Source organism: Tiliqua scincoides, chromosome 3 (assembly GCF_035046505.1).
Source record: "Tiliqua scincoides isolate rTilSci1 chromosome 3, rTilSci1.hap2, whole genome shotgun sequence".
NCBI classification, from domain to species: domain Eukaryota; kingdom Metazoa; phylum Chordata; class Lepidosauria; order Squamata; family Scincidae; genus Tiliqua; species Tiliqua scincoides.
In genome coordinates this window covers 238,736,781-238,846,489 of record NC_089823.1, presented here as the reverse complement: position 1 = coordinate 238,846,489, position 109,709 = coordinate 238,736,781, and the positions used below count along the sequence as shown (strand labels likewise).

The following is a 109,709-nucleotide window of genomic DNA, read 5'->3' as shown; positions in this document are numbered from 1 at the left end:
AAAGGTCAGGGTGTCGAACAGGCATCCCCCAGCACCACCATCTGGGACCAACCCTCCAAGTAGGAGCGGAACCACCGCAAAACAGTGTCTCCAACTCCCAACTCGGCCAGTCGGCCCAGAAGGATACCATGGTCGATGGTATCGAAAGCCACCGAGAGGTCCAGCAGGACCAACAGGGACGCACTCCCCCTGTCCAGACCCCGGCGTAGGTCATCCACCAAGGCGACCAAGGCAGTTTCCGTTCCGAAGCCCGGCCTGAAACCAGATTGAAAAGGATCCAGATAATCCACTTCATCCAAGACCCTCTGGAGTTGGGCTGCCACCACCCACTTGATTACCTTGCCCAGAAACGGGATGTTGGAGACTGGCCAGTAGTTATTCAACACAGTGGAATCCAGGAATTATAAGGAGGAAGTTTCTGATTAAAGGAACAGAAGCCCCCAAAGCCTCAATGGTGCATTTTAAGCTTAAAAAAAAAATAACCAGAAATCAGTTTGGAAAAAAAAGACAGGAGGACAAAACTGAAAATACTAAAATGCAAAGAGCCAGCACGTACATTGTCTGAATTCTCCAAGAAAACTTTCTAGTCGTAATGGAATGGGTGGAAATAACCTAGCATGGGTGATTTTGAAAAGGAGTACAGTAATTTATGCCCTGACACTTATTAACCGTGATAGCTAAGTGAAACCTCCCTGTATCGGAGCAGTGTATCATACTGTGGGCCAGCAAAGGGGGGGGGGGTGCGCCAGCATCTCTCTTTCACTTCTTAAAGTGGAATGGGCTCCTTCTGTAAGAAAAAGCAAATGGTACAATTTGCAGGAAATGACTCATAACCTTCACCCATGTGCTTAATGGTTTCTCAGAAATTAGAAGAATGAATTTACATAACATTCCACAACTAATAGCACCAAGATATTGTGGCACGAGAGCTCTTGAAGTCAACAACCGGAAGACCTTAAAATTAAAATGTTTTCGAATGTAAACTCAGCCTCCCCCCACTCCCCAAAATGTCTTCAGATCCTTTCATACCTGCCAGGCAATTGAGGCTGCAATCCTATCCAATATGGAGGGGTAGTAGCTCTGGTGTAGGGACATGTCCTGTCCTTTTAGGGCAGCTTGTCCACCTTTGGTCCTCACCTGTGGCTCCCAGTAGCTGTAGCATGCGCAGCGGCCACACCCCGGCAACAGCTTTGACAGTCTGGCCAAACCAGGTTGAGGGTAGCTGTCCGGTCATTGACCTTCAACAAGATTGGGACTTGTCTATCCCGAGCATGTGAAGACAGACTCCAGCGGATTGAGCGGAGGAGACCTACTAGAATAGGACCAACGGTCATGAAGGCGGTTTCTGCAAGCGACGTGGTATGCTAAGAGCATGGCAAGACACGAAAGACGCCCTGGTCAACCACTGTGCCCAGCCCATCTCCAACCGTCATGACTTTTGTCCTGCCATTGGAGCAAGAAGGAATCTGGGAAGAGAGAGTGAGGCTGACTATGCGCACCTCTCCCTCACTTTAATCCAATTCACGCGCAAGTCTTGACATCCCAGATGTCACCCTTGGGGGCTGGGGGATAAGAATAGGCTGTACTTGTCGTAAGAGGCGACTAAAAAAATAAATAAAATTTAAAAAAATAAACAACCACCAGGTAGTTGGGACTCAATAGCCTGGGAAGGCAGCTCATCTGAGAGAAGGAAAACTCTGGTCCCAAACCTCCACTGCCTTGTGACTACATCCAGTTATGGAAAAGGCTTCAGGAGCCAACCTCGAGGCAAAATCCGGAGCCGGAGATCCTGAGGCAGTTCATGGCTGAACACAGTCACGCTCTCGCAACTCCTGCGACGTCGCTGGAACCAACCGTATTGGCCTCTGCCTTTCCATTGGACCATTTCAGCGATGTGCAGAGGGGGGATTTGCTGCGTGGGTAACAGCCTATCCTCCATCCCTTCTTTACCCAGGCTTCACGCTCTGGAGAGGACATTCTGTTCCAGAGCAACCATTCAGAGCGCGATACCATAGTCTTCCGAGACTGAAGGACGCCAGTGAATGATGTATATGCTTTTAACCATGATAGTAAATAGGACTTACTCCTGGGTAAGTGTAGGTAGGATTGCAGCCTAGGATTGTTAAAAATTTTCCTGCTTGATGATGTCACTTCCGGTCATGACATCACTTCCGGTGGGTCCTGACAAGACTCTTTTTCTAAAAAGTGGGTCCCGATGCTAAATGTGTGAGAACCACTGAGCTAAACACTCATTTAAAAAAAAATTAAAAACTATGCCTAACCAGCATAGGCTGTATCTCTGCTAGATGGGTGAAATGCATCCCAGATAAATAAACAATGGCCTGAGGGCCACATGGTTTAGGCATGATTTCCAGGAATGCTCCCCAAAGCCCAAGTCTGAGCATCTTCCAGAAGCACTGCAAGATCTTTCACTCCGGATTGGGCATTGGAGGCTCAAACTAAGCCAATACAAGCAATCAAGGTATAATATTGGTTTGGTTTTAGCCACTGCAAATTCTGTACAGCAACAGCTTTCACCAACTGTTATGGGTTATCTTCTAGCGATAAGAATCAGGCAGAACCATACCTGAGAGTGTTCACTCCAATTTAAGGGCTGTGAAGTCATTTTGGCTCTATTATCAACTGAGGCAGTGGTTCTCACACTTTTAGGACTGGGACCCACTTTTTAGAATGAGAACCTGTCAGAACCCACTGGAAGTGATGTCATGACCGGCAGTGACGTCATCAAGCAGGAAAATTTTTAACAATCCTAGGCTGCAATACTACCCACACTTACCCAGGAGTAAGTTCCATTTACTATTATTGTTAAAAGTATATACACAATAGTCTGTTAAAAGTATAGATCTGTAACATTCCCCAAATGCAGTCACATACCATGGCAGCATCAAATCTACTATTTGAAGCCCTGGACACATAATTTGAAAAATCTTTAATTGGTTGCCAAGCCTAATTTTAACTGGTTGCTTTGAACATTGTGTATGCATTATTGTCCATATCAAATTTTAAGTTACAGCACGTTAATAATTACATTTTAAAAGTACTCCTGGATGTTGCTGTTTCACAATAATTCATGCTTATGTTGTTGCTGGGGTTTTATGAAATCATTTATATATATATATATATATAAGAAAAAAGATAAACGGCTCTTCCTCCAGAGTTCGTGCCCAGCAGCTTCCGCCAACAGTCAACAGGTGACACTTTCTTTCCTCTTGTTGAGGAGCAATTTGATGATTCAGTTGTTTGTGTATAAAGAAGCGTGGAAAGGATGTACACAGACAAGCCAAACCGTTCCCACGGCGCTGTTTCCAGATCTGAGTTCTCGTGTGCAGCACTGGAATGGGTGGAAGGAGGGAATAGGAGGCGCTTGAGAAACTCCTATGAAGGTTGCTTTCCTTCTTGACACTCATTGCCTGCTCACCAGCTACCTCCCACTGCTTGGCATTGAATTGCTTAACTGTTAACTCAGAGCTCTTCAGTGGTTCAGCACATGGAACGTACTTATAACAATTTAGAGATGGAAGCAGGGACTGTTTATAATACCCCAAGGGGCAGCAACAGTGATGGAGGAAAGGGTTACACCAGCTTCACCTAAGGATCCAAGGATTGGCAAGGCAAAGGCATGACCTTTAAACCAGTTTGGTGAGACAGCAGCAGTTGGCGCCGGGTGCCCTTGGGACCATCAGATCGCTCAGCCAATTGGCAGGGTGCCTCTGAAGCAGCCATGGACAGAGTCAGACCATGGGAGTCTCTAGGTCACAGCTGCCTGTGCTGGCAGGCAGTAGCTCTCTAGGAGTCCAGGACTGAGCCTGGAACCATCAGCAGGTGAGTCAGGCACTGAGCTACAGCCGCCTGACCTGATGTGTTCCTCCAGCATCACTCTGGAAAGCATCCTCACACTCGAGGCCACAGCACTCCCCAACAGGAGCACAAACTGTCACTTCAGTCCGAGGTTCTGAAAGAAACAAAAAGGGAACAGAAAGAGACGGCTGTGGCTATGGCTGCGGCACTTCCTCCTGCACGCACCTCTGATAGTATCGGACAACTCAGCAGGATTCACATGCCGGTCGATGCTGCTTCCCCACCCAAGTGACATTTGAATGAAACGAAATTGAGATTTGGCTGCACTGCCGAAAGCTTCCACTGAACATTTACACACTGAGTGGAGATCTCCAGCTTGATAACAAGATTCTTTCCACCTGATTCTTTCCATAGACCGATAAGTGGGTGTCAACCCAGGTACAGAAGTTCACTCTTGCCCAAAACAACGGCCCTGTCCAATTACCACTAGGGCAGCACCTCTGGACTCCGCCAAGGCCCCAGAAAACCCAAATCAGGCCAGGGAAAGTCATGGAACTGAACCGCCAAACGCGTTGCCTGCATCTGTACTTGGAATTGCCAATATCCGGGGTTGGCTCGCAGAAGAGGTGACCTACAGCTCTGGGTGACCTATTTAACATGACTGGAAGAGCAGGGCATGCTCTGCTCCTGGGTGAGCAAGGAGGTTGCCTCCAGGGCAGCAAGTAAAGAAAAGAGGGGGAGGCAACTCTGCTCTGTTCACTCCCCACTGCAGCTGGGCAGTTAATACTGGGTTCAGATCCTTTCTGCCACCTGTGGGTGAGCATGTACTGATGCGCACAAAACTTTTTTTTCTGGTTGGGGTGTCACAACCCAGGCCCCAGGAACCCAATTATGGGCAATACTAGATATCATGGTAGCCTGCCACCACTCCTTTTACCACCAGCCCTCCAGTAAGGGGAAACAGGAGACTTACAGGCACTCCTCAAATTCCAAGGCTCTGTCAAAAGCTGCAGTAGTTATTGCACAGCTCAGATGACCAGGACTGGATTCAGATGGACCAGTTGCTGCGAAGTGATACAGGGCCCAATCCTATCCAGCTTTCTGGCACCAATGTAGCCACAATGCAGGCTTGAGATAAGGGAACATTGTTTCCATACCCTGAGAAGCCCTCTGTGACTGCCCCACCACCACAGGATGCAGTGCACGCCCCATCGGCACAACAGCAGCGGCACTGGAAAATTGGATAGGATTAAGCCCACAAGCTGTAGGGTTTTATACATTTAGTAACCCACCGCATGTCCCTGGTTACAGTTAATAAGCATGGGCAGCAACTAAAAGAAATCAACTAAGGGCGCAATCCTAACCCCTTATGTCAGTGCTTTCCAGCACTGGCATAGCAGTGCCAATGGGACATGTGCTGCATCCTGCAGTTGGGTGTCACTCACGGAGGCCTCCTCAAAGCAAGGGAATGTTTGTTCCCTTACCTCAGAGCTGCGTTGCCCTTATGTCAGTGCTGGAAAGCACTGACATAAGGGGTTAGGATTGCTCCCTAAGGTTACAATCCTATCTACACTTTCCTGGGAGTAAACCTTCTTGACTGTAATGGGACTTACTTCTGAGTAGACATGCATAGGATTGGGCTCTAAGCTCCTAAAGTCCAAGGCTCCTAAGGTCCAAAGCTCACCTGTTAGAACTTAGCCTCTGAGCTTAAGTGAAGCGAGTTCCCTCCAGCTGCAGAGCCACTAGCAGGTCATGGGAGGACCCTAAAGGACCCTAGCAAGAGGGTTATGTACCTAAAGGTTACCTTCTGATGCTGTTCTGACCAACACAGACCCTGGGTTACCTGAACTGCCCCAAACAGTGACATTGCCGGCTAATGCAGCCTCGCTCACCCCTCCCTACTAGAGCACCACAGCTGCTAATGAAGCTATTCACGTTCTGAGCCTTGGAGGGAGATCTCAGAAGTTCTTCAGGTGGACAGTCGGAGAGCTTCTCACATCCCCTCCCCAGCACAGCATTTCTCAGCTGCCCAAAATGGTTCCTAGCCTAACAAAATGGAACCCAGGGCAGGCTGCAATTCTTCTTGCCAGCAGTGCAGGTTGTGTTCAGGCTTGGCTCCCTCCCTTCCCACTCCAGTTACCTGTAGGCAGACACACACCCACAGGTAAGTATATATAGAGAACACTTTTCAGGAGAGGTGGTGGCAGCAGGAGCTCAGGCAGGGCTGGTGTGCAGAGCGGCATTACACAGGGCTGCCTCAGGCGGCATTCGCACTCCAGCCAGGCCGGCAAACATTAATTGGAAGCTAATACCAATCATCTCCCTACTGTGAAAAACTTCACTTTGAATCTTAGGTCCAGACCGCCAACAAGCAGAGATCCTTTGGGAACTCAGCACAGCCCGTTCATCACTTGCTCAGGGACACATGATTATTTCTCAGTAATCCCCACAGTTGTGCCCTGGTGGGTTTGGATGCTGGCTAAGCCTGAGGTTTTGCAGTGAACTTAAGAACATAAGAACAGCCCCACCGGATCAGGCCATAGGCCCATCCAGTCCAGCTTCCTGTATCTCACAGCGGCCCACCAAATGCCCCAGGGAGCACACCAGATAACAAGACACCTCATCCTGGTGCCCTCCCCTGCATCTGGCATTCTGACATAACCCATTTCTAAAATCAGGAGGTTGCACACACACAACATGGCTTGTAACCCAAAATGGATTTTTCCTCCAGAAACTTGTCCAATCCCCTTTTAAAGGCATCCAGGCCAGATGCCGTCACCACATCCTGTGGCTAGGGGTTCCACAGACCACAGTGGCCAATAGAAGGTAGGATGGAGGTTGAGATGTGAATGTGCAGGTGTCTGCAGTTCAAGGTGCTGCTGCTGCTGCTTTTTTCCGCTCAGCTGGCAACCTTAGTACTCGGCTGAACAGTTATTTTGCCTACAGACCAGATTTCCTGAATATCTTGGAAGGCTTGGTGATCTCTCACTGAGATTGGCAGCCGCTCATATCACAAGAGGCACCCATGAATTCACCATAACCGTCATTTAGCAGCTTTCTCCCACACACACCTCCACCCCCGCACAAGGAGAAGAAATAACAGTTTGTGCTCTTTTAAATTCAAGCATTCTTGGGTGGAGAGAATATGATTTGTATAGTTTTAACACATCAACTTTCATTGCCCAGTAAACAGTTCTTAGGGAGGAAAACCTAATTTGTTAAGCCTTTTTTAATCGTCGATGCTGAACGGCTTCACTTAAAAAAATTAAAATTATTTTGCTGCTTAATGTGTGTTTTGTTGCCTTTTTTAAAAGTGTGCATTTATACTGTTTTTCAGCCAAAAAGTGGGTCTTACTATTCCTGCATTGCAAGCATGGGGAAGTAGGGAGGAGCTAGTCCATGGGGACCAGAGTGAATGACTGATAGCAGTGTAATCACATCACATTGTCCGCTGCCGATATCCCCGTATTACAGACAGAGCTCACTGCCAAGGACTTAACAGCAGCCCTGCAAGGCAGTCTGCGCTTGTTAGCTCTATACTGTATGACTGCTGACATGCTAGCCGCGCACTGCGCTCCACCAAGGGGTCCCTGCCACAAGCACAGTGATTCACCCATCCCTCCCCACCCAAGAGCAGAGAGTGCCTGCTCCCCCCCCCAGAGAATGCCTGGGACCCCAACCATTGCACATGCTAGCCAAACACTCTTCAGAACTCCACCTGCTTTGCAGGACTGCAGACATGCCGCAGAGGCTGAACAGTGAGGGCCAATCAGCTCCCTCCCCCAGGTAACAAAAGGTAATGTCCCAGTCCCATCCCCCCCCATATGCACTGGTGACATCACTTTTCCTCACAAACAGTAACTATGTCTCTCAAGCCAGGGTACAGGTGTGGCCAATGCCTTGTTGCTCTCTCTGTGTTTCTCCTTCCTCTCCACAGGAAGCTGTCCCACAGGTGAGGACAGTGTGCAGACATCAGGGGATGCTGCCTGCCTGTCTGGAGTTACCGGCGATAGCCCAGACACTGCTCGGTGAGGTTGCTGACCTACCTCTTCTGGTCAGACCCTTGTGGCTATGCAAATTTCATGGCAGACAATGAACCAACAGGGGCAGTCAGACCTCCCTGGCATCTGTTACTCGGCTGACTGTAGGGTCACATGTAGAAATCTGTCCAATCCCCTTTTAAAGGCATCTAGGCCAGACGTGATCACCACATCCTGTGGCAAGGAGTTCCACAGATCAATTACACACTGGGTTAAAAAAATTATTTTGTCTATTCTAACTCTCCAGGCACTCAATTTTAGTGGATGTTCCCTGGTTCTGGTGTTGTGTGAGAAGGAAAAGAGCATCTCTCTATCCACTCCCTGCATCATTTTGTATGTCTCAATCATATCTCCCCTCCCTTTTTTCCAGAATGAAGGGCCCCAAAAAGTTGCAGCTGTGGTCTTTCCTCACAAGGGAGGTACGCTAGCCGGTGCTTTGCCTATGATAGTTGGCAGGGCAGCCATGATTGTGAGACCACCACCACACAGGTAGAGAGTGTAAGGCTGGAATATCACTGGGGTGATCGGCATTGACACAGAGCTGCTCCAGGGTCTCAGGGGCATCTGCTCAGCATCGCTTGGGTGCTGGGGCAACCACTGCACATGTGCTGCTTGACCACAGCCACGTCTGTGCAGCATTTGATGGCGCCTGGCCTGGACGCCTTTAAAAGGGGACTGGACAAGTTTCTGGAGGAAAAATCCATTACGGGTTACAAGCCATGATGTGTATGTGCAACCTGATTTTAGAAGTGGGCTCTGTCAGATGCAAGGGAGGCACCAGGATGCAGGTCTCTTGTTGTCTTGTATGCTCCCTGGGGCAGTTGGTGGGCCGCTGTGAGATAACAGGAAGCTGGACTAGATGAGCCTTTGGCCTGATCCAGCGGCCCGATCCCTATGTTCTTAGCATTGCTCAATTGCCAGGAAAGCTCAGCTCACGCACCACTCAGTTGCAGGGCCACTGTGGCACAAGCGCTGCAGCCAGTGATGGCCTCTGAGCAGCATCGTGGCTATTGGGGATGCCAGTGGTGTCGCTGGGCTGACTGTGCCAGCAGGCAGCGGCTTGGACACCGCTGCCCACGTCCTTCTCCCCTGCCCTTGCTGGACGGGCTTAGGGTAAAATAGACACCATATCAGCATCCATATGGGCTAGGGATTTATGGCTGGGGCAGTCCTGGTCTCATGACTCAACATCTTTCATTTCCTTTTAACTTCATCTTGCTACATGAGCCACAGCTCCCAAAATAATCAGTTATCACCATCTGTGATGAGTGATTGCTAAAAACACACCATCTTAAGAGATGGAAAATAGGTGGCAGATTCACAGCACCCCCAGCGCTTCATATGCAAACCAGTGGAAAATCCCTTCATTTTACCCCGAGTGCTGCAATGGAGACCCATCCTGGCTTCTGGCACCTCTGGCTTCCATGCTTTCCAATCCCGTAGCATGAATATTTCAGGTACTATATCATTCCCAGAAGAACTAATATATGAACAATTTGTTCAAATGGCAAATGGCAAGTTCAATTTGTTCAAATTTGTTCAATTTGTTCACAGACCATTTCACATGGAACACAAAGGTAGAAGGTTTCCATTGATGCCAGTGAGATTCCCAGCAGCTTTTTGGCTGCTTGTAAGCTCTGTGTTTCCCACCCAATGAGCAAGAAATGCTCAGGCATTCCATGAAACACTACCTATTCTCTCTTAGAATAAGGTCAAATTCCACTGCCTACTTGGAATTCTAAGGGTGCAATCCTAACCCCTTATGTCAGTGCTTTCCAGCACTGACATCAGGGCCATGCAGCTCTGAGGTAAGGGAACAAACATTCCCTTACTTGAGGAGGCCTCTGTGAGCAACACTCAACTGTAGGATGCAGCACATGTCCCATTGGTACTGCTATGCCAGTGCTGGAAAGCACTGACATAAGGGGTTAGGTTTGCGCCCTAAGGCAGTATACCTGAACTGTGTCCAACATTGAGGATTTGGTAGGTAAACCATCAAAGTCACACAACTAGGACAAGCTTTCTGCTCTTTTCAGTGGGAAAGACGAGGCAGCAGTTCCAACACCGGCGTTTCCCATGCTCGCAGCTCGACATTTCTAAGCATTCTACAGACTCTCTGAAGGTGAAGACCTTCCAAATTTTAGGAAAGGAAAATATCAGAGAGAAAAAGGGTACTTATTGTAATCACTGGTGAAAAGTCTCATACAGGAGGAGGAGCAACAGCAGGGCCAGGACGTTCTGAAGCTCTGGGTTCCAGAGCTTTCACTCCAATGAAAGGGCCCTGCAACAGAAAGGAAAAGGCAAGAAGCATCATTTTGGGCAAGTGATCACACCAATTTTGTGCATGGCGATGAGGGAAGGAAGCCAAGGTAAAAAGAAGGCTGATGCCTGACATTTACCGGGAGATGCTCATCAAGGCCTGCTAAAGATCAAGATGTTCTTTTCCTGGTAGGTTATACCAAAGAAAGTATTTCTGTTGAGAGCCAACAATTCAACCAGTATCTAAAGGGTGGCAGAAGGCAGAGTAACGGAAAATCTGGGGGGAAAGTTGCTCTTCACCACGGTTCACGAGTGCTATAAAAGCACACCAGGGCAGTGAAGAGGTGCCTTCCCCTCTAGCGTAGGAGGAAGTTGACAATCAGTAGCTGGCAGTGCAAGCTGCTAGAGAGGGCTGGGAAGAAGCTGTCGGCAGCCAGTACTGTAAACACAGACATCTTCGTCACGTGCAGAGGACTCTAAGGCAGCATTGGGGCCTGTTCCAAAACTGAGGTGGTAGATTGCAAGCCACTATCTCACGCTCGGAAAATCAGATCAAGTCTGACAGAGGTGACTGTGCGGTTCTAATGGAAACAAAAAGTTTTCAAGAGCAATTTACAATTTTAAAAAATGAGAAGGTGGTTCCCGGACCTTAACAAGCTCACTATCTACAAAGTGAACATCAACACAATCCTACACACGTTTGTTCAGAAGTAAGGGCCCAGTCCTATCCAATTTTCCAGTGCTGGTGCAGCTGTGCCAATGGGGCATATGCTGCACCCTGTGGTGGGGAGGCAGTCACAGAGGCCTCCTCAAGGTATGGGAACATTTGCTCCCTTGCCTCAGGGCTGCATTGCAGCTGCATCTGTGCTGGAACGTTGGCTAGGGTTGGGCTCAAAGTCTCATGGCATCAATGAGGCTTTCTCCTGGTCAGCAGTGCACTGCAGCCTGCAGTGCAATCCTATGCATGTCTACTCCAGAGTAAGCTGTTTATTTCAACGGGACTTGCCTCTAGACATCTACTCTGGCAGTGGTTCCCAAACTGTGGGTCAAGACCACTGGTGGACAGCAACCTGATTTTCATTGGGTGATGGAAAGATCAGATGTACCGTAGATACTCACCTATAGGGCAATAAGTTTGCCCCAACAGATAGCTCCTGAATCCTCATTGCTGCTCCTAGGCATTGCAGTCCCACCAGCTCAGGCTCCTGGAGCCTGGTCTCCTTGGTTCTGACTTCCTCCTCCTCCTCCTCCACCCCTACTCGTCTTTGCAAGGACAGGAAAGAGCAGCAACAGTCTGGAGCACGTCCCATGCACACCATCAGTGGGGCTTACTCCCAGGAAAGTGCACACAGGATGGCAGCCTTTGAGCCCAAGCCTGTGCATGCCTACTCAGAAGTAAATTCCATTATTGTCAATGGGGCTTACTCCCATGAAAAAATTGTCACTTGAAGATGGAGAGAGAAACAGGAGGTCTGCTTCTTCATGCAGAGTCTACAGCTCTGCATCTGCTTCTTCCTAGCAAGAGGGAGGAGGAGGAGGCCGGCCTCCCTCACTCCTGCACTGCCTGCTTCTCTGCCCTTCAGCCCTTCTCTTCCCTCCACCAGCCTTCATTCTGTTGTACTGTTTTCTCCCCCTTCTCTTCTCCCTTCCCCACTGTCTCTGCCCCCTATTGACAAGCCATGCAATCAGGGAAACTGACCCTGACAGCTTTGATCCTGCTGTAAATCAAGAGGAGGAAACAGCCCTCAGACCAGGTGAGGGTGGGCTTGTTGCAGCTTCAGGATGCACCTTCCCTGAAAGTGGGAACACTCCCATCAGATGTCTCACAAACTACAATTCAGAGCACCATTACTTAGGAATAACACCCAGGGAAAGCAATGGGTCTGCTTCTGAGTAAATAGGGTTTCAGCTATGTGCAGCTGTACTTGGTCACAGCCATTTGCTGTTGCTTGTCTCTGCTGTGAATTGAATTGCACACTCCCAGTTGTGTTCTAAGTTGTATGTTATATGTAGAGCTTCTGGCTTAAGAGCAGAAGACTCTGCCTTTGCATTGTTTTGCATCAGAAGTGTCCTGAGAAATTCGAGTAATAGATCACTTTTTTATGTTTTATGTAGTTTTTTTCCTGTGCTGGTCTTCAATCACTGGTTCAAACATGAATTGATCACCAAAAATTAGCTATTGGTGGGGTTTTCACAGTCAACTAGTTACCTCCCTTCCTGCCTTGCTGGCCCTGCAAGGCATTTTGGAGCACTGCCATTATTCCATTCTCTTTCAAGTACCCCTAAAGGTCCTGTTGAGTGCCCCTGGGGGTACATGAACGCCAGGTTGGGAACCACTGTTCTATTAGTATGTTGTTTACAGTGCAGTTACTCTTTGATAGTGTTTACAAAAAGATGGTGAAGACCAAAATTTAAAAGTTTATGAATAAAAATGAATCTTATGATCTGTTAATATATTTTTAATAAATTAGAGACTGTCAGTTCTTAGGTAACAATTACTGGGAGGTTATTTTTCAGGATATGGCCTAGGGTAAAATCAGACAAAACTATAATCAGACACACACACCCCCAAGTTAATGACCCCGACTTATCTGAGGGTCATAGAAAATTCTATGATTCTTGTCTCAGAACCTGCCCTGGAGTTATCTGTGAGATCGACTTATAGGCAGGTGTCTGCGGTGGATGGGCCTCGGAGAGAGGAAGACCTCTCTTATAAGGGCTTGGGAGATAAGTGCCTATGTTGCAAGGTGCAAAAACTAAGATGTTTCAAGGGATCCTAGATGTTACAAGAGATCTCAGATGTTGCACTGTAATCCCAGGTACCAAAGCAAACTCAGCAGACAACAGTGATCAAATCCAGGCTTTTATTGTAAATCCATCAGCAAAAGATTGTAAATCCATGCACATCTCCAAAGGAGACTGTGTGCATCAGAAATGGGGAGAAGAGAAACCCCAAAGGAGACTGCTTGCACCAGAAGTGGGAAGAAGAGAAGCCCTAAAGGAGACTGTGAGCATAGGAAGTGTGAAGAAGGGAAGCGTGTAACGCCTCCTTTAGCTGACTTTTATTACAATCTGGGGTTCTCTCCTTGAAACACATTTGGAGACAATTCATTGGTGGGTTCAAAACATCTGTTGTTTTATAATAGGCCATCTCATACATCCATCATATACAATATACCCCCAGCAGTTAGCCAATGGCACTGCACACAAACCTGACCTCATCCATAACCATCGTCACGGTGTGTGTGTTCATCTAAAAACTGCTGTGAAATGATTTTCTCTGGGAATCTGACCTTTGCAATGTGTTAATCCGGAAGTGCTTTGATGTCATGTCTCTTTAAACTCTAGAATGCAGTTAGTCCACTAAAACTCAGTTAAAATACTCACTTTTCCTTAGGTAGAAGGTAGCTTCACATGTCTGATCTTGGAAGCTAAGCAGGGTCAGGCCTGGTTAGTATTTGGATGGGAGACCGCCTGAGAATACCAGGTGCTGTAGGCTTATACCATAGTCTTTCGAAACTGAAGGTTGCCAACCATGAAAATATTACTATTTGTTAGTCACACTTATGTGTACTCCAAAACTGATTTCAAAATGAAAAACAAGGAAATATAAGAAAGCTACGCTTACTAGTGTTCTTCTATGAGAGCTGGTGTGAATATTTGCTTTCCAGCATGTGTGTGCACAGCTTAGTGCTCTAAAAGTCTTCAAACTGGACATTAAAGCAATGTTAAAACTTCAAGCTGAATTCAAACTGCTAGATTTTTTTTTTTCTGTGCTCTGAAGACAAAGACTTCATTCAAATGTATCAATACTGTTCTAAGAGAACATCTTGTGGCAGGCTGCCCAATTCCAGCCAAATGCTTGTGAGACTCAAGTTGAACTTGCTTGGACATTCAGAGAGAGAGAGATCAAAAACCATGCTATTTACATTTCAGGTAAGCATTCTATACCATAACTAACAGTCCTTGATACCTTCCAACACCTATGTGCTGAGCTGGAAGGTAGCTTTATTGCTGGTTGCTTAACACAATGCTGGGTGCTTGGAGTACTGCTTTCATATGTACAAGCATCCTGAAGTTTGAATGGGGATCAGGTATCAGTTATCAGCACATCTGCAAGAGGGAACTGAAGGCCTTAGGAGTGGACCTCAACAGGTGGGAAACCCTGGCCTCTGAGCGGCCCGCTTGGAGGCAGGCTGTGCAGCATGGCCTTTCCCAGTTTGAAGAGACACTTGGCCAACAGTCTGAGGCTAAGAGGCAAAGAAGGAAGGCCCATAGCCAGGGAGGCAGACCAGGGACAGACTGCACTTGCTCCCAGTGTGGAAGGGATTGTCACTCCCGAATCGGCCTTTTCAGCCACACTAGACGCTGTTCCAGAACCACCTTTCAGAGCGCGATACCAGAGTCTTTTGAGACTGAAGGTTGCCAACAGATGACGGTGATTGCCCCAAGTCCTGAGGCTGTTCAAGACTCAGATACTGAGGCCTGCTGCTTACTCTGCAAAGAGCTCAGCTCCTGCCATTTGCAAGCTTGTGTAAATATAGTGAGATTAATGTTTGATGGTCCTTTTTTCTGATATTATTACTTATACAGAAATAAGTATAGAAATACTTATAAGTATTTCTTATATAAGAAATAAGCCACCGGGTAGATGGGACTCGTCAGCCTGGGAGGGCAGCTCATCTGAGTGAAGGAAAACTCTTGACCCCAAACCTCCACTGCCTTGTGGCTACATCCAGTTCTGGAAAAGGCTTCAGAGTCAACCTCGAGGCAAGATCCAGAGCCGGAGTCCCTGAAGCAGTTCATGGCTGAACACAGTCACGTTCTGGCAACTCCTGCGACGCCGCTGGAACCAACCGTACTGGCCTCTGCCTTTCCATTGGACCATTTCAGCGACGTGGAGAGGGGGGATTTGCTGCATGGGTAACAGCCTATCCTCCACACCTACTTTACCCAGGCTTCGCGCACTGGAGAGGACACTGTTCCAGAACCACCATTCAGAGCGCGACACCATCGTCTTCCGAGACTGAAGGATGCCAACAACAGAAATAAATATTGTGAGATGCTGTGCAAAACCTAGTGCACGCCGTGGCGAGCCGTCGTGCAAATCTTAGTGCATGCCATGGTGAGGCGCTGTGCAAAACTTAGGGCTCCGCCTCCCTCGAGCTACGCCACTGCCTGAGCCTCCGACTGCTCTGGCTCCCCCGCTCCTTTGAGGCGCTCCCCGACCGCTTCCAAGGGGCCTCGAAGCACCAGCGGACTCCAGCCACCGGGGGTCGCTCGCGCGCCAACCGCCGGCCCGCCACGGTCAGGTCTGGCCGCCGTCTCTATGGTCGCGGCCGCTCCTCTTGTCACGTGCCGAAGGCCGCTTCCGGCCTGGGAGAGCAGCTGCCTCCTCCGTTCTCCGCCTCTTCCTGCCGGAAGCGGCTGCAAGGGCCTGGGCCGTCACTATGGCAACGGCTGCAGGCGTCTCCTCCCGGCGGCTCGGGGGCCATGGCGGAAGCGGCGGCGCCCCCGGCTCCCGCGCTCCCGAGGCCAGCCAGCGCCTCCGCGGGTGGCCGCACGTACAGCCTGAGGCCGGCCTTCCAGCACAAGTCAGTGGGGGCGGGGCCTCCCCAGAGCCTCCCTGCAGGCCTCCCTGCGGGCCCAGAGGAGCCCCTGCCCCTCCCCCTCCCCCTCCCCTTGGATAGGCTCCAGCCAGCCTGTGGAACTCCTCGCCACAAGACGTTCCCTGAGGGACGGGGATGTTCTTGCTCCTCTCACCAGAACCTGCTGGAACACCCACTGAAGCTAAGTGTGGGGGGAGTCAGGACAGCAGCACTTCTCTGCCTGGTGTGTGACTGGCCTGCGGAACTCCTTGCCACAGGGTGTAGTCAAGCCCTAGTGCAACGCACAGCCTTCGTTGCAGGGTGTGAGGGTGAAGAATGGCAGGTGTGGGGGAGTGGCAGTGAGATGTGGGGTTCCTGTGTACCCCCGAGGCTTCTGGTGGGCCACTGATGATGCAGGAGACTGGACTGGCTGGGCCTGTGGCCTGATCCCATGTGGGGCTCTTCTGATGTTCTTATGCAGTGGTGGTGAGGGGGGTGCTCTTTTCCTTCTCACACAGCGCCAGAACCAGGGGACAGCCACTAAAGTTGAGTGCTGGGAGAGTTAGGACAGACAGAAGGAAATATTTATTTGCCCAGCAGGCAATTAGCCTGTGGAACCCCTTGCCACAGGAAGTAGTGATGGCATCTTGCCTGGATGCCTTTAAGAGAGGTTTGGAGAGATTTCTGGAGGAAAACTCCATCACGGGTTACAAGCCATGATGTGTATGTGCCCCCTCCTGGTTTTAGAAGTACCGGTAGGTTGCCTCAGAATACCAGATGCATGGAAGGCACCAGGAGGCAGGTCTCTTGTTGTGTGCTCCCTGAGGCTTCTGGTGGGCCATTGTGAGATACAGGAAGCTGGACTAGATGGGCCCCCTTTGGCTTGAACCAGGCTTATGTTCTAGTTAACACCATTTTTAAAAATATCCATTGACTTGAGTGGGGGGAGGGAGGATACTATCAGGCTACTTTGGTTTCTTCCACTGAAGTGCTTCACTTTGTATGTTTTACCTCAAAGAGGGTTTTGGCCCATGTGAAGCCCTTGAGCCCTTCAGTCAGTCCTGGAGGACCCTGTCACTGCTGGCCAGCACCAGAGTGAGCACCTGTTCAGCGGTGGTCCACCTGTTCCATAGTTGTGGAATTACCCTAGTCTTGCTTGTGATTTCTATCTATCTAACTATCTGTTTGGGGGTTTAATACTGTCAAATCGCATCCACAGAAATTTGGAAGCAAGGAAGCAGCCTTGTTCCCAGTTGGTCCCTTTAGTTAGTTGTCGTCTAAGCTGTCTGGCAATGGATCTTGAGGGTTTCAGTCTCTTTCCCTGACTTACCTGGAAATGCTGCCTAGGATGGTGTTTCTCAACCAATAGTACTCATACCACCAGTGGTGCTTCAGGTGGTTTCTGCTGGTGTCCCAAGACCCCCACTGACTGACAGCAAGACGAGCAATACAATATATCAAGCGGCAATAGGTGGCTCAGATTGGTGGGCAAAGCTCTAGCATGGGCTTTTCACATGCTCAAAAAAAGCTCTCCTGTCCCCCTGAACCTTCTACTAGTGTTTGTTGCATTGTGTCTGGCCTCCCAATCCAGAAGTAGCTGGTGATGACTGGTGGTACTTCTAGAAGGTGGACTGTGCTGAGTGGTACAGTGGGGGGCGTATGTTGAGAAATGCTGACATAGACCCTATTCCCTGTTATCGCTGAGCTAGAGTTCCATAAACTCAAAGTTCCATATAAGGAAGGACTGCAAGTTTTCTGACCTGCTGCTGCATGTCCCTATTCATTGTTTATTTTGTTGACTGTATACTGTGTGTGTGTGTTTAATTAATTTGTTGAGATATTTTTATCGTCGTTTTTCACTTGCCACAATCCTGAATTCACTTTTTGTGCAGAAAGTCTGTTTATAAATACAATCAAATAAGATTCAAATTTGGGGAAGCTAGAAAAGTCCTATAAAGAGAGATGATGGAATTTGTATCTCTAAGAATGCAGATACCTTATCAGTATTTGAGAACTATTATGTAGAGCAGTGATTTTCAGCCACAAGTGGTCCACACGTGTGCTGTGGGAGTTCAGCAAATTCAATCAATCAGTATCATTTATTAATAGGGCCACTGAGGGATGTGAAACCCCCACCACCACCACCAGCATGGTGTGCCTTGTCAATTGCTAAAAGACTGATGGTGTGGCTCGACCATTGTAGTGCCTTGTCAGTGTGCCGTGGGATGATAAAGGTTGAAAATCGCTGATGTAGAGCTTCATAAATCAAAAAGCCCAGGAACCACAGATCAAAAAGTTGGATGTGTTAGACTTCATCAAACACTTCTAAGCTTGGAAAGTTTATCTAGAGAAAGTAAACCAGGAAAATGGTACACTGCATGCTGTAAGAAGTCTTACCTTGGGCTGGATTTACAAAAAGCTTTGGAGTAGGAAAAGAATGCTTACAGCTGGTGAACAGGCCATTTGTTTTCTCTGGGAGGATGGCAAGTGGTTTTTCAAAGGGGGAAGGGGGTGATTACTTTTGACAGATTTGAGTTCAGGAGAAGATTAATCACATAACACACAAGATCATGTTTTTAAAGACTGACTCATGAATTACCCAGAGTTTGTTTCATTTGAAATCCTGCCTTTCTTCCATGGAACTCAAGGTGGCGTCCATCAGGTTGTCCCAGGTAATGAGTGTCTCATCCAGTCCTAGAAAGAAATTGATACTGTAGTATGGTTGCAACTGCATTGCATATGTATAGATAGGGTTTTTGTTTGCTGTGTAGGAAAAACATTCAGTCAAGCCTTTTCTGTGTGTTCTCCAGTGGTACAGTCCTTGAAGGAGTATACTACATAATTCTTCTGCCCATGAAGGTTGGTTGTGGATCACCTAGACAATGGCAAAAATCAAGATTGAAGCAGATTTCATAATTGCCATCCCAACAAACTTTTAGTGGGACTCACAATTCAAATGTTATAAGAACATAACATAAGAACAGCCCAGCTGGATCAGGCCATCTAGTCCAGCTTCCTGTATTTCATAGTGGCCCGCCAAATGCCCCAGGGATCACACAAGAGACCTGCATCCTGATGCCCTCCCCTGCATCTGGCATTCTGACATAGCCCATTTCTAAAATCAGGAGGATGCACATACACATCATGGCTTGTAACCCGTGATGGATTTTTCCTCCAGAAATTTGTCCAATCCCCTTTTAAAGGCATCTGGGCTAGATGCCATCACCACATCCTGTGGCAAGGAGTTCCACAGACCAACTACAGGCTGAGTAATGAAATATTTTCTTTTGTCTGTCCCAACTCTCCCAACACTCAATTTTAGTGGATGTTCACCGGTTTTGGTGTTGTGTGAACCATACTGTGTCCCATATTGTAATTATTTTCTGTGTTAATAAAGGACAGGTATAACCCAAGACCGGTTCCTGTGCCTTCTTTTTCCTACTAGATTCCGCTCTTCTACAGTTAAAGAGTGCATCCATGAAGTGTTAAAGGAGGAGCTGACTGGTATACAGTACTCCCCAGAAGATATCCCACAACTCACCAAATCCCTATCAGAGACAATCCGAGATAAACTGAAAGGTAATGGGGCATGACTGCAAAGGACTCATTTCCTCTCTGCAAGCTCTTTTCTTTTCTCTCTCTCAATACTGATGTTCCTTTTTCAACGGGTACAACACCTGATGTTCTCTATATACAAGTGGGGAAATCCAGTTCTCAATCATTTTTTTCTCTTCCTTTTTAGAGAAAGGATTTCAGCGATATAAAATCATAGTGCAGGTGGTGATCGGAGAGCAGAGAGGTGAAGGAGTGAAGTAAGTTTAGCTTTTCTTCCTGCAGAATCATTAAAGTCCTTTTGCAGCATTGTTTACATTAATCATGAAATTACAAGTCCTAACATTGTTGCTTTTTCCCCCAAGTATTCTACAAATGATGGCTGATTACATCTAGAAACTTAAAACCATTCATTCTCATTTGTGTTACACACCAACAATAATTAAAGCAATGGAACAATTTCAAACGGAACAGAGAGTAATAGCATTTTTTTAGCCATCTAGGGGGGCTCCAAGACAGCTAACAACAGATAATAAAATAATGAAACAATAATTAATACTTCAAATTAAAAGCAAAATCAAAATAACCAAACAGCCAATAAACACAGAGGCACAAGAGAGAAAAAAGCATGGAGGATAAGACTGGCCCAGGTGGTAAACTTCAGTCTAACAGCCAAGGAGTTGGACAGTTGTCCCCCAATATCACCACTGGGATCTATCTCCAGGACAGAGTGTAACCAATGTAACAAGATGCCTCCTGACTTGTGTTTTGCCAAATCCCATTCCACTGGGCCTTGTAAACCAATCCAATTAATCAGAGCTGCCAATAAGCCAAGTTACAGTCCAAAGTCAGGTTCCAGGTAGGTCAGTCCAATCCATCAGGGTATCCAAATCAAAGGCCAAAGTCCAGTCACAATCCACAGTCTGATTCCCAATTCCATAAACCAAGTCAGTCTCCTCTCCAAGCTGCACTCCTTCAAAACCCACCAAAACCTTTCTGCCTCAGGTGCTCCCTATATACCTGAGGGATCTCCTTATGCTCTAGTGGCTGCAGCTGTGCAGCACACCTCCAGCTACCACCTGGGCTTTAATCCTGCATTTACTCAGAGCAAGGGGCACTGTGGACACCACACCCTATCTCCTCGGTAATATGTTCCGCAATTCCAATACAACTTGGTTTCACCCTAGTGGTCCAGAAGAATGCCATGGTTGAAAGCCACTGATGGTTCCAGAAGAACCAACAAGGACACATTCTGTTTTGTAGTTCCCAGCATTATTTGTGCACCAAAGGTGCCCAAAGCACTTTCAATTCCAAATCTGGGCCAGAGTCCAGGTAATTGTTTTGTCTAGAAAGGCTAGAACACATATGGTATAGCAAACCCTTCTTTTCCTGGTTTTGTTTGGAGGATAGCCATTTTCACCTTTTTAAACATCCAATAATTAATATTCTGATTTTCACCAGTAGATGGGATACTTCCCAGTTTGGAGATGAGGAGTTAGCATTTATTATCAGTTGAACAGTCTCTGTTTATAATTACTTTTCTACTGATTCTGACCTCAGTGCGGTTTATGGAGAAGCCCTCCAGCTTTTCAAGTGGAAAGAATAATGTGCGATGCTGCTAATTGGTTCTGACTGCTGCTTTTGCCTTTAATGGATGGGTCCTCCTTTTATTTCTTCAGCATGGCTGCCCGATGTTTCTGGGATGCAGACACAGACAACTATGCTCATGATGTTTTCATGAATGTAAGTGCTTTGTCATTCTTGATGAGTCTCATCCATAAAAGGCTGCTCAAAAAATGTGTGCCCTGAGCTCTCCAGTACATCAAAGACGTACTGAATTTTGCCTGCTTAGAAGATTTTGACTGTATTGCGCCATCAGTGCGCATGACTTGATGCATCATAATGGAACCCAGAAATCAGTTCCTACTCTGTGAAACTCACAATCTAAATGTCGCTAGTGGATGCGGTAACAGTGACAAGGCAGCAAGAGTCTCGAGGGACAAATGTAAGCAAATGCAGTTACACATCCTTGGGTTTTGTTGCAGTTGGGGGTGAGGACTGAGCCAAAGTGTTATCACAGAAGAAATTTATTTAGAGAGCAGTGATGCCACATTGGTGTTTTAGCACAGAGGGCAACTTTCTTTCAAGGAAACCTGCTGGGGAAGAAGCTATAACTTGTCTCCACTTTAGTCTTGCAGTACGGGATGTCCTGTCTTTGTTTGGACTTGCTGTGGTGGAACAGGAGCAGCACCCAATTACAGACTGTAATTGTCTGAGCCTGTGAGTCCCACAGTCCTGGCAGGCAGATGTGGGGATGGAGTGCAGGAGTAGCTGTGGTAGCAAAGTACCACTGTTTCTGCCAGGGTGTCCAACCTTTCAACTTTAGGGCTCCTGGACCTTTAACAGTTGTGTAGAAAAGGGAATTTCAGCAGGTGCAGCTGGTCCTGGCACAGATAACAAGTGACACCTGTTGAAATTCCCTCCTCTACACAATTGTTAAAGGTACAGGAACCCTAAAGTTGAAAGGTTGGCCACCCCTGGTTTATGGCAATTGCATTAGCAGTCTGGAGCCAGACCCAAAATATTGTTAATGTAGCTGAAAAAGCATGCAGCTAACCCTTGCATTGTCTAGTCAGGACAGGTGGAGGATCTTTACCTTGGCTTATTTTGTGTAATTTATTCTGCTGTTCTGCTTTAGCAAGAGATGAGAAGGGACAAGAAGTTGGGGGAAGCAGGGGATCCTCTTCTCCAATCACTGAAATCCTGGGCCATTTATTGGAGGCCACCATGTTTCAACTGGCTCCTGAGATTTGACCAGACAAAGTCCATTTGGTCTCAAGCAGATCCCTTGTGAAAACCAGAAGTGTTAATTGTTTACGTCAAGAAAAGTGACAGCAGCAAACCTTGAATGTTTGTTTCTGTACTAAAATTCTAGGCTTTCATCCCACTCCGGGAGGCATCATTATTCACAGGTCTACCCTCTTGTCACTTTCCCAGGACAGTCTCTTCTGTGTGGTGGTCGCCTTTGGCTGCTTCTTCTACTGATGTCACTGAAGCGTTCAAGCAGGAAAGGCCCCTGTGTCTGAGCCACTTTGGAAGCAAGGCTGCGCTTGTCTGTTCCCAAGTCTGCAGGCACTCCCTTGTACAAAATCCATTTTACATATAATACCTACAGAGATATTGCAGGTTATATCTGCTACAATTTCTATGTATAGCCAGCTTTTTGTATTGCATGACCCAGTTGAGCAGGAAGTTCTCCTGCACAGGCCCCACTGAAATGACTAGGAGCAAAGCACTCCTCATTTCACTGGGATTTTAACAGGAGAATTTCTCATTCAAACACAAAGAGTTCCTCTATTTTCTTGTAATTGTTCTAAAATGGGACCTGTCTGCATACAGTAGCTTAAAATGTATGGTTGTAGATTCATTGTGCTTTGCAAAGACTAATCGAATGTTGACTATCAATCTCTTGGAATGAATATATTGAGAAATGTAATGTAGTACAGAGTATAATTTTTAACAAGCGTGCTTTTCACTCTGAGTCTGTTGTGTTCCTAATCTCTCTCCTGCTCTGCGTATTTCTATTCTCCTTCCATGCTGTACTTGCTATAATGAACAAAATCCAGTGAATTTCTCTGTAGAGGTTAAACTGCCTTCACTCGGACAATGTTTGTCAGATTTTCAAACAGGCTTCCTACTAAAAAAAAATACCACTTAGCTCCTTGTAGTAAGTAAAGGAGAAAGTGGTTTCTTGTGTTGGGCTTTATCCAGTCTCTTTGCCAAGTTAGAATACCAGAGTCCTGGATAAATGGGTTTTCCCAGCTCCACTTGTCACTCTTACCATCATGAGAGTGATGAAAGGAGCCCCAGCCTTTCTCTCCAACTTGGAACTGGGATGGGGAGCAGGGACTGTTCCAGCTGAGCCATGAAGAAAACCCCTGTCCTCCAGCTCCAAGCTGAGAGAGTGAGGCAAGGTCTGACTTTGACAGCAGTAGCATTCCACCTGCTATCCAAACTTGGTCTAGCTAGCCTTTTCTTTCAGCTCCAAGTTTAGGGGATGGGGAGACCATTCTCACTGGATACCATGGCCGAGGACAACTGCTGGGACAGTTGTTGTGTTCTATACCCCTGAGACAAGTTGTGCAGTAATATGAGATCAGGGACTGTGCTGGCACTCATCTGCATGCTTAGGTAGAAGTGATCCACATTGAACGCAATGGAACTTGCTTCTGCCAAAACGTGCATAGGATTGTGCTGGAAGGGAAAGATGGAATTCTGAGGTTGCATCACCTTGGGGTGCAACCTCATTCCAAGGGGCAAGAACTGCATCAAGGGGGTTACCTTGACATTCTAGCTGTTCTCTATGGCTCTTCTGGGGACTTTAAAAATGATGATCCCAGGAAAGGTTCATTTACAAGAAAGGTTTACATGCACCCTCTGCCAGTCCAGTTCCATCTAATTCCAATATGATTCTGTGTCTCTGGACAATCTTGCCCACTCACTTCGCTATAGTTCCTACCTGAGGAGCAAGTCTGCCTCTCCCTATGAGAAACCACCTGGCAACCCCCTTGGGCCAGTGGAGGGCTTGGGGAGGGGGCCTGGCATTGCTCTTTCACCTTGCTCCAGCAGGGAAGCATCTCCCTGGATGCTGGGCTGCCCTCTGGCGCATTTGAGGTCTTTTTCTCCAGTTTCTCCCCTTCTCCTCTTCCTGTCTGCTTTCCTCTTTCTCTCCTTTAGCATCCTCTGCTTCTCTGTCCTTCCTGTAACCATTCCACTCTCTCTCACTCTTCCTTCTACATCCTCCCTGGCCCTTCCTCCTTTCAGGCTCTGAGGCAGTTGCCACTGCTGCCAGCCTGACCTCTTGAGATGTTTCCCTCTGTCTCAGGATCTTTCGTCTTGGGAGATCTCAGAGAGTGCTGTCTCCCTTCAGCTTGCCTTGGCTGTGCTCCAAGATGGGTTACTCCTGGCCACCACAGATCTTGGCATGGCCAAAACTTATGGGATCCTGCATGTAAATTAGAGCTCTTAAATGATGAACTAGGGCTGTCACTCGCTAATGAAGTTTTAACCATGATTTTTGCATGTTTGTTCAGAAATAAGTTTCACTGCGTTCTGTGGGGCTTGCTCTCTAATAGCATGTTAAGGATCACAGCCTTACAGTGCAATCCTGTGCATGTCTATTCAGGACTGAGTTCAGCAGGACTTGCTCCAAGGACTGTGGCATAAGTCAATTAAATTTTCATCTGAATGAAAATAATAGTTCTGAAGCAACATTTCTTTTGTTCTTTTCTATGGGACTAGATCCTGTAATGTGTTCTAATTTGTGGCTTAAAGACTCCAGCAAGATATTAAATTATGCTTTAAACATTACTTTGTTTGTATTTATATTAAAATGTTTATTCAGCGTTTCAGCTCCATAAACAGATGCCCAAGTCAGCTAACAGTCATTAAAAATTAAAAGAAATAACAATCCCAACAATGTTCTGCTATAGGTGGGTTTCAAACATACACTGAAATAAGCAGCAGCACAATAATTAATGCCTAGTCTAGAGGGGAGCAGGGAAACAAGCATTTTTCAGCAGAACACAAAATTCATACAGCCTGTTAAAAGACTTGTTGGAGCAGAAAGACTCTTTTCAACCATGGCCAAGGGAAGCCCGGGAGCACCCTGTGCTAGTGCCACGATGGAGAAGTCTCTTTCCCAAATCACCACAGCCGTATTTCTGAAGGCAACAGAATGCCCAAAAGAGCCTTGCCAGAGAGTCACAGGGTGGGCACGTTCAGGGGGGAGGGGGCCCCATGCAAGCCAGTTCCTATCTGTCTGATGAAAGGTTGACAGTGAGGTTGACATGCAGATCCTTGGGGAGGGCATCCCACAACCTCTGTGTGGCAGGCCCTGTCACATCCCCCTACCGAAATGTGTTTGAAGTGCCGAGGGAACAGCACACAGGGCCTGTCTCTGTTCCAGAATTTTGAATTGGGTTTGGAAGCTAATAGGCAACCAGCACAGCTGGAGTGATGTGTTCCGAACACTCCTTCCCCATGACAGCAGTCTGGCAGCAGCATTCTGAGCCAACCGACGTTTCTGAACGCTTCCAAAGTAGCCCCACTAGGCCATGTTGACTGAGTAGCTTTTAAAGCATAGAAGCAGGCCAGCCCATTCTATTCTGGTCAGTTGGCAACCCTTCTGTTACATGGGCCAGTGTTTTTGTAGTGAGGGGGCTGAAGCTGGCAGGTAATGAAGGTAGCTTAGTGAGTTCATGCACAGGAGGTGGAGACTTTTGAGCAGTGGCCTTGTTTCCTTACTTAAGAGTAGTACTTTTATGGAAAGAAAGTTCCTCTCTTTCTTTCCATAAAAGAAGGATTTTTTATGTGTGGATTGTGTTTGTGTTAGGATTGTGTTTTAAGGATTGTGTTTGTGTTAGGTGTACAGTATTCTTTACAGATGAAACAACTAACTTGCTTACAGCACTCCTACCCATATACCAACGATCACTATCCTAGGGACTCTTCCTCATACTGACAGTTCTGTTCCTGTGGTGTTTTCTATATCCACTTGCTCTGCAACAACCTGTCCTCCACTCATTTAAAAGTTAAGAGGGAGGCTGTTCTTTGGATTAAACTAGGAGAAGGAATATATTCTAGTGTATGTTTGTTAACAGCAGAAAAAGCCTCAGGTGCTGCTGTCTATGAAGCTATGTACTCCATGTTGCCTTGCTCATCTGCATTTATTTACATGCCTGTGCCCTAGAAATGAGATGCCTCTGCATCCAGCCCTGTCAGAGATTTAACTTCTAGAGCCTCTGGGTATCCTGAAGCATAATAACTCTAGCATTTTATGTGAACTAAGCTTTTGAACGAAGCATCCTCACAAGGCAAAAACAAGCCCTGTGATATAGATACCAAGGACTGGCACCAGAAGACAGGAACTGTGGGAGTGTAGGATATGGCCATATTTTGGAGTCGCATGACTGCCTGGCCAATAATTTAATGCCCAGACCCTGTTTAAGGATCTGCCACTATTCAGTGTCAAACTGCTAGTCCAGCTTAACTAGTAGTCTACTCTGAGAAGCAGCTTTTCTCCAAGATCTCAGGCTGTGTTCATTCTGTCTTCCCACGTTTGGCTGTTTTAACCAGAAATGCCAAAGACTGAATCTTGGACATTAGACAGGCAAGACTTGTTCAAACACTAAGCGTTGCCCTTGTTTGTTGTGCTTAGAGAACAAATAGGACCCCTACCTACGAAATGTGCAGTAGGCCTCCTCGTCAATAGGGGTTAGGAATGTAAAGCTCTGAAGTTTCTGCTAAGGCAAATCAGCTGCATGTAATGGTGCCAACTTCTCCAGTTGCTCTTCCCCTGTCACTTGAACCTCCATTGACAGCCATGTCACCCTCTTGTGGGCTTCAAAGGAGGTGCATGAAGTGGGTTGCTACTCAATCAACCAGAAGTTTTTCCCTTAGCGGAAGCAGCTAATGGGTGGCTTTCCAGTCTTTCCCATGAAATAATTATTTTGCAATTGCTTTTGTGCCTCCTTGCCCCACGTTGTCAGTTGTCTTGGTGTGGCCTCTTTGCTCCTGCCTCTGCCCCATGCCCTATCATGGCAGATGCACCACACAAGCACACCAGAAAATCCAAGCGGTGTTTGTCATGCGAGGCTCCTTTTTCCGCAATGGCAGAGGGAGAACTGTGTCCTCAGTGTTCTCTGCCGCCTCTCAGCACACACCACGCTACAATGCAAGGCTTGGAGTCACAATGGCGTGACACCAGGGCCCCCTCTCCTGCTGCCAGCTATGGTTCAGGGGATGACCCACCAGACCAGGAACAAGAGGAAGAGAAGGAGGAGATGGGCCTGCACCTAGCCGATTGGGTAAGTTCAAGTCAAGTCTTCTCTCTTACCTTGAGCCAGGCCCTACAAAGAGCCAAGAACTAACCACAGCTTGGACTCACCGGTGACAATATAGTGAAAATAAGAGTATCGCTGAGCATAGTAACCACTGAGTAACCAAGATTCATCTATTGCAAGCTAGTATCAGGCATTTGGCCCAAACTCTATTCAAAAACTAGGATTAAGCACTGATTAGACTATAATCTCTCCTTTTTGCTATGAAGCCTGTGGGGTGACTTTGAACCAGTCATTTTCCCCCATTTTTTTTCCTCACAAAGATATAATGTGGGGCAGGGAAATCGTGCACATCACCATGGAGGAAGAGCAGGCAAGATTTAAAAATATATAATACATTAACTGGGGCTATTTGGCAGAGCTATTACTGGAACCTATTTTTATAATTTCCTCAATCTTGGTAAAGAGTTGCATTAAGCTCCTGCGGATGCAGATGGGGACCAACTTGCGGGCTAACTCTGCCTTGTGTTCATGAAAGCATAAGAACTACTGCCTCATACGAAAGCTGAGTACTTAGCAAGCTCAGGGCCCAGTCCTATTGAATGTTCCAGTGTGGTGCAGCTGTGCCAATGGGGCATGCACTGCATCTTGTGGTGGGGCAGCAGTCACAGAGGCCTCCTTAAGGCATGGGAACATTTGTTCCCTTACCTTGGGGCTGCATTGCAGCCACACCAGCGCTGGAAAATTGGATAGGATTGGGCCCTCAGCCTCTTAGAAAGCCTACCTTGATTGCCAAGAACCTGTTTTAAAAGCATCAACAAAGATGAAACTGACCAGAGTGAAACCAAAGTTGAGAGACAGGATTTGAGAGTGGAAAGGAGAGCAGTGAGAAGGACTAGCAGGCTTGGGTGGCAGGGTCTCATGTGCTGCTCCTCTGCAACTATTCTGGGATATTTGGCAAAGCTGTTTACCTGGAATCTGTGTCTCACAGTGGCTCACCAGGTCCCCAGGGAGCACCCAAGACAAGACCACATCCTGTGGCAAGGAGTTCCACAGACTCTACATAAGAACATAGGAAGAGCCCCTGGGTCAAGCCAGAGGGGGCCCATCTAGCACAGCCTCCTGTGTCTCACAGCAGCCCACCAGGTGCCCAGAGAGCACCCAAGACAACACACCACATCCTGTGGCATGGAGTTCCACAGGTTCATTAACTAAGAACATAGGAAGAGCCCTACTGGGTCAGGCCAAAGTGGGCCATCTAGCTCTGAGAGTGGCCCACCAGGTGCCCCAGAGAGCACCCAAGACAATACCACGTCCTGTGCCAAGGAGTTCCACGGACTCTGCATAAGAACCTAGGAAGAGCCCCTGGGTCAGGCCAGAGCCCACCTGCATGTACATGTGTGTGTCATGCATGTGCTGAGGGTGAGAGGGGGCCAGTGCTGGCGCGGGGGGGCTGAGGCTTCCCCGCCTGCAGCTCCTCCCCTCCGACCCCGCCCCTCGCACTGGCAGTGGGAGCGCAGCAGTGGTGGGGAGAGGCAGGGCTGTCCTCCTCGGAACCCTCGGCGCGGGCCTCAAGTCCTGGGGACGCCTGTGCTGGACGGACCGCCTGTAGCGTCAGCGCCACAGGGGCCGCCGAGGAGCACGTGACCCGTGAGGCCCCGCCCCCGAGGCCGAGGGGCGGCGGGAGGCGCAGCTCCTCCGTCAGGGGCGCTGCTGAGAGGAGGCGCCGGCGGGCCCAGGCGCGGAGCGGAAGGCCCCCCCCCCGCACGCTCACCCGCGGGCAGGCCCGCTGACTGCACTGGTACTTCCTTCTGAGTAGACCTGCACGGACGCGTTCTGAGGCGCCGCCTCTGCACAACGCCCCTGCGAGGTGGGCCGGGCTGGGGGAGGCTTCCGCTTGCGTGACGGGACTGGGCCGGGTGGAGGCGCTTCCTCTCCAGCCGTCGGCACTGCGCGGGGAGCTGGAGCCGGAGCCGGAGCCGGGTAGGGGGAGCCTGGTCTGGTTTAGGGAACCCCCCGCGGCCCCTGGCTGAGCGGCGGGGCGGGGCGCCTGGAGGTGCGGTGGGGTCAGCGGGGCCTCCTGGGGGTCTGAGGCGGAGGGGCTCTCCCTGGGGAGGGCGTCTGGGGCTGGGGGTGCTTGAATGTGATGGGCCCAGCCCCCTTCTGGGGGCTCTGCAGGAGGGTCTCCCACTGAGGAGAAGGCTCTGGGCGGGGGGGTGGGGGTGACAACTGGGGCTGGGGGTGCTGCGCTCGCTCACCCTCCCGCCTGCATCCTCGCCAGGTCCCCACTGCCCAGTTGCGGGCGTCTGGCCCTTGGAGCTGCAGCTGCTGAAGCCCCCCCTTCCTCCTCCTCCTCCTCCTCAGAGCCACTTTCAGGGAAACCTTCTGCCTGGGGCTGTAGGAAGTTCGCCAAGTGGCCCCCTTGGTTGTTGTGTGGCCCAGGGATGTGCTGTGGGTGGGGAGGCAGAGCTTCCCCACCAGAGCCCTTCAAAAAGTGCTGCTGCCACCATGTGAAGTGCTCAAGCGCACTCAGCCCCTGCACAAAGCACGTGGGTTGAAAGTGTCTGAGTGCCTCACACAGCAGTGGTGGTGCTTTTCGAAGGACTCCAGTGGGGAGGCTCCCTCACTTCACATGACGGGGCACTTTCCAAATGGTTCCAGTGGGGAGGCTCTGCCTCACCTACCTCCCCACCCACTGCAGTCCCTGGTGTGGACACGTGGATAAAGAGGAAAAGAGCACAGCCTGGGTCAGGAGAGGGAAGTAGCTGTGTTGCATTTCTGGGACTAGCATCAGAGACTGTGTGGTGTGAACAAAGATCAACTGCAGCCTTGTGCAGGGCTCCTCTGCCTTCCGAAGAAATGTCCTCTTTCTCTTGACTTGGAGAAGAGCGATTGTTGAATTAATCCTCTTCTCCTGGCTCTCCCCCTGCTTCCTTCTTGTGTTTGTTTTGCGAGTCAGCTGTAGGATCATCTGTCCAGTCTCCACTGCTCATTTGCTTTGGCTTGTTCCTCCTTTGAATATGTTTGTTGCCTTCTGTTGCAAGTGCATGAAGTGGGGAGACCACCTCAGGCTCTCTGTTATAGTGATCCTCACAACTTTTCATGCTGAGTCCAAATTGTAGTCATGATGGAGCATCTTGAAACAAAGTTGATGCATGCATGCCATGTTTATCTCATAAAAACATACAGCCCCACTGGATGAGGCCATAGGCCCATCTAGTCCAGCTTCCTGTATCTCACAGTGGCCCACCAAATGCCCCAGGGAGCACACCAGATAACAAGACACCTGCATCCCTGTGCCCTCTCTTGCATCTGACATAGCCCATTTCTAAAATCAGGAGGTTACACATACACATCACAGCTTGTAATCCGTAATGGATTTTTCCTCCAGAAACTTGTCCATTCCCCTTTTAAACACATCTAGCAAAAATACCGTCACCACATCCTGCTGCAAGGAGTTCCACAGACCAACCACACACTGAGTAAAGAAATATTTTCTTTTGTCTGTCCTAACTCTCCCAACACTCAATTTTAGTGGATGTCCCCTAGTTCTGGAGTTATGTGAGAGTGTAAAGAGCATCTCTCTATCCACTCTGTCCATCCCCTGCATAATTTTGTGTCTCAATCATGCCCCCCCCTCAGGCGCCTCTTTTCTAGGCTGAAGAGGCCCAAACACCATAGCCTTTCCTCATAAGGAAGGTGCCCCAGCCCAGTAATTGTCTTAGTCGCTCTCTTTTGCACCTTTTCCTTTTCCACTATGTCCTTTTTGAGATGTGGTGACCAGAATCTCTATCACAAGACATGAGGAAGAGCAAGAGAGAGCAGGGATACTTGGACCCAAGCCCTTTTCTCTCTGCGTTGCACCCTGTTGGCTTTAAAGCAATTGCTATTTGGAGTGTGAAAACTTTCAAATTATACTAGCCTTATAAAAAACTATTTAGGGGATGGTCACCTGGTCCCTGTTCTTCAATCTTATGCAGGAAGGGAGGAGAGAAAATGTACACGCACTTGCCTTAGTGGTTGCAAATTGGTTCCCTGTTGCAGATACAATTTGCTTCTTGAGCATTCACATGGTGGCAGTTGCGGCCTGTTTCAGGTGAGCAGCAAATTGCATGACTGAGTTACATAGAATTCTTTTCCATTTGGCAAATGTGTGCCAAACCTTTGGGTAGATTGGTTTGACTACAGCAGGACACCAGTAGTTTAAATTTTCACTTGCACAGTCTGTTTTTTGAATTCAGTGGCCAAAATGTGACTTTTCACATCAAAGCCACTCAGCAAATCCCCTTCTTTCTGCAAATTATGTCTACATGCAGCTGGAGAAAACTCAGATCACATACATGGCTTTGATATTGTGCTATGCATTGAATGTACCCAGCCTGGATTAATGCCAGTGAAATGCCAGGTTGCGGACCTTGTCTTGCTCAGATGGGGTGACATTTAACTGACAGCCTGAGCCAATGCCTGTTTACTTAGTCTTAACAGTACCAAATCAGACCCTTTTGACATCCGAAGCGGAGTGAAGCAGGGCTGTGTTCTTGCACCAACCTTGTTTGGGATTTTCTTCGCTGTCCTGCTGAAGCAGGCCTTTGGAACTGCAACAGAAGGCATCTATCTCCGGACCAGATCAGACGGAAAGCTCTTCAACCTCTCCAGACTGAGAGCAAAATCCAAAGTCCAGCTGAAATGTCTGCGTGACTTCCTCTTTGCCGACGATGCAGCTGTCACTACCCACTCTGCCAAAGATCTCCAGCAGCTCATGGATCGTTTTAGCAAGGCCTGCCAAGATTTTGGACTGACGATCAGCCTGAAGAAAACACAGGTCATGGTTCAGGATGTGGACTCACCTCCCTGCATTACAATCTCTGAGCATGAACTGGAGGTTGTCCATGACTTTGTGTACCTTGGCTCAACGATCTCCGACACTCATTCTCTCGATACCGAGCTAAACAAGCGCATCGGTAAAGCAGCTACCACGTTTTCCAGACTCACAAAGAGAGTCTGGTCCAACAAGAAGCTGACGGAACATACCAAGATCCAGGTCTACAGAGCTTGCGTCCTGAGTACACTTCTGTACTGCAGCGAGTCATGGACTCTTCGCTCACAACAGGAGAGGAAACTGAGCGCTTTCCACATGCGCTGCCTCCGACGCATCCTCGGCATCACCTGGCAGGACAAAGTTCCAAACAACACAGTCCTGGAACGTGCTGGAATCCCTAGCATGTATTCACTGCTGAAACAGAGACGCCTGCGTTGGCTTGGTCATGTCGTGAGAATGGATGATGGCCGGATCCCAAAGGATCTCCTCTATGGAGAACTCGTGCAAGGAAAGCGCCCTACAGGTAGACCACAGCTGCGATACAAGGACATCTGCAAGAGGGATCTGAAGGCCTTAGGGATGGACCTCAACAAGTGGGAAACCCTGGCCTCTGAGCGGCCCGCTTGGAGGCAGGCTGTGCAGCATGGCCTTTCCCAGTTTGAAGAGACACTTGGCCAACAGTCTGAGGCTAAGAGGCAAAGAAGGAAGGCCCATAGCCAGGGAGACAGACCAGGGACAGACTGCACTTGCTCCCGGTGTGGAAGGGATTGTCACTCCCGGATTGGCCTTTTCAGCCACACTAGACGCTGTGCCAGAACCACCTTTCAGAGCACGATACCATAGTCTTTCGAGACTGAAGGTTGCCAATACAAGCTATAATTTGTATGCCATTCTGTTAGAATGACAAAGATCCTCATTATTAAGGTTCTTCCCATTAATTTTACCACCAAGTGCACCTTCTCAACATTGCAAGTGGTTGTGGGGCTCTTCCAGGATGACTGTATTCTTGGGCTTCTCTTACTGAGGCTTGTGGAGGAACAAGAGCTAACTCCTCTTTTGCTGGTTTTTTTTTTAAACTGTTTCTGGTTTGCGGTGTGGTGTGGTTACCAAGTCACACTTGGCAAAAAGGATTGTGTTGGGGAAACAGTGATAGAACTTGTTTTGCCTGGAATCTGCCCCATGGGAATTATTAGTGCCCTAGCCTCTCCAGGAGGGTTCCATTGGTGGGAGGTGGAGGGTGGGTGGGCAGGCAAGCAGATTGATAGTTTTCTGCACTACTCTTAAACATCTCCTGATATTCCACTGTATTTCCCTGGTAAAGTAACCAATTCTTTATGTTCTTGGAATATACCAAGCAAACAGCTTGTGGTGTGCAAGGTGAAGTATGGGCTTGCTTCCAAGGGAGGTATGAATTGGTAAAAAGCTGTAGCAAAATTGGCACCATCTTCTAGCACATGATTCTGGCATTCAGCTGAGCTGACAGCTCTGAAACGCAGAGTACCCTTGTCCCAGCAGCAGAATAGGAAGTTCTGGGAAGCTTTCACATTTACAAGGCCTGCACGTTGGTAACTGACTGTCTTGTGTCTGCAACTATTGGCTCTTTAGATAGAGCTTCTGCTCTTGAAAAATTGGCCTTCAAGGCATATGTAAGGGGCTAGTTCCATTTCTGCACCCCAACTTACAGATGAGTGTCAAGATCCTTCCATTATTCACCCTCTCGTTTTCTTATGTAAACCAGGTTCTTCTTAGCCCCTTTTGCACTGAGATCATGTTCTCCTCAATTGGTTAGTTGTTACTTTGACCAGAGGTGAAAGTATGTCTGTGTCTGATTTTCTGGTTTTAAACACCCTCGCTTATAGTGCCTAGCAAAATTTTAACACTCTCATTTCCAAAACACTTCAGTAATATGAGAAAAAGTTGCTTAGGTTAGAGCTGGATTCCTCAAGGTAAGAGACCAGCTTCAGTTCTGAGGGTATTTGAGTCAGAATCCATTTTCTATCCATTTTCAAGGCTGTCATTTCAATTGAATTCAGTAGGTGTGCAGGGTGTTATACCTCTTCAGGTATGCAGGGCTTCACCCCAGAAGCAGCTGCTGTTTTTGCTTAAGGCAACAAAGAACCTGGTAGTGCCATAAAAACAAACATTTTTGTGATATTTGTGGTATTTTGTGATGTTTTGTTTGAATTTGAATCCACCTTGTCAGCTGCATGAAAGTTTCCCTGCAGTTGTTGTTTATCCTCAGCTGGCAAGCTACACCCACAACTCACTTGCACAGAAAGAAGACAACAGGAGGGTGTAGGGTGTTATTACAAAATGAGGTCAGAGGCCCAGAAGTGCAGGAGGTGGGAGTGAGACTCGCTATGTAGAGCATGATGAAAATGAGATCCTAAAGAGTGGGTGTGACCCATTCCGCTTGTGATAAATTGCCAAAGGAATTGCACATAAATGCCTAAAGGGGAAAGACTTGCAGTGGTGACCCCTAGTCCCTCTTGAGACCACAGGATAAGCAGCGAGGTGGCCAAGTTTGCAGATTAAACTTTTCCTGGGGGATGAAGTCAAGAATGGATTTTGAGGAGTTCCATAAGGATCCTTCCAAACTGGGGTGGGGGAGGGGGGAAGGGAGAGAGATCTTCAGTTCAGATCTTGTATTCCTCCACAGCTGCTATGCCATATGCAGTTGGCGGGGGAGTAATCAAGGATCAGTAACAGTGTTGCAATGTTAACTTTCTGATTTTGTGCCTGTTCTTTCTGCTAAATAAAGACTTGACCTGTGTGAGTTTCAGGAAGGCATTGCTGGCCCATGCAGTACAAATCTTGCTGCCCCTGAAGGCTGTTTGAATGGGAGGGGGTGATGGGGATAGGGCCTCGCCACTTTTGGTAGGCATAAGTTCTGCCATACAGCTGTGGAGCCCAATGTGCCCGCCTTCAAGTGGGCAGCTGGCCAATCCTCAAGTTGCTTTCAGAGCATGTCAGACATCACGAATCAGGGCCGTGTCTCCAGCTTGTGTTACCCTCTAACTTTGTTTTGCTTGTAAACCACTTTGTGTATAAAAGTAGTATTATAAATCCTAATAATGGTGTCCTGTCCATTGATGGTGTTATCCTTGTTGACTAGGGGAGACATCTAGCTAACCATCCCCTGTAACTGGGGGGGGGGGGGGTTGGTCAGCAAGTGAAACTGACTAGCAGTAGCTTCAGGGAAGATTAAAGAAATTCATACATCACTAACTTGTGGAATTTCCTGCCACAAGAGGAGGTGACTGCCAATCAGTTGAGATGTCTTGAAAAGGGGACACATTCATGGCGGGAGATCTCTAGCTATGTGGAACCTCCATGCTTAGGAGCACTATATCAGACTATCAAAAGGAGGGAGGCCCATTGTCTTTGTGCCCTTTTGAGGGGCTTCCCAGAGCCACGTAGTTGGTTCTTGTGGGCAACAGGATGCTGCACTAAATGGCCCTTTGCTCTTGTCCAGCGGGGCTCCTCTTGGCTTTATTCTTCTGCTAACACAGGGGAGGAGGGTGGCACTGCAACTGACTTAGAAACCTTTTTTCCCAGCTGCAACTGAGCTGTTCTTCCCAGGATGCCAAAATGCCTTGGCAGATATTTATTTACTACATTTATATCCTGCCTTTCTCTCCAAAAGGGGATGTTGTATGTCACCCATATATAGCAATGCTGGATTTGCCTGTCAGTGTCAAGGGATTGTAAATCCTCCCTGTCTGAAGGAGTGATGTAACCCAAGCAGTTCTATTGCAGTTACTATTTGCCATTCCAGTTCTTCCCAGTAGCTTGTTTAAAAATGTTGCAGAGGTGGAAAGTTTGTGCAGGATGAGATCTTTCATGGTTCACACATAGTTACAAAGGGAAGAGAGCATTCTGAAAACAAAACCTGGGAAGGGGAGAGCCTATCCCCTGAAGGGGTTGGGGGGGGGAGTGGAGAGAGAGGAGATGTTTTCTGGAGTTTCCCACAAGCAGTGATGTTCACTGTCCCTTTGCTCTAGGACAGCGGTGTCCAAAGTTTTTGGCAGGAGGGCCACATCATCTCTCTGACACTGTGTGGGGGGCCGAATTAATTTACATTTCAAATTTGAATAAATTTACATAAATGAATATATTAAAGATGAACTTATATGAATGAATCAAGGTCTTGCAGTAGTTCATGGCCTATAAAAGGCCTTGAACAAAGCAAGGCTGGCCTTTCCTTTGCTGCTGCTACTGCATCACAGACATGAAACAACAAGCAGTGGAGAGAGCCCTCATCCCTCAGCTCACTTGAGAGGTCAAACAGTTGCCCTCACGCTGAGAGCAGTTGCATCGGGCCAGTGTGGGCTCCAACAAATCTCTGGAGGGCCAGAGGATCATTGGAGGCTAGGGGCTCCCTGCGGGCCACATAGAGAGGCCTTGAGGGCTGCATGTGGCCCCCGGGCCGGGGTTTGGGCACCCCTGCTCTAGGAGGTAGAAGAAAACTGACCCCATTGATTTCTTCCTGCCCCAGAGAAAAGGGAGATGCCCTCTGGCCTACAGATTACATCAGTGATGAATCTGAAATGTTCTGAGAGCATTTGAGCTTTTTTTAGTTTAGAAAAAGATTACTAAGGTGGTGATGTGGTAGAACATGCATAAGCTCATGAACAGTATATAGAGGATTTCATGGTAGTGAGGGTTGTGGCATGGCAGATCCTGCAACAGAGGGCATGGTTAAAGTTTCATGTTTTCTTCATTTTGTTGGAAGCCCTTGCTCTGAAGAGGGGAGGCAGTGGTGGCAGGCCAGGTACAGATCTCTTTGCACCCATGGAAAAATATCCTTTCCCTGCTCGGTCTCTGGGTGCACTCATTGATTGCAGGAATGCTGACTTGGAAATCTGAACATCTAATTCAACTTGGGGCATATGTTTATCATATTTGGCCCATTAGCAGAGAGCTAAAATAAGCATGGTAGCGATTCCAGCGTTCCTGCTGGGTCATGGGAAAAAGATCTTCCTGGCAGCCTGCTGGTTTTATTACCCTCTTGTCACTGCTGCTGATAAGAGGGGCTTTGCTACAGAGAGCAGCCCTTGAACATTCTCAGCTTGGCCCCATTCGCTAATAGGACTGGTGGCTGTTGTGAGTCCAAACCAGCCTTTCTTCCTTTCTCCAGGCTGGAGTGCTGTGCAGAGAGCCCGGCTTCTTAACCTTGGGGACCTGAAACGCCTTCTTCGTTCCTGCAGGTCTTTCCAGCTGAGCTGCCGGACGCAATTCGTGGGATGGAGCCTCAAGGCTCAGCCAAACTGAACTCCAGGAAGAGAAGGAAAGAAGGGGCAGGACCCAATGGGGCTGCTGAGACGGATGGCATCCCCCTCAAAATGCCACGGAGCTGTTTAGTAAGTGAAGCCCTGCTTAGAGGAATTAACTTCCCCTGCACTAGTGAGCAAACTCAGGAGGTTGAGCTTCCAGAAAAGCAAAATGATATGGATTGGGTTTCAGCAGAGCCAGGGCTTGTGTCGGACAGAGTAGCTGCAATTCTCTGGGATAGATTTTTTATATTTATTTAAAAAATTTATACACCACCTATATTTAAATGTATTGTATTTATTAAGAATGTTTCTAGTCCAAAGCTCAAAGCAATTAACACATATGCCTGAGTTCCACAAAAATCAATTTGAAGCAAGCAAGGCAGATAACAAATACAGCAAAGAGGGGAAGGGCTTTCTTTTTCTATATTGAGAAAGAAAGTCCCAGCAATGATGAACTAAGTACAGCCAGTTTATGGTCTGTTCAAGCCAAACTATGACTGGCCCTTGGTTGGCCTAGAAGGATTTTGGTTTTTCTTACTGCAGGACAGTTGATGGGCAGAGTGCCATGACACTTGCCACGTCCAAAACATGTTCTGTGGTGCTCTCTGAAATGCTTCTGTATAGAAGCTGCCTTTCTCTGATTCAGATCACTGGCTCTTTTTATTCCTTTATTATGTGAACCACCTTGAGAGCTTGTTTGTTGTTGTTTAAAAGCAGTATGTAACTATTTAAAGTAATTGTTAGAATCTGCCCTGGTACTCTGTACCTTGACTGTAACAGCTTGCCAAGGGCTTGGGCCAGAGATGCTATGGACTGAAGTTTGCATTTCATGCCATACTTCTATGCTGGCTGTTGCAGAGCAGGAGGAACCTTGAACATTTATGGTTCGGTCCTCTCAAAGGGTTGGCTCTTGATTCCTTTCCAGGTCTGATTCTTCACTGAATAGGTATACACTTTTCTTGATTCAGGCAAACCTATATTCTTGATTTCCTTTTGTTTCCCAAACATAGGGGCTCAGGGAGCCAGCTCCATTTTCTGATGAACTTGAAGTGGATTACAGCAAACCATACATTCGAGTAACGTATGAGGAAGCACTGAGAGGGACCCCATGTAAGTAATTCTCTAAGGAGCCCAGTGGAGTAAATGAGGCATTTTACTTTGACAGCATCTCTTATGGTGTGTGAGTTCCATTAATGTTAATGCCAAAATCCAGAGATCACAGCTCCATTGTTACAATTGCCTGATGGGCTTGGTTCAGCTTGTCAAATAAGACCTGGCTGGTTGATTCCCCCACCCCTTCCCTCCATGTGGGACCTGGGCAGAGGGAGCCAACCCAGGGTGAACAACACAGGAGCTACCACCACGTACCACCACTCTGCTTGCCTTAGAGGTGGAGTCACCCCCAGGTTTCTGTATAGTACTCTGTGGGATCTGAATAACATACTAGAAGAATTTTTTAAAATATCCATGTATTTACTACTACCGTCTCTCCAAGAACTGAACAACTCTTTCAGAAGCCTGACTTGTGCCCCAAGCGACAGAGTCCTGTGGCCACTGACAGCTACCCAATTTGTCTCAGGCTCCGTTTTTTGTGGACTTCATAGGATGCATGAAGTATCCTCCTCAGTGGGCAGGCATATAGACCTCTGTGGGGACAGAGGGAAACAGTTGAGGAGAGTGGGGTTGTGGGGCTTTGATGTGTAGCAGTGCAAGAAGTGGCAAGGACTGTGTAAAGTGCCACTATAAGAGCCCCTTGTTTGTGTGGAGTTGATTGACTGAGGCAGGAGCAAGGGCTTGTCTGCTGTGCTCAGAAGGTGTTTTCTTTTCTGTTGTGTGTCAGCTCTAATCTATCCTAATCCCCGCTCAAAGTCAATTTGTGGTAACTGGGTGTAAAGTGCAGGACCTCACCTCAGCATGGCCCAGCCCTAGTTTTACAATGAAAATACTAAATCTCCCTTAATCTCCCATCTGTTAATAGCAGCAAAGTCCTCAGAGGACTTGTGTCAGTGATGGTGGGCGGTGCCCCTCCTAAGACTTACCAGGCTGGCACCTGTGCAGCCAAGGGCAGGGGACAGGTAGAACAGGAGGAAGACTGAGCATTGAGCAAGAACTGGACTCTTAATTGCCAAGGCTAGCCAGCGATCCTGACTTGGAACCTTTTATATGGGTCGGATGCGTCACCTGATCTGCTCTGCCTTTCCGGACTGATTTCCCTGCAGTGAAATGGGTAGTGAAATGGAGAAGTGGCATACAGGCTGAATCCCTGCAAGGCATTCCTTTGATCATCAGTTGAAGATCCACTCTGGGTTCCAGTCCTGACAAAAATCTGTCCTTTGTACCAATTTATTAATTAATTAACAGTATTTATATACCGCTTTTCAACTAAAAGTTCACAATACCCCTGCTGTACCAATACCAATACCCCACAATACCAATACCCCTGCTGTAGCTCCAAATCAGGGTTTTCTTTGGGGGGGGGGGGTGTTGGTCTCAGTTGTAGTTGTTCAGCTTCCCCCCCCCCATGCCTGCAAGTCACATGGCATCTTGGAATGGCCCAGGCAGGTATCCTCCCTGTCCATGTTGTAATCATGTGGAGTCACAGTTTGTTTATGTGGGAATTTGGGGAGGTTCTGTTGATTCACAGAACCTCTGTCTTTGGCTGGGGTCCTGCAGGCTCAAATTAGTTGAGGCAAAATATGTGCTTTTATATTTTCCTCTCTCTAAACCTCTCGCCACATTCCAGAGTGCCAGGAGAAAAAACCCAGCCATGGAGCTGCAGGTGGTGTGGTGCTTTGATTATAGCAATGTGGCCACACAGCTTGCAGTAATGAAATCAGTTTGAGAACTGCACACGTGGAAGACATGGAAATGCAATCCATATAGAAAAATTTGGTGCTCACTGTAGCGCATGAAAGCACAGAAGAGCAAGTGTGAGGCACCTCTGCACCAGTGTGTCCAAAGCTTTGAATGCTGTTGATCACAGCCTTGGTTTGACTTCTCTTGTTTCTCTTCTCAGCAGAGAGACCAGTCAGGGTTTATGCCGATGGGATTTTTGACCTTTTCCACTCTGGACACGCCAGGGCCCTGATGCAGGCGAAAAACCTCTTCCCTAACACATATCTCATCGTAGGAGGTGAGAAGGGGTTTGGCAATTTGGGGACAGGATTTTCTTGGGTGTGGAAACCACACATGGGAGGCAGAGGAGACTTGAGCACCCTATCTCACTGTCTTATCACTCCAAAACATGGTGTTGGCCCATTGAAACTGATGGGAAGTAGATTCTGGATAGACAAAAGAAAGATTGTCTCCACACAGTGCATGATTAGCTGCCACAGAATGTGGTGATGACCACTGGAAAGCACTGACATAAGGGGTTAGGATTGCGCCCTTAGAGGGACTTGAGAGTTGTCTGGGCAGCTTGCATAAGGTTTCCTCCTTTCCATGAAGCATGGGGTCCTGGACATATGATCTAGAGGGGATGCTTCATTTGGATGAACTGCCCTTCAGATCCTTTTTTTAAGAACATAAGAACAGCCCCACTGGATCAGGCCATAGGCCCATCTAGTCCAGCTTCCTGTATCTCACAGCGGCCCACCAAATGCCCCAGGGAGCACACCAGATAGCAAGAGACCTGCATCCTGGTGCCCTCCCTTGTATCTGACATAGCCCATTTCTAAAATCAGGAGGTTGCACTTACACATCACGGCTTGTAACACATAATGGATTTTTCCTCCAGAAACAATCCCCTTTTAAAGGCATCCAGGCCAGATGCCGTCACCACATCCTGTGGCAAGCAGTTCCTCAGACCGACCACACGCTGAGTAAAGAAATATTTTCTTTTGTCTGTCCTGACCCTCCCAACACTCAATTTTAGTGGATTTCCCCTGGTTCTGGTGTTATGTGAGAGTGTAAAGAGCATCTCTCTATCCACTTTATCCTTCCCATGCATAATTTTGTGTCTCAATCATGTCCCCCCTCAGGCGCCTCTTTTCTAGGCTGAAGAGGCCCAAACGCCGTAGCCTTTCCTCATAAGGAAGGTGCCCCAGCCCAGTAATCATCTTAGTCGCTCCCTTTTGCACCTTTTCCATCTCCACTATGTCTTTTTTGAGATGTGGCGACCAGAACTGGACACAATACTCCAGGTGTGGCCTTACCACAGATTTGTACAACGGCATTATAATATTAGCCGTTTTGTTCTCAATACCTTTTCTAATGATCCCAAGCATAGAATTGGCCTTCTTCACTGCTGCCGCACATTGGGTTGACACTTTCATTGACCTGTCCACCACCACCCCAAGATCTCCCAACACCTTCCTTCAGGTAAGGATGCTTACTTGTCTCCCATTTGTGGGAATGCACTGTGCACAGAGACCATGAAGGAGAACAGTTTGTTCACATAGAACTTAAGTTCTTTGATGGGTCATCTGCACATTCACACAACCCACCTTCCTTTGCTTCTGCCAGTATCCTAGCATTTTACTTACTAGGCAATGATTAGCAGGAACCTACTGGCCTTGCCCTAGAACCATACACACTGGACGCCTAATAAGACTTAGGGCGCAATCCTACCCTGCAGTGGAACAGGCGAACCAAGAGGCTTGTGTTGTATCCTGCACAGGATAGGGGTCCAAAGCGGCTCAGCCAGAGGCAAGGGGAAACTTCTCCCCTTATCTCCGGGTAAGGCGCCAATGGGTCTCCTCCTGAGGTGGCGCAAGTCAGAGGAGAGCAGAGCAGCTTCACAGCACTCCAAACTCCCCAGGAACGAGGGTTGGCTCCCCAGCTCCCGCTCCCCCTGCCTGCCCCTGGGGCTGCCCACCACCTGCCCTCCCCCGCCCAGGAACTCCCTCCCACCTGCTCCCCACCTGCCCCAGAGCCTTGCGTCGGCCCACCGAGGAAGCCGGTGCGGAGGCTTGTGTCAGCCTTCGCAGGCCTGCACGCTTCTGAGCACTGACCCAGATACCTCCCAAGGGGGCGTAAACATGCCTTATGGCACGTTTGCAACCCTCCTGGACTTGCGCCAGCCCATGGGCACCTCAGAATTGCGCCCTTAGAGCCCTAGGCCTCTCTGAGAGTTGTTGTGTACAGCCACAGATCCCATGTGTGTGACTGCATAGGTGATCATTCCAAGAGCTTCATTGACAGGTAAATAACCTGTCCTGGTATTGCATAATCAGTGTTTCTCCAGATGTTTTCATTCATGTGAGAATTTCATGTAAATATTATAAATTGTTTTTGTGGTACTATTGGTGTGCAAGGCTCTTTAGAACAGTGGTTCCCAACCTTTAGGAGCCTAGGGACCACTGAAGCAAAAATTGGAATTGTCATGGACCACATGCAACCCTCCACCCCCCCCCCCAAAATACAATTAAGTTTGCAATAAGGTTAATTAATCAATTAAGGGAGGTGCCCCAGCCCAGTAATCATTTTGGTTGCTCTCTTCTGCACCTTTTCCATTTCCATTATGTCCTTTTTGAAATGTGGCAACCAGAACTGAATGCAATACTCGTAAGAATGTAAGAACAGCCCCGCTGGATCAGGCCAAAGGCCCATCTAGTCCAACTTCCTGTATCTCACAGTGGCCCACCAAATGCCCCAGGGAGCACACCAGGGAGCAAACCGGATACTCCAGGTGTGGCCTTAACGTTGATTTGTACATCGGCATTATAATATTAGCCACCTTATTCTCAATACCTTTTCGAATGATCCAGGCATGGAATTAGCCTTCTTCACCACCGCCACACATTGGGTCAACACTCTCATCAAGCTGTCCACCAACACCCCAAGGTCTCTCTCCTGATCTGTCACAGACAGCTCAGAACCCATTAGTCTATTTGTAAAGTTTTGATTCTTTTCCCCAATGTGCATTACTCTACACTTACTTACATTGAAACGCATCTGCCATTTTGCTGCCCAGTTTCCCAGTTTGGAGAGATTCGTGTCATCTGCAAACTTGGCCACCTCGCCACTTAGCACTGCCTCCAGGTTATTTACAAACAGGTTGAAAAGTACCGTCCCAGAATCCATGGGGCACTCAGCTTTTCACCTCTCCATTGTGAAAACTGCCCATTGACACCCACTAGTCCTTCCTAACCTGTCTGTCCTGCCAGGTTCCCCTTGCAGAAGGTCTAAGCCAGGGCACCCTGGTGTGTTAATGGTCCCTGTTCCCAGCTTGAATTCTTGCTTGTTGCACCTGTAGTTTGCAGCGATGAGCTGACGCACAACTTCAAGGGCTTCACAGTGATGAATGAGAACGAGCGCTACGATGCCGTCCAGCACTGCCGCTATGTGGACGAGGTGGTGAGGAACGCCCCGTGGACACTCACTCCTGAGTTCTTGGCCGAGCACAGGGTAAAGATTTACGCACAGCAGGCACTTTAATATGGTGGGAGAGCAGCTGGATCCTTGACTCAGCTTCACATTGACTCAGCTTCCTTGACTCCGCTTCACATTCTTCAAATTCTCTGTGGCAGGAAGGTCTTTGGGATTCTAGACATCACAGTGGGAAGCTAGTCTGTCTCAGCCTGTCCCCCTCATGCATATTTGCCCTGTGCTGATAGCTGGCAAAGACATCCTCTCCAGTGGGACAACCCACAAAGATGGGATAAGAGGCTTTCTGTACCCCATAGCCTGTTGCTGTTGAAATAACCGTTGCCCCTCACTCCTGGGTCATTTTGGCCCCTGTGACTGTTGCTGTTGCAGTCACAGCTGTGCTCCATCGCTGCTGCTTGGTGGTCCCTGTGGCATCTGCCTGCTGTGCTGATGGCTGTTTTTGTTGCCCACCCTGCAGATTGACTTCGTTGCCCATGATGACATCCCGTATTCCTCTGCTGGGAGTGATGATGTCTATAAACACATAAAAGAAGCAGGTGAGCCTGTGGCTGTGGGAGAACAAGTACATTCCATCCCCTCTGGTTCCGTTCAGTAGGCGTTGGGCAGTCTCTGTTTAGCCTGTGCTGGATAGAACTGCTTCGTTTCTCTGTGTGCTCAGACGGGGGGGGGGGGTGTGCACCTTTGGTGGCAGACTGTAGCTCAGTGCTGGAGCACCTCTTTGATGGCTGAGGGTCCCAGATTCTGATTATTCAAGAGGGTCCTCAATTGATCAGAAGTTTCCACCAGGGGCTCCTCAGGTATAACCTGGAGTGTGGTCAGGGCCTCTCATTGCCATTCTAGTAGAAGCAGCTGGTTATGCTGCTGGCAGAGCTTTCTGCAAACACTTCCAGGTGAGGTTAACCAGTAACCAGTTAGGAGCTTAGCTTTGTTGTTTTCTGTTCTGCTTGCGTAAATTCCCATATCAGTATTACAAGCACATTGTCCTTGTCTTCTCTTTCATAAACTCTTAAAGTCTGTTGTTGTTGTTGGAGGAATTTGGTTCAGCTAAATCCAGTATTGACCACAATCTCACTCAACCAGAGTTTCTTCTGCTTTTATAATAGTTATTTGGAACTTGGCAGTGCTCTGCTCTGAAGGGAGGGGGACTTGGGTCCTGTGGCCCTCAGTTCCTCAGAGTGACTGGGACACCTATAGACTTGAACTTCCCTGAGCTCAAGGGTCTGGCAATACTGAGGTGGCAGCGGTTCTGCCTTGGAGGGTAAGTTAGCCAGTTGGTGGTCGTTCTAGTCCAGTCTGGCTGACCCACAGCTTGCCTGGCTGGAGTTGGTCTCCTTGCAAGCAGCTGGGGATGTTAGGCCAGCATGCCATGAGTGTGACCACTGTTCAGTGACCACAGCTGAGCAGGGATTTCCAAGTAGCGTCTTCACAGTTGAAGTTTCTAAGAGCACAAGCTGCTGCAGAGCAGTGGAAGGTGAGAAGGAAACGCAATGGATGGGTTAGGTTCACGTTCTTTTTCCTTTGTCTTCTCCCCTCTTTGCATGAATATTGATTGCGAACCTTCAGGAATTGTGTCTTTATATCTTGCCCAGTGCTGCTGTCCCCTTTGAGCCTCTGTAGACACTATAGACAAGCCTTTGTCCATTTGTCTCTTCTCTGACTGTTGCAGGAATGTTTGCACCCACTCAGAGAACCGAAGGGATCTCCACGTCGGACATCATCACTCGCATCGTCCGGGACTACGATGTCTACGCACGACGGAACTTGCAGAGGGGCTACACGGCCAAAGAGCTCAATGTCAGCTTCATCAATGTGAGTCCTGCAGAGTCTAACAACCCCTTGTCTCTGACTGAATGGGGACTTCTCCAGGGCAAGTGGCAGCAAGAGGAGCTGGATTGTTCAGAGAGGTGCAGGATGTGGCCAAACTGCCTCCCTGTCAGAAGCTGTAATGGTTATTTTACTTCATTATTGAATGTATTTACAGACAGTACTCTGTAATACAGACAGACAGGGATACTCTGCCCTGAAGACATCTGTCTTTGAGTATATCAGACAGGGAGAATTCATTTGAGTGCCTCTGCTACTTGTCCTCAATTTACTTAGCTGCAGGACAAGGTACAGAGCTCTGGAGCACAGTGTCCTGCCCTTGACCCCCTGAACTCTTGCTTCATTTCTCCAGGCCTGGGAGTTTTGCTGGGCACTACTGCACATGTTCAGTTTCATCTTCTCCTCGGCAATTACGTGGGTTTGGAAGGGTCTTCCCACTGCACAGAGGCACAGTGCCAAATGGCATAAGCTTGAAGTAAAGGGCAAAAGAGGTGGGGTGAACCTTCAAGGGAACAGGAGTATGAGCACGGAGGTGGCAGGTGGCTACCTGTTTCCAGCAGCTAACTGGGAAGGGAAGAGTGGGAAGCTCTAGGTACCCAGGTGCAGAGTCACTTCCGCAGCCCAGAATAGGGGCTATGACCTACTCCTGAGTAGGGTGGCAGGGAGTGGTGCAGAATATGGAAGTGGCCTAACTCAGTGCATTTTGAAGGCTGCAATTTGGTTCTCAGGCTTGGCCTAATGAAAAGGGCCAGACAGCAGGTGAAGGGGTCTCGTCCTGAGGCCCAGGAGAGCTGCTGTCATCTAGAGTTGGTAGTTGAAGCGTGCCGGATAGGCCGCTTTCAGACAATACAAGGCAACTCCGTATGTAAGAGGGAAAGCCATGAAGGAAGAGTTTTCAGGTCAAGCTTAGGGATGAGGCAGGCCTGGAATGCTCTTCAGACCCCTTCAGTTCTTCTGACATTGACAGGCTGGGATGGGTTCAGAGAAGGGCAACTAAGATGGTGAGGCGTCTAGGAACCAAACCCTGTGAGGAACAAGAGCTGGGAATGCTTGGCCTGGAGAAGAGAAGGCTTGGGAGAGATAGGAGAGCCGTCTCCACGTATCTGAAGGGCTGTCAGAAGAAGGGGAGGACTTGCTCTTTGTGGCTTCTGAGGGCAGGACTAGAACCAGTTGCTTGAAACTGTTGAGTCATAGATTTAGGCTCGAATTTCCTAAGGGTGGTCTGGCACTGTAACAGTCTGCCTTGTTCAATAGTGGGCTCTTCCTCATTGGAGGTTTTTAAGCAAAATCTGGGTGGGACATTTTTGTCACTGGTGCTGAGCAGGCAGTTGGTTAGAAGGCCTCCAAAATTCCTTCCAACTTGAATTTTCTCTGATTGTTAGGCCTGCTGGGGTAACCAGTTCAAGTAGTTTAGAACAGTGTCTTGCTGGCGGGTGTGAGGCATGTCACTTCACATAGAAGACTAGAGTCTCACTTTTCAAAAGGAAAAAGGAAACACTGCTAGGACCTTGGGACACTGAATTCTGCTCCAGATTTTGAATTTGATACACAGTTTGACATGTGAGCACTGCAAAAACAGTGTTTGCAGTTGGGGAGAAAATCTCTGAAGGGAGGTGCTGCATTTGCTTGAATATCAGAATCTAGAGAAGTCAGCAGCTTAAAATAGTTGGGAACAACATAAGAACATAAGAACATAAGAACAGCCCCACTGGATCAGGCCATAGGCCCATCTAGTCCAGCTTCCTGTATCTCACAGCGGCCCACCAAATGCCCCAGGGAGCACACCAGATAACAAGAGACCTCGTCCTGGTGCTCTCCCCTACATCTGGCATTCTGACTTAACCCATTCCTAAAATCAGGAGGTTGCGCATACACATCATGGCTTGTACCCCATAATGGATTTTTCCTCCAGAAACTCGTCCAATCCCCTTTTAAAGGCGTCTAGGCTAGACGCCAGCACCACATCCTGTGGCAAGGAGTTCCACAGACTGACCACGCGCTGAGTAAAGAAATATTTTCTTTTGTCTGTCCTAACCCGCCCAACACTCAATTTTAGTGGATGTCCCCTGGTTCTGGTATTATGTGAGAGTGTAAAGAGCATCTCCCTATCCACTCTGTCCATCCCCTGCATAATTTTGTATGTCTCAATCATGTCCCCCCCTCAAGCGTCTCTTTTCTAGGCTGAAGAGGCCCAAACGCCGTAGCCTTTCCTCATAAGGAAGGTGCCCCAGCCCCGTAATCAGCTTAGTCGCTCTCTTTTGCACCTTTTCCATTTCCACTATGTCTTTTTTGAGATGCGGCGACCAGAACTGGACACAATACTCCAGGTGTGGCCTTACCATCGATTTGTACAACGGCATTATAATATTAGCCGTTTTGTTCTCAATACCCTTCCTAATGATCCCAAGCATAGAATTGGCCTTCTTCACTGCCGCCGCACATTGGGTCGACACTTTCATCGACCTGTCCACCACCACCCCAAGATCTCTCTCCTGATCTGTCACAGACAGCTCAGAACCCATCAGCCTATATCTAAAGTTTTGATTTTTTGCCCCAATGTGCATGACTTTACACTTACTGACATTGAAGCGCATCTGCCATTTTGCTGCCCATTCTGCCAGTCTGGAGAGATCCTTCTGGAGCTCCTCACAATCACTTCTGGTCTTTACCACTCGGAAAAGTTTGGTGTCATCTGCAAACTTAGCCACTTCACTGCTCAACCCTGTCTCCAGGTCATTTATGAAGAGGTTGAAAAGCACCGGTCCCAGGACAGATCCTTGGGGCACACCGCTTTTCACCTCTCTCCATTGTGAAAATTGCCCATTGACACCCACTCTCTGCTTCCTGGCCTCCAACCAGTTCTCAATCCACGAGAGGACCTGTCCTCTAATTCCCTGACTGTGGAGTTTTTTCAGTAGCCTTTGGTGAGGGACCGTGTCAAATGCCTTCTGAAAGTCCAGATATATAATGTCCACGGGTTCTCCCGCATCCACATGCCTGTTGACCTTTTCAAAGAATTCTATAAGGTTCGTGAGGCAAGACTTACCCTTACAGAAGCCATGCTGACTCTCCCTCAGCAAGGCCTGTTCATCTATGTGTTTTGAGATCCTATCTTTGATGAGGCATTCCACCATCTTACCCGGTATGGATGTTAGGCTGACCGGCCTATAGTTTCCCGGGTCCCCCCTCTTTCCCTTTTTAAAAATAGGCGTGACATTTGCTATCCTCCAATCTTCTGGTACCGTGGCCGTTTTGAGGGACAAGTTGCATACCTTAGTCAAGAGATCTGCAACTTCATTCTTCAATTCCTTAATAACCCTTGGGTGTATGCCATCAGGGCCCGGTGACTTATTGATCTTTAATTTATCAATGAGGTCTGAAACATCTTCTCTTTTAACCTCTATCTGACTTAACTCCTCGGTTAGGAGGGGCCGTTCGGGCAGCGGTATCTGCCCGAGGTCTTCTGCCGTGAAGACAGATGCAAAGAACTCATTTAATTTCTCTGCCATCTCTAAGTCTCCTTTTATCTCCCCTTTCCCTCCCTCACCATCCAGAGGGCCAACCGCTTCTCTGGCGGGTTTCCTGCTTCTAACATATTTGAAGAAGCTTTTATTATTCCCCTTAATGTTGCTGGCCATGCGTTCCTCATAGTCTCGCTTGGCCTCCCCTATCACCTTCTTACATTTCTTTTGCCACAGTTTATGTTCCTTTTTATTCTCTTCATTAGGGCAAGACTTCCATTTACGGAAGGAAGCTTCCTTGCCCTTCACAGCCTCTCTAACTTGGCTGGTTAGCCATGCGGGCACTCTCCTGGATTTAGTGGAACCCTTCTTTCTTTGCGGTATACACCTCTGCTGGGCCTCTATTACTGTTGTTTTAAGCAGCCTCCATGCACTCTGGAGAGACTGGACTCTTTTTACCCTCCCTTTCAACCTCCTTCTAACCAGCCTCCTCATTTGAGGGAAGTCCGCCCGTCGGAAGTCAAGGGTTTTTGTTAGAGATTTGCTTGGTATTCTTCCCCCAACGTGCACATCAAAACGGATCGCAGCATGATCACTGTTCCCCAATGGCTCAGTAACGTTTACATCTCTAACCAGGTCCTGCGTACCGCACAAAATTAAATCCAGAGTCACCTGTCCTCTGGTGGGCTCCTTGACTAGCTGATCTAAGCCACAGTCATTCAGCACGTCAAGAAATCCGGTTTCCTTATCGTGACCAGAACACAAATTGACCCAGTCAATATGAGGATAATTGAAGTCCCCCATGATTACAACCCTGTCCTTCCTTGTCACCTCCCTGATCTGTTTCCTCATTTCAAGGTCCCCATTAGATTTCTGGTCTGGAGGACGATAGCACGCCCCCAGTATTACATCGCTGCTCAAGCCTGGTAATTTAACCCACAGAGATTCTACGGTGGAGTCGGACCCACCTTCAATCTCTACTTTGCTGGATTCTATCCCTTCCTTAACATAAAGGGCCACCCCACCTCCAACACGCCCCTGCCTGTCCCTCCTGTAGAGTTTATAGCCCGGGATTGCGGTATCCCACTGATTCTCCGCATTCCACCAGGTTTCCGTTATGCCCACTATGTCAATATTTTCCCTTGTCACCAGACATTCCAGTTCTCCCACCTTTGCTCGTAGACTTCGGGCATTTGCATAAAAGCATTTATACACGGAATGCCCCAGGATGGGCTGCTTATTCGCTCCTTTGTCCCCGCATCCTCTCATTGTGCCAAACCGTCTATCACATCCCATCACCCTACCTTTCCCAATTTCTTCTCCTACCCTGCCTTTGTCTTGTTGTTCTCTAACCTCCCCATCCTCATCCCATAGGGATGAGGAGTCCCGAACCGGATGCCCCTCGGCTCCTGTCGGCCTTCCCCCAGGGATCAGTTTAAAAGCTGCTCTGCCACCTTTTTAATGTTATGCGCCAGCAGTCTGGTTCCATTCTGGTTCAAATGGAGCCCGTCCCTCTTGTACAGGCCCCGCTTGTCCCAAAACGTTCCCCAGTGCCTAACGAATCTAAACCCCTCCTCCCTACACCACCGTCTCATCCACGCATTGAGACCCCTGATCTCCGCCTGCCTAGCTGGCCCTGCGCGTGGAACAGGTAGCACTTCAGAGAACGCTACCTTTGAGGTCCTGGCTTTCAGCTTCCTGCCTAAAAGCCTAAATTTGGCCTCCAGGACCTCCCAGCTACATTTGCCCACGTCGTTGGTGCCGACATGCACCACAGCCGCTACCTCTCCCCCAGCACTGTCTACTAGCCTGTCTAGACGAGAAGTGATGTCCGCAACCTTCGCACCAGGCAGGCAAGTCACCATGCGATCCTCACATCCGTCGCAAACCCCCCTCTCTATGTTTCTAATAATCGAATCCCCCACTACAAGAAGCCCCCGACCCCCCTCCCGCCGAGGAGTATCCCGAGTGCGCTCGGATACGGGCCCATCCCCTGGAGAAGGGATCCCCCCTAGGGGATTGTTTCCCTCCTCTCCAGGATGACGTCCTCCAGTCCCGAGACTTCCCACCCGGGCAGCCGAGGAGCTGCACGCCTGAGGTTGGGACGAAGCCTGATCGTCCCCGGAAGTCTCCCCACGGTCCTCCTCTGGCTGCCTGCGCTTCTCCAGGTCGGCCACCAAGGCTTCAAGGGAGCGGACGCGTTCCCTGAGAACAACTTTGTACCTTCCAGAATCTGCCATCTTCCCTGGTGCTTCCTTGCTTCCCATAGCCACAAATTTTTCAGAAGAACCTAAATGTGAAATCCCAATGTTGCATTCATTTTGTGGGTGTTTCATTGGTCGCAGTCTGTCCCAATGACAGAACAAAGTGTTTTTGTATACAGAACGTGGGTCTTCCATGTGACAGACTCTGTTCCATCCTGAATATCACGAGGCTGGGGGAGCACTAGCGTTGTAATCTACCTGATGATGATGTAATCTGCCTGAAACTACTTTTTCAGGAGAAAAAATACCACTTGCAAGAGCGTGTGGACAAAGTGAAGAAGAGGGTGAAGGATGTGGAAGAGAAATCCAAGGAGTTTGTCCAGAAAGTGGAGGAGAAAAGCATTGATCTCATTCAGAAATGGGAAGAGAAATCCCGTGAATTCATTGGCAATTTCCTGGAGATGTTTGGTCCCGAAGGAGCTTTGGTAATGAGGCGACTGGTTCCAGACCCCCACCCCCTCCACCCATTTTAAGGCCTTGTATGCACTGATTTTCCCTAGGGTTTCCTCTTATTTCTTACTGAATCTAGCTATGCCCCCTTTCCCTACTCATATTGCACTCTGATAAACTCACTTGTACCCAGGATTGCAGGCCCTGCACATGGGGAGGGTGGTTCGGCTTAATGATCTGACTCCATACAAGGCAGCTCCACATGTTTGCATGTAAAAGGACCCCATTCCTGCTCTGCATGCAGAAGGTTCCGGGTTCTTTCCCTGGCAGCATCTTCAGCAGAAGGGCTGGGAAGGGTCTTTCTGTGCTTGGGATCATGAAGAGCTGCTGCCAGGATAAACAGTGCTGGGCTTAGGTGAGCAGTGACTGGCTGTGCTTGTTTCCTGCCTGCCTATTTTAAGCCCAGCACTCTCGCTACACCAGCTCTTGAGACACCTGGGGCTTGGATATGGTTGTCATGCACTGAAGCACCTTGGAATTAGAATTGTGAAGAAGCCTTTGCTTCTGTGTGTGTTTTTAATGAATAAAATTCAAGGGTGAAGAAATGGCTTTGCAAGAAAACCATCTGACACCATCCTTTTTCCCCCCTTTTCCAGAAGCACATGTTGAAGGAAGGCAAGGGCCGAATGCTGCAGGCCATCAGCCCCAAGCAGAGCCCAAGCAGCAGCCCAACGCATGACCGCTCACCTTCCCCGTCCTTCCGCTGGCCCTTCACTGCCAGGACACCCCCCTCGTCCCCAGCCAACCTCTCCCGGAACAAGTCGACAATCACCTATGACATCAGTGAGGACGAGGAGGACTGAGGACCTGCCCTAGGAAGAGGGGAATCCTGCAAGCACTGAACTGGCGAATCCTGCCTCCAGACAGTGCAGCGAAGCACCCGTGAGCATCAGAGAGCAAGGGCTAAGAGGCTGGATCTGTCACTGCGGCCAGCCAGCAGGCATTTGACTCTCACCACAGGAGCGCTGGCCGGGGAGACAGGGCACATTGCAGGCTTCTCTGGTGGCCTCCACTTCCCCCCTTCCCCTTTTTATCACTTATTTTCTGTTGGTTTCTTGGGGAAAGAAGAGGGTATGGTGGCTCTTTTATTTTAAAGTGAAAGCATTATTTTAAATTTAGCCAATATCACTAAACTGATTTGTCCTGGTTGGTGGTTGGCATGACAGAGATGGACCCCAGCCTGGCCTTTGGAACCCCCACTTCCTGCCAGCTCCTTTATTGCCCCAAGGTGATTTCCAGCAGGCAGTTTCCAGTTCAGGACCTTCCAAGTCTCTGGGGCAACGGAGGATATAATACAGCAGGCAAGCTGTAAAGCCTGAAAAAGACTGATGACTGCAGGCTGGGGAAGCATAAAATACTGCTTTGGTTCTCAGGTTGGCAGAGCAGGTGTGAGTTCCTTGCAGTTCCCATGTTGCTAGTCCACAAGCATAAATTAGGAGGAGCTGTACAAATCAGTAGATTGCCAACAGATTCACACTGACCAGTGTTGCTGTTGGGCTCTATGTCCTCCTGCCTTTCCTGTTATTGGAAAAACAAAATCTAAACTTACTGCAGCCCACAAACTGGTGTCAGTGGGGCGAAGTCTGCTTCAGGCCCCTTGTAGATGCCCAGTAGGATGTAGTGACGGAAGCATCGAAAGCAGCCCCATGACACAAAGGAAGTTGCTTGCTCCTGTATTAGATGAGGATCTCCAACTGGCACTGCCTGTCACTTGGGAAATAGGATTGCATTGCAAGCCAGAGTGAGGCTGAGTTGGCCACACTTGTGGCATTGGGGGACCCAGAGAACAGGGTCAGATCTCTGAAGTCTTGCATCTGTCCGGCATTTCCTGTAGGGTAGCAAAACCAAAGGCGTTTGGGAAGTCATCAGAATAGTCTCTTCACCCTGGTACGTGTTCTTTTTTGCAAGAGCTCATATCTCCTTTTGTGATGCCTGTTGTTGCTATTGAGTCATTGCTGCCTGGAGCCTGCCCAAGATGTAACTCTTCCTTCTCACCGCCACCGTCTCTCACTGTCACTCCTGTTTTCCAGAGTGGTGCATGTATCGTTGTCTGTATGTCTATCCATGTGGGTCTTCTCTCGTCTGTCTATCTGTGTTGGTATGATAAATGCTGGGTGGCCAGGGACCCGTCACCTGAACTTTGTGGCAAAAGGGAAACAGACCCATTGTTTAAAATGTTGCTGTATGTGTTCTGTGTCCCCAAGAAGTCCAACAGGGCAGATCCAAGCTGAGGGTGAAAAACAGGTGTTGTTTACACATCAAATCTTCTGTGCGTTAAATGCAAGTCTGGCCAGCAGTTGGCTCCGACTCACGCAGGGCCTGAATTGGCCTCCCATGAAACGGTTGCTCTTACATCCTCTTCCCTGGGGAGACTGTTCCTGTTGGCTTTTGTTATTAATAGTAATAAATGTTCAGATTTAACTGTCGGCACTGTCGCTTTGTCCGTGAGTGGGTTATCTCTAGGTTTGGGGTGCCCAAGGGGCTACCTCTGATGCTCCCCGTTTTGTCTTTAAATTCCATGTCAGCAGCACTTGAGCATGGTTGGGTGTATATTAAGGCGGTTCATGAGTCATGGTTTTCAGCTAAAAAGATAATCTACATGGTGGAAAACAGGCTTGTCCTGAAAGTCCGAGGGGTGCAGCATGTCTCTCACTTGAAAAATTATTTTTATATGAAGTGCAAAATATATACAAGCAAGATTATAAATACAAATGAAAAGACAAAGATTCAAATTAAACAGGCACACACACCCCAAGGCAAAATTTCTAGACAATTAAGACTAGAACATTTGAAAGCTGCCATCTCCTCAAAATAAACTTTCAAGCCAGAGAAAAGGGCTGCCTTCATTTGCATGCTTCATCATGCTTGTCCCTCTCCAGGGGCCCATAATGCTGGGGTTTTTTTTCCAGTGTTGCACATTAGACCTTTGGGTATGCATGCACTTTCCTGTTTGGAGGTTATTTCTGGATTGGAGCAATATGGTCCCTGAACAGGGAGGGACACACCTACTTCCCATCACAGCGATAAAGCTATCTACCGGGTGTACCACTTCGGGCTGCAGGTGGGGCTTGCAGAAAGTTCATGAGCATGAACTTTCATGCTCGTGAAAAGGTCCCAGAGGAACCCTTCTTGCTGACAGCCTGTTTTCTGTGAGCTGGAATTTTTGCATGTGTGTGGAGTCTTCTTCATGTGAGCCTCCACTTGCTGAGTGGTGCAGTGTGAAGACATGTTGCCCAGACACAGGTTGATCAGTGAGAACCAGGTCTCAGCTTTGCACTCGGTATCGGGTGTCTCAGGCTTGAGACTGTATGACTACCTGCAGTCTGTCCCCCCCGCCCACCCCCATGGAAAGAAATATCCTGGAGATGCATGGCTTTGTCACTTGTGAATGGATGCTTGTTTTTCTCTCCAGACATGTATTGAACTTTTTTTTCTCTCCTTCAAGGAGTTAAGATGTGTGTCCCCCAATATCTGCACATTAGGCAGCTGATTCCTGAGCATTTTGTGGAGGGAGGAAGAGTTGCCACTGAAAGACTTTCTCATCTGTATCCATACTATAAAATTATCTTCTGAAAGAGTCCATGATGTGGGGAAACTTGAGCACACCAAGAAAAAAGACAGAGAATAAATGATTTATCTTCTTTCCTCCCCACTCTCAGAAACTCCTGGTTTTACCCCCGGGGGTCTTTTCTGCAAGATAGTTTTCCACTGGGATACTGAGAAAGAAAGTTACCTCCTGGTGTCTCTTCCACTTCACATGAATTGGTTCGCTTAGTTTTCTGTGGCAGAAAGTCATGTGCAGGCTGTCAGATTGTTGGGTGAATCTAATGGTTCTGAAAGGACACCAGCATGAGTCAGCATTGATGATGAGGGTTTGCCAGTGGAAAACGGTGTTGTGGCATAGCAAGCAGATGGGTGCTGCATTGTGGAGTCCAGTGCTGAGATTGCAAGGCTTCTCTGATTTGAGCAATCTGATTGAGCAGTAATCATGGAGTTAGCTTGGCAGAAAGATTTTGTGGAGGCTGGATTAATCTTGGTCCCGCACTACTGTCAGCAAGCAAGATGCTTTGAAGAGTGTTCATGCTTGAGTGTTGGCATCTGAGTGCTAGACCCTTATAGTGTCTTGTTCCCATTTATTGCACCAAGAGAAGGCTACAAGTTGGGGGGGGAGGCTAGTGGAGTGAAGCAGTTGGCTAAAACCACTCCTTTATTAACTGAATTGTTGAGCACTGTTGGGTGGGTGGGGAAACAGGCAGGCTCATCTGTAGCATAGCAAAGTGTTAGCAGAAGGTGCATGGGAAGGACCATTGCAGCCACCCCCAACCTTTACAAATCTCAATAACATTCTTGTCTGGGCACATTTTGCAACAGTGTGTATACCAGAAAATCCCATGATGTCACTGATAAGGGCCAGGATTCATCTCGCCTGGCCCCTATCAGTGAAATGCAGTTTCCCTATTCTGGTGCAGTCTTAGCACTTATTTCATGTGTGCAGATGTTTCACCTTAATGGCAATTCCTGCAGCTGGCACCATGCCCTCAGCGGAACCTTTTGAAGTCTTTGGCAGATGCGAGTTCAGCTCAGTAATTTCTGTGTTGCGTTCGGAGAATGCGTGGATCTGGTCCCCAAAATGCTCCGCGGTCTGGAGAATGAGTGTGTGCTAGTCATTAGCCTAGCCATTTGAAACTAACCGAATCCTTTTTGAAATCTCCTCAATTGAATGTTAATGGTCCTGGAATTACCCTGTCAGAATAATTCATGTGGTGTTGGAGCCCTGCCCACAGGGACGGTTTCTTCCCTGTGGCTCAGTCCCACACTACAGAAAGCATGTTATTCGTCCAACCGCATGACTCCTCCTTGAACATTAAGAAGCATATGGAAGCAGTCCCCGTGCCACACTAATAACACCTTAATCATCTCTTTGCGACTACAGAAGTGGTGTGGACTTGATGACACCATTTTATGGCAGGATATATTGGTTCTAAGAATCCAATGACTTGAAAACTTCCTCCTTGCTTTGTATTCTGTTCTCACTGACACTTGATTTCGCTTCCCTGTTGCTGCTTTTGATTCATGTTTAACAGCCATGTGTGTATTGAGACTTCTCTAAGGAATAAGTTGGCCCATGAAGCCTGATTTTTTTTTCTTTCTAAATTGACCCAGTTTAAGTCTTGGAATCCATATTAAAAGGCACTATCCAGTATAAATTTCTTTCTTGTCCACTAGGAGTGGATATATCTATACTAATTTCTTTCCAGTTTCTAGTATTAATAAAAAGCAATTAAGGGATTTTAATTTTCCCAGTCTCATTTTTTTTTTTTTACTGTAATGTTTGCTCACTAAATTGTTGCATTTACTCAGGCTTAGAGAAAATCTAGAATAGCTTGAGAACCAGTTCTCTTAAGAGATGGTTTGAGCTACATAATATGGTGGTCAAGATTTTGTAGGCTGCATGGAGGACTGTTAGGATGTACACTGCAGGCATGAAGACATTAAAAGAAAATCCAGGGCTGGTCCGTCTGTGAAGCCTCCTGAGGAGTTTGCCTGGGCAGCAGGTTGGTGGAGGTGCCCACTAGTCTCCACTGCTGCTGTTCTTCCCAACCCTCCCCTCCGTGCTTCTGCTGCAGCCCCATCCTCCTTTTTTCAAGCCACTGAGTGGGAAGAACAGAGGCTGGCACATCACCAGGTAAAGGAGGGGCAGCATTTGACACAGGCACCATGTGCTCTTCGGCCAGCCCTGGACAAAACCTGTGAAAGGTGTGAGTTGCCTCGAAGGAGCTCCTGGCAGCCTGAGGTGATAGTGTGCTCCTGTTTCGACTGTGCCTCTTTCTCTATATGTTTATATCCGTTTCCTCTGTCTAAGTTCCAGATTTGTTGCAAGATGTGGGAGGTGTTGGCTTCTTTGTTTAGCCAAATAAATGTCATTCTATGTGAAACCCTTCAGGTTGCTTTTGATTTGAAATGGGGCTTAATTTGTCCTTCCTGGTTGCCCAAGCAGTCGTTACAAACATGAGCTGTGTTGCAGTCCCCTTGTGTGGTGGGTGACAGAGCTGGAAGAACCAGCGTCCTCAAGCTCAAACTTTTGTCCCCCCAGCGGAGTTCATCTGCAGAGCAGCAGGCCTATAAAACATCCTACCATTGCACCTGAGTGGGAGTCTTAGACTGGAAAAAGAAACGGGGGAAGTCTGAAGTTCAGGTATCAATTATCTGCACTTGATGGGCTAGAGAAGGGGTTGAAAGAAAAGCAAATTTGGTCATGTCTTATTTGAAGTGTGTTGCTAAAGACTTTTCTGCTTGAACTAGATCCATCTGGTACAAACTGCAAGAGAAGACATTCTTGATTGGACATCAGGAAAAAATTCCTGATGGTTAAGGGTGGTTCTGCAGTGGAACAGATTGCCAAGGGAGATAGTGGATTCTCCCGCACTGGAAATCTTGAAGCAGAGGCTTGACAAGCACCTGCTGGAGATTCTCTAGGAGGTCTTCTGGATACAGGCAAGGGGTTGGACTAGATGGCCTTCTGGGCACCTTCCAACTCTATAATTCTATGATACGATTCTGTATGATTTTATGAACCTGGCAAGGCCTGGAGAAGTGAGTGCAAGAGGGATTTACATCCTTTTGGTGCAAAGAGGATCCAATCTCAAGCTGCTGCCACCTGTCCTTGTGCCCACATCATCCAAAATGCTACCCCACTCTCCAGTGAGTGGGGGAAGGGGGTGAATTAGCTCCACCCAATATTTGGAGAAATGAGATTTACGGGAAAGGGGTGCTGGGATAGATGGCGGAGCCATTAGGGCTTTTTTCCTGCCCAGCAGCTCACTCTGATGGTCTTTGGCAGCCCATCCACCTCCTCCCCTGAAGATTGGAATGAGTTTGACTAATAGGTCAAATAGGAATGTGTCCCCCACCCCAGTCTGATTGGCTGTTAGTCCAGGGTTAGTTCAGACTGGTTGGGGTATGAATAAAGTATTGGGTTCTTTGCGCACAGCTGACAAGTGCAATGAGGGTTAGGAGAGAAATGGCAGCCAAGGTTTAGTCCACACCTAGAGGCTCCCAAAGAGTGAGTCAAGGCTACCTAACCAATCTTTTGGGGCTAGATAGGGAAAGAGAATTGGAAGGCACCTCTCTTAGACTCAGGTGGAACTGCACCTTCAAAGGTTGACATGAAGGTAGCAGTGAGATCATGGACCTCTTTGACCCTTACCTGGGTTAACAGAGACGACCAGTGTGGTTGGATCTGCTGTTTGGAGGCTGAGTGATGCAGGCAAGGAAACTGGGCTGAGGGGCAAGTTGTTTACCTGTTTCCAAGGGTTAGTGACCACACTGCTGCAGAGGGATAGTTTTAGCACACATTCTAGCCCCAGGTGCCTACAGAAATCTCATAAGAAGCTACCCTATACCAAGTCAGAACATCTAATCCTAGCTTGGGAGGGGGGGGAATCCATAACCTGCAATCCACAGATCACATCCAACCCACCAACACATTTTGACAGGTCCACTGAAGTCAGCAGCATTATCAGTAAGTGCCCCACATATTTTCCTCCTCTTGCTGGATAAAGTGTTTGCTGAACTGAATCACTCTCATTTATAGTCTAGCTTAGAGCAAGAGAGAGGCAGGAACCAGTCCCACGGCTGTGAATAGTTTTTTCTTATTGTGTAAATTCTTTGTTCAGCTCTGAATGGACTATATGTATTTTCTACAACTGAGCCTCTCCAGTCCATCATAAGATTGAGGGCCCAAGCCTATCCAGTTTCCAGAGCCAATGGGGTGTGTGCTGCATCCTGGGGTGGGGGGCAGTCACAGAGGCCTCCTCAAGCAAGGAAATATTTATTTCTTTACCTCGGGCTGCACACAGCTGCTGAAAAGTTGGATAGGATTTGCATAATTAGGGCAGACAGCTGGGGTGGGATTTTGTGCTGCAGAATTTAGGGTTGAGTGGGTGCAGCCTTTAAAGAAATAAAAATAAACAAAAACATAGCATTTATATTGCCCTGGCAACAGATTCTTTCTGAACATGGAAGTTACACTGTGGCTGGTGACCGTACAGCTATCCTTGATGTCACTGATCCCAGTGAGGGACGCATTAGAAATGCCTTGTTGGAAAGATCCATGTGCCTGTGGCATTTTAAGAATAGCTACTCATGCTGCAGTCATTCTGAAGCCGGCATACTCAGGCATGGGTTCAGATGGTATGTCCGTGGAATATACCTATTGGAAACCAGCACAAATCTGCACTCCTTTCCCCTCCACCAGACAACTGCAAACAGCTTCGTGGAAAGTTACGTCTTGAGAGTCCAAAGCACATAAACCAAGGGCTGATCTCTGCTGGCAGTTGCTTACTTCTCTTGCCTGCGATCCTGTTCTGTTCTGCTTAGAGGCTGATGTCGGCTTTGCTCTCAGGAGATTCAACAGGGTAGTAGCCTGCTTTGTCATCTGGCTTCCTGTAATACATTCTGATCAGCACCGTCATGATGAAGGTCTGTAGGATCAGAACCTGCACGCTCATCTCTGTACAAAATGTTAGAAAGAAAAGAATTGGTGAAACATTTGTGACACTCCTGCAGTGAACATAAGAAGTGGGGCTCTTTAGAACATAACAGCCCTGCTGGATCAAGACATAGGCCCACCTAGTCCAGCTTCCTGTATCTCACAGGGTGGGCCGCTGTGAGATACAGGAAGCTGGACTAGATGGGCCTATGGCCTGATCCAGTGGAGCTGTCAGGGCCCAGGGTCAGAAAGGGGGCCCAGGATCCAAAGGAGGGGGCCCAGAAAGTTCCTGGGATCTGACACTTTCCTATTTCACTTGAACTCACTGCCTGCGCATGCTGGGGTACAATCATGTGCATGTAGTGTTAACTGCTGCTGAAAGCCGTACACCCCGGGCCCAGGAAAGCATCCGTGACCCTCCTTAACAGAGTGTCAAATCTGGGAGGAAACTGGCCTGCTACAGTAGCTCTTTGGCTTGTGGATCCCATAACCACGAAGGAGTGTATGGGAGCTCAGGGGCACAGCTGTGGGGCTACAGTCGCTGCAGAAGTTCATTTTGGTCCATTCTAGTGTGAACCTAAATACGATGATGCTAATTTTCTGCAACTGATTTTCTATATTTCAAACATTTTAGAGAGACTTAGGAGTGCATTTGGTTTTCCATATTACTATATCTAGCTGCCAGTGCTGCATGGTTGGGTAGACCAGGGCTCTGCATCAAGTAGACCTGGGCTCCAAAGACTACTATGGCTGTTAGCATACTCCCCCTGCCCTATTTAAACCCCGTTCTGCCTGCTCCCATTGTCCCCCTCCCCCTTTGGGAAGGGAACCAGAAGAAACTTTGTACCCCCTTAAATTCCTCTCATAGTCCCTGGAGGCTGTTGTTATGTTCTTAAGAGCCCCGCTAGATCAGGCCAAAGGCTCACCTTGTCCAGCTTCCTGTATCTCACAGTGGCCCACCAGATGCCACAGGGAGCACACAAGACAACAGGAGACATACATCCTGGTGTCCTCCCTCACATCTGGCATTCTGACATAGCCTACCTCTAAAATCAGGAGGTTGCACATTCACATCATGGCTTGTAATCCATGATGGACTTTTCCTCCAGAAATTTGTCTAATCCCCTTTTAAAGGCATCCAGGCCAGATGCCATCACCACATCCTGTGTCAAGGAGTTCCACAGACTAACGACATACTGGGTAAAGAAACATTTGCTTCTGTATGTCCTAACTCTCCCAATACATTTTAGAGGATGTCCTCTGGTTCTGGTGTTGTGTGAGAGGGTAAAGAGCGTCTCTCTATCCGCTCTGTCCATCCCCTGCATAATTTTGTATGTCTTAATCATGTCCCCCTCAGGCACCTCTTTTCTAGACTGAAGAGCCAGTGAAACATTTGTGGCTGCTGCTTCCAGTTTGGGGGGACCCTTCTATCTAATGAGGGTTCAAACATCTCCCTCTGGGCAGCAGTTCCAGCACTGTGTATGAAATGGTCAGAAGAACCAAGTTGTTTTGGAGATTATTCTGACATCATCGTGAACGGCCCTCATTGTGTGTCTTTATCATTCCTATCCTAAGACTTGGGTTTGGGGTTTGCAACTGGGCAGGGAAAAACAGGTTTGTGTTTGGCTTTAGGGTCAGGAAAGTGTGCGCCTATCCTGGTATTCCAACTATGGTTCCAACAATGCTGGGTCTCTCTTTGAACCCTGGCTGGCTTGTCTGCCTACCCATAACTGTCTCCCAGTCCAGACGTGTTGCCCACACACATCAGATGCAAACATGCTCCTTTGCCTCTCAACAGTTCCATCTCTGCCTTGCTCTTTCATGAGCCTTTTAAACAGGGGCTAGTGAACTTTTATTGCTGCCCCAAGTTTCCTCCTGAAGCACAGTCCAGTGTCTTTCTCTTTCTTTGTTAAGGCCAGCTAGATGGGAATAAACTCACGCTGTGATCGTGCTCTGGAGGAGAACGGTGGGGTGCAGGCAATTGTGCCACCATTGGCCAAGATGCTGAAGATGGAAGGTTGCAGCGCTGTCAAGATGAGGAGAACCTGAAGCCAGAAGCACAGGACAGAAAGTTGATTGACTGTTTCCCAGAAAAATGGAGCTCCAGACCAGGACACAGTCAGCCATCTTGTTCTTTCATTTCCTACTTAAATGGCAATGAATCAATGATTACCTGGAAGCAAGCAAATTTGGCCCCCATATTCTGATCGGCTAGGTGTGTTCTGGCTTGCCGGAAGAGGATCCCCAGCGACCACAGAGCAAATATAGTAGATACCCCAAGGGAAGTATTGATCCAAAGAGCCACACTTGTGGCTGAAATCTGGTTGAGAGACAGAAAAAGAGGTGCAATCAGCAGGTTCCCCCAAGATGGTGGTGTGGTCTTCCATGCTCCACACCATGCTCTACCTGTGGTGCCACTCCACTCCCCATCTGCAGTTCTACACAGGAAATAGCAAGCTCTGCCCATGCTTCAAGTAACATCTAGTTGGCCTCAGGATCCAGTCCCACAAAAGCTGCTGCCTAAGAGAGTCTTTGACGGGTGCACGAGAAGGGAGAAGGACAGATGTCACAGAAGTGCCAAGGAACACAGGGGCTGGAATTGGAATTGGACCTCCTTACACTCGTCTCCCACTGACTGCCTGGAGTAAGACAGCCATCATCACTTACATCAGCTGGCTGATACAAATCTTCAGTGGCCAGGACTAGCCCCAGAAAGACACAAGCGGCCCGGAGGAAGGCATACTGGAAGGTGCCCAGCAGCAAGAGCTTCAGGGTTCGCCTGCAGGGAGGAAGAGGGAGGGGTGTTTGCACCTCGGAAAGTCACACATCCCAGACAGACCTCAAGCAGCCATACTGAGTACTGCCTGGTCTTTCCTCCAAAGGATGTGCCACTTGGGTCAGTGTTGATCCAGGAATGAGAACTGGCCTCCCAGACCACAAAGCTGCCCCTTGGCAGGCAGCAGACCTGGTCTGCAAGGCTCTCCATCCTGCCCATCACCCACCTCACCCCATCCCGCTGCTTTGCACTTACTTAGTCATCGTGATGCGGGGGCAGCAGGGGCAGCAGCAGCAGCAGGGCCCCGTGTTGATGTTCATAGGGGTGTCCTTCAAGGCCTTCAGCACAGCCTCCTTCCCCCCAAAGCCTTCCACCATGACCATCATCATCAGGTGGAAGCAGACGGCAAAGTACCTGGTAGTCAACCCAGAAAAAAACAGCCTTAGGCTTTTTGACCACCTCCACACACATTCCACTGCCGGAAAGGAGACCTCCCCTCATCCCCACATGCTGATTGAAGGGTGGTGTCTTGTGTGATGCTCCCTGTGCAAAAGAAGAGGTTCTCAAGAGAGAGAGATACTCACGAGTTAATAGCCATCTCCACCACCAGCATTGCACGGGGGATCCAAAGTCCAAAGCAGCAGAACACGGAGATCACCTACCAGAAAGGGGGAGGTAGCCCAGGCTGAGCAGCAGCAGCAGAAGGGGATGTGCGCACAGACCCAAAGGTGGGCAAACAGGAGCCATGGAAGGAGGAACACTGAGCCAGGCAGGACAGCAAAACGCTTCTCCCAGAGACTGGAGCCCTTCCTCGTTGGGAGAGAGAACCTGCTGCAACTCACACATTCTTTTCCCTACAGCCATGAGGACGAGAGGCCCAATGTCACTTCCAATGAAAATTGCTGAGAGGGAGAGAGGAGGGCCAAATGTGGGGAGCCCAGGATGGTTGGCTAACCTTTGTAGGTGCACCTCTTGTTGCAGACATTTTTTTCTTATATTTCATACACCTGCTTGATTCAAGAGGCGTAATTTCCTGGCATGCAAATTCGCTAGTGAGAAAAGTTTCACCTTCTAGATTTCTAGCTGCTTTGCAACTGTCAAAGGGACGAAGGCCCCAGAGATTTCTTTTAAATGGCTCATCTTTGAGCCACCTGAAAGTTGCACACCTACCTTCCCAGGAGTTCTATCTGGCCACCTTCCTGGCCTGGCCTAGGTTGCAAGGCATACACCTTTCTGTTCCCACCCAGACACAGACACTTACGGTGGGTGCTGAGCTGCTCCAGATGAGGGTTTTCATCTTGATGAAGCAGCGGACCTTCTTAGAGAGGTAGATGGCATCTTCCGTGAAGATGATGATGGACAGGAACGTCAGCAGAGTCAGCATGCCGGTGATGGCAAGATTTACCGGGCTCTGCTCTGCAAGCAAAGGTGATGAGCAGTTGTTACTTTTAAAAAAAGCTATTCAGAATAGGTGTGTTGGAACAATATAAAGCTTTCTCAAACTGTAGGTCGCGAGCCAATTTCAGGTGGGTCCCCATTCACTTCATTATTTTATTTTTAATATAGTAGACTTGATGCGCCCTGTAGACTGATGCGTTCAGAGCACGATACCATAGTCTTTCGAGACTGAAGGTTGCCAACAACAAGACTTGATGCTGCATTTGACCCCTGCTAATTGGGTAAGAGGCACTTTTTCAAGTGGGTGCTCCTTTTTTTAGCAGTTGGAGAGTAACTGGCCCACCTCACCCCAGCGCTGTCTGTTCTAGTGGCAGTCTGCTGATATTCATTTGCATCTTTTTAGATTGTGAGCCCTTTTGGGACAGGGAGCCATTTAGTTATTTGATTTTTCTCTGTAAACCGCTTTGTGAACTTTTAGTTGAAAAGCGGTATATAAATACTGTTAATAATAATTTGGGGAATGTTGCAGATCTATACTTTTGACAGGCTATTTTGTATATGCTTTTAACAATTATAGTAAATGGGACTTACTCCTGGGTAAGTATGGATAGGATTGCAGTCTAAGGGGCCAATCCTATCCAACCTTCCAGCACTGCTGCAGCTGCAGTGCAGCTTTGAGGTAAGGGAACAAATGTTCCCGTATCTTGAGACCTCTGTGACTACCTCCCGACTACAGGATACAGTGTATGCCGCATGGGCACAGTTGCATCGACACTGGAAAATTGGATAGGATTGGGCCCTAAGCATTGTGAAAAATTTTATTCCTTGATGATGTCACTTCTGGGCATGACATCACTTCCAGTGGGTCCTGACAGATTCTCATTCTAAAAAGTGGGTTCTGGCGCTAAAACTTTGAGAACTACTGATATAGAGGCGTACAGTTCTGCAAAATCTAGCATTTTGTATCAAGTCTCTTGCCTACAGTCTTCAATTTTATCAAATAAATAAATCTTGGATCACAAAGTATTCAGATGTGGTTCAACAATGGGAGCATTGTTGGCTAAAACAGGTGCCTTTCTCCCCTACAGGAACAGCAACTGACATTCAGACAATTAAGAGAGGTGGCTCAGGATCAATTCCCCACTAACCCTGAAGCTGCAATGAACAGAAAGCTGTTAATTAAAGGCACAGAAACCCAGAAAGAGAGCATCAGCACTTTCCACATCCATACTGTGTTTTTTTTTCTTTGCAAAAAAACAAAAAAAACCACAATCCTGGTCTCAGAAAAAATACAGAAAACCTTGGAAGGCAATTCACTTGTGTCAATCTTGTCTGGATTCTCCATAAGAAGCAAGTGAACCAAGGATGGCAATTCCAGAGAAAATGGCTATTGGTGGGGCACCCTTTCACTCATCCCCAACATCGTGGACTTACCCCGAAACAGCTGCAAGGCAGTTGGCGGTTTGGAAAAGCAGGCAGCGGGAATACTGAAATTGTGAATCAGCAGATGGACCAATTCTGGGGGGAACCTGTGGACAGAGGAAAAGCCCAGGTGACAGGCGGGGCCCTAGGGGTTCTATCCCCACTGGAAGAATAGCTTTCTCCATCCTCAAGCCAGAACCCCCAGATAGCTCTGCCACTGAGATCAAGCCCTCCCTTAACAACATTACAAAATTCAGCTGAGCTCCGTCAACAGCCATGTTTCTGCCAGGAAAACCATGCAGCTGCAGCGGTAAAGATTCTCTTGAATGGCACTGAGCCCATTTTTGAAAAGCTGATTGCTTGCTAATGGTCCACAAGGCCTCTCATGTCACTAATGGGCATTAATGACAGGAGCTGGTCTCCTGATTGCTGGGAATTGCTCTCCTGTTTTGGAATGAAATACCCCTCAGAGCTCAGAGGAGGCAACATCCCTGCAGCTCCAAGAGATCAGTGTCAGATAGATGAATCGGAAAGGGTTCCTTCAAGGCAGATGGTCTGAAAACACTATCTTAAGAAAATAAGGTTTGTGATTAAGGGGCAGGCTGTGTGCTCAGTGGTGGCGCACGTGATGCGGTTAAGCCAGTCCAGACTAGCATCCCAGGAAACCAATGAAGGAGCCGGAATTTGAAAAGAATGCAAGGGACGGAATGAGTGTCCTAAAGCACAGGGAAAGGGAATGAAAGAAGTTGTTTGATAGTCTACTGATTGACAAGCAGCTGTCCTCAGCACATGGTAGTAAGGACATTATCCAAGCTTATTGGGTAATAAGACACTGTTCATTCATTGTTCAGTTTTTCAATAATTAACATATATAAAACTGCTGCATGTGGCTGCCCTACTTGGCATCAATCCACTCACACCATGTGTTCAGCTCTTGAGTTTGGCCGTATAGGGACTGACTCAGTCTTTCTCCCCCTTTCCTTGCAGCCCTTCCACTCTCACACATGCTCTCTTTCCTTCGCATACAGCACATCATTCCAAATGGTTTGGGACCAAACTACTTAACCATCTGCTCCCACACAGTTCTGCCAATCTACATACATGTTCAGAGAAGGACACAACACATCGGAACAGACAAATCTGTTAACATTTCATTGTTGTATTCATCAGTTAACAGGCAGAACATGAATTAACCACAAAATATTTCATTGATTGACAGCCCTAATTCTTATTTCAAATATTCCAGGACCAAGCCTCCATGCAGGTCTAGATTCTGGGGCCAAGTTCTGGAAAAGTTGTCACTGGATATAGCCCGGCTTGTCTGCCTTCGTGTCCCATTCAAGGCAGAGAGCAGAGCTCAGAGGGGAGCTCAGTACATACTCCTCAACTGGATGCTACAGGCAGTAGACCACACAGGAGCACTGCTTACCTGGGGTCTTGTGCAAGATCTTCCAAAGGCTCCATGGCTCCTCTCTTCTGGACAGCTTCTCCCAAGGGCTCTTTCAGTCCTTGGTCATTAGAGGAGAAGCACAGTGGCCTCAGGCAGCAGAATAGTCTCCTCTGAAGCTCTGTTTGCAGAGCAAGGTCAGAGTCTACAGCTCAGCCCTGCTGGGATGGGACTTAGAGTTCAAACACTTTTGCTCTGATTTACTAGCCCTTTTTTCTCCCATCTCAGCTCTGATCTGTGTGCCAACCGGTTTATTGACAGAGGGGCCCTGTCACTCACAAGGGATGCATATACTCTTGGTCAATGACCTGGGAAACGCCAGGGGGTGCAATCACGCTTTGAGGGTATTTCCAACATCGCACAGGCAACCGGCCAAGAATATGATGACTAATAATGTCTGAGGAAATCAGAAGCAGGAACAGAGACCTACAGAGATTGCTGAACATGTGACTCTGCCTTACATCGAGTCAGTATGTTAGCAGGCGGCGGCGGCTGCGTTGGCCCCCAAAAGCAGCAATACTCAAGTAGACGATTCATTTGATGAATCAAAATAAGTTTCACTTAGAAGTGAGCAAGCACCAGGCTTCACAGAAGGCTTCATCAGGCACTCTTTGCCTTGCATCTCTGGTCTGACCATGAAGCCCTATTGCCATTCTTCTTTTCCAACACTCCACAAGGGCTTCTTTTAAAATTCCAACAAGATGCACATCAACACCCACCTTTTCTATAGTTAAGAATTTGCTTTAGAAATTGCAGACACCACCTCCAGAAAGCAAACAACCAAACCGACAACAAGAATACCATGCACCAGTGGCGTAGCTAGAGGGGGTGCAAAGCACTGAGTTTTGCAGGGAGCCTCCCTGCACCATGTAAGCAGCCCCTCCCCCTCAGAGCCAAGCATACATGCCCATTTTGCTCTAGTGCCCAGCATGGCTCCAAAGGGGAGGGGGAGAGGCTGCTTGCATGCTGTGGTGAGGCTCCTTGCAAAACGTAGTGTTCTGCAGCCCTTCTAGCTATGTCGCTGCCACGTACACCCCTTTGGGTGGGGACTTTGTGAAGGCTGCAGTCCTCTGTCTGCTGGGCAAAGAGAGAGGAGGTGGAAGAGGAGGAACTGTATCCTCTACCCTTTCGCCTCTTAGGCACAGTAATCAAACATTTATTGTACAGCAATGATTGTGGGCTGAAAAACCTGCACAACCTGCTATGGGGAATGCAGTTGCACGATGTATAGTTCCGGGAGAGGGGAGGTGCTGGAATGCATTGCGCTGTCTAAAGCTTACCGTTTTATGCATATGTGGTAACAGTCAGAGGAGCGCAGGGTGCAGTGCCTACCAACCAGCACCCACTTCCAGTTCGCCTCACCCTGTAACTGGGTTTCAGCTGAGGTGGTAGTTCTTGCTGCCAACACCCAAGCCCAGGGAAAATCAGGGAGACTGCCTTGGAGACCCAGAAGGATGGCAAACCTCCAAATCCCTGAGGGTACCCCCAAAAGCTGGACAATAGCAAAGGTTGGCAGTCTGGGAAGACAGGCAGGCAGCTCTGTCTTCAGTGAACAAAGACCAGGCAGGTGAATATAGTGAAGAGTTCTATTTTATGGAAAAGATGGGGGGACACCAAAACAAAAGGGGTGAAGAAAGAGGCAAAAATAAGGCACTGGTTGAAGCAGGGGATGGGGAAGGAGGGTCAGGTGGATGGGTTGGAACAGATGACGAAAGCAACAGTCGGCAGGGAGATAAAAGGGGATACAGAAAATAAAGCAAAACTCCAACTCGGCTTATTGGTACTTTCTCTAACCTAAACACTCAGCCTCACCCAGGACCACAGTCCTTCCAGACACATCTTGCACACACCACAAGCTGAGTGTGACAATGTGTCCAGCGTCTGGACGACCGGCCAGGGCAAGTGCTCTAAGGTGGTCCATGACCCTGCTTTGCATAACCTGTGGGATTGCATCCTTGGGGCCACAAGAGCCCCTGCAATGTAATGGGCTTGGAAATCAAGTGGACTTCACAGCACAATGATCTGACTCAGAGCCGGTCAGCTGGGGGAGATGGAAGATGCTCAAACAGGGCTGCTGCCTTTGATTGACTCACAGCCAAGTCCTATCCAACTTTCCAGTGCTGGTGCAGCTGCAATGCAGCCCTAAGGAAAGGGAACAAATGTTCCCCAACCTGGAGGAGGCCTCCGTCAATGCCCCCCTACAGCAGGATGCAGCATATGCATTGGCACAACTGCACCAGTGTTTGAAATTGGATAAGATTTGGCCCTCAGCAGCCCTTCCTGGGTACTGAACTCTGCACTGGTGCCTCCTGGGTGATAGGAAGGTCTAGATACACTGTAGGTCAAAAATATGGGGTAGTCAGGGATTTTCACCACAGCCTGAGAGGAAAGAAAGGAATATTCTGAGAATTCAGAAGCAACTGAAAAATAATTTCAGTCTCAGGCATAATCAATTTAAAGTAAACAGCTGGACTGACACACTGCTTTGTTAAGTACAACACAGAATTGTTAACAATTCAGAAATGTAGTGGCAAGTGGATGAACAGGAGACATCCACTCAAATTGAGTGTTGGGAAGAGTTAGGACAGACAAAAGAAAATATTTCTTTACTCAGCATGTGGTTGGTCTGTGGAACTCCTTGCTACAGCACGTGGTGATGGCATCTAGCCCAGATGCCTTTAAAAGGGGATTGGACAAGTTTCTGGAGGAAAAATTCATTACGGGTTACAAGCCATGATGGATATGCGCAACCTCCGGATTTTAGAAATGGGCTACATCAGAATGCCAGATGCAGGGGAGGGCACCAGGATGCAGGTCTCTTGTTGTCTTGTGTGCTCCCTGAGAGCCCAATCCTATCCAATTTTCCAGCACTGGTGCAGCCACAATGCAGCCCCAAGCTAAGGGAACAAATGTTCCCATACCTCAAGGAGGCCTCTGTGACTGCTGCCCCACCACACAGTACATTCCCTATTGGCACAGTTGCACCGGCATTGAAAAATTGGATAGGATTGGGCCCTAAGGCATTTGGTGAGCAACCGTGAGATATAGGAAGCTGGACTAGATGGGCCTATGGCCTGATTGAGCAGGGCTCTTCTTATGTTCTTAAGAGCGCAATTCAGCACTGACTTAAGGGTGCATAGTACTTAAGGGTGCGTTCCAGCACTGACATAAGGGCAGTGCAGCTCCGAGGTAAGGGAACAAACATTCCCTTGCTTTGAGGAGGCCTCCATGAGTGACACCCAACTGCAGGATGCAGCACATATCCCATTGGCACCGCTATGCCAGTGCTGGAAAGCGCCAACATAAGGGGTTAGGACTGCACCCTAAATTGCCTAAAAATCATGCATTGGTATGTTTTATTGTAGGATAGATCTTATGTTTAATGTCTTTGTGTATTCTGTATCTACAATAAGTTGTACTTTGCTGTGTAAAAATGTTTGTAGATGCAGAAGAGATGCTCATTACTGTGCGAACCTGGCAGGGTTAGTGGGGAGTTTGGTTCCCCAAAGTCACCCCCCAAAATCTGGAAAAAGCAATGATTTCCTTTGTATATGAGATATTCTATATACTTTGGATACTGCCTTTCAGTGAACTCTTGATCATAAAAGGTGTGTTCTGCTACCCTTGTGAGAACAGGGAAGGAAACTCAGGGATTGTGTAAGGCAGCTTCAAGGCAGGTTCAATTGATGGATGTCCCTGATAACTAAGGCCATTTGAGGGGAAGATGGCAACTCCCAGGATCCTTTGAACTTTAGACCCATTAGCACTCCCCTTCCTTGACCGCCACCGTAGTGATGTTCCACAGCAGAGAGGCCCCCCCACCTCTGCCCATGTCATAGCATCACCACGGCAACCAGCCAAGTATGGTTCCATCCAGACCAGGCATAGTGATTACTGCCCAACGGCTTTTGCTGGTTCTCCTTGAGACATGGGGCCTAGCCACCCAGGATGTCCTTACCTGGCTTCCAGCCTCTTTGCCTCTTTCCATTTCAGCACCCTCCTGTGTCTCAGCTGCCTGTTTTTTACCTTCCCGTAAGTATGTAGGAGCTCAAGCTGCTGTCCTGGCCTTGGAGACTCTGTGAGGCAGTTGGTGCCTGCTGCTGGCTGCCTACTTTGAATGGTCCCACATTCAAGAGAGGTCAGAGAACTGGAGAAACAAGCACACAAATACGGTCATTTTCTGAAAGAAAAATGATCCCAGCAGTAGTGTAGCCAGAGGGGGAGCAGCGCAGTAAGTACTGCAGGAGCCACAACGCGTGGGCACCTGCGAATTGCTGCCATCACTGCCCACAATGGCTCTGACTGTGAGTGGGGGGGGCGCTTACAAGGCATGTGTATTCATGAGGAAGCTGCTTTAACCATTCACATAAGAACATAAGAACAGCCCCACTGGAGCAGGCCATAGGCCCATCTGGTCCAGCTTCCTGTATCTCACAGCGGCCCACCAAATGCCCAAAGAGGCTATGCCATGTCTTCAAAACTAGGCGTGAGAGGGCAAAACGGATGCCGTTTTTGGAATCAGCACCCCAAATATACCCAGGAACTGGTGTAACGTTGAAGGAAGCTGTTGCAGTGACCCTTGGGGGAGCAACCAAGCCCCCAGGCTAGGTTGCTGGATAAGTGCAGGAAAGAATCAAGGAGCCAAGGAAGAGACGAGAGACAGACTTTTAGAATCAAAGCAGAGAGAGAGAAAAGCTGATTCTACTAGCCTCCTCCTGCGTTTTTATTGTACTTGCAACATTAACAGCTACATTCAGTTCTCAGATAAAGCCACATTAGAATCTCATACAGGGGTGAGAACAATGGGTGCTTCTTCACAGAGTGCTGTATCAGCTGTTGTCACACTTCGGCCTGAGAACTAGCATCCCTGTCGGCATGCCGTAACAAGGGAGGGTTTGCCCGTTGCCATATCACCAAGGCTTTCTGTGTGCTTCTGCTTAAACAGCACTAAAACACCACAGAAGCAAAATGTGTGTTGGCCTGTGAAATTAACTGTTTTTTCTTCTTTGCATTTTGTTGGCTTAAATGGTTTGGGTTGTTGCTTTGGGTGGGTGGGGGGGTGTTGTTTGAGCCATTTTACTGGTTGGTTTTTTTAAATTTGGGCCCAATCCCATCCAACTTTCCAGCGCTGTTGCAGCCATGCCAACAGGGCATGCACTGCAACCTGTGGTGGGTGGGGAAGTCACAGAAGCCTCCTCAAGGTTTGGAAACATTTGCACCCTTACCTTAGGGCCGCATTGTGGGCTGCATCGGCGCTGGAAATTTGGATAGGTCTGGGCCCTTTGTGTCATTTAATGGATGTTTTACTAGCAGCTGTTTTAGTTTGCAAACCACTTCTGAAATTAATTTGAAAAAGTGGTATATGATACTTAAAATATAGATCATAAGAACATAACATAAGAACAGCCCCACTGGATCAGGCCATAGGCCCATCTAGTCCAGCTTCCTGTATCTCACAGCGGCCCACCAAATGCCCCAGGGAGCACACCAGATAACAAGAGACCTCATCCTGGTGCCCTCCCTTGCATCTGGCATTCTGACGTAGCCCATTTCTAAAATCAGGAGGTTGCGCATACACATCATGGCTTGTACCCCCATAATGGATTTGCCCTTGCTCAGGCAGCTTGCCCTTGAGATGCACACAGCAAATGTCTTCAGAGGGCCAGGATCCAAAGAGCTTTAGGGATTTCTTTTTCATTTCCTTTCGACAGCAGGCACACCCTGATAAAACCTGCATTTGGAAATGCCTCTCTGTTTCAGAAGTGGTTTCCTGTTTAAGGGGGTTGCTATCTGAGGCAGAGAAGCTCAAAGTCCCCCTGGGCACACTGAATGTGCTGTTCTGGCCACGATCTTACCTGCCACTCCCTGGTGTGCTGCTCCATTAGGAACAAGCTGCTCTCCTGCCCTAGTTTCCATTCACCCTCACTCCAGTCCTTTGTTCCAGAAGATAAACCAGAGCCTCACAGACAACTGCTGAGCCCATATAGGTGGACTGGGATTTGAACCATTTTGATCCCACCCTGTCCCAGAACTCAGGGTGCCATACATGGTTTTCTTCCTGATCCCCTTTTTATCCTTGCAAGGCACATTAGACTGGCCCAGTACCTCGTGCCAGTGGGGATGTCACTGATTTTCAAACTCTCTCAAAATGTGCCTGAGTTGCAGTGGCATAGCTAGAGGGGGTGCAAAGCACTAAGTTTTGCAGGGAGTCTCACTGCAGCATGCAAGGGGCCCCTCCCCCTCAGAGCCATTCCAGGCAGGGGAAGCAAAACTGAGACATATGCCCAGAAGTCCTCCCTGGAATGCTTCCTGAAGGCATATGCCTCCGTTTGCTCCCCCCCCCCACTCTGGAATAGCTCTGAAGGGGAGGGGCCCCTTGCATGCTGTAGTGAGGCTCCCTGCAAAACTTAGTGCTTTGCACCCCCTCTAGCTACACCACTGCCAAACAGCCTTATGAACCACCATTCCCGCCCAGGGCAGCATTTGTAAATGGGGGGAAGAGCTGTTTCTGGAGTCTCACTTTTAGAACCATGTTCTTGTTGGCCATGACAGACATTTTTAAAAAAAGACAATACCCTCTCTCCCTATGTACAGAAAAGTGTGCATGGATAGCATAATAAATGTTATAATAACGGAAACTATAACTTACAGACAACGACAATGGCCAAGAGGTAAGTCCTAAAATTGAGTGTTGGGAGAGTTAGAACAGACAAGAGAAAATATTTCTTTACTTGTTGTGTGGTTGGTCTGTGGAACTCCTTGCCACAGGATGTGGTGACAGCATCTGGCCTGGACGCCTTTAAAAGGGGATTGGACAAGTTTCTGGAGGAAAAATCCATTACGGGGTACAAGCCATGATTTGTATGTGCAACCTCCTGATTTTAGAAATGGGCTATGTCAGAAGGCCAGATGCAAGGGAGGGCACCAGGATGAGGTCTCTTGTTATCTGGTGTGCTCCCTGGGGCATTTGGCGGGCCACTGTGAGATACAGGAAGCTGGACTAGATGGGCCTATGGCCTGATCCAGTGGGGCTGTTCTTATGTTCTTAAGTCCATCAAAATTCATCATCATGACAGTGATTGATCATGTTGACAGTCACTGCATGGAATTCCATGTTGCAAACTACTAAATCCGTTTTTGGAAGGTCTGACCAGCTACCCACAGTACCATCTGAGGATGAAATTTGTTTCTAACAGGTCTGTGGAAGGAGCATTTGAAAAGATAATGCTCAGTTTTTCTTGCGCCATAAGAAACATCACATACAGCGTGAGGAACTTTCCCCTTCCCAAGAAGCAGCTGTTTCCTTTAAGGTCCTTGATGCACCTCACAGATGATGGCCACAGCTACAAGTAACAGGTGTATGTCGTCCAGTGGGTTATGAAAATGACTTTTTATCCCAAAGGTTAGGCACTTCTGTGAACTTATTTGCAGTGCTGAAACCAAAGTCCAGTTCCAGGTTCCTTTTACTTCTGTTTCAGCTGCAGCTGGTTAGCTCTCCATGTGTCCTGGGCCTTCCCCATTGTCTGTGGCCTCTTCTTCATCCTCACCCTCATCTATTTCCTCCTCACCAGTTTCACAGACACTGGGATTCTCCACAGAGGTAAGAGGGGTGGCTAGACAGGTTTCAATCGCCTTGGGCTGGAGACACAGATCTATAGATACAAGAGCCAAATATTTTGACAAGCTTATCATAAATCAGGCACAAAATAGTGTGAGTTTCAGTGTGCTGGAAGCAGTGCTCAAAATATGGGACCTTAATAAAATTTATAGGTTCTATCCCTACTCCCCTTCCCTGAATTTTGGCTGAATCATGACCACCCCTGTCCTGGTAGCGTTCTAGAATGAACAGCTGAGAATGCGAGCAAGAGTGGCCGTAGTTCCATAGTGATGCATGCTGGATAAGGAAGCACAGAGCATTCAGCAGACCTGTGCCGACCATCCCTAGAAAAGTCCAGGGCATAACTGAGATTGCTGAGAATCAAAACAAGCACCACTTTCCTGCAGGCTCTGGTTCCTGGTCCCTCTGGGCCTAGGACACTTCGGGCCCTTGAGAAGATCATACAGGCCTGACCACTCACACAGCCCTCTACTGCAAAAATGAAACTTATGTGGCCTTTTCATCAGTGAGGAGCATTTGGGGTGCCACAGGTGACTTACGTGATGGTCATCACCAGCTGAGGGGGACAGCATTTGGCAAACCGCCTCAGGTACCAGGAGAATTTGACTGCCCTTGCAGCCACTCAGGCTGGTCCTGTGGCACCTGTACAGGGTTACCTTTGCTATGATGCAAGATCTACACCCTCAGTATTTCACTCCTCCCCATGTTCCCTTTCATCACCAGGCACTGAAGAGAAGATTATGAACCAGGTCCTGACAATGAAAGACCTTAACCTGCACTGGTGCAATCAGTGCCAGCTGTACTGCTTACCACGCACCTTCCACTGCTCCTGGTGCAATACCTGTGTGGAGGTAAGCTTTGACATGGCCACTGAAGGCCATGTGATGCCATCTCATTCATGTTCCTCCTTCCTCAAGCAACTCGTAAAGAGCAGTTTCCATTTTGAAGGAGAGAGCATTGGCTAACTAGGGTGTCTTTGCAACCATCTGATACAAATGTGCAGGCCGAGCCAGGTGACACGGCCTCTGCAGCAGCCAGTCCACCATCACTGCCAAGGGGAAGGCAGGGTACCAACAGGTTTGTTGCAGGTAGGGGGAGGCTGTTCTGAAGAAGGAAGGTGAACCCCTCCAGGCAAACTAAGAGCTAAAACCATGCTCTCCTAACTTTCTTCACACCATTATTTCCCCACATGAATATCACACATAGGCAAAGCACATGCATTGTTGCATCCAATGAATATTCACATGGCTGGTTTGCTACATATCACCAACTCTTGCTTTCCCTCAGGGCTATTTCACACCTGCACATGTATCACTTGTTGATTACAGTGTGAGTGAGTGAGTGAGTGAGTGAGTGAGTGAGTGAGTGAGTGAGTGAGTGAGTGAGTGAGTGAGTGAGTAAAAGGGCCACCACAGACTCCATAAGAACTTGTGTCACATAAAACTGACTCTAGTGGAGTCGGTTCACATGTTCAGCTGTGTCCCATCAAGTCACATCACTTCATGTGTGGATTGGCCTCTGCCAGTCAGGTAGCTCCAAGGTGGTCCAGACACCTTACCCTGACTCTCAGGTACTGGGCTATTCTTTGGAGGGCTCCATCCTAACTCAGTGTTACTCCCTTCAGGAATTCAGTCACCACTGCATGTGGCTTAACAACTGTATTGGCTACCACAACCTCCGGTTCTTCTTCCTGTTTGTGGCCTTCCTGAGTGGCTACGACCTGGCTGTTCTGATCTCCTGCCTTGCCTATATTGTGCTCAACAACTTCCAGACAGGCTTCAATACGGAGAAGATCTGCACGTATCCTTCATCTAGAACTCATAATAATAGTGGTCTTCCCCCTTTGGGCGCAACAGCCAGTTGCAGAGATTGCATAAAGCTCTCTTCTTTCTCCCACTTCTCCTGCCCCAAATGGGCTTCAGGGCACAGTTCCTGAGTCCATGTTACCCATCCTCAGGTCCAGGAATGCCTCTGGCACTAAGTGATGAAGTGATGACAAACACTTTGCACTGCAGCTGCACCTGGTATGGAGTGCAATGATACAGAGATGCATAACAGCCAGTTCTCCTCCTGATGCAGACAGCCAGCTTGCCAAATTATGACATGTGCACTGCTCTGCTGGCTAAAGCCACCTAGAGTCCAACACTGTCTCCTCCTTGCCAACCAGACACTGTCCCAGATGGTAGCCCACCTTGCAGGGACACCTATGCTCAGGAGCGGCTGAACCTGAATGCTACCTGAGTGATGAGGAGTCCTGACAGCAGAGCTGCCTTGGCTCTCCTTTGGAAGAGAACAGCACTGGGGACTGATCCTGGGGGCTTGTTTGGAAATAAAGCAAGCACAGGGACAGCAGCAGTGGAAGTGCCGTTCTCGGTGTGGGTGTTGCCCCCTGGTGGAAGCAAACAGCATGTCATCCACGTTCTGTAACCCCAAAAGACAGGAGACCTCCCACGAAGCGCCACACCTCCCCCAAGTTGGAACTCCAGTTCCAACCAACTCCAAACTGGAAAACCCCCAACACAATCACATGCTCTTGCGTTCAAAATCTTCTCCAAAGGTTGATGGCTTTCCAACACACGGAGAAGATTTCCCCATTTTATCATGGAAACTTCTCCTAACCACCAGCTTCCCTAAATCCACCATGATGAGCTACAAGGAGTGGTCAGCCAGCAGCTGCAACCCCAGGTCATACGTATGTTCATCCATACATTTCCCCACCACCAGGATTCTCAAAAACCTGCATTTCTACTGTAATCCTGTCGTGACAGACACGGCCTCCAGGAACTGCCTGCTTCGGCAGTTCTCCTGTCCTTCCCCCTCCCTGCTCAGCACCAGAGCTGCAGACTCCCCCTTCCCCCAAGCAGACCCTTCTGGCCTGGTCACTTGCTCCTTCTTCCACTGCTTTTCCACCCCTTGATGCTTTTGCTGCTAGTGTGCTCGTGACCATCCCTGCAGCCTTCTACCTGGTGCCTCTGTTCGTCCTGCTGTACACCCAGATGGGCTACATCTTCGCAGCTACGCGCAAGTGCAAGTGCCAGGTACCTACTGGAAACACATCCTGGGAGGGAATCTAATCAAGGAGGGAGACATAAAGAGCCTCTGCCTCAGTAGAGCCGCAAAGGCCACATGATCTGGATGTGCAGAGAGTATGTTCCAGGTCTGTCTGATTGAGGGTGGTGGGTGGCGCTCCACGTTTCATCACATGTGGCCCAAAGATCCATCATTTCCCCCATCCCCAGAGCGCAATTTGTGCTTGCAAGTCTCTTCTACAGCCCCAGAGGAGCCCTGAGATGGGCTCAGCTGTCACTCCCCAAATCTCATGCCTCCTGGATGCTCTCTAGTTTTAGGGTGTGTCTGCAGAGCGCAGTCTATGCGTCCAACCACCACAAGTACACAGCACCCATGTTCATTTTGCACAGGTAAACAAAGCCATACATGTGTCAGGGCGCAGCAGGGTCAGATCTACAAGCAGGCAGCTTTGGGAGGGGGACTAGAAGCAGTAATTATGCAAAGCCAGCCAGGCCTTTATTGGCTCCCTAAATCTCCTGGTTCAGCCATGCTGAAGAAGTGCAATGCCCTCTCTGGCCATTTTCCTCGTGCCTCTGTAGAGCAGCAAGTATCAAGCCAATACTGTATTTTCTTCTGCTGAGAGCTGCTTCACTGATGCAGAGAGTGAAGCACCTAAGTCCTCCTGCCAGATTCCCAGGTTTGGGTCCTCTGGTGCCTGACACAATGCTCTCAACACACAGCACCCACTTTGCAGAACCTTCTCTCAGAGCACCACTGTCGCGTTATGCTAGTTCTGAAAACAGTGTTTAGTAGTGGCATAGTTAGATGGGGTGCAAAGCACTAATTTTGCAGGCACCTGACATAGCGAGCGCCCTGCAAATGCCCCCCCATCTCCTTTGGAGCCATTCCATCACCACATTTTAAAATGTAGGGTGAATCCAAATTTCACTTTATGCAGTTTCCTTTCCAGACTTTCCTCTAATAAGAACATAAGAACAGCCCCAATGGATCAGGCCATAGACCCATCTAGTCCATTTTCCTGTATCTCACAGCGGCCCACCAAATGCCCCAGGGAGAACACCAGATAACAAGAGACCTGCAAGGCATTCTGGGAATTGTAGTTAAGAACATAAGAACAGCCCCGCTGGATCAGGCCATAGGCCCATCTAGTCCAGCTTCCTGTATCTCACAGCGGCCCACCAAATTCCCCAGGAACACACCTGATAACAAGAGAACTCATCCTGGTGCCCTCCCTTGCATCTAACATAGCCCATTTCTAAAATCAGGAGGTTGCACATACACATCATGGCTTGTACCCCGTAATGGATTTTTCCTCCAGAAACTTGTCCAATCCCCTTTTAAAGGCGTCTAGGCCAGATGCTGTCACCACATCCTGTGGCAAGGAGTTCCACAGACTGACCACATGCTGAGTAAAGAAATATTTTTTTGTCTGTCCTAATTCACCCAACACTCAATTTTATTGGATGTCCCCTGGTTCTGGTGTTATGTGAGAGTGTAAAGAGCATCTCCCTATCCACTCTGTCCATCCCCTGCATAATTTTGTATGTCTCAATCATGTCCCCCCTCAAGCGTCTCTTTTCTAGGCTGAAGAGGCCCAAACGCCGTAGCCTTTCCTCATAAGGAAGGTGCCCCAGCCCAGTAATCATCTTAGTCACTCTCTTCTGCACCTTTTCCATTTCCACTATGTCTTTTTTGAGGTGCGGCGACCAGAACTGGACACAATACTCCAGGTGTGGTCTTACCATAGATTTGTACAATGGCATTATAATATTAGCCATTTTGTTCTCAATACGCTTCCTAATGATCCCAAGCATAGAATTGGCCTTCTTTACTGCCACCGCACATTGGGTCGACACTTTCATCGACCTGTCCACCACCACCCCAAGATCTCTCTCCTGATCTGTCACAGACAGCTCAGAACCCATCAGCCTATATCTAAAGTTTTGATTTTTTGCCCCAATGTGCATGACTTTACACTTAGTGACATTGAAGCGCATCTGCCATTTTGCTGCCCATTCTGCCAGTCTGGAGAGATCCTTCTGGAGCTCCTCACAATCACTTCTGGTCTTCACCACTCGGAAAAGTTTGGTGCCGTCTGCAAACTTAGCCACTTCACTGCTCAACCCTGTCTCCAGGTCATTTATGAAGAGGTTGAAAAGCACCGGTCCCAGGACAGATCCTTGGGGCACACCGCTTTTCACCTCTCTCCATTGTGAAAATTGCCCATTGACACCCACTCTCTGCTTCCTGGCCTCCAACCAGTTCTCAGTCCACGAGAGGACCTGTCTTCTAATTCCCTGACTGTGGAGTTTTTTCAGTAGCCTTTGGTGAGGGACCGTGTCAAACGCCTTCTGATTCATCCACTCTAAACTTCTGCTCATCTCTTGGTAATAAAGGGCTGTCCCTGCATCCACCTGAAAGTACCCAGCTGCTGCTCCCTCCCAGCCAGTGCCTGCTTACCGATCCCCCTCCTCGTCTCTTTCCACAGACTCGCTGCACAGTGAGACATGCCCTGCATGAGAGAGGAAAGCCCGACAGATGGTGGCGGCACCCCTGGACCTGGAACTCAGCACCGCACAACCCGCACGGACTCAAGTGAGTGGCACACCCTGACTTGGCTGAAGAAGCCTTTCTTGGGGATCAGGCCTGCCTGCCAATTCAAGAACAAAACTCAGTTGAACCAGAGCTACTGTCACTGTACAGTCTTTTCTATAGCTGTTTTTGGTTATTTTACGGCACAGTCCTAATGGAACTCCGAGTGGAACTCCTTGCCACAGGAAGTAGTGATGGCATCTTGCCTGGATGCCTTTAAAAGGGGATTGGACAAATTTCTGGAGGAAAAGTTCATCACGGGTTACAAGTCATGGTAGATGTGTGCAAGCTCCTGGTTTTAGAGGCAGGCATCTCAGGTTGCCAGATACAGGGGAGGACTCAGGTTGTGCCTGTTGTCTTGTGTGTTCCCTGGGGCATTTGGTGGGCCGCTGTGAGATACAGGAAGCTGGACTAGATGGGCCTTTGGCTGATCCAGTGGGGCTCTTCTTAGGTTCTTAGGGCTGCAGAATGTGCTTTGCGCTGGCTCTGATTGCCACAAAACAGTCAGAGCAAGCTGTAAAAGGTGCTCCTGGGCAGCCAGAAGCCACCAATGGAGATCAGGGAGAGGCAGGATGGTGTGGTGGGTGAATGGGACAAAGCAGCGATGGTGATGGGGGTTGGGCAGGGTGAGTCCAGGAAGGGGACGGATTCAGTGGCAGCAGAGGCCACCAAATCCTAACTCCCATCCTGGGCCCAATCCCGTGGTATGGGTCCTCGTGGACCTGAACCAGCGATTTAGCTAGTACATGTCTGAGTAGGACCCCCCCCCCAATGCAGCAGTGGCTTACCCCTGGCTACCCAGAGGAGACCTCCACAGCTGCTCCCTCTCTCCAGATGCAGCAGTAGCCACTTCAGTGCTGCTATGTCCACAGAGGGGGGGTGGGAAGACTGAGCTATACAAATCTTTTAAATTAAATAAACAAATAAGAGTTAATTGATCCTAATCCATGGGCTCAACCTGCATGTCAATAAGCTATGGTTCTGTGGGGGAGGGGGAGAATGCAGGCTCTGTCTTTTGGAAGTGGATGCCTGTGTGGCAGCAAGTGCCACCTTTAGAGGCATTTCTTTCTGGGGAGAGAGAAAGAGGAATGATGCTCCGAAGGGCAGAAGGACATCTGAAGTGCTGTTCTGCACTGGTTTACCCTTCCTACCCCATGGGTGAAAACTGAGTAGAAACTGGCAAGAGGGGAAGAGGCCACTGAGATGCAGGAAGCTGGACTTGATGGGCCCTTGGCCTGATCCAGCAGGGCTCTTCTTATACACCGCTTGTTAACCATTTCTCCACTCAGAATCGTCCCCCCACAATACTTTTCTCCTGTAGAAGTAAATGTATCCGGCCCTCAAACTTTGAACAGGAGGAAAGCAGCTTGTGGAAGAGAGGAGTGTTTGAGCTGGCAAGGAATCCATTAAGAAATAGTCATCAAAATCCATTGGAAAGAAAGAGGGGAAGGGGCCAGGCCTGCTTTTCGGAGGTGGGAATGCTGACCCCAGGGGATGCCACCAAGACCCTACATGCCCCCAATCCAACCCCAGATGGTTGGGGTGTGAAGCAGCTCTCCCTCCAAAGATCTCAACAGGCAACCAGAATGGTGAGGAGCAAGCCATGGAATGAACCCTCCTCAGGTGTGATCAGCCCCTCCCTGCCCTGCTCTTGTCTCGCAGGTACAGTGTGCGGACAGACAGGCCAGCTGCAAAAGCCACAATCCTGAAGGACGGGAGGGCCTCCCAACTGCGCCGTACCCCTCACATGGCGAGCTTCAGCATCCCGGCTGCAGGCTCCTCCCTGGGCGGCAGCTGCCCCCACAAGACCCCCAGGGAGCAGAAGGTGGTCAAGGCCTGGCGCCACTTCCTCTCTGCCGTGGGGAACCTCCTGCGCAGAAGGGGGACCCGGCTGGGGGCACCCACAGAACACGCTGCAAAGTCGGTGAGCAAATCGACAAGGAGACCTGCAGAAAAGACCTCCAGAACTGATGGGGGCTTTTAAAGGGGGCTTTCAACACAAGGGCCTTTTGGGCTTTGGAAGCAGGGAGAGAGGGGGTGACACATGCCTGAAACTGGAGGATGTTCCAGAAAGGAGTGGTTGAGCAGGCAGGAAGGAGTGGGAAGTTGTCATCATGTTCATCGTGTTGGCATCTTTCAGTCTCAGAAGACTATGGTATCGCGCTCTGAATAGTGGTTCTGGAACAGTGTCCTCTCCAGTGCGCGAAGCCTGGGTAGAGTAGATATGGAGGATAGGTTGTTACCCATGCAGCAAATCCCCTCTCTCCACATCGCTGAAATGGTCCTATGGAAAGGCAGAGGCCAATACGGCTGGTTCCAGCGGCGTCGCAGGAGTTGCCAGAGCGTGACTGTGTCCAGCCATGAACTACCTCAGGGACTCCGGCTCCGGATTTTGCCTCAAGGTTGGCTCCTGAAGCCTTTTCCATCACTGGATGTAGCCACAAGGCAGTGGAGGTTTGGGATCACAGTTTTCCTTCTCTCAGATGAGCTGCCTTCCCAGGCTGACGAGTCCCATCTACCCGGTGGCTGTTTAGTCTCCTCTTAAGACAAGTACAGCCAAACGGAGGGCCTGTTCTTATCCCCACTCCCCCAGGGGAAGTTGTGCACTTCCAGAGTGTGGAGATTTGGGAGCATTCGCCTCGCTAGCGATGCAGAACCGGCAGGGTGCCCAGTTGTTCATGCAAGAGGTGTGCTCCTTCCCCAGGACGCTTACAGAGGAAATACCATATCAAGGAGGGATGACAGAGGAGAGTGGAGGACCGCCATAGGTGGGAGGCAGGGGTTGAGAAGCTTTTTGGGTGGGGTGTTGGAAGCTGGGCAGAGAGCCGAGTCATTGGACTAGTTGAGGCCGGTTCCATCAAGCTTGGAGCACCAGGCTGGCTTCTTTGGGCATCTGTTTTACTGTTTGGATTGATCTTGCCCTTTGGTTGCTTTTGCTCTTGTTCCTTAACTGTCCTGGTCCAGAGCTGGCCCATCCATGCGGCCAACTGAACCAGTGGCCTTAGGTAGCAGGTGGGTGGGGGATGGTAATCTCTGTCCACATCCTTGCCTTCACTGCCCACTCCCTGGATTGGAAAAGGAGGAGGGGCAGAGGGGAAGAAGAAATCTGAAGGAGACGGGAGTGCTGTGCTAGAGCACTGGCGAGAGGGAGGAGCCGAGGCTGGCACTTCCTTGGGTAAGGAGAGGCCGCATTTGGCATGCCACCTCGGGCATCAGGAGGGCTTGGGCCGGCCCTGCCTAGTATGTTGAGCTATTGTGAGCCAATTCATTTTTTTAAAAGCAGTATTTTAACACTTTTGTTTGCTGCCTTGGGTGCCCCATGTTTTGAGAGCAAAGGCAGGATATAAAATGAACAGATAGAAAAAACAGAGAAGACAAAGAATAGCAAGCAACAGAAAGAGGGAGGGAGGGAGGGAGGAGAGGCAGAAGGAGCAGGGGAGTGGACCCTCCCCAGGAGAGAGAGTAGCCTTGCTGCCCTGAGAGTCTGCCTTCTACTGCTAGGCAACCTTATACCTTTAACAAGTAAATTACAACGACCTTTCCTGCCCTCTTGCAGCAAGAACAAGAAGGGTTTCAACAGTCATAACTCACAGTTGGGCAACACACATGCCAAGGCACCGGGTTCAGCCTCCTGCGGTATCTTCTCTTACTTCCCAGGGTCTACATGGCTGGCAACAAGCACCGCAGCAGGTGTCTTGCGCCCGGCTTGTCATTCCACTCCTTTGGCCTGTGGGACAAATTGAGGAAGCCCACCCCGAATCGGCCTGTGGGGGCGATGGTTTGTTGCGGCTGCAGGGTGCAGGTTGTGCTTTACTGGTTGGTGATGGTTCAGTGTTTCTCCTCCAGGGTGGGAAGAGGAAAACCGGTTGGCAGCTGAACACAAACTCCAGGAGCATGGAAATCCCAAGTAAGGAGAATTTATTCATTTATTTTATTTGAAATAGTTGTGTCCCACCCATTCCATCCCCAGGCACTCAAGGCAATTGGCAACATCGATTAGAAGCATAATGAAAAAACCAATTGTTTTAAATGTTGGTTTGGATTTGTTTTTTTTCCTTTTGATTGAGGGACAATTGAATGTTGACTGAGGCCATCAACCTTCAGAACCAGGGAGTCAGAATTCATCCACAACCCATTAGGCCGGCAGGTCAAATGGCTGCTGTTTCAGGTTTGGATTTGAGTTGTGTGGTCTGTTTGCCAGGCTCGCAAAAATGTGTTCTTGTACAGACCTACCAGGTATAGGCAAAAGGTGGCTGCACTGACCAGTGAAAGTCTTCATATGATGGTGAAAGCCCCTTTGAAAGGTGGGAGAAGGAAGACAAACCTCCCTAGGCTGGGAGTCCTAGAGGCAGGATGCCGAAAGAGAATAGCCCTTTCTGATTCCAAATTCTGGCAATCAATGAGTGAAGAGCCTTTTCAAAGAGCCACTGGAAGAGGTGGAATAGATGGGGTGCAAAGCACTAAGTTTTGTAGGTGCCGGAATGCTCCCCCTCCCCTTGGAAACCATTCCAGGCAGTGGAAGCCAAATGGAGGCATATGCCTCCATTTGGCTTCCACAGCCCAGAATGGCTCCCAAGAGGAGGGGAGGGCTGCAAAACTTAGTGATTTGCACCCCCTCTAGCTACGCCACTGGGACGGAAAGTCCGTGCCATCCAGCATCCAGTCTGTGTTGGCATCCCTGATGCTCCCAAGGTGAAACATCAAAAATGGTCCTCCTGCTGCTGCCCCAGACCTTGGGGCACTGGCAGATCCACCTGGCTTCCTTCTTCCCCTCCCTCTGCTAAACGCTGACACCACCCACCATTGGCGTCCTTGGCTGTCTACTGCCTTTAGGGAGCCACTGGAGAAGGTGGGTGGATGAAGGGAGAGCCAACCCATGAAGGACCCACAGTAAAGGTCATGCATACCAAGGCTGAATTACTGCAATGCACTGTACTCACTGCCTTTAAAACCTGCCCAAACATTTCAGCAGCTGCAAAACGTGGCAGCTGAAGTCCTGGCCGCATGGGACCAGTTTTCTGGAGCAGTTGACTGCCCTGCTGCAGGCTTCTCTTGCTTCCGTCCATTCCGAGCCACATTTAAGTGCTGGCCAGGACCTTCCCAGCCCTTGATGGACTGAGCTGCAAGAGTTCTTTTCTTTCTGCATCCAGGCCACCCCAGGTTAACTCTGTCCTCAGCTGTGCACCTGCTAAGCAGCTCTAAGCAAGCTATAGTTTCATAGCCTCAACCCCACCCCCACCCCTTCATCTGCAATGTGGGAAGAATAATAATTACTGGACGATTGTAAAGACTGGATGTGATCATACTGTGGCTGATCAGGGTGCAGGGGCTGCCTGGAAAACACTTCCTGTCCTGATATTGTTGAAAGTGTCTGCACAGCAGCCAGCACAACAGGGGCAGAAAACAAGGGCGAATACTGGCAGTAAGTATACCTCTGTGCACTGCTTGTCCCCCAGCAGCTATGCTCTCTTTCCTGCCAGTCCCAGACATGCTGGACTCCTTCGAGCTGCTGGACGAAGAACAGAACACCCACTGGAAGTGCCAGATCCACCTCAACCGGCGAGCCCCTTCCTCCCCCACGGCGACTCTCCTCTCCGTGTCCGATATCTGAAGGGAATCTCCAAAGCTCTCCTTTATCTCAGAAACCATAGTTTTGTAATGGGGAAATCGGATAAAAGCACTTGCGACGTTGTAGTTTCCCTTCCATGTACAGATCTTATCTCTATTTGATTTGGTGGTGCAGCAAAGGCTGGTGCTGTAGCACTGAGCCACTTGCAGCCTTGAAGGAAGCTGGGAAAGAACCTTCAAGGCAACCTTTGGAGTGACACAAACCTGCCTGAAGGAACTTCCTGAAGAGTGGCCATGGTAGTCTGTTACAGCAGAAACAACCAAGAGTTTTCTGGGACCTCTTGTGGCACTGTGCTGTCAGCACCCGCTTTTGTGGCCTTGAGTCCACTCCATCAGATACTTGAAGAGTTATCCAGAGTTGACAGAGAGAGAGAGAGAGAGAGAGAGATGGCAAAAGGTGGAGGGGAGGGACGAAGGGCTTTGAGAAACAAGAGATAGTCAATGTCTACTATTAAGTAAAATTCAGTGCCAATTCACAACAGTGGTAACCCTCTGTGAGGCAGGCCGGCTCCCCGGTGACGCTGAGTTAATGAATTTCAGAACTGAGGCAGGAACAGTGGTTTCTTCTCAGAGCCTGCAAGAGGAGGCCAGTCCTGTGAATGAGTCCCTCCACTCCAGCTATGTGCTCTCTCGTGGTCACTTCTTGCTTTGCAGCACCAAAGGTTTACTGCCATTTCTGGCTCTGCCCCTGGGTGGCAGCACCTCTCCACTAGTGGCTTCGGGTTGTCCCATGTCTGCCTGCACTAGCACTGAATGAGGGCTGTGGGTTGGGATACACAAATGGACAGAGCAGGAAGACAAAAGCTCCCTGGTGGACAGAACCGTGTTGCAGGTGGGGGATGGGTGACGTGGTAGTTTTAGGGTTGTGTCAGGGTTTTATCTGCCTTCTCAGTGTCCCCAAGAGAAGAAGAAAGGGGCCCTGCTTGTTCCTCCTTGGTGTAGTGAGAGCATTTGCTGTTAGTGCCACCCTGCATGGGTGGGCAGCTGGCCCAGGAATGGTGCAGCAAGTGATTGGTCTGCGGTGACTCAACCATTCCTGGACCAGCTGCCTGCCACGGCACTTTAGGTGTCACCTCTCACCCAGTGCAGTCCACACACGCACCCCACTGCCTAGTAGTGACTGGTGGAGAGCAGTCTGAAGCATGCAGAGTGGCACTAATAGCAAATGCAATGCCACAATGCTGGCCCCATTCTTGTGAGAGGACAGGGCCAGAGCAAGACTGGAAGGGCTGGGGCCATGGGAGTGACACCATTGGCGCACTGGGCAACACCAAGACTAGTAACGCCACTGCAACCAGGCTCCTTCCCCCGGCCTGCCAGATGCCGCCAGACCCCACCACTGACCTGCCAGGCGCCACCTCTCAGTCCTCAGGCGTCACCCCTGGTGTCTCAGGAATTGAGTTGGCTACAGTCCTGTGCTCATTTCCCTGGGACTGGAAAATACAGGGGAACTATCTTCCAGATAAACAAATGTAGGCCTAGGTTTTTCAGCCCAGGAAAGAGCTTTCTGAGGGCAAACACCAATAAGTACTTTGGACCGGGCCTGTGTTTGTGTTGGGATCACCCACCTGCTGCCATCCAGGTGAGCCAAGCGAGATCAGAGCGGAGCCAGCTGATCTTGCCCTCAGTCTACAGACCCCCCTCCCTTCCTGTCCCAGATGGCCTCTTAGAAGGGCCACCAACACACACAGCAGGAAAGCAGGGGACAATGCTCAGGATTCCAGGTGCCACCATCTCGAAGGCTCATGGACTGGAAGATGCTGGGCCAACTCCAGCCTGCTGCCCACCCAGAGGCTAATTGAAGAAAGTCACACAAACCACACACGTTAAATGCATTTTCACATTTCCATTTAATTTTGAAAATGGTAGCCAGGGTGCCACAATCTGGATTGGGACCACAAAGCAGGTGTGTTCTGTGTGTAATCTCCCCACACCACAATCCTGATGAAAATCTCTCCCCAGCCACCCCCACCCCCACTAAAAAACTACTAATGGTCTTAGGAGGAAAGCTGCTATAGGAGGGTACAAATGTCCCTCCAAGGGCTAGCAGTTGATGGGGGCAGTTTTTGTCAGGATCCAGACCTAATACAGATCACTACCCACTGAACTTCCAGCCCTCGTTGCTCACTGTGGAAGAGTTGGTTGTTGCAATCAAGTGATGCAAAACTGCCACCAGTCCTGTCCAGAGGCTTGCTGATCTTTGTGTTGCCAGCCACCCAGCACAGCTGAGCTCTGGCACCAAAAATAAGTTTGGGGACTGCGCCTCTGGAGATGGAATCAGATTGTTCCCAAGGCACCAGACAGCTCAACAGGCAGTGACCCACTGGATCCCAGCCAGATCTGGTACTTGCCTGGTCCGCCCCCATTGTCTGGCGCCATCCTCGATAGTGTTGTCTCGACAGAAGACACAAACACAAACAAATGATCTTTGTTATGATCATTAAACTAGAAAGAAAAAATGCCAGGGGGAAAAGGCCACTATGCAACTCAGGGCTGCAGTAGGGCTGTTGGCCATGTATTGAAGCAGCACGTTTCTTTATAAAACTTTAAAAGGGAATTGGAGAAGTTTCTGGAGGAAAAATTCATTACGGGTTACAAGCCATGATGTGTATGCACAACCTCCTGATTTTAGAAATGGGCTATGTCAGAATGCCAGATGCAAGGGAGGGCACCAGGATGAGGTCTCTTGTTATCTGGTGAGCTCCCTGGGGCATTTGATGGGTCACTGTGAGATACAGGAAGCTGGACTAGATGGGCCTATGGCCTGATCCAGTGGGGCTGTTCTTATGTTCTTAACTACAATTCCCAGGAAGCCTTGCAGGTCTCTTGTTATCTGGTGTGCTCCCTGGGGCATTTGGTGGGCCACTGTGAGATACAGGAAGCTGGACTAGATGGGCCTATGGCCTGATCCAGTGGGGCTGTTCTTATGTTCTTATGTAAACAGCACCACCTTGGAGAGCCACCTGGTCTCACGAGTCTGTTTTACAGGAGGTGAGAAAAGGAAGTAAAAGTCCCAGCTCAGGCTTCAGCAGACCTCAGGCCAGCAGGACTGGCTTTGTTCTAGTAGAAGTCAGTTGGTCCATCCACTGGAGCTGGATGCAAAACAGGAGAGGGCCCAAAGCAAAGTGGTGGCTCGGGGGTAGGGCCAATTATTGCAGTCAAGGGGTGAGCTGCTTATGCCGCCTCATAATTGCATCAGATCAGGGTTCTGGCAACCTCTTTCCTGTTTCAGCTAGTGGGCCGATCTGGGTGATACTCAGCTCTCTTATACTCCCTGCACGGGGAACCCTTTCCAGCTGTGTGACTGGCCAGAGATCTCAGGCCCTACTCCCTGGGAGACCTCCTGCCTGGGGGCCAGATCCAAGCCATACTTGCTCCACCCCCTACTCCTGAGGAGCCCCTTGCTCCCAATGAGCCCTTTACTCCTGAGAAGGCCCATGTCAGTGGGGCTTGGGCTGGGCCCAGGCGGCACCATCATAACCTGGTGTTAAGCTAAGTGAGCTTGAAGAAAGCGCCCTGGGAGGCGGCTTCAGGCGCATAAGAGGTCACATAAAGTGATCTTGGCAGAAACGTATCCTACATTATTCATTACCTACCATCTGTTTGCATCTCCACCCCAAGAAGATGTAGGGCAGATACCTGGCCTGGAATGACCTTCAAGGGAAGGACCCTGAAGAACTGAGTCAAATATTATAGTAACAAAGGATGACGTTCTAGAGCAGGGGTGTCACACTCGTTCCATATAGCGGGCCAAATGGCATTCGTAACACCTGCTGCTCAGCCGCTGAAAAGCCCTCCACGAAGCGATGCCCTGGCACAAGCAGCACTGCTGAAAGGGTGGCTCTGGGAGAGCCCCATTACAGCGGGGGCTGGAAGAGAGCTTCTGGGGGCTGCATCCAGCCTGTGAGGCTGATGTTTGACACACGAACAAATCACAGTGGGCCCATTGGATCATCCCGGAGGTGATGGGAGCACAGCTCCGGAGGGTGTTCTGAGGGGCGGGGAGGCCACGTGCTGCTTCCCTGGCCCTCAGAACACTCAAGTGGCAATGGGAGCACAGTTCCTGTCGCCTCTGAAGGATTACAGGGCCCCCGAAACCCACAGATTTGATTATCCACAGGTTTTCTTATCCGGGGGGGGGCCTGGAACAGAACCCCTGCAGATAACACCAGACACCCTGTAAACCTAAACAAACCATTGGGTCCAGATGGCACTCACTAAGAAGTTCTTAAGTAATTCTGTTGGCGCCATATGCTGCCAGAAGCTTTCTTGTAAGGCACTTCCCCGCAGTCACAAAATGTGACACAGAGCAGCACGTGGCCTGGCCACAGGTAAGTGTATGCAGTGGGAGGGAGGGAGGGGATAGGTGGAACAGGATAGCAACAGGGACACGGAGGAGGGCTGATCGGGACTGGGAAGGGGATGGGTTGGGCGGCAGTGGAACTCACTGAATCCACACCCCCTTCCTGAGCCTGATCCTACAGAGTTGACATGGGTCCAAGTTGACCCATGGAGGCTGCAGGGGGTTATGTTGGGGAAGAGAAGAAATGTTCCCTTACTCCAACGACGCCTCAACATGCTGAAGTTCCCCCATGGGATACAGCGGAAGCTCTGTTGGCACCACTGTGTAGCTGTGCATGAGTTAGGTAGGACTGGGCCGTGAGCTAGTTTATTTTTACTAATGTTGGCAACTAAAAGTTGTGGTTTGCAGTCTCATAGACAGGAGAGGAAAGGGGAAAGAGAAGAGGAAAACAACTGATAAAAGTGACCCTTGAAACCCCAGTCAGATCTGGGACATTCCAGCTCTGTGTCGTCCCCGTCCCCCTCGCAGTCAGTCTGCCCTTTCTGGCGCCATTCTTGCGACTCTTGTCTCCAGAAGTTTAATATTAAACCAACAACCATCAGAAAGCAACTCACTAACAGGGATCACTAGAAAGATCTTCTATCTGGTCTATTGATTGCCAGGGGACCATTGGCAAGGGTGGGTCTGGGGTTTGGCAGCAAAGTTGGGATTAGATGTGGTTCAGATAGGGCACTGAACATAACAGCTAATATTATAATGCCGTTGTACAAATCGATGGTAAGGCCACACCTGGAGTATTGTGTCCAGTTCTGGTCGCCACATCTCAAAAAAGACATTGTGGAAATGGAAAAGGTGCAAAAGAGAGCAACTAAGATGATTACGGGGCTGGGGCACCTTCCTTATTAGGAAAGGCTACGGCATTTGGGCCTCTTCAGCCTAGAAAAGAGGCGCCTGAGGGGGGACATGATTGAGACATACAAAATTATGCAGGGGATGGACAGAGTGGATAGGGAGATGCTCTTTACACTCTCACATAACACCAGAACCAGGGGACATCCACTAAAATTTAGTATTGGGAGGGTTAGAACAGACAAAAGAAAATACTTCTTTACTCAGCTTGTGGTCGGTCTGTGGAACTCATTGCCACAGGATGTGGTGGCGGCATCTGGCCTGGACGCCTTTAAAAGCGGATTGGACAGGTTTCTGGAGGAAAAATCCATTATGGGGTACAAGTCATGATGTGTATGTGCAACCTCCTGATTTTAGAAATGGGCTATGTCAGAACGCCAATGCAAGGGAGGGCACCAGGATGCAGGTCTCTTGTTATCTGGTGTGCTCCCTGGGGCATTTTGTGGGCCACTGTGAGATACAGGAAGCTGGATTAGAAGGGCTTATGGCCTGATCCAGTGGGGCTGTTCTTATGTTCTTAACTACAATTCCCAGGAAGCCTTGCAGGTCTCTTGTTATCTGGTGTGCTCCCTGGAGCATTTTGTGGGCTACTGTGAAATACAGGAAGCTGGACTAGATGGGCCTATGGCCTGATCCAGTGGGGCTGTTCTTACATTCTTATGTTCACTGGCCAAGGGCCTACACCCACCAGGGAGTGCTCCAGGCCAGGTCAACCCTGAGCCATCAGTACTGGTGACAGCAGTGCCATGCAGTGCCCCATCGGGGCAGGTGGAGGCACCATGGGGGTCCCGGTGCAGAGCTTTTCCAAGGCCCCCTGGCATCAACACTGCTTGGTAGATCCTTTACACATCCTTGGAGCCCAATCCACTACCAGACCTTGCCAGATACTGATTTTGAACCTAGCATTTACCCTGGACCAAAAAGCACATCAGGAAGATGATGGGCTGAGACATGGCAAGTGAGTCAGTAGATGAATAGGGTGGAAGTAAGTGGAAATATCTGCTAGTTCAAAACCAGCTTCCTGTGAGGGGGAAAAACCCCAAATGGAAACTCTTCAATCACCTAAATAAGCTGCACTGCGGGAATATACAGAGCACATCTGGGTGGCTTTGGTGTTGGGGGCTGAGGGCTGTTTCAGCAGTTCTGATGGCCACAAACCAGATGTACAATTGCTGCCTGGCTCTCAACTGGTCCACGTGGCTCACCACCAGGTCCAAAAGAGGACTCAGGTCAGAGTGAGACATTTTGAGCCTCCAAGTAGCTGAACTTTGTGATATGAGCAGTCGCGGAACATTGCGGTGGATGCTGGGTTGAAACTAGGGAGGAGAAGGCAAGACATTACATATATATGGCAGGGGTTGCAATGGAAGTGCCTTCTCAGGTTCAATTCAAATGCAACACTTTTTCCTCTCCAAAATAAAGCTGGGGGAAATAAATGTGTTAAAACTTTGCAAGGGACGCTGTCTGGGAATGACATTGATTGGCTAGTGCCTGTGTGGTCACAAAATCACCTTTCCCTAGCCCTAAAGCAGTTTTGTAGCTGTTTGGGGGTTTATTTACTGAATTTCTACTCCACTTTACCTCATTGAAGGACATTCAAATTGGCTTTGTTTTTGTTCAAAGCGGGTTTTGCTTTTCATTTACAAAGAGTAAGGCAATTGATGAACAGATGAATGAATTCCGGAAAAAGAGATGTTTGTGCAGCTTTTTATTTTAAGTGGCCAACCTACCTGAAACTTAGGGGAAGAGCCAAAAATGATGGCTGAATCAGCAGTCAGTTCCCCGCACCTATGGCCAGTCATTCAGACTGCACAGCTAGGCATATTCACAAACTTGCTGTGTCTGGTATTTTTGTTTCTGCAGATGGCTAATTTGTCATTTTTCCCCCTCTCATTTTATTGTTAAATGGTTTTAACTATTATTTCATTACAGATCGTAAACTGTCTTGAAGGCCCCTTAACTGGAGTGGAAAGCAGAATATAAATATTTCAACAAATAAATGAACAAGGAGGCAAAATCTGAAAGTGGTAGAATTCAGATTCTAGAGGTGGGAGGAGAATAACTTTTTTTAATGCTCCCCGCGCAAGAAAGTCTCAACCAGAGGCAATGTAATGCATCAGGAAGGAAGGTTCAGGTCAGCCTCACACCAGATCATTTAGGGATTGTTGGCTCAGTGACCACCTCCATGATCAGCTCCGTTTGCTTTCCCCACCAGAAGACCCACTTGCTGCCCCAGTAGTCTTGCTAGTGTTTAAAAAGCTGCAGGGAGGGTCTAAGATAGAACAAAAATGGAGTCTGTTGAGAGGTCCAACCTCAGCTAGTTTTCTCATTATACTCTCACACTTCAAGATGACAGAGACTAGCAAGAGGGGCTTGCCTGGTCCTTGGTGAGGGAAAGAGGCCAAGAGAGGAGAGGAGACCCGGGGGCATGTCTGGGTGTGCTGATGCTGCCTGGGCCCCAGCTAGCGCAATTTCACCGACGTGTTTTGCTAAGGGACGGCCTTTATTTTCGTAAACTATAAACACCTGAAATTTTGTGGAGAGGAATCCAAGTCTTTAACCAAAGAAGCCTTATTTAAGATATAAAGGAGCCTTTCTCTTCCTGCCACCTCAAATATTATGTGGCAGGGAAGGGTGTTATTGCTGGCTTTCATGGAATTTTAAAAATATGTCCGGCAAATGAACTGAAGCCCTTTCTTTGGTTTGCACGCATTTTATATGTGCCTGTCTTCTTCACCAGACTGGAAGGCCAATAATATATATAGTTGGCAACCTTCAGTCTCGAAAGACTATGGTATCGCGCTCTGAAAGGTGGTTCTGGAACAGCGTCTAGTGTGGCTGAAAAGGCCGATTCGGGAGTGACAATCCCTTCCACACTGGGAGCAAGTGCAGTCTGTCCCTGGTCTGTCTCCCTGGCTATGGGCCTTCCTTCTTTGCCTCTTAGCCACAGACTGTTGGCCAAGTGTCTCTTCAAACTGGGAAAGGCCATGCTGCACAGCCTGCCTCCAAGCGGGCCGCTCAGAGGCCAGGGTAAGGGCAAGCGAGAAGTGATGGACCTCGAGAAACCACAAGTTTGAGTGGAGATGCAGCAGGGGAAGGGGAGCACCTCAATGGTTCCCTGCTGACCATTTTCCTCCCCAAAATCACCTCCAAACTTCTTTCCCCCTTGGAAAAGAAAAGTTAAGGAGCTCTTCTCCCAACCATTCTTCCACTCAAAACAGCAGCTACATGAGGCTACTTTCCATTAAAAAAAAATCCTACCTTCATTAGATGTGCCTGAGTAGGCTGTAGAAAGTATCTCTCAGATGCCCTAAACATTGTGAGAAGGGTTTGTTCCAGAAAAGCCAGGAGCTGCATTCCTGTGGATCAAAGCAAACACAGTTAAGTACCCCAAGAGCAGAACAATCCTAAGTGTGTACTCAGAATCAAGTTCTATTGCGCTTCTCAGTACCCCAAGAGCAGAACAATCCTAAGTGTGTACTCAGAATCAAGTTCTATTGTGTTCAATGGGGCTTAATAAGTATTTTCAGGATTGCCCTACAGCCAATGCTATAAGGGCCTTGTGCTGCCAGAACTAGCATTCCAGCAGTGCGCTGTCTTTTACAGCTGTTGCAAAATGTCACAAGCAATTCAGCATGGCCAGGCTGCCGCCCCAAGTGGTAAGCAACTGTGGCTGTGCACCAGTGGCCCATAAGTGACCACCAGCTCTGGTACATCAGCAGGGTGGGCAGGACAGGGTGCGAGAGGGAGGAATAGGGAGGAGACCAGGGCAAGGAAGAAGGCAGATTGAGGCCAAGAAGGGGGCAGTATCAGCGGCAGCACTACCACTGATATTTTATTACCCTTCCCAGTCTTGATCCACCATCCAGGGTGAACGCATTCCAACATGGCTTTCCATGAGACAGGTGTTTGTGGAAAGGGAGCAGGAATATGCCTGTCCTTTAAAGAACAATCCTGCTGCTGAATTATTTGTTCACACTTTGATGACCAAGGTAGCATAAGGCTGCCTCAGCTTGAGTCAGATTGTGGTCCAGTTAGCCAATAAGTGTCTGCTCTGATGGACAGACACTGAGATGGAACTCTTCCTAATGTGAGATCCTTCTAGAGAAGATGCAGGGCTCTGAACCTGCAACTGTCTGTATTCAAGGGATGAGCTTATCCGCTGTGCTACAGTTCCTGAAAGCCTTGACTAGATCACACTTCTTGCCTGCTCCTTGCCAGGATGGCCTAAGGCTATGGCGGCGTGCAAGGGTGCATGCTCAGTGGTGCAGTGTCCGAACAGGATTGGCTCATTAGACCTGCTGAGAGACAGCCAATAGGCCTGAAAGGCAGGATATAATGGAGAGAAAAGGCACATAAATACAGGTTTCTGTGTTGCCTTCGTATTTTGGTTTGTACCTGAAATTTTAATTTAAAAAATTGCCTACACAGATATTAATATAGGTGTTGCTACATCTCTTAAGTTGCATAACATTTAGTAGGCGAAGGCTTCATAGTTCCTAGGCCTGCATGATAAGATCTGTAAAAATGATGGATGCTTATCTGGAGTTCCATTAAGTTCAAAGGGGTATCTAGCTGGGCAGAACACTATAAGGGCTCTGCATTTTAATAGGATTAATTAGTAGATTAATCAACTAACATTTTAGAGCCCAATCCTATCCACACTTTCCTGGGAGTAAGACCCATTGACCATAAAGGGATTTACTTCTGAGTAGACATGCCTAGGATTGGGCTGTCAGTTGATTAATTGGCAGGGGGCTAATTTTATTCAGTAGGGTTGAGAATGGAGTTGAAAAACTAATTCAGTTTTTTAGTCTGTATCAGACCTAGAGTCTCATCATAGAACATGTCACCTTATTGAAATTTTTTAATTACCTTTCATTCAATGAATTAATTGGCCAAATTTAAAGAAATCTGCAATATACCAAAGCTGTAGCAGACATGCCTTTTTGAGATATTGAAGAAAGTGCTAGCATAGCTTACGGTGTTTAGTGAAAGGTACCATTCAACATTAAAGGGAAAACCCATCTCTTATAGTTTATTTTGCTTTATTTATTTTGCAAATAAAATAATAAGAAATATGGCAAGAAATAAAATCTAATTATTTTGATACTGTTGCAATTAAAATTATCCTGCATTAAAGGCCACAGTCTAGTAAAAACATCGACCCCTACCATTTCGCACACATGTGGGTGAAGTGTTAAGAGTTGATGGTTTTAGACTGTGTATCAAACATCTTTGGGGGTAAGAAACATTTCAACAAATTCAGAATCTGGAGACTTTGTGGAAAATGAAGACAGCTCGTGCTCACTCGTGTTCCTTCTGCAACGTTGAGACACAGACACAGTCCCAAATTTTCTCAAGTTCAAGAGAAAATGGACCACAGCTCTAGCTCTGCAGATCTACCAGTGCAGAGAAGGCTCTACTGCATGAGAACCCAATCCTATGCATGTCTACTCAGAAGTAAGTCCCATTAGAGTCAATAGGGCTTATTCCCAGGACAGTGTGTATAGGATTGGGCTATGAGAGGCTGCATTTGACCTGGCTTAGATTGTGATTTAAGAAAGTTACATTTACACCTGAGTAATACAATGGTGGTAAGAGATTGGGACAGAGCAGATGCTTTGATAATAGCAACATTGGAGAAGAGGAAAGAGAGGAACAGGGAAGGACAGAAAAGGAAGTTTGAAAGCATTTGAAAGGACAAACAATAAGGAAGAGCTTAGGCAGGATTAGATCTCTTAAAATCTCCAAAGAACACAGAGGTAGTTAGTGAGTTGTGCATGGAAGTCCTTAGGTGGTGGTTGAAGGCCTGTTACCAGCAAGCAGCTCACTACCAGCATCTATAGTCTGGTTTTCTCCTGACCAAGAAGGAAGATGTTGAGTTCATGTTTTTACTAGAATGCAGTCTTTAATCCTGGATAATTTTAATTGCAATGAAAAGAATACTGGCCATGAAAGCCTTAGCTTGTATAATATTCAGATTTTTATTAACTTTACAATGAAACACCATCTGATACAGGCCAAAAAACAAATTAGTGTTCTTATTCTCAATCCAATCAATTAATCAACTAAAGCTTTAGTTGATTAATCTACCAATTAATCCTATAAAAGCACAGAGCCCTTATAATTGTCTAACCAGGCATCCCTTTGGCCTTAATGGATCTCTGACTCCATTGGCAATCCCCACCCTATTTGCATTTCTCTGTTCCAGTCAGGCAGTAGAAAAGCCAGGCAACAGCTGAAGAAACTGCAAGGTGGTGTGTGGGTGATGGATGAGGGTGATCTATCTTCCGCCACGCTTGGTTTGGACTCCTCACATGTGGAAATATGGGATGTAAAGATTTGTTTCAAAGGCCTGAGTGTGTGTAATGCGTTCCACTGTGCCTCCCCACAGAAAAAGCCAGAGCTCAGCTCAAATGCTGCAAGCACAGCAGGACCAAAAATATTAATAAAGAATGGATTGTCTGATGAGTTGGAGAGGGTTTTTTTTCCTTATAAATGGCAGAGCTGCACAATCTCAGAGCCATCGTTGCAGCACTCAAGGAAACTGCAGTAGCTCACCAGGGTTCTGATAAACCATTACGCAAGGTATGGGGCAAGTGGCGAGAACTTGGGGACATCCAGTGGGTGGTGTGAGCCTCACATCATGCTCCCACCACATAAATGGGAGCTGGAAGGTAGAGCCTCTGTGGCACTCCACTGTGCCATCACCACCAGAAAGTAGTATGGTGATGTCACAGTGGACTCACTTCTTTTGGCCAGCAGATTCGAAGCTCTGATCCTGGGAGCTTCCCGACTTGGAGCAAAGAAAGTTGTTAGCAACACGAAAGGTGGTGGGTACCCCCCACTGTAGCTGTCCTTGCCAACCTGATGACCAAATGAATAAAGAGTTGCGTGCCTTGCAGGTACCTGGGCCATCAAGGCATTTGTTGTTGCACCCTTGGCAGGATCCCAAATCAGAGAGGCACCCCCCTGAAGCAGGGGACAAACCTTCCAGGGCCACTAAGGCAAAAAAGTGCACCCCAGGAAAGCCTTTGTGCCTCCGGATGGGAATTTAAAGTCAGAGAAGCTGGGCCGCAGACCCCTTGTCTTGCTCTTCATACTTGCTGCCTGCCTGTGCTCTTGAATCGCTTGGTGACCTGCTGGTGTGGACCAAGCATGTCCACTCCCTCCACAACCCAAGAATTGCTGTGCCACCCACCACACAGGACAGCTGACCCCCTTCTTCTGTTCCAAATGTTGTCCCTTCTTCACCTGAGCACCACCACTCCTCGTCCCTGCACAGAACCTTCCTAACTTCCGCTCCCCCTTCTCTTTCCCCTCCTCTTCTTCCTGGGCCATTGCATGCTGCCCTTCTCCCTTGTAAGGATTTCCTCTTTCTCTCCTTTTGACCTAGCAAGCACTGAGTGACATTTGGGGTTTAGTTGTGTGAATGATGATCACTTGCATTGCATGGTATTTATTTTGATTCCCCTTCCCAGTTATGGTATTATTACGGTAACAATAATGACAGCGATCCATTGTTTGACCTTTAGCCTTGCCTGCCTCCTTCTTTTCTCGTCATTCCAAGAGAAGTGCGTGGAGCTGGACAGCGGCTCAGTAATGGGGCTCTCTCAATTGCTCAGTGATGACATCATCATCGCCAGGGCTCTGAGAGGGAAGCTGAGTGGGGCTTGGATTCCAGCCGCATGGCCATGTGGCCATGCAGCTCACAAGGAAGGCTCCTGAGTTGGGTCATTGGCCACTACACCTGGTCCCTGCACATGCAATTATTTCCCCCATGTGCTCATGTGACATGGGTCACCCAGGAACGCCAGTTTATGACCACCACATGGCTGGGGCCAGCCACTGCATTCTGTTGAGGCTAAGAGCATGTCTGTGACAGGCTGCAAATTCCCCCCACCCCTGAACACTAGCAGACATACGTGCCTTGGTGTGCGGTAGAAATGGCAGCAGCCCTCGTAATTGCTTTGCTGGGAGGCAGAAGGAGGAGCTGTTGGGCTTGTGGTTATCTTCACTGTTAAGTTTTGCAACCCTGTTAAGACATCCCAGCCATAAACTGCTCCAGCCCAACCTTCAACCTCTGCAACAGTCCTGGCAGCCCTGAGCACCATTTACACACTTTATCAGACCGGTTCTGCAATGTTTCGCCAGGGCGCCACAAAACACATAATGAGCTCGTGGAATTTACTGCAACCCGAGAGGCAGGTGGCCGCTGGCTGGGACAGCTCTAGAAAGTTGCCAGGGAAGGGCTGAAGTCAGTGCCCAAAATGTGAGGGGTGGCCAGATATTGATTGGAGCCACAGTGCAGAGCAGGAAAGGGTTAGATCCCCCCTTCCCATGCTGCGGTCCTACCCCACCCCACCCTGCTGCTTTTTGAAACAGAAGAAGTAGTCCACAGGAGCTGCAATTAAGGACCATTCACACCACACCTCCCTTGGCTCTGACTTAGCAGAAGCAGCAGCCTGCAAACAAAACTCTCTCTGGGCAGTGGCATAACTAGAGAGGGGGCAAAGCACTAGGTTGTGCAGGGAGCCTCACCGCAGCGTGCAAATGGCCCTTCCCCCTTCGGAGCCATTCGGCCGTTTTGCTCCCCCCTAACCCTGGAAGGCAGGGGAGTAGCCCCTTGCATGAAGTGGTGAGGCTCCCTGCAGAACCTAGTGCTTTGCCCCCCCTCTAGCTACACCACTGCCTTAGTGATCTCTCATCTAGGGGAGGGAGGTATTGGTTTTGACTGGCCTGGCCAGAGGGAGGGATGGGCTGTGTGTGTTGAGGAATCCCTGTGTGTTGCTTGCAGTCAGCAGCACTTCCCTGTTTTCTGCTCTTGCCTTCCTGATTTCATTGGGGTTGCCACAGGCCTCTTAAAGGCAACCACAGCAACAGTGGCGGCAGAGAACTGGGGAGGAGCAGTGGCATAGCTAGAGGGGGTGCAAAGCACTATGTTTTGCAGGGAGCCTCGCCGCAGCATGCAAGCAGACCCTTGCCCTCCCCTTCAGAGCCAGGCGCCTCTGTTTTGCCACCCCCTGCCCAGAATGGCTCAGATGGGAAGGGGCCACTTGCATGTTCCGCTGATGCTCCCTGCAAAACTTTAGTGTTTAGCAGCTCCTCTAGCTACGCCACTGGGGGAGAGATGTGACCATTGCCCTTTCCAGCATCTCTTTTCACTGTCCCAACAAAGCTGTGTACTGTATTAGCAACTGCCCTGCAGCTATTCATGATGGAAAGGCAGGGCATGCATTTTAAAATCAACAAACCTCTTTCAACTCTTGGGAGTGGCTCCTTTCTCAAAGCCACTCTGCCTTTGTGTGAACTGCTGGGCAGCCCAATCCTATAGGTTCTTGGTGCCTGGAGGACTGCCCACGGGTGTCAGGAAGCAGCCGGAAGTCTCCTTGGGGGAAGGGGACTTTCCTTCCCCTGCAGTGGGACTTCTCACACTTGCACTGGCAATTTTGCCAGTGGAGACAAGAGAACCTCTGTGGCAGGCATTTCAGCCAGACACTTGGGATAGGAGGCCTCTGTCAGTCCCACCTCTCTCCTCCCCCTGCCCCAGGAGGGCAATTGGAGGCCTTGCAATTGGAGGACAATGCTGCTGACTTCGGAAGCAGCTACAACCTAGTCTTCGTTTTGCAATTACTGTATTCTTTGTTCTAAATTTATCTCTTGGTTCTTGGGTCCTTGGGTTCTTGGGTCCTTGGGTTCTTGGGTCCTCTGAGGCTCAAGTTTGCAAGACATTCTGGAAAGATGAATCTCCTGGTCCTTAAAGAATAGCTGCCTCTCAGTCACAACATTTACCGTCTGAAGAGGCAGAAGTTCTGGGATGCAAGAGAAGCTGGCATGTCTGCACAAGCAAACTCACAGCATTTGCAAAAGGCATCCCTCCCCCCCCCCTTAGGAACAAAATAGAGGTGGTGATTTTTCAAGGTGATTTATCTCCCCCTGGAAAATTGGGACCATAAGGAGCCATGACCCACTTAGCTCAATGCAGGTCAGCACCAGTCATGTGTGTGGGTGTACCAGAGACCAAGCAAACCTCCTGGTTTTGCTGCCTGCCTATGGCTGCCGTAACAGGGGGTTATGCACAGGGCCTCGTGTTCCAAAAGAAGCAATTTTTATGCACTGCTTACTGCAGTCAAACAAGCTGACATCTTTATTGCAGGGCAGAATGAGACTAAGCTAGAAATTAGTAAAAGGAAGGACAAAAGTCCAAGGCATAATAGAAGGTTCTACGCCTTAACTCTTTAATGGCCATGTTAACTGTTTAATGGCAGGTGGCTTATCAGCATGTGGGTGGATGCAATGCATGCCAAGGAGGATGCATTCAGTGTCAGGCCCGCTGGAAGGATTCCAGCACTTCCTAAGGTGCTGCTGACTGCTTCTTTCCACTGTCCCCAGGATGGACCTTCCAGCTAATGAGAGGGGTAAGAACATAAGAAGAGCCCAGCTGGATCAGGGCCTATTTGTCCAGCTTCTTGTACCTCACAGTGGTCCACCAAATGCCTCAGGGAGCACACAAGAAAAAAAGACCTGTATCTTGCTGCCCTCCCTTGCCTCTGGCATTGCGACATAGCCCACTTCTAAAATCAGGAGGTTGCACATTACACATCATGGCTTGTAACCCGTGATGGACTTTGCCTTCAGAAACTTGTCCAATCCCCTTTTAAAGGCATCTAGACCAGATGCCATCACCACATCCTGTGGCAAGGAGTTCCACAGACCAACTACATGCTGAGTGAATAAATATTTTCTTTTGTCTGTCCTAACTCTCCCAACACTCAATTTTATCGGATGTCCCCTGGTTCTAGTGTTGTGTGAGAGGGAAAAGAGCATCTCTCCATCCTTTGTATCCATCCCCTGCATAATTTTGCCAATGGGGCACAACAGGCCAGTATTTCTTTCAAAGAGAAATGCTGGCTCTTGAGTGCCTAGCAAAGGAGTGCCAGAGGGTAGAGGAGGCTTGGGCTTTTTCTTAATGCTAGACAACCCAGATGCCCCCCACCCCAGTGTGTCAAGCCCATGCTAGCTGGGCGGGGTGCAGAACCCAGATTGCAAAGCTGCCAGTGGTGTCATGTTCTGTGCACCTCAGACCAAGCTTCATCTTTCACAATTCTGGCACCAGTTGGATGACCTCTCAAGGGCAGCTTTGGGAGGTGGCGGTGGCGGCTGGGCTGGGAGTGGGAGGGCGTGAATTCTGCCAAGTGTGGAAACAAGAGATAAGCACCCTTCCACCTTGGGGACAGCACGGCTGAACATTCCACTCCCCGGCTGTTCAAGGCACCGATTCAGGGACCTCTCTGATAAACACACACAGAGTAAAGCCGCACCTTTTTTCTGTGAATGAGCTGCTTTCCTTAATCAGATGAAGACTGCCATCCAGCAGACCTTGTGTGTATGTGTGCGGCACACACACTGGCTCTCACAGCTTCCATGCCAAATCAAGCATTGTTCCTGTCATCAATTTCACTTCCCGTTTCATCACATTCAGTGCAGTGATTGGCCCAGGGCCGGCCCCTCCATGAGGCCTGACTGAACACATTTGGCCCCCTGGGGCCAAAACCTGCACTGGACCTCTCCCCATTTCCTGCCTGCCCTGAGAGGTTGGCTGGTGAAGTGGATGCTCTGATGGGCAGTATCTGACCTAGCTGAATTCTGCCCATCCTGAACACAGGGGTCCATAAACTTCTCAGTAGGGCCAACTACAGAGGCGGCCTGGGGTGGGTTCCCAGTATCGAAGGGGTGTCTTCCTCAGCGATCTGAAGGTCTTGGAGAGAGACTGTGATGCTGCCTGCTTTCTGGAAGGGGACTCAAGCCAGCTCTTCCCAGACGTGGAATTGGCAGCCTGCACAGACACCTGGGGCTTTGAGGAAAGCTTTGCGGGGTGATTTCCATCTGGAAATAGTGCCCCACTCTCTAGGCCAAGAGGCACATTGGAAGTGGTGGCTCTCTTACACTGAGCAAGAGGAGACCAGCTGACCCTCCTCACCTCTGCAGAGGGTCTTTTCCAGCACTTCCTTGAAGCAGTCAGGGTGCTCTACATGGTTCTTCCTCACCCTATTTCTAGTGTCAAAGCAAAAGTGGGGGTGGGGCAGTTTGGACTAAGGGTTAGAGACTGGCCAATGGAGTCATCCAGTGAATTTCACTGCTGGGGAGGATATGAACCCCCATCCTACCCTAATTGCTACGCCATGCCGGCTCTCATACGGTCCACGGTCCATGCCAAATCAAGCATTGTTCCTTTTGTCGGTTTCACTTCCTGTTTGATCCCATTCACAGTGATTCAGAGCTATGAGATTCATGGTTGGCCCCTCCATGAGGCAGACTGGGGGGTGTGCGCCCACCTCCATCCACTGCCACTGTTTCTCTTTCTCCTGTTCCTGGCATGGAGGGAGGCAGAGTGAAAGAGGAAATGCACAGGAGAGGGGAGCAGTTTGCTGGAGCAGCCTTGTCTTCCCTCGGAAGGACTGGGAAGGACCCTTGTCTGAAACGCAGGCAGAGTAGACAGTGCTAACCTAGATGGACCCATGGCCTGACCATGGAAGACGGCTTCCAGTGTTCATAGCTGGGGAACATGAGACTGGGCGGCTAGGTAAAGTCTCTGCAAAGCAGCCGGCCGCAACTCTGAGCAGCAGTGAGCTGCAGCACAGCCCCTGCAAAAGGGTGTTCTCAGCTGGGAACGACTGGGGCTGCCCATCAGCTCATGTGCTAATGTTATCTGTGGAGGAGCAGAGCCGCAAGGGGGGACTTTTATCTGTACTACCACTGAAGACCCATTCCTGGAGGTCGAAGAGGGAGGGATCTGGACCCTTCTGTGTGGTGAGATAAGCTGCACTTCTCAAGCAGCCAGTTCTCTTTTTCTCCCAATATGCATTCTCAGCGCTGCCGCACTAATTCCTGTATAATTAAACAAATGAATTATGTTTATAAAAAAGAAAATAACTGGGAGCTGCGAAAAGGCAGTTCTAATCCTTCTTCAAAGGAGACAACACAAGGAGAAATGGCTCCAGGCTTGCAAGGATCCCTGGCGCCTTCCCCGTTGTTCTTAAATCCCTCCCAGCAGTGACTGGGGAGGAGGATTTATGCCAAGGAGAAAACACTCAGCTTTGCCCGGGTAAGAGCAGCAGAGAGGGAGATCGCCCAGCGCCAGCCAAGCTCAGGAAGAGCAGTGCTGACACAAAGGGATCTCCGGGCTTGAAAGGTAAAGCCTGAGAGCTCAAAAGATAAAGTCACCTCCTAGGTAGAAAAGCCACAGCCGGAACACGTGCACATCACCTGCACCCCACCACTTTCAGGACCACACACAGCACCCTCAACATTGGACCCAGAAAGCTTTCATCTGCAAAGTTTTTGCACAGGACCGAGATGTGAGAATCCAGCTGACTTGCCACAAACACAAGTAGGACATATTTCTCTCCAGGGAAGAGGAGCTCAGGTAGCAAAGGTGAGGGACCTTGGGAAGGTGCACCCAGTCAGGGCATCAGGGCAGGCTCCAGGTCTGACCTTGAGTTCTGAGGAGAGAACTTGGCTTACCTTGGCACGGGGGTATGTGGCAGGGATGTGTGGTGTGGGGGCAGCAGGTGAGGAAGAGGTGCCGAACCAGAGTCCTTTGGAAAGCACCATCACTGCTGCCACTGTGTGAGGTCCACAAGCACTCACAACCCACATGCTCTGCGGCAGCACTTTTCAAACTGTTCCAGTGGGGTGGCTCTGCCTCATCTGCCACCCCCACACCACACATCCCTGGTGTGTGGTCATTTCTTTGTGGACTCAGCAGTAGCAGAATCTCCTCCAGACATCTGCCACATCCATAAACTGGTGCATTCTCCCAGAGGCCCCTCAGGGTTGCACGGGGGTCGCTGGAGGATGCCTATTTGCACTTAGGAAGATAGCACAAGAACACAGGGCGCTGGATCCATCCACTGGTCCATTCAGCTGCATACCATCCACACTGCCAGGCAGTTGCACTCCAAGAGTTCAGGCAGGATTTATTCTCTGGCCTCTCTGGAGGTGTCGACGGGGTTTGAATCTGGGTCCTTCCCCTGTGCAGCAGACTCTTCCACAGAACAACTGTCCCTTCCTAAAGAGGCTTGGAGGCCTCTGCTACCAACTCTGACTGAAGGCTATTCCTGGGAATTTGCTTTCCCAACTGTAACATAATAGCCTTAAGCCCAGGAGGCTCTGCTAGAATCTCCAGGCGTGCTTTTGTTAGTCACCAGGAGATTAGTGCTGATTCCTGGAGAGTTTGCAACCCTACTGACAGAGTGACTTGCTTAGCCGAGTAATTCTGTCACCATCTCCTTCTGCCCCCCCACATCTGCACATGTGAGCCCTGCGGTGCTGCAGGGGCCTCTGCGAGAAAGCAAAAGGGCGCAGCAGAAAAAGCTACACAGGAAAGAGTCTCTCCCCCAACAGAATTGTGCTGAGGTCACTGCATGAAGTCAGGTACGGGGTATGGCCTCCTAGCGGCCCAGGACTCACACCAAGGGCTGGAGCTGCTGGATACAAAGCTGGGCCTGCATAAGAACATAAGAACAGCCCCACTGGATCAGGCCATAGGCCTATCTAGTCCAGCTCCCGTATCTCACAGTGGCCCACCAAATGCCCCAGGGAGCACACCAGATAACAAGAGACCTGCAACCTGGTGCCCTCCCTTGCATCTGACATAGCCCATTTCTAAAATCAGGAGGTTGCACATACACATCATGGCTTGTAACCCATGATGGACTTTTCTTCCAGAAATTTGTCCAATCCCCTTTTAAAGGTGTCTAGGCCAGATGCCGTCACCACAACCTGTGGCAAGGAGTTCCACAGACCAACCACACGCTGAGTAAAGAAATATCTTCTTTTGTCTGTCCTAACTCTCCCAACACTCAATTTTAGTGGATGTCCCCTGGTTCTGATGTTATGTGAGAGTGTAAAGAGCATCTCTCTATCCACTTTATCCTTCCCGTGCATAATTTTCTATGTCTCAATCATTTCTCCCCTCAGGTGCCTCTTTTCTAGGCTGAAGAGGCCCAAACGCCGTAGCCTTTCCTCATAAGGAAGGTGCCCCAGCCCAGTAATCATCTTAGTCGCTCTCTTTTGCACCTTTTCCATTTCCACCATGTCCTTTTTGAGATGTGGTGACCAGAACTGGACACAATACTCCAGGTGTGGTCTTACCATAGATTTGTACAACGGCATTATAATACTAGCCGTTTTGTTCTCAATACCCTTCCGAATGATCCCAAGCATAGAATTGGCCTTCTTCACTGCCGCTGCACATTGGGTCGACACTTTCATCGACCTGTCCACCACCACCCCAAGATCTCTCTCCTGATCTGCAGGATCTCCTGATCTCCTGATATGCAGAAGAGCATAAGGTGGGCACTGCCAGGAGAGCTGCAGCAGGCGACCTGGGTCTGTACTGTAATCCTGGGTGTGGATGTGTACGTGTTCCTTCTCTTTTGTATGTGATTGTATGGAGATTGTATGGGGAGCAATCACCTCTTCCTTTCTGATTTTAAATGCTCTCTCCTACTTTGACTGGGCTTCTCATTTGTCTCTTTCCCTGTGCTGTTGCCTTATGTTTCCCTGCCCAAGTGGCCATGCCAGCTGCTTCTCTCACTTCTATTTTGCAGAGAATATAAAAATGTTTGTGTGACGCAGCTCCTCTGTGAATGAATGGTTTTTCCACAGCTCTGCTAACACACACAAGATCACTCCACAGCTACCAGGATGTGGCGTAGCTAGAGGGGGTGCGAAGCACTAAGTTTTGCAGGGAGCCTCACCATAGCATGCAAGCAGCCCCTCCCCCACGGAGTGTTCCACCTCCGTTTTGCCTCCCCCTTGCCCAGAATGGCTTGGGAGGGGAGGGTGAGGGGTCGCTTGCACACTGTAGTGAGGCTCCCTGCAGAACTTAGTGCTTTGCACCCCCTCTAGTTACGCCACTGTTCTCATGACCTTCTTGGCTCCCAGGAACCCAGGTTCAAATCACAGCCCAGCCCTATTTGCCAAGCAGAGTTCACTCCTGATATTTTTTGTCCTGAAGGAGAACACAAGTCATATGGGACCTTGTGATCTGCTCGGGAGGGAGAGAAAGAGAGAAGTGGTCTCACTGCGCATTCAGTACAGTGTCTGCTATTTATAGAGGCTCAGAGGTTATGTATAGATCACACTGCCCACACTAATGGAACGTTTCTGCCTTTGTGACTATGAGCAGTTTAAGACAATGGTTTTCAAACAGCTTTAGAATTCCACCAACACTCAATTTAGATTTTTTTCAGTGCCCCATCAGTCCTGCCTCTTTGCTCACATCTAGATAGCAGTCAGTATCTCTTTTCCGTCAGGATCACTGAAGAGCAGAAGGCCAGTTGATCTCAGCACTCAAGCTGTCCTTGGTGAGGCTTGATAATTGCTGGCCTGGGCTCCTGGCAGGAATGCAAGAGGGGAGCTCAGCTTGTGTAGTGCAGCCAGTCACGTCTTCACTTCTATTCCCAAGGTCAGCCCGGCCTTAAGTGACTGAAGAAGTTGCTTCAGGCAGGAGAGTGATGAGGGGGGGTGCCCACCTCCACCCTCCCCCACACCTCCATTGCTCCTTCTCTTCCTCACTCCCCAAATTGGAAAAGGAAGAGGAGAACAGAGAAGAGGAAGTGTGGAGTGTCTTCAATGCCAGTCTAGCCCGTCACTCTTCTCTCCTTCACACTTTATCTTCCTCTCCATCCCTTTTTTCCTTTTCTAAAGCTGAAATCCTGTCTGCACTTACTTGGTAAGCCCTATTGATTATAATGGAACTTACTTTTTGAGTACACATGCATAGGATTGGGTTGTATTCCAGGGAGTGTGAGAAGCCGGGGTAGCATTTAGAAGAGCACATCAGGTGCCAGAGGTCTTAGGCTGCCCTGTTAAACAGGGACATTCAGTGGATGGGGAGGCAGGTGAGGCAGTCTCCCTGCCGAAGTCCTTCAAAAAGCAGTGCCACCGTGTGAGGTGCACAAGCACTCACAACCCACAACCCATGCGCTCCCACGTGTGGTTTGTGGGTGCTTGGGTGCCTCTCACAGCAGCAGCAAACAGTGGGTGCTGAAAGAATGCACAACTTATACTGCTTTTCTGCTGTCGGTTTCTCCCCCCAAAGAGGCCTTTGACCCCAAGAGGGGCCATGAGGTTATAGGCTTATAATATGGAATTTGGCTTTCACTGTATGCAAGGTTCCAGCAAACCTGATTGTGTGGCTAGATTCTTTTCCCCCCTACCCAAAATGCACCAAGGTTGTGGCAAATGAATTGCTTGAACCATCACCATAAAAGAGGCCAAATTTAAATCAGGTTTTCACAGACATTGGCTTTGTTGCCCAAAAGGAGAAACTTCAAGGCTGTGTATAGCCAGGCTGGGTAATAATTTTATTATTGTGGGCTACTAACTAATTTGCAAGAAGGGTGAAAAGGTGTCACTCCTTCCTTTTCAGTCAATATTTCAAGTATTTTGCTATACAGTATTCTAGCTGTGTGTAGTTTGCATCACCCGGTGTGGGAAGCCAGAGTGTCACCTCCATGATGGACCATGCAGTGGGCAGAGCTAAAAACCCAGATGATGGGCATGGTAATGTACCATCGCCCTGCCCCGCTTGTTTTTTGGCAGTTCCTTTTGATGGAATAGAGATATTTCAAAGTGGTTTGTTTCATAGCATTCTGCTGTAAATTACACATCTAATGTGTATATATAACATGATGGTAATATTCCTACAAACTACAATTTTAGCAATTTTGGTCACTAGTAGTGTCACCCCCCCCCCCCAGGATATAACCTTACTAACACCTTATTGGTTCCATGCTGTCTCATAATAACATCTCATGGGCTCTTCAAAAAATCAGTCTCATTGGTACATTTTGAATTAAGGAAATATACTTTGTGCAGTGCAATCCTAAGTAGGACTAAGTAGGCTGGCCTAGGAGGGCCGTAAAGCACATTTGCGCCTTCTCTAGAGCAAGCCGCACCAGCACACAAAGGTGTACTGGCACATGGAGGCTGTAGCCTCCATCTGGGCTCTGGGGTGGGCAGGGAGGCTTATGTTCAGAAGGGAGGCATTCCAGAACAGGGGGAAAACGGGTAGTGGGCAGCGCCGGGGCAGGTGGGTAGGCAAAAGGGTGGTCAGAGAGCTGGAGGCGGGGCTGGGATCTGGTTGTTATGCAGGATCCCAACCACCGTTTCTGAGCAGCGCGGAGTGGCTTCAAGCCACTCCACTCTCCTCCGATTTGTGCCACCTCAGGAGGTGGCACATGTCCAAGAAGACCCATAGGGGCTGCAGTGGCTTACCCGGGGAAAAGAGGAAGAGCTTCCCCTTACCTCAGGCTGAAACACTGTGGAGCCCTATCTCACGCTGGATACAGCGCAAGCCTCCTGGCTGGCACCATCACCCAGTGCGGGCTGCACCCCCCCCCCCGCACCGCCCTAGCAACACCACTGGCTCCATGTGCTATTTTCTGATTTGCACCATGAATTCTTTGGGACGGATGGTGGAGCCACTCTTTTCCTGAGCTATGTATTAGACATCCCAGCCTCTGCTGCTGACTTAGGGCCAAATCCTATCCAATCCA

At 48.8% G+C, this 109,709-nt stretch overlaps 4 protein-coding genes across 7 annotated transcripts; 3 read left to right on the top strand and 1 right to left on the bottom strand.

Moving 5' to 3' along the window:
- The first annotated feature begins 15,523 nt into the window (after positions 1–15,523).
- On the top strand, positions 15,524–24,676 carry DYNLT2B (dynein light chain Tctex-type 2B). Of its 2 annotated transcripts, XM_066620873.1 has the most exons (5): positions 15,525–15,712; positions 19,152–19,285; positions 19,449–19,518; positions 20,938–21,001; positions 22,256–22,397. In XM_066620873.1, exons 1-5 carry the CDS (start codon positions 15,612–15,614, stop codon positions 22,301–22,303), a joined length of 417 nt encoding a protein of 138 aa, XP_066476970.1. In that variant the 5' UTR covers positions 15,525–15,611; the 3' UTR covers positions 22,304–22,397. The 2 variants fall into 2 exon arrangements, with proteins under 2 accessions (XP_066476969.1, XP_066476970.1); XM_066620872.1 differs by lacking the exon at positions 20,938–21,001 and having other exon boundaries at positions 15,524–15,712; positions 22,256–24,676.
- A 4,097-nt stretch (positions 24,677–28,773) lies between these two features.
- On the top strand, positions 28,774–57,459 carry PCYT1A (phosphate cytidylyltransferase 1A, choline). 3 transcript variants are annotated; one of them, XM_066620036.1, is made up of 9 exons: positions 28,774–28,900; positions 37,129–37,281; positions 38,205–38,304; positions 40,211–40,327; positions 43,391–43,542; positions 43,982–44,060; positions 45,191–45,333; positions 51,310–51,498; positions 52,120–57,459. In XM_066620036.1, exons 2-9 carry the CDS (start codon positions 37,165–37,167, stop codon positions 52,324–52,326), a joined length of 1,104 nt encoding a protein of 367 aa, XP_066476133.1. In that variant the 5' UTR covers positions 28,774–28,900; positions 37,129–37,164; the 3' UTR covers positions 52,327–57,459. The 3 variants fall into 3 exon arrangements, with proteins under 3 accessions (XP_066476133.1, XP_066476132.1, XP_066476134.1); XM_066620035.1 differs by having other exon boundaries at positions 28,774–28,969; XM_066620037.1 differs by lacking the exon at positions 28,774–28,900 and adding an exon at positions 29,007–29,082.
- A 2,439-nt stretch (positions 57,460–59,898) lies between these two features.
- On the bottom strand, positions 59,899–67,074 carry SLC51A (solute carrier family 51 member A). Its single transcript, XM_066621581.1, has 9 exons — positions 67,040–67,074; positions 65,623–65,717; positions 64,052–64,206; positions 63,375–63,448; positions 63,046–63,204; positions 62,682–62,793; positions 62,188–62,334; positions 61,954–62,059; positions 59,899–60,035 (listed from the first exon to the last, which is right to left on the bottom strand). Exons 1-9 carry the CDS (start codon positions 67,072–67,074, stop codon positions 59,899–59,901), a joined length of 1,020 nt encoding a protein of 339 aa, XP_066477678.1.
- Positions 67,075–70,985: 3,911 nt separating this feature from the next.
- On the top strand, positions 70,986–85,908 carry ZDHHC19 (zinc finger DHHC-type palmitoyltransferase 19). Its single transcript, XM_066621580.1, has 9 exons — positions 70,986–71,089; positions 74,536–74,657; positions 75,399–75,526; positions 76,300–76,475; positions 77,608–77,713; positions 80,194–80,300; positions 81,960–82,221; positions 84,144–84,204; positions 85,757–85,908. Exons 1-9 carry the CDS (start codon positions 70,986–70,988, stop codon positions 85,906–85,908), a joined length of 1,218 nt encoding a protein of 405 aa, XP_066477677.1.
- The last annotated feature ends 23,801 nt before the right edge of the window (positions 85,909–109,709 follow it).

What these genes read in the sequence shown, in the direction of transcription:
- DYNLT2B (XM_066620872.1), top strand. Translation starts at nt 15,612, where the DNA reads ATGGCGGAAGCGGCGGCGCCCCCGGCTCCCGCGCTCCCGAGGCCAGCC. An exon ending in AATCCGAGATAAACTGAAAG is followed by an intron (nt 19,286 to 19,448) that starts GTAATGGGGCAT and finishes CTTCCTTTTTAG; the next exon opens with AGAAAGGATTTCAGCGATAT. An exon ending in CAGAGAGGTGAAGGAGTGAA is followed by an intron (nt 19,519 to 22,255) that starts GTAAGTTTAGCT and finishes TCACTTTCCCAG; the next exon opens with GACAGTCTCTTCTGTGTGGT.
- PCYT1A (XM_066620036.1), top strand. Translation starts at nt 37,165, where the DNA reads ATGGAGCCTCAAGGCTCAGCCAAACTGAACTCCAGGAAGAGAAGGAAA. An exon ending in AAATGCCACGGAGCTGTTTA is followed by an intron (nt 37,282 to 38,204) that starts GTAAGTGAAGCC and finishes TCCCAAACATAG; the next exon opens with GGGCTCAGGGAGCCAGCTCC. An exon ending in TTGGTCCCGAAGGAGCTTTG is followed by an intron (nt 51,499 to 52,119) that starts GTAATGAGGCGA and finishes CCCCTTTTCCAG; the next exon opens with AAGCACATGTTGAAGGAAGG.
- SLC51A (XM_066621581.1), bottom strand. Translation starts at nt 67,074, where the DNA reads ATGGAGCCTTTGGAAGATCTTGCACAAGACCCCAG. An exon ending in CCCCGCATCACGATGACTAA is followed by an intron (nt 62,794 to 63,045) that starts GTAAGTGCAAAG and finishes TCCTCCCTGCAG; the next exon opens with GCGAACCCTGAAGCTCTTGC. An exon ending in CTCCAGAGCACGATCACAGC is followed by an intron (nt 60,036 to 61,953) that starts GTGAGTTTATTC and finishes CATTTTGTACAG; the next exon opens with AGATGAGCGTGCAGGTTCTG.
- ZDHHC19 (XM_066621580.1), top strand. Translation starts at nt 70,986, where the DNA reads ATGGGGCCTAGCCACCCAGGATGTCCTTACCTGGCTTCCAGCCTCTTT. An exon ending in CACTGGGATTCTCCACAGAG is followed by an intron (nt 74,658 to 75,398) that starts GTAAGAGGGGTG and finishes TTTCATCACCAG; the next exon opens with GCACTGAAGAGAAGATTATG. An exon ending in CACAACCCGCACGGACTCAA is followed by an intron (nt 80,301 to 81,959) that starts GTGAGTGGCACA and finishes CTTGTCTCGCAG; the next exon opens with GTACAGTGTGCGGACAGACA.